This window comes from Cupressus sempervirens, chromosome 5 (genome assembly GCF_028749045.1).
Source record: "Cupressus sempervirens isolate cs-2001-9-10 chromosome 5, ASM2874904v1, whole genome shotgun sequence".
Classification (NCBI taxonomy): domain Eukaryota; kingdom Viridiplantae; phylum Streptophyta; class Pinopsida; order Cupressales; family Cupressaceae; genus Cupressus; species Cupressus sempervirens.
Genome location: NC_143122.1, coordinates 810,855,101 through 810,976,996, shown reverse-complemented (window position 1 = coordinate 810,976,996; position 121,896 = coordinate 810,855,101). Strand labels below are relative to the sequence as shown.

The 121,896-nt window shown below is 36.1% G+C and overlaps 1 protein-coding gene and 1 non-coding gene across 5 annotated transcripts; one reads left to right on the top strand and one right to left on the bottom strand.

Annotated features, from left to right (window-relative positions):
- Window positions 1-347: 347 nt before the first annotated feature.
- On the top strand, window positions 348-93,575 carry LOC149558360 (protein SUPPRESSOR OF GENE SILENCING 3 homolog). 4 transcript variants are annotated; one of them, XM_089832621.1, is made up of 4 exons: window positions 364-482; window positions 600-703; window positions 931-1,127; window positions 92,863-93,575. In XM_089832621.1, exons 3-4 carry the CDS (start codon window positions 935-937, stop codon window positions 93,264-93,266), a joined length of 597 nt encoding a protein of 198 aa, XP_089688747.1. In that variant the 5' UTR covers window positions 364-482; window positions 600-703; window positions 931-934; the 3' UTR covers window positions 93,267-93,575. The 4 variants fall into 4 exon arrangements, with proteins under 4 accessions (XP_089688749.1, XP_089688747.1, XP_089688750.1 ...); XM_089832623.1 differs by lacking the exon at window positions 600-703 and having other exon boundaries at window positions 348-482; XM_089832624.1 differs by lacking the exon at window positions 364-482 and having other exon boundaries at window positions 677-812.
- Window positions 93,576-100,127: 6,552 nt separating this feature from the next.
- TRNAQ-CUG (transfer RNA glutamine (anticodon CUG)) lies at window positions 100,128-100,199 on the bottom strand. The gene has a single exon. It is a non-coding gene; the product is annotated as a tRNA-Gln (tRNA).
- Between the last annotated feature and the right edge of the window lie 21,697 nt (window positions 100,200-121,896).

Sequence of the window (121,896 nt, the reverse complement as noted above, 5' to 3'; positions counted from 1 at the left end):
TTTATAAAACCGTTAACATTTATTAATAAACTGTCAAATTTTATTATAGACTATACAAATTTAAAATATTATTATGTAAAATATAAACTTAGAGACTTTCTTATATTGATATATATGCTAATTTGTAATTATTTTGTAAAATTTTATATTATTTTATAAAATGTATAAATTTTGAAATATGAAATTTTTGTAAATATTACTAATTTATACTTATACTATATTCATTAAATATTTAATATTAAAATTAATATTATATTCATTAAATATTAAATTATTGAAGAAAAACAATTAATATTTATCTTCAAAAGGAAAATGAAACACATTAACATGACGAAACCGTATAAAAATAAAATAAAAATACATATGACACCAAGGGTGATCGTCAAATTCCAGGCCTGCTCCTAAGTCTCTACATTCGTTGACGAGCCAAACTCAGAGCAGCAAAATCTGCATGGATTAAGACGGCAAAAACTGAACCGCCGGTACTTTCTCTTTCACACGGTCGATTGTTCGGCGACGTTTAATTAGTTTAAATTACCACATAAATTGTCATTAAATACTCCTATTACATAATGACATTTACACAGTTCATCTTGTAGACTAACAAACAGTTGCACACAAGCTGGTCCTCAAAGTTCTATTATATCTACTGAAGCTCTGATTTATTGCGGGACTGTCTGTTTCACTTCCTTAACACCAGTGTGTATGTATTCAATCTTTTTCCTGCTGATGGTTGTGGGTATTTGCGAGTATATGTCCCTGAGAGCATCTCCTATTATTACAATACGTTGGTTTATATCTTATTTTTATGGGTAACTTGAATTAACTGGTTAGTGTATTAAAACAATTAATTAATTCTGTGGATAGGTATATAACTAAGATTTTGCAAGTGGGTATGCATGCAAACTAAAATTTATTCCTGTTTTTCAGTAAAATGGGTGACGTCAACACCGTTCTGGTTACAACTGCGAATGGCATTGCGAAAAAAGGCAAGAGGAAGATAGAAACATCGGAAGATGATATAGTGTGGCCTCCCGCCGTGATCATTGAGAATACAAGGTTGGCAAAAACTGATGATGGGCGATGGACTGGTATTGGGAATATCGAGATGGCCCAAATCCTGCAAGGTTGGTATATGACAAAATGCGTAGCTACATATAATGTAATCTCTGTTAAAATAAAATAAATTTGTACCATTGGTCAATATTTCTCATTCTATGATTGTTTATAACTTGTATATCCTAAATTTAAATGGAGAGTTATTACATTGGGCATAAATCTTAGGCTAATTTGAAGGTTTGGTCTCAATCTTAGGCTAGTTTTAAGGGTTCGTACGTTGAGTGCATCTTCTAGGCTTGTTTGAAGGATTGCTGTGTTCGTTTTTGAGTGCTTATTGATACTCAATCACAGAAATGCTTAGTTTTAGGAATCACTTAGTGTTTTTGAGATTTCATAAATGGCATTCACCATTTGTATTTATAGAAACATGGTTTCCTGGATTGCCCTGTTAATTTTTATTTTTTTGTCTTATAAATGTCAATAACTTATATGCTAGGTACGATTTGGAGATTTTCTAGTGTCCCAGAATCAAACTTCCACAAGAATTAAAGCCAAATGCGCTCATTTCTTTACTCTTCATTAGTTTAAACAAGTATAATATAAATTAACTTTTGACTATTTTAATAAAAAGCTAAGTTACGGGTACAGGTACGGGCACGGGCACGGATACAAATACATGGGTACGGCAATTTTTTGGGAAGTAGGTTTGGGTACGTCTGGGTATGTCTGTACAAATAATATATAAAAATCATATATATATATATATATATGTGTGTGTGTGTGTGTGTGTGTGTGTGTGTGTGTAAAACTTGAAAAGTAGAAACAAAACTAAAAACACATAAAGAACATAAAAATATATATATTATATATCTGTGCATATATACAGCTTGAAAAGTAGAAACAAAACTACCATAAATATTGTAGTAGTACATTTATAATGTTTTACTATTAGTCTAGTTTCATATCAATTTGTCAAAACTTAAATGTTATGATAGATATATCATATATCAAATTCATTGTGCATTGGTTAAACTGTCAAAATATTACAATTAGACTGATTAGTAATCAGCATCATATGGGTCATCAAGAAAATCAAGATTAGTGGAACCACATGCAGCCCCAGTATCACTTCCACAGCTAGAAGCATGTTGGCTATTTGCCTCCATAGAGCGTAAAGATGGTGTGGTGATTGAAAAATCCAAATATGTTCTCTCAGGATCTACATCCCACAACATTGTGCCCCCTTCCTTGTACTGATTTTGTTTATAAGTAAGAAGGCACAAGTTGGAATGCACATAAACCAATTCTTCTGCCTTACTTGCTGCCAATCGATTGCGTTTCACTGAGTGGATAAAGGAGTATGTATTCCGATTTTTCTCAGCTGAATAAGAACTAGCAACCTCTTGAAAATTTGTCATAATGTTAGAGAGTTGCAACTATAAAAATAACTTTATATCTGACATTAACAGACTAACAGTGTTAGAGAGTTGGAATAAAAATTAAGAAACATACCTGTGATAGAAGTTTGAAGGTGTGGTGATGTATAGCCATTAAGGTACCACCAAGCATGAGCATCCTTTGTGTACTTGTCATGGATAGCAGCAACACTTTGACCACTAGAGGATACAAAATCAACAAACTCAGCTGTAACTAAATCCTCCATTGCATGATCACGAAAGAGTTCAGTGAGTGCTGTTCTACATCCATCACTTACTTCTTGTGGTATCCTTGTTAGCTGAGAAAGAATTTGATCACCATAAAATTTTGGAGTCAATGCAAATGCAAGAAGATGTAATGGGGTGGTAATTTTGTTCCACCGTTAAACACAAATTGACTTAACTTCTTTGAAGAAAGTTTTCTTTAGGATCTTCCTCTTTTTTGTTGATGATTGCTCTCATTAACTCAATCATTGAGTCAATGCCATCGTATGTCATTCCCAAACATGGGTGATCCATGTCAGCAAAATAGATCATGCTCATGATGGGCTTGGTGAAACTAAGAAGATATTCCACTCTTTTCCATTGCATGTCTTCTAGGATCATTTTCTTTACATTTATTGCCCTTTCCGTATTGGATTGCCTCCATAGAGTCCAACTTTGACCAATAACCATGCCAGCAAGTGCCTCTCGCATCAACACAAGTAGCCTCAAGACAATTGTGCTGGATGCAAATCGAGTCTCAACAACCTATTCAAGAATTAAAAATCAAAATTAAAATACGAAGAAATCATTATCAAATTTAAAAAGTAAATTCATATTAGTAGTGAAATGTAAAATTGAAAATTTGAAGTGTTTCAATTACCTTCAACAATTCCAACTGTGAAAATTATCTAAAAATGGCTTGTGACATGTTATGGTTTGAGATGAACATTTGAATCTCTTTAGCCTCAACGTATATTTGTTTGATCCAATCTATTCTCCTACCCAACTTTTGTAGCATTAGGTTGAGAGAGTGGACAGCACAAGGTGTCCAATAGACATGTTCAAAACATCTCTCAATCAACATACTTGCAGCTCGATAGTTCTTTGCATTGTCTGTTATTACTTGGACAACATTTTCATGACCCACATCTTGGAAGCATTGTATAAGGATATCAGCAATAAATTGTGCATCATTTAACTGTCCCTCACAATCCACAGTCTTTAGAAACATTGCCCCTTTGGGGCACACTACAATCACATTTATCAATGGCCGATTTTTGGTATCCTTCCACCCATCATACATAATTGACACCCTTGTTTGTTTCCATGAATTTCTAATGGGAGCCAATGCATTGTCTATGTTTTTGACTTCACTTGCTAGTAAGGTGGTGCTTACCTTCTCATAACTTGGCCCTGTCCACCCTTGCAAAGCCTCATTTGCTTTTCTCAACATATCCTGCCAATATGGTGAGCATACAACTTTGAATGACAAACTGTTGTGCATATACACATCTTCCAACAACTTGATTTGCAATCTCCCTAACATCATTCTGGAATACTCTCTCCAATGGCCCCTTCTCTTCTCAGTAACAGGTTCTTCTTCAATTTTGGCCAAGAACGGGTTGTTCTCTTGTATGATATTAGGAAAGTCACTATGAGATGGAGAAGGTGGGGGCCTCGAACTACTTCCTTTTCATTACAACAAAGGATGGTTTGTGGCACGTCCGACTCTTGCATCTGCTTCCTCTTGCTCTCGAATGAATATTGCTATTTGTTGAGGTGGTGATCCTTTTGCATCTGGTCCTACGCATGCTTTGATACCCATTTGGGGAATGACACATAAATGGGCTTTCACATGGCTATAGGAGCTAGTTTTCTCCACATGGCATAAATTGCTTTCCCAAACAAATGTTCCACCTCCTTTTACTTGGCTTTTTATCATGACATATTTCCATAATGGTGAATTAGGATCAGTCTTGAATTTGGGTCGAGCAGTAGAAGAAGTTGCCATTATGCTGTCTACAAGAGCCAACAAGTTAAAAAAAACATAATAATAAATAAATAATACAATATTGAATATAAAAATAAACAAATTTAATTTCTATTTGAACATTAAATAACAAAATAATAAATATATATTAACATTATAATAGGGAGTTTATCTGCATTCTGTTTTCTCTGATGCATGCCCTCGAAGACACTGTGATGGATGTTAGGGAGAAAAGAAAGAAAGGGGCTGATTTCACTATTTTATACCAAGGGCTCATGTTTCGTCTTTTTCAGTTCCACTTGGCCCTTTGCCCTCCTCGTGTGATTGCCATTGATAATCTCCTTTCCTCTGGGGCCTGCCGTCGTCTGGAGTTTGTGGGGGGAGCTATGCCCCTACTCCTCAACCATCACCAAACCAAACCCCAGTTAAGGGTAGGAAAAATAAAACCCTGGCCTTGGAGTTGGCTGCCAATAAGAAGATTAAAACAGATAAGAAGGTGGAGGTGGAAATTGGGGATTCGGATGATGAAATACGTGGGAGCAGAAGAAGGTCGAGAAGAATAGCTAAGACCCGAGGTAGATACAAACAAAAGGCTGGTCGCTCTTAGGAGGAGGAGGAAGACACCAATTTGAAGGAAAGTGATAAGATTTGGGGGATGGTCAATAGAAGGGGAAGGATGAGATTGATAAAGAGGTGGAGAAGTAGGATGACACTGTTGATGACACTTGGGATTTTGAGGCGGAGAACCCTATCAAGAACCCCTCCCAAGACCCCACACATATTTCTGCTACCATCACCATGCCTTCCGCTAATAACCAAGATAACCCCAAACTTGATAAAGCCTCCTCAAACACTATTTGCTCCCCTATAAGGAAAGATGGGTTGGAAAATTTTTAGGGCCCCCACTAACAATCTGGATGTGTAGGAGTGTTTTAGAGGATTGGGCGGTTACTCATAAAGACTTCCAGGCGCTGAAGAATAGGTGCAATGTGCTGGAGGAGGGCTTCACCCTCTTCTCAATGTTCACTCTAAAGGTGGCCCATGCGGCTGTGACCACTCTCCAGCTTCTGGCTCACAAGTCGGAGGAGGGCTTGGGGCAGGAGGACTCGAAGCTGCTCTACATCTTCCTTGCCGAAGACTCGGCCAAAGTCCTCCTAGGTGGGAAGGGAAAGAAAAAAGATGCCAGTTAGTGGCCTCTTGGTGCCTGGTGTTTTTTGGTTCTCTGCTGGTTTTCTTTTCCATCCTCTAGTGATGGTTTTTTTTTTTCTGTTGAACTTGGAAATTGGCTGTAGGTGCTACAGTGTGATGATCACCTACATGTCTTTTGTTAACTTGATAAGCTTTGCTATATTTAAGAGCAGGATCTCTAGTACTGTTAATTACTGTTACGTTGATACTTATGTTTTTGATGTAAATCATTAGGAGTTTGTATGGCTATCTGCTGGTTGTTTCACCATTGTTGTAATGGGCCAGCCCCCTAGTTTTGGCTGCTTTTATATCAAAAACATTAGAACGTTATAATTACAATTTATAATAAATAATATTATATATATATATATATATTAAATTAATAAACAATAAAAAATACATTATTAACATTTGAATACTCTATAGTCTAGACATTATATGATACAATATTTAAATATTATCTAACATTAAAAAAACTTGGAATTTAAAATTTAATTATTATGTACAATTTAATAAAAACTTAAAAAACCTTCTGTATCAATAATATTATAATTACATATGGTTTAATACTATATATAATATTAAAAAGTTTAGAACTTTAAATAAATTAAAAAAACATAAATCGTATTTAAACATAAAAGTTTAAAACATAAATATTTTACATACCTGAAGCAAAGCATAGATTTTTCGTTATAGGGATTCTCGCTATGATCATGAGCTTGGATAATTTTGGCACCAGTCGATTCCCTCCTCCCAGTTGTAGTTGATGTTAACAGTTGTGGTCGCTGTTGCCGTCTAGCAACAATTCCTGCTGTCCCAGCTGTTGTTGTTGGAAGTAAATAGTTTAGCACGACAGATGCAAAAAGTTTTCCCAGGCTTTCGTTTTGTTATGCAGCAGACTTAAAGACTTTCCCCGTCCACTTTAGAGTTTTCGTGAGGGTAAAAATGCATTAAAAACAAACACCGACACTAAAAATCTAAGTCAAACTGCCACAACCAATCAAAATCACAATCAAATTGCCACATCATTAGAAAAGCGTTCGGATACAAAATGGAAATCGCAAATATGTATAAACCGAACCCTGTCCGATTCCACAGGATTTTTTGGACGTATTTAATTCCGATACGTACCATACCAATATCTGAAGGAAAAAGGGGAAATACTTGTAACTTCAAGGGAAAGTTATAAAAAGATGCTGATTAATTAATTGTGTTTTTACTCTTGTTGCAGCACATAGTCCATTGGTTAATGCATTCCATATGTGTCTTTGTCGAGCTTAATTTTAGGAAAATTTTAAGTGATCTTTTAGTATCTTGCCATTTATATTTTGCACAAATATACGTTGTAATATTCTTGGTGAATGCTTCACAACCCGTATACTTAAATGCATTTGTTTAATGCACGTTTTCACAATTATCATCATAACCCAGTTTAGTTAGGAGGTCCCTCACTGATAATTGTTTAGCAATAATTCCCTTAACAAATGGCGAATTGTCTAGACTTAATATTTAGTGCCACTTTACTCATTAATAGTGCAGAGGCTATTTACTGCTCCTTTATGAGCAGTCTAGAGGTGATAGTGCAAGCATAAAGTCTTGGGGTGACCTAGTATTAGATCAACGCGTCTTCTAGCAAGATCCCAACTCCTTTTCAACACATGTCGTGATGGACCATGTGTTAGCATTGCGTTCAATCTTGGAAGCACTAGAAGGAAATCTTCAAGCAAGCTCACCAATGTACTACGTGTTAGCATTGTGTACCATTTGCCCATCTTCAAAGTGAGAAGCTCCAAAAACTCTTGCTTGTGCAACATGTGTTCAATCTGTGTTTGTGTTTTTTGAGAAGAAGATGATGTCCACACCTTTTAGCATAGGTTGTTACTTTTCTATTTGATGGTGCATTTTGAGGCATATTCGATTACTTAAAGAGGATGTCACCTTTTTAGTCCGCAATAGACTGGCTTGCAAGAAACTCTTCAGAATGCTTTTTTATACATGCGCCAAATTTGCAAAGGCCCCTTTTTAGTTACAATGTACGAGTTTGACCTCAAGGGAATCTTTTCCCTATATAAGCCCGAGCACACATTGTAATAAGTAGTTTTAATTCCTAGAAGGAGATTCTTTTTGGAAGAGTTTTTTAGGGTCTTTTGTCCACCACATTTAGAACACTGATTAAATAGCTATTATATCATTCTTCCACCTTGGCTTTGTATTTAGATAATCAATAGAGGAAATAAACTAGACTATGCCTAGCTTTACTTTTATTGTGTGTTCCCTAAGTGTTGTGAATAATTTTAAGCTCTATGTCATTTTAGACGGACATAGCTATCATTTGTTATTCCAAGCTTTTGTAATTTCATCATAGATGCACAAGTTGTTGAACCATGTACTACGTCCTTTTAATTTTTGTGATGTATGGCTATACTATGCCATTTTATTGAGCAAAATTCATTGAACAACTGTTAAAGTGAGACATAGGAACAAGTCTCATGGGTGTTAACATGTGCTTCTTACTAAGAGATCTGAATATTCTACACTATGACCATCTGACTTTTTGCATTCTAATCTCTCTTCAATAGTTAGAATTTGTGACATTTTGTGCCCAATGTTGCAGGGTTCCTTGTTTCCATTACTTCTGAAGGGGATCTCAAAGGGTTGTGAAAGTTTTGTGAATTACCTTAGATTAGTCGTTTCCTAGTTTTCCCTCTATCCCTTTTCTCAAAAACAATACCATGAAGTCGACTTCCAAAATCTCAAAGGTTACTTTACATAGCATATTAGGTGCCCCCTATGCAAACCTTCCCATTTGCCCTTATCTAGGTGTGAGCCCCGTAGAGATCAACAATATTTTCTAGCACACTGTGTGGGACAAAACTTTCACAGTTGGAGATTTCATGTGTTCTTCAACATTTTCAGCCTTGAACAGGTATATTTCAAACTTTCAAGCACCTAGTGACCATGTAGTTGAAGGTTTTTAATATCTTCATCGGTTTGTAGCTGGTCCTCTATAATGAGGAGATCATGGACTCCTATTTGCAGTGTCCTTTAATATATACTTCCATTTTCTCTCATGCTTCAACATGGAGAGACATTATGCTCATCACATCTTTCCCATCCCTTCCATGAACATAGAAGTTTTTCACCTCCCTCCCAACAAAGTCAAGCTATAAATGCTTCTTGTTCTGCTTTGTATCTGCTCATGTAGCTTGCATATGCTTACTAGTAGCTAGAAGAAGCCTATAATGTTCCTAGTTAGTATACTGCTCCCCTTGCCCAACATCAAAATGTGAGAACTTGGAAAACATTAGTGTCAAAGACATAATGTTGAGTTTCCATGAACAAATGAGGGCTATCAGGAATAGGAACATTGCCAGTGGAAAGAGTAGCTTGCTTACTAAACTTTTCTCTAATAGCGAGTGTTACTCAATTTTCACACTTGTCAAAATTTAGTTCTATACAATGTTTTTGAGAAGATAAGTTGCATATTTAATTACATTCAACACATGACTAAGTGATAGATCAATATTTCATTCTAAATAAGAAAGCAGAATATGATTGTCCTTTGTATTATACATCATGACATACGATCAATATTTACAAATTGAATGATAATAAAATGCTGAAAGTAAAATATCTTTCACACAAGTTGACTGTGAGAGTAGTCCCTAACTACTGACATATATTCCTACTCTACCAAGAGAAATAACATGAAAGAAGTAGAAAGAGAGGAAAGGTCATGAACACCAATCATTGCCTGTAATGATTGGTTCAGTTGCATCCATGCGCTTCCATCCATTTGCTGTCCCAAACTGTGTCCCTTCCATGCATCCAACCCTTGCTTTCACGAAAAAAAGTTGTTAGATTCAATGGATCTAAGCAATGCTAGCACCTCACTTTGCTTCATATTCACATTCCTAACATGCTACTCATCTATAGAAAAATAAAAACGTACATCAGCAGAAAAGGAAAAACAATCATGACAAATGCTTTATTACTAACATGTTTGTTTCTTGTGCAGCACAATCACTACAAAAAAAAGTATTAAAAGGATGTATTAATTTAATGAAACCTTTTGCTTCTATGACAGAGAAAGCATATATTACAGCTTGTGTTCAAAATCAGAATGAGAAAAGTAAAACATTAAAGGGACAATTCATTTTTTGAAACCTTTTGTTTTAGGAAAATGTATGTTTCAGCTGGAGGTATTCAGCAAATACAAGAGTGCAGCAATGAGTGAACATGGTAATGTAAGGTGAAAATAAGCTATAGTGTCATCAAGGCAAATATCATAGTGTAGTGAACAAATAAACAAAGGTGGAAGTTCTAATATTGCTGATTTTTACAAAGCTATAAAGCAGCTAAAATGTTATCCAAATTCTGGAAGAAATTTCATAGGAGCAAAGTTCCAAAGAGGCTTATTATTACCCTGCAAACAGATATAACAAAAATACATTGAAAAAGGGGTGGTTGTGGCTACAGAAGGACTTCGGCAAATGCATCAGCCATGATAGGCTTAGTGAACTTGTAAAGCTCCAAAGAAAAACTTCAGGTTCAGCCAGAATAACAAAGAGACAGTCTTCAAAAATTTCAAGTTCAATCTAAGTTGCAAGATAACAAAGCTGTTGATGAAAAGGTACAACTTCTTGTCCTGCATTCTGTCAGCACAAAATGTTGGTAACAACATGAAACTTTTTCAAGCTAGTTTGGCGTATCTCTAAGCTTGAATTTGGTATTCAATTTTTCAATGTTGATCGATCAATCGACTTCAATTCGTATATCAAATTGTTTAACTGAAGGCTTTCGTCAAGTCTTTTTCATTTTGCTTTCTGTTGAGCCTTTGCTTGATTTTTGAGGCCTTCATTGTCATTTTATTTGCTTTTGAGTGTGCGTTTGTTAGTTTTTAGTCCTTTGGTTTTGCTCAAGTCATGGCTTTTAGTTTTCCCTTCAATTTGATCTAATCTAGAGTTTAATCGGAGTTGTCAGTCAAGAGATATGATCGTTTTAGTGTCTCAAAAGTGGACTTTTTTGATGCAACAACACGAATTAAAAATATTATGTTAAATTTCTAATTTGACATTCAATTTTTTAAAAATATAACGTAAACTCACTTTATGTTATGTTTTTAAGTTACTTTATCTTTTAATTTTTCACTTAAAGTCACTATATAAATTATATAGTTTAAGTTTAATTTTTAATTTTTAAATCAAATGCTCATTTAAATGTTACTTTTTAAATGATATTTATGTGTTATATATTTTTTAATATGATATATAAATATTGTTTGTGTCCCATTAAGGTAATATTTCAATGAAATTAAATGGATATGTATTTGTTAAATGACTTTAGTCTTTAAGTTTTCAAAAGTGGACCTTTTATATACAATTACATGTAAAATCCATCTAAAGTGGACATTTTAAATGTCACTGCATATAAAGTTCAACTTGAAAACATAAGTGGACCTAATGTCATTACATCAAAAGGTGACTTTTTGTGTCATTGCATCGAAAAAGTGAGATACAACTTAAACTATGCATTGCACTCCAAAATGTCCGATTTTGACCATATGCATATTTTAAAATGTGTTATGCACTCCAAAACGTCCAATTTTCTTTGTTGAGAGTTTTTAAAATATGCATGTCACCCCAAAAGGTCCAATTTTGATCAAAAGCATATTTTAAAACATGTGCCTCTCAAAAGGTTCGATTTTGGAAGAACACATGCATTTGCTCTCTAAGAACCCAATTTTGCTCATTGTGAGAGATTTACTTGGTGGATTTGCATGAGATCTTTTTCATTAGGGTTGTTATTCCTTGGCAATGGATTTTCTAACATAAAAAATGGATTCATCTTGCTAGAAGATGTTTTTCTAAGCTCTATCCAAGGGCATGTTTTTGAGATTTTTTTTCAGTAAATATCAATTTTGGCTCAAGTTTTGGTCCAAAGAGGAATCGATTTGGCTTTTCAAGTGTTTTACATTACATTGTGACTCATGTTTTGGTGTTTAGAAGCTAAAACATTTTTGTTACACGCCTTTTATGAGTCGCATTTTTGCTTAAAATGCCCCAAAAATTGAGGTTTTTATCCACTTTTATGCATTTTGAAGTCATTTTTTGAATTTGGATTCATATATTGGTATTTGGGAAAGTCGTTTTTATTACGGAAGTATTTGGTAAAATACTTGCTTGTTATTAACAGAGACCAAAAGGTCATTATATACAAAAGAATAAAATGATGTTTCCTTAGGAAACGATCGTAAATAATAGAAACATTCTATTCTAACAGAGAAAGCTAAAAAAATGAAAGCAAACTAAAGCTAATTAGATGTTTACAATAGATTATTAGATAGTTACAATAGGTAACCGTGTAATAACCCTGTCTGGTTATAGCTAAATCAAGCATCAATTTCTTTCACATTTCGATGGTTTGACATTTTATCAAACATTTGGCAAGCAGCCCAATTAGCACTAAATCTATGATGTTTTAAATTTTGAAACACAATATCAGGATATACAACAAACTGATCACAAATTTACTTAATTTTCGCCTTATAAGTTTTGTATTGATGTAGAAGCATCTTGGGTTGCACTAGTATCCTGCATGTTTTCAGTTTTTCTTTCTGCCGAGTTGCAATGTCTTGCATTGCCGAGCTTTCAGTGGTTGCCGAGCTTTGGAGGATGCCGAGTGCGTAGTTGCTGCCGAATGATCCTTTGGTTGTTGAGTTCTCTGTGGTTTCTTTGGATGCTAAGCTCGCGTGGTTGCCGAGTGTTCATTCGGATGCCGAGTGCCAGTATCTTCGTAAAGTCTTTGTTTGCCGATAGTCTGTGTTTGGTTCCAGTTTGGGCCGACCCTGCTTGCATTTAATTTTGGGATAGGTAGTTAATATTTGTTGTGAGCCGACTTTTGGTTGTGCATGCATTTAATTTAATATTTAGTTTTGTGATAGGCCGACTTGTGGCCACACAAGTATTTAAGGAGGTCTAGAATTGAGTTTTAGGGAGAACTTAGAGGGTTTTTGGAAGGCGAAGGATATGTGCCTAAGAATGTGAATTTATGTATGATCGTGGATCTCAGAATTGTGTTTTGTATCTGACCGTAACCCAGAAGGCCTTACCACTGTGCATGTATGCTGATTACTTGATGAATCAATAGAATATTTCGTTTCTCCCTCCTTTGGTTGTTGTTCTCTGTGTTGGTATTCTGCCGTGTTAACTCTTGCAGGGTGGTTTGGATAGTTGGGTGTGCCTTTGGCCCTAGTTATTTTCATCTCCCTTCCTACGTCATGTATAAATTAATACCAAATGCCAATAAACAATTCTGAAATGATTCACACCAGCCTTTGAATTCATTCATCAACAAACCATATAGCAATATAATGAAAAAGGAATTTAATTGTTCGCTGATTATAAATCAGAATTTGAAGCCAGCTTGTTTACTTTCAAACTATGTAATATAAATTGAATTTTACAAATTAAGAACCTAGTCTTTGCCATAGAATGTAATTGCAAAGTCAAATTGAAAGCCGCTTGGTCCAATTTCAATCTGACGTTCACAGTCTACTCTTACAAATTCTACCCAAAACAATCTCCAATCTGCAAACTAAACCCTCGTCCAACAATAGAGAAATTATAATATTCAATTGTATAAATGCTCCTCAGCGACAGTTAATACAAAAAGAAGAGATGACAATAAAATTCAAAGTCCACAATACCTCAGCTGTAGATTCTCAGAATTAAATCTATAATACTTCAGCTGTAGATCCCAAACCCTTATACTTCAAACTAAAAAATGTCACAAAAATAACAAGAGCAAAATCAGATAATCAAATAATTGGATGCTTTACTCATTAAATGGGCTCATATTTATAATCTCCAAATGGCACAAAGTTTCCCAAATGAACTTAAGAAGCTTCCCACACACAATATTAATATATAATAAAGTACCATTATAATCTGATTTATTAATTGCTTTTGGCTCAAAAAATGACGTTTTCCACCATAACTTAAAATTTTGACATGTACGATCACTGTTTCTTGTTCCCATGATAAAAAACTTTTCGTTCCGGTTCCAACGAGCTGTGATACTAAGGTGACCAACCAACAACATTATCAAAAATAGCAACCTCAGTGTATTTATATGAATAATAATAATTCACCCGTTTTACAAAAATAACTGAAAAGGCATTAAATTCAAAATCTAACAACACCAAAGTGATCCTGATGATGAAATATGATGAATGAACTTGATGGGGTGATTTACTATAAATAGATGCTCCCTCAAAGATTCTTGGAGCTCAAACTGAAAGCTTGAAATAAAAATTGAGAGCATCCTCCAACTCCTCTAACTCAACTAAGCTCATCGGAACCAATAGATTGACTTACTACAAATAGTAAGTCCCTTAAATAGAGCCAAAACACACCATAGGCTGCTAGAAAGCCTATAACCACACAACTAAGACCCTAAAATCCCACTGTCAGCTCATGAGGGTCGTGATGGTGAATTGATCTGGTTAATTGCAGGAACCTGTGAAAAATGGGGACATTATAGTCCTCCCTCCCCAAGAGTGCTTGTCCCCAAGCAATCCCGGAGCAAAATGAACATCACAATCCCCTTGGATCCCAAGGTAGAACTATGTACTATCCCTACTGTGTACAAGAAACTCCTGTAGCATCAACACCCAAATAATTGATATGAATGACAAAATCATCTGGAAATTGACTGTAGATGCTGATGGTGATGACAACCCACCAGAACTCAATCCAACTGCAATACCAACTTTATCCACACCTGAGTCCCCATCAAACTGATACTCACACCCAATTGCATTGTGGAGATGGTAACAACCATAGGTAACTGAAACACTACCACCAACTCTAAGCTCTACCAAACTGTCCCGAGTGTGTATATACTACAAGGGGTCTAACTTGCAGTTGTCAATCCCATCTATAAAAGATGGTGCTAACCCATCCCATAATGGATGGTATGAAATTGGGGCCAACCCCCATCGACATGAAACTAAGTCCTTTACCTGTGGGTCAAAAGAAAAGTGATGAGCACTCCTCACAGTGTAATGCCAATAAAAACTCCCAATCTTTGTCAAGGGTTCATCATCATCAAACTAGGAATTAGAAGATGGCTCCAATCTCTGACTCCGAACTATTGGTCAAGAAGGATCCTGGGCAACCCTCTCAGCAAACCCAACCTCAAAATCCCTATGGGGAAGCATTGCAGACAGAGTCTACAATCTTTCCCACCAACCTTTGAATAACATGAGAGCCTCGGATGAGAGTACCCTCAAACACTCTATATGAATCCTCCCTCACATTTGAACTCTCCAATAGATACTCCATGAAGGACTTTGTCCAGTAGAAATTATATGTGGAAGCATCCACCTGCTCCCCTGCGACCCACAACTAATCCCTTTGAAAATGCGGCACTGCCAACTGTCCAATGCTATCAGTTGTATGAGATGAAGAAATAGATCCGCTTTCAACAAAAGGAAGCAAATCAACATGAGAGTTCAACTCCCCTGATACTCTCATCTCTACTGCACCTATATCCTGGATGGATGTGTCGGCCACATCATCACGTCCATCAAGCCCAATCGAAGAAGAAAACTCACCACCAACAACAATATGCAACTGAATTGGATTTGGGGTTGGTGTGGTTTGAACATGCTCCAACTCCACGGTCACCTTATCCAATCATGACTGTGACTCCTGAAGAGCCAACTGAGTACACTAAAGAGAGTCCACAATCACCTCAAGCTCTTGGGTGACCTCCACCACCTTCTCCTCTTTCTCTAATAATGTCTCATGATAGGTGCTACCCTACTCCAGAATCCCGATCAACAACTAGTTGTGAGTAATTATGCTTCAAGATCCTGACAGCCTCTCGAAGCACATGAACCTTTGCTAGAGAAATAGTACTATCACTACACTCATCAATCATAGGAGCACCCCAACCAGATGTAGCTAGCATCTGATGGACAACATCATGATGCCCAAGAGCTGATGAAATGTCACTATCACTCACCTTCAGCTGACTGGTCACATGATGTCTTTGTAACCCCTAACTCCTATGCAATCTCTCTGTCTCACTAATTGCACTATGATAGGAAACTGAATTACAATTGCCCACCACAAGATTACTCATATGTGTGCCATCATCCTCTCACAATTCTTCATCCGAAGAAATGGAAGCCTTCACAATATCAATCTCCTCGGATGTCTAAGCTTCCATCTCAAATGTAAGATCCTATACACATCGATCTTGGGACTCATCCAAAACCTCCTCAGAGTCATCACCCAATATTTGATAAGGGATATCATACTTGGTGTAGCTCATAGTATCATCAGATGTGTCCATACCATCCGCATCCACATCTCTCAACTTCATTGCAACCCCTATATTCACCAAAATCATAGTTTGGTGACTCCATACTTGCCTTGGTCCCACCTAGGGAAGCAACTGCCTCGTGTACTGGAGCAACACTACAATAGCTAACATATAAGTCTCCAATAACAACTCCCTCCTTTGGTGAGCCTGACAAGTTAGTGACAACTATATCATCAACTTCCTTTGAACTAACCATAGCGATTACTTTGGGAGCCTCATCCTGCTGAAGCTTAGTGTTGCTATCCATCACAGGCACATCCACAAGTCTTCGTGAAACTAGTCCATCATCAATACTGTGGATAGGACTAGCAGGTGTTGTACTAAATATAGTAACATCAACATCATGGACACTTGTCAAGGAAAACTCAAGCTTCCGTCCTTGCAATCTCAATGTCGGCCTTCTAAAGGTGGAAACCATATACCTTGCTACCCTCTCAACTGTCGTTGGATCTGACAAGCTCTTTGCCAGCCTCTGTTGATGAAGCTTAAGTTTCTCTATACTCTCTTGCAAAGCATTCATTTTTACGCTAACTTCCTCATTTCTGCATTGATCTCTAGAACTGCCAGTCCTATGTTTGTCCATAGCTAGAGAAATTAACGGGTTGGTCACTCTAGTAATCAAATTTGAAAATCTTCAAAGTCAGCACTGAACAAAATGAAAACTGAGCCCAATTCCTGCAGGCTTGTAGGAAACCACTCTGATACCACTGTAATAACCCTGACTGGTTATAGCTAAATCAAGCATTAATTTCTTTCATTTTTCAACAGTTTGACATTTTGTCAAACATTTAGCAAGCAACCCAATTACTACTAAATCTATGATGTCTTAAATTTTCAAACACAATATTAGGGTGTACAACAAACTGATCACAAAGACACTAAATTCTGGCCTTATAAGTTTTGCATAAATAAATACCAAATGCCAATAAACAATTCTGAAATGATTCACACCAGCCTTTGAATTCATTCATCAACAAACCATATAGCAATATAATAAAAAGGGAATTTAATTGTTGGCTGATTATAAATCAGAATTTGAAGCCAGCCTATTTACTTTCACACTATGTAATATAAACTGAATTTTACAAATTAAGAACGTAGTCTTTACCGTCGAATGTAATTGCAAAGTCAAATAGAAAGCCGCCTGGTCCAATTTCAATCTGATGTTCACAATCTACTTTTACAAATGCTACCCAAAACAAACTCCAATTTGCAGACTAAACCCTCGTCCAACAACAGAGAAATTATAATATTCAATTGTATAAATTCTCCTTAACCATAGTTAATACAAAAAGAGGAGACGACAATAAAACTCAAAAGTCCACAATAACTCAGCTGTGGATTCTCAGAATTAAATCTACAATACTTCAGCTGTAGATCCCAAACCCTTATACTTTAGCAAGGGCGTAAACTTCAGACCTAGAAATGTCACAAAGACAACAAGAGCAAAATAAGATAATCAAATAATTTACTCATCAAATGGGTTCATATTTATAATCTCCAAATGGCACAAAGTTTCCAAATGAACTTCACTTAAGAAGCTTCCCACAGACAACATTAAAATATAATAAAGTGCCATTATAATCTGATTATTAACAACATCTTGTTAACAATCTAATAGTGTGATTATTAACATCATCTTGTTATCATTACGAGACTACACGTCATAAGTTGTATCAATTATTTCAAGTAATCAGGATGTTTGCATAGTCATGTCACATAGTTTCAAAATCAATTATCGAATAAATCCATTAGATCATGTTAGTCAATATTATTACAATAATAGATAAGACGTCTATTATTAGTTAATGGTTATCTTGTAAATATCTTTAGCTTTAGTTTGCTTTCGTTTTTTGCTTTCTTTGGAATAGAATGTTTCTATTCTTTACGATCGTTTCCTAAGGAAACATCGTCTCTTCCTTTTGTATAAATTGACCTATCGGTCTCTGTTATTAATAAGCAAGTATTTACCAATTACCTTGTAATATGGTATCAGAGCTAAATACTTAAATTTTTTCGGAAAAATTTATAATTTCTTCTTGAAATTATTTGTTTAAATTTTTCCAAAATTATTTCAGCTAATTTCTCCAAAACCCACCTAGGGTTTTTCTGCTTGGAGAAATTCCCGAATTACGGGTCTGCAAATCGCGTGGAAATCGTGGCCATTTTTTGAAGACTCACGTTTTTGGGGTGAAAATCTGCATGTTTCTGTATCAAATCTTCATGCTCTTAGCCGTCTCAGTCTGTCATCGTGCTCTGGGAAGCAGATTCGACCATTTTTCATCAAGAAATTTGAAGTTTTTTCAAGTTTTTTTCAGGTAGGGCCGTTTTTTTTCGAAACCCTAATTTTTGGGGTTGAAAAAAAAATTTGTTTGCAGATGCTTGGTGGGTTTTTCGAGAGCTCAACTGGGTTGTCCGTTTTTTTTGGGTGCCTCGATTTTCGAGCCAGTGGATTCAAAAAATGACAGCAGATTCCTTCTGGGTTTTTCGAGCTCTCTTCTGGGTCAATCTCTGATTCTTCTGGGTCTTCCGTATTTTTGCCTCGAAGAACGTGCCTTCACAGATTTTCACAGTTTTTCATTGAAAAACGTGCCATGGCACCTTTGACAAATATTCTTCTCGAGCATAATTCCAAATTCAATGGTCACAATTATGGAACCTGGAAGCAACGCATCATTGCAATCTTCGAATATCGAAACACTGATCAACTTGTTCTGGGTGTTACGCAGCGTCCGACTTTTCCGGGTCCTGATCAAGATACATGGGATCTGAATAATCGAGAGGCAGTAATGCTTCTCAAACTATCCGTAGCTGATGACCAGCTTTCTCAGATTCCATCTGGCAAGACAGCGGCCGAAATCTGGACACATCTAAAAGGTCTTCATGAGACTTCCGACAAGAGCAGAGCCTTCTTTCTGAAAAACACTCTATTTTCTATTGTCATGGATGAGCGCACCTCGCTCCAAGCACACCTGAATCGGATTCAGGAAATCCGTGATCAGTTACTTGCCATCGGTCGCAAGATGGAGGAAGAGGATATTGTGGTAATCACTCTTCGGAGTTTACCAAATTCCTATGAGCATTTTATCGAGACTCTCAACATCACATCTACTGGTGTTGATCTAAAGTTCACTGATCTCTGCACCCTGCTACTTCAGCAAGATTGGTGGAAACAACAGTTTGGTAGCAGCTCCAGTTCCACCTCCACTGAGCAAGCCTTTGCTGCGAAATCCTTTCAGAAGGATAAGGGCAAATTTCAGCAACCATCTCAGCAGAAGTCTTCTGCTCCAGCATCCGATGGTACCAAAAAGAAGAACATTCAATGCAACTATTGCCACAAGTATGGTCACATGAAGGTTGCATGTCAGAAATGCTTAGCTGCCCAGTCTAAGCAATCAGGTTCGCAACCCAAAGCGAGCAGTGCAGAGCACACTGAGCAGGCGAAATCTGCCTTTTATGCCTTCATGGCTAAAAGACCCGCAGATCATGTACAGTCATCTGCTTGGTACATTGATTCAGGTGCCTCTCGACATTTCACTCACCGCAGAGACTGGTTTACTGACTACCAGCCTTATTCAGATTCTGTTATCTTTGGTGGTGGAGAAGAGTACACGGTTGTTGATAAAGGCAACATTCAAATTCAGTCTGTTGGGAGGAAGCTCATATTCCTTGATGTGTACTAGGTTCCAGGGATGGAACTAAATCTACTCTCGGTCAGTCAGTTGCTGCGGCATTCTCCACACTTGGTAGTCACCTTCAGTTCACATCAGTGCACCATCACTAATCGGGCGACTAAGTCTACTATTGCAGTTGGTTTTGAGGATCATGGTCTTTTCAGACTTACTGATTCTGGTGATTCTCAGGACTTAGCTATGGCTGCTCGGCGATCTTCCATCAGCACACTTTGGCATCAGCGATATGGGCACTTAAATGTGCATTATCTCTCACAACTTGCTCGGGATGAGCTTGTTCTTGGTTTGCCAGAGATTCAAACCCAACACCTTGGAGTTTGTGACGCATGTCAGGCTAGGAAGCAACATCGCACACCTTTCCCCAGTGGTGATTCTTGGCGAGCTTCTCAAGTACTTCAGTTTGTTCATGCTGATATCTGCGGCCCTATGGCCACTCCTTCTGTTCTTGGGTACAGGTATTTTCTGTTGTTTGTAGATGATTTCAGTAGAAAAATGTGGGTGTATTTCCTTAAAAAGAAATCCGATGCATTTATTGTATTTCAGAAGTTTAAACCCTGAGTTGAAAAAGAGTCTGGGAAATCTATTATTACTCTTAGATCAGACAATGGGGGGGAATTTTGTTCTAATGTTTTCTCCAGCTTCTTGGATACACATGGCATCCAACGCCAGTTCACCACACCCCACATGCCACAACAGAACAGTGTAGTTGAACGTTGGAATAGGACAATCACCGAGATGGCTCGTTCCATGCTCGAACAGAGACATGTTCCGAAGCGTTTTTGGGCAGAAGCAGTTAACACTGCAGTTTATCTGTTGAACCGGTCACCCAAAGTGGCGGTCAAAGGTAAAACTCCGGAAGAGGCCTGGTCAGGTCGCAAGCCCAGAATCAGTCACCTGAAGGTTTTTGGCTCTCTTGCTTTTGTTTGGATCCCTGATGCTTCACGCACCAAGTTGGATGCCAAGAGTCAGAAACTGATGCTTGCTAGATATAGCAGTCTTCACAAAGCCTACCGCCTTATTGATGTTGAGACATCTCGTCTCATAAACAGCCGCGATGTAGTCTTTGATGAGCAGCGAGGACCATTCATGCCTGTTTCTCCTGTTCCTGATCCAGTAGACCAGCCTATGCGGGTTCATGATTTGGGAGTTCGGCTTCCATTAGGTCCACCTGATGGGAGGGCTCCAGTAGCTCCTACAGCTCCAGTCCTACCAGTGATACCTGTACAGCCACCTCCGGCTTCTCCTACAGGATCACCTCGTTTTGAAGATGCTTCACCTGAGTTTGATCCAGATTCTTCTGATCAGGATCCTGCTGATCAAGCATCTCCTAGTACTACTGTTGGTCATTCTCCTCTCCGGCCTAAGTGGTGGGCTAAGACACTTGCTGATCTTCATGATGATGAGCTCATTGATGGGAGAACTACTCGGAAAAAGAGCAAAACTATAGATTCTATTAACTTTGCTCTTATGGCCAACATTCATAGTGTGTTTGAACCTCAAACATATTCCGAGGCTAAAGGAATTCCAGAGTGGGAACAGGCCATGCAATCTGAACACCAGAGCTTGCTGAAGAACAACACTTGGGTCCTTTCTAATCTTCCCCCAGGGAAGAAACCCATTAGCTGCAAATGGGTCTACAAAATCAAATACAAATCAGATGGTACTTTGGATAAGTACAAAGCTCGTTTAGTGGCAAAGGGCTTTTCTCAGCGTCAGGGCATTGATTATGAGGAGACCTTTGCTCCTACTGCAAAGATGAGCACCATCAGATTAGTCTTAGTCATGGTAGCACAGTTTGGCTGGAAGGTCCATCAGATGGACGTAAAGAGTGCTTTCCTGAATGGTGATCTCCATGAAGAGGTCTACATGACGCAGCCTCCTGGTTTCAAGGTTGCTGGTAAAGACCATCAGGTTTTCAGATTGGTAAAAGCTCTCTATGGTTTGAAGCAGGCCCCTCGGGCATGGTACATCGAGATTGATACGTACCTCAGTGATCAAGGCTTCAAGAGGAGTTCTTCAGACTCAAATCTGTACATCAAGACTACTGACAGTGACATCATCCTTCTAGTTATCTATGTGGATGATCTGATCATCACTGGCAGTTCGACATCTTTGATTCAGGGAATCAAACAACACTTATGCCAGTCTTTTGATATGACTGACCTTGGGCTCATGCATTATTGCTTAGGTGTTGAAGTTTGGCAACAGTCTTCTGGTATATTCATCTCTCAGTCCAAATATGCCAGAGCCTTGTTAGACAAATTTCGAATGCAGGATTGCAAACCTGCATCTACACCTATGGAGAAAGGTCTCAAGTTATCAGCCAAGTCTGATTCTCCTTCCGTTGATGATACTACGTATAGGCAACTAGTAGGCAGCCTCATCTACCTATCTGCTACTAGGCCTGATATCAGCTTCGCAGTCAGCTATATTTCACGCTTTATGACAACTCCTAAGGCTGATCATTGGATGGCAGCATAGTGTGTGCTTCGTTATGTGAAGGGCACTTCTGATTATGGACTTCTGTATTCTCGGAGTTCTAATCCTAAACTCAGTGGGTTCACAGATTCAGATTGGGTAGGCTTTGTTGATGATAAAAAGTCAACATCTGGATATGTGTTCAGTTTGGGATCCGGTGCAGTCACATGGACCAGCAAGAAGCAGCAGGCAGTTTCTCTCTCTTCTACAGAGGCTGAATATAGAGGGATTGTTAAGGCAGGATGTGAAGTTGTTTGGCTTCGTCGGATGCTTGGGGATATGCAGATGTCACCAGCAGGACCGACTACTCTGTTTGTTGATAACGAAGGCGTTATCAAGTTAGCACGGAATCCAGTCTTTCATGAACGAACCAAGCATGTGGATGTTCATTGTCATTACATACGACAGCTGGTTGAAGACGGGACTATAGATCTACAGCATGTTCCTACCTCAGATCAGACTGCAGACATTCTCACCAAGCCTCTTGGTCCTGATAAGTTTGTCAAATTCAGAGGACAGCTTGGTGTGTTAGATAGATTAACCATTAAGGGAGGGTATTACAATAATAGATAAGACGTCTATTATTAGTTAATGGTTATCTTATAAATATCTTTAGCTTTAGTTTGCTTTCGTTTTTTGCTTTCTCTGGAATAGAATGTTTCTATTCTTTACGATCGTTTCCTAAGGAAACATCGTCTCTTCCTTTTGTATAAATTGACCTTTCGGTCTCTGTTATTAATAAGCAAGTATTTACCAATTACCTCGTAATAAATATATCATATATTAAGATAATATCTTATACTTTCTATAATAGTCAACTACTTGTCTGTAGTCCGTCTTTCAGTCTAGATAGGAATGTTTCCTATCCCGTCTCTTTTTTCTTCAGTCCAGATAGGAATGTTTCCTATCCTGTCTCTAGTTTTGTTTCTAATTCCGTCTTCAATCTACGTTGTTTCTTTTAGAAACAACGTCCTTGTAATTCTTTATAAGGAACACATTTGTTCTTCTGTTAATCAATCATCCGGAAATCCGTTAATCTGCCAACTCTTCTTGAATCTTGTAACATGGTATCAGAGCAAGGTTGAATTTTTTTGAAAATAATAATTTCTTATTGAAATTATCTGAACCTTATTTTCGAAATTATTCATTCTCTAAATTATTTTGCTTTATTATACCTAGTTCAGGCTAGGGTCTGGGATGCAAAGAATCTGCAACTCAGGACTGGAAATCGTGACATCAGTTTGCAAAACGTGGCATTTTTTCATGCTTTTTCTTGTGCCTTTGAGTCTCTACCAACCGCAATTCAATGCCCTATTTTTCGCGTCTTTTTAGGGGATCGTTCCATCTGCAAATCGTGTTTTTTTCAAGCTCGAATCTGCAAAAACACGACTTCAGCTTGCTCGCGTCTGTTATGTTTTGCATCCCTTCAGTGACCTCTAATATTTTGCGTGTCTGTTATTGCTTGCGTAATTTTTCTCTTGCTCGTTTTTGATTGGAAATCGCAAGCCGTGTTTTGCAGTCTTTTTTCCCTGTATCTGCAACACCATTTTTTGGTTCGAAATCCTCATCTCTACTGTCCTATCAGTCCATCAGTCCCTATTCTGAAAAGAAAAGTCTGATTTTTCACAGAAAATTGACATTTTTCTGCAAATTCGACCTTCAAAGCCGTCGACTAGGGTTTTGCTCGAAACCCTAGTTTTTGACCTAAAAAAAAAATTGCTTTCAGATTCTTGGTGGGTTTTTCGAGAGCTCAACTGGGTTGTCGTCCGTTTTTTCTGGGTGCCTCGATTTTCGAGCTAGCAGATCCAAAAAACGACAGTAGATTCCTTCTGGGTTTTTCGAGCTCTCTTCTGGGTCATTCTCTGATTCTTCCATATTTTTGCCTCGAAGAACATGCCTTCACAGATTTTCACAGTTTTTTATTGAAAAACGTGCCATGGCATCTTTGACAAATATTCTGCTCGAACATAATTCCAAATTCAATGGTTGCAATTATGGAACTTGGAAGCAATGCATCATCGCAATCTTCGAATATTGAAACATCGATCAACTTGTTCTGGGTGTTAAGTAGCGCTCGACTTCTCCGAGTCCTGATCAAGATACATGGGATCTGAACAATCGAGAGGCAATAATGCTTCTCAAACTATCCGTAGCTGATGACCAGCTTTCTTAGATTCCATCTGGCAAGACAACTGCCGAAATCTGGACACATCTAAAAGGTCTTTATGAGACTTCCGACAAGAGCAGAGCCTTCTTTCTGAAAAACACCCTGTTTTCTGTTGTCATGGATGAGTGCACCTCGCTCCAGGCACACCTGAATCGGATTCAGGAAATTCGTGATTAGTTACTTGCCATCGGTCGCAAGATGGAGGAAGAGGATATTGTGGTAATCACTCTTCGGAGTTTACCAAAATCCTATGAGCATTTTATCGAGACTCTCAACATCACATCTACTGGTGTTGATCTAAAGTTCACTGATCTCTGCATCGTGCTGCTTCAGCAAGATCGGTGGAAACAACAGTTTGGTAGCAGCTCCAGTTCCACCTCCACTGAGCAAGCCTTTGCTGCAAAATCCTTTCAACAGAACATTGGCAACCATCAGTCTTCTCAGCCTTCCCAGCATCAACCTTTTGCTCAATCCTTGGATGGCTCTACGAAGCAAAATGTACAATGTAATTACTGTCACAAGTTCGGCCATATGAAATTCGAGTGCCGGAAACGTTTGGCTGCCCAAGCAAGGTAAAATGCTTCCCAGCCAACAACACAAGTTGTCGAGCTTCTTGATCAAGGTGAAGCTGCATTTTTTGCCTGCTGAATTTGTTTCCGTTTTTTTGGGTTTGTTGATTTTCTCCTCAAAAATCATTTCAAGTTGTTTGTAATACGCAAGGTTGTGTGAGATTCTGGGTTTTACCGTTTTTTCCACAAGAATGAAGTTTTGTAATTGCAACTTATTTTGAGTCATAGCACTCTTCTGGCAAAGCTTCTTGGTTTCAGCATTCTGTAGATCCAAGGAGGGTCTCAGTTATCACAGAATGTTCCGACATCCGTACGTTGACCATTAAGGGAGGGTATTAAGATAATATCTTATACTTTCTATAATAGTCAATTACTTGTCTGTAGTCCGTCTTTCAGTCTAGATAGGAATGTTTCCTATCCCATCTCTTTTTTCTTCAGTCCAGATAGGAATGTTTCCTATCCTGTCTCTAGTTTTGTTTCTAATTCCGTCTTCAGTCTATAGACACCGAAATTTGATTACACTGCTTTGGTAATCTAATTTAGCCATCTCTAAAGGCATCATTAATTAAATTCTTATTTAATTAATCCTTTGCCATCCCTAGTTGATTAATTTAATTAATCATCTATAGTCCTAATTGATAAATCAAATAATCTATTATTTATCAATTAAATCCTATTCTTCTATCTAATTCCAAAAATCCCCATTTATTAAATAAATCTATTTGATAAATGAAATCCTCAAATTCAAAAACCCCTAACCTATCTCTAAATCCTCCATTTAGCCTAATCCACCCCATCCACCCATACTAACCAAGCTTAGCCACTAACTCACCCACCCTCATTAATGTCATCCACTTGCACATCTCTAACATCCCTAATCTAATCCTAAACCCAAGCCTAATCCACCCCCTAATGTTGTCACATTCCTTAAACAAAGTTTAAGACTTTCCTAATCCAAACCAAAGTCTCCCCTCAAAAAAACCAACCACTAAGTCATGAGTGCTCTTAAAAAACATAAAAGACTCTTACAAGCCCACTCATGACTCTTACACCCATCTTCCACACTCTTCCCTCTTCCACACTCATTCCTCTTACATCCCTCTTACATACTCAACCCCACTCATCATGACTTTAACCAACCCTTTATCCTACCCTCTCACACTCATCCTCCTTGTGACAAGTGTCACCTTCTCATTGGTGCTAAACAAGCACAATCCATGTGCTCTCCTTTGAGTGCATCCGAGCCCTCCTTAAGCCTTCATCCATCCTTGCATCTAAGCCCTCCATCCCTCTACCCCTTAGCCTATAAATTGAATCCCATTCCAAGCCATTTCATCAACAATCTTTGAGCTAAAGTTACCATGCTATTTTGAGAACCAAAGCCATCAACCATACCCTTATAATGCCAAATTGAGAGCTCACAAAGCTACCAATTTGCCATTACCCATCTCCATTGAAGCAGCTTTTGAGCATCTTGAGCATACATCCACAGCAAAAGGACACATCTACAGAATCAAGAAAGCATGGAGTGCTTTTTCTTGTGAGGTTTGCACTTCTTGTTTTCTTCCTTTGTCTAAGCATATATGTGAATTTAGTTTTTGGTTTGTGAATGTTTACTTTATTTGTTAATGTTCTTTGCATACTAATTCTTGTTCTACATAGTCTACGTTGTTTCTTTTAGAAACAACGTCCTTGTAATTCTTTATAAGGAACACATTTGTTCCTCTGTTAATCAATCATCTGGAAATCCGTTAATCTGCCAACTCTTCTTGAATCTTGTAACATCATAGCCACATGAAACATCACATCTTACTTATCATTCACCACAATATATCCATTTAATACTACTTTCACAATAATTGGCTTATTACATTTACATCATACCGAGTTCTACCGTGTAGACCCTTATCCAATTTTGGTAACAATTTCCATCTACACTATCGGTAATTCTTACAAGGGTGGTGTTGATTCATCTTTCTTAAATAATTCATTATCCTAATAGATCATAAAATACCATGAATCCATTGACCTAGTTTCTAGGTTATGACATTTTGAACCTTTATTCCATATGTTCTTAACTCATCAACCTAATGCAACTAAATAGGTTATTTAACCTAGCAATAACTAAAATCTATATCCATCTCAAGCAACATCTTGTAGTTCATTATTAATAGGTAAATTTTCTTGCATGACATACATAAATTCTAAAACCTTCTTATCCTCATTTTATCATAAGATGTAAGGATACCTATATATATAATTCACGTCCTCTTCACAAGAAACTAAAACATATCATCTAATGTCCTTGCTCTTTCTAAATCCTAATTATATCCATAACATTTAGGGTTTGTAATAAGGTACTAGGGAAGGGGCCTTGCATCTTCCCCCCCTTGTGTTTGATTTCCTCCTAGAAGTCATCCAAATTAGGGATTCAACATTCATACATCGGACTTACCTAGTCTTAGCATAAATGGTCCAATTTTAAAGGCTTTGACAGAACATTTGTAACGAATTTATGTGTACATGATTTAATTTTAGGAACCTTAAACTTCGGACCCCAGCTCATGATATGAATAAATTTTCCTAAGATTATTTACTTCACTATTTTGTTGATTAGGTATCATCTAGCCATTGGTGTACCTACCATAATCCTAAACTGTTTGACATAAGTATCCCTTACATAATTCCTTACTCAGGGCAAGAATTTCTTAAAGTTTTTAAGGCTTGTTAATGTCTACCTGATCTCTTGGGGTTCAGGAATACAACAATGCTAACAATGTATTTGAAGATCAATCTAACATAACACACTTCCATATTGTTAGGCCAGGTCCTTCATGTTGGTGAATTCTTATTGTCTTCCCCATTCTTGTTTGATTGATGTCATTTTCATTTACCAACTGATAGTATTGTCAACCTACTTATTTCACATATGGTACTGTTTACTCAAAATCCTTCCGCTTTCTTGGTTATACTCATGTTGAAGTTCATTTTTCTTGGTAACTCTGATTTCTACATACACTGCCCTATGTTTGATAATTATTCATTTCCAAAGTTATCATATTCTCTATTAGTTCTCATAGACTAACTTTATTCTTTACCGGCCTAAGTTATTCACTCTACTTGGCATTGACTAAATTTTACGATTGTAGTCCAAAATTTAACTTATCGATGATGGATATCTTTCCTTGATGGGATTGTTTATCTTCTGTCAGTATTTCAAGAATTCAATTATTTTAGTTAAATATCAAGATTTACTTCTAGTTGTCACTGTGCTATCTTCTCGGTTGAGTCATAGTTGGAAAACTTGGTCACTGTGTACTGTTATGCTGAAATAAATATTAGACATTTGGCCAATACTGGTGTTGCATAGTTTCTACTTTGAGTTCCTTAGTCTTACTTTGATCATTCTGCTAGTTTCTATTACCACAGTCTTTTCCATTATTGAAATGATTACACTGCCTCACCTAAACATAACTATTCAAATGCCCATTAAATATTTTATGACCTTTAACACTCTTACTTGAGGTCCCTAACGTGGTGTCTATGCACACCGTAGCAAGTCAAAGGTCAATCAATTTCCATGCTCTTTGTGGTCTGAATGAGTTTATGTTTATGACATAAGAAGGAATGGTGTCCAGGGACCCTATCTAAAAGCTTTATATCCAATAACATGCCTTGTATATGATTGCATGACATGTAATAAAAGATGCTTCTTCAAAATATGAGAATATTGAATTGTCCCCTTTCTCAAATAAAATAGTTCATATTTATATCCTATTTGTTTGAGGACATGACTTTTCACATTAAAGACTTATATCCCTTCAAAAATAAATCACACTTCTTTAGAAGTTAATAATCTTCTTTAACTTTATGACTTATCAAATAAAAATCATACTTCCTCAATATAATAGTAACTCCTTTTACTATCTAATTTGTAAATGTCGTTTAACCTTAATTCAAGCTCTCTATTGTCTGCAATCGCATGGTCTTCTGCAACACACGATACCTCCATGCTCATCAATTCTCTGGTGATGGTGATGTCTTTCTCCCATGACTTCCAACTCATGATGGTCTTTTTTTCAATCTCTAGGTTATCGTAGCACTCTATAGACGACAGAGACATGATCGTGGGCATGATTCGACTCCTTGGAACTTTGTTTTGGAGTGCTTGGCATGATATTCTTCCAAACACATTACGTATCCCGGTGGAGCGATGGAGTTTCTCTGAGTAGTCTCCTGAGAAAATACATTCATCTCATACGTTATTTTTCTTTGACTCTTACCATATTAATTCCCATCATTTGGAATGATGATGTGAATGCACTTATAAATATCTTACATTGTCAATCGTGTCTTGCTGAATTCCAGTTTGATGATCATTGCTTTGTGTTTTGATATTCAAAGCTTGTATATCAGTTATATCGATGTAAGTTTATACAACAGATTGTGATAGCCTTCACCTATGGATGCACATGTCTATGCTTTCATCATTGTTATAGGTTGGAACTGAAGTCACACATGCTTGCTGGGCAATTGCAATGACTGTATTATAACACTTCCGCACTCAATTGGTATGAAGTGGCATTCTTCTGGTCAGGCAAGGTCTATGTATACAATATAAATCTGAATTCCATTGAGACTTCTTCAAGCATCTGCTTCTGTGTGGACAACGTTTCCTTCATCTGGGTCTATTTTGAACCCATAACAAAGTGGAGCGAGGACTTCATTCATTCCTTGGAAATTTTGAATGGTTCATCTTCAACAAAATATGAACAAAATACGCTTCATGGTTCCTTGATTGCAGATTTTCTAAAAGAGAAAAGCCATATCTAGATGTGTGCCTTAAATATTGCTATTATTTACCCCTGCAATCACCAAGCTTCAATTATCCTGTATCCTAGACGTTATTAATTAGAGAAATCCAAATCATGTTTGGACTTTAAAACTTTGCATCTGGGGATAGTCTAAAATGGAGAACAACCAGTTGAAAGTAGAGAAAACATTTATCTTTCAGATGATGATTCATTCAGAGTTTTTAGAAGTGAATAAAATGCTGGAGGCATCCATATGATGTTTTGCAATGTTTCATTCTGTTACAGCATTTACAATTATATCATCAACCAATTGAATTTGTTTTTGGTCACTTGGTCTAAGTCCTCTATGTGATGAAAATGTTTGTCAATTATTGTTCATGATCACTCTAAAATATTCTTTTGCATCCTAAACTATGATTTAGAACATTCTCATGGTATGTTTGATATGAGATACTTCTGTATGATACTGAATTGCATGCATTATATATGAACCGACTTCCTTTTCCACATTCTTTTGATCATGACTTATAGTGTATATCGTTTGAATACAAGTAGTGGGTAAGGTCTTAAAACTTGACCAAGTGCAAGCATCAAATTGGCTTCTAGGATTTAGAACAAAAGGAACACATCTGAAGACAAGGATTACACATAGTGAATATGAAGATTCTCTCTTTTGCCGTGATATTTGGCATTCTAAATTTTGTCAAAATTAGAGTTCCATCACACTTGTTCAAATTTAGGTTTAGTTTTTGGTTTCTTTTTTGCATTCTTCTCCCTTTTCCTATCAAGTTCAGTTCATTTTAGTTACAAGGGCTTAGGTGATTATCCCAAGGAGCCAGCCTATAACTCGAAGATCCACTCAGTTTCATAGGAAAATCTCATTGCTTATGAGTGGTTCAATGTTATCTAAAATTTTCAGTTCTTTCATTGAATTTGGTTGGGTGCAAATTTCAGGATTTAACAATTTTGACACGGCCGGTGGGAATCGAAGTCAGAATTTTCAAGAAGTTCTTGCTGCATGATATGCTACAATAAGTTTACAACTTTGAAGAAGTTTAGTTTCAGTATGTCTGGCCACTCCATTTGTGAAGGAAAGTAACCAATGCAAAAATTTACATGAAAAAGGTGGAAACAAGAAGTTCAAAGTCTTTTGAATACTTGCAGCTGTCATCACCCAAGAGGAAAGGAAGGACTCTTGATTGAACTCCTCAAGCAAAGAGAGTTCAGACAACTCCTCCAAGAGTGTATGTTAGAAGAAGAAGATCATTGCATAGTGAACATTGTATGAGACATTCAACATCACCAACTGTCAGAGAAATCCTACCAACTATTATTTTTAAGAATATCAACTTCCCAAACATCAGAAGTATTTTAGCACAAGTGTTAGTTTTTCTATTGCAAGTACAAGCACTTTTTCATCACTTTCAAGTAGTGTACCAACAAGCACAAACTTGGTTTCAGCGAATATATCAACACAATCTCACAAAATGGCCTCGAGAGCTTTTGCTTTCGTACCTTTCAATCAAGGGAGCCCTCTAAATTTACAACATGATTATATACCACTAGCAACCTTGAAAGGACTGTCAGAGTTCATGGGAGAAGGACAGATCATGCCTTTTGAATACATAAGAGATGTGGCAGCATTATGCAATATTCACCATGTGACTCAAGAGAATGTGGCCATAAGATTATTGGCTGCATCATTTAAGAAGAAAGCGTTAGAATGGTTTAGAATTCTTCCTATGGCTTCTATATCAACTTGGGACGAGTTGGGTGATGCATTTACAAGATTTTTTGAAGAAAAATCAAATCATCTATCACTAGTGGAACAACTGATTACCATCAAGCGAGCTCCTCAAGAACAAATGACAAATTTCAACATTGGACTCCAAAAAATTTGGAATAGGATACCTACTGCGGTAAGATCTTCTGTTGATCACACATTTCTATATTATTTGAAAAGCCTTAATAGTGATATATCTGTAATTATACAATCTATGGGGGGTCAATCATTACCTCAAGCTTATAGTATAGCTATTAGGGTGGCAAATAGCCTTATTATAGCCCCTAGACCTCCTATGCAATACTTTCTGGATATACATCTAAATATGATATTACATTGACCCCCCCTTGCTGCAATACTTGTTGTTCCAACTATAGAATCAGTAGGGAGTCAAAACAATGCTATTGTCGGACCCTCAAATGAGCTACAGGAGATTAAGACCTTTTTGCAGACCTTGGAGAATGAGTTAAACAGCATGAAGAAATAACAATACCAAGGTCTTAGGCCACCATTTCAAGGGTATAACCAACAGCAACAAGGAGTGACTCAACCCTATCAAAACTAGGGGTTTAATCAGCAATTTTAATAGAATAGATAGTCATACCAAGGGAACTATCAAGGACAACAACAAAATGTTAATCAAAGACCATTTCAGCCATATAATTTAGGGCCTTCAAATGTAGCAAATCAAGTGAGAGATATTGTTCTAGTACAAAATAATCTCGTAGGGGATTACGAATGGTGTTATCCATGCAACTAAGCACATAAGCAAGCCACTTGTTCAAACAGAGTGATCAATCAAGCACTCATGGTCCAAAATGCTACTAGTATACAACAAGACATGTCTTCTACTGTACTGAACAACAACAAGATGTGCATCCCAATAAGACAACATTCTTGAATTGGTAGAATGGAGAATTCTATGGCGTAAATGATGATCCAACAATCATAACATATGCTAGAGCAAAGAAAAGGGTTCTAGAAATAGATCAAACAACCAACAAAGGTAAAGAATCTACCATGAGTACTAGACCATCATTTACAAAGGGTCAAAATATTCCACAGAATCCAACAACCCAGCAAACCAACAATTAGCCTCACAAAGATGCACACCCGACTGCTGCTGAAGTATATCAAAAGGTACATTCAGTTGTACCCTACAATAGTAGACAACATGAAGAGAATGAACATGTCAATGACTATGAGATTCCTTATAAATTCCAGGACAAGTTGAGATGTTGAAAAAGGCGTTGAGTGGTGAAGATATGCAAGAGCAAGTTGTTGGGAGCTGTGAGAAGGTGGTGATGATGAATGCTGAGCAAAAAACTGATGTGAACAACAAACCAAATACACCAGTTCAAGGTAAGGATGTGAGACCTCCTTTCTATGTTTCCCTAATTATTGGAAAAAATTTGGTACATAACTGTATGGTTGATAATGGATCAACTTGTTTTGTTATGCCAAAAAGGGTAGCTGATCAATTAGAGTTAAAATATGAGCCAATAGAGAAAGGGGTAGTCCAGCTAGATGGTACGTCTATAAATACCATAGGTCTCATAAAGAAATGCTAGTTTGACCTTACATGCTTGCCCTACCTTTTCTATTCCACAAGACATATATGTGATAGATCTACCTCCCTATTTTGGTCTTTGCTTATCAAGAGAATTTACAACTAAGATAGGAGGTTATTTGTCATCTGATTGGTCTCACATGATTTTCCGCACAAGATATGGAATAAAAGTAAATCTAAAATCAGAATTAGTTGCAAAGGATACCATAGAACCCTATATTCCTAGTATGATGAATGCAAACTGTGTCAATTTTGAACAAGATGAACATGCTGACCCTGTTTCACATACGTCCACTGCTGGTATTCCTGATATACTTTTAGATGAATGGGCTGAAAGTTATCATAATATTGAAAACTACCCAGTAGTTCAAGATGTCGGGATGGGTAACTACATATTTCAAGAGGTTGGTTTAGTTATGCCAAATTTGGTGAAAGTGATGAATCCTGATTCAAAATAGGGTAAACAAGGTGCTGGTGGGGGTGCTATGTTAGTCTCACCTAGAAATGAAAGGTATTATGCTGCTTTCAAATTTAGTTTCTCATGCACAAATAATACAGTAGAGTACGAAGGCCATATTCAGGGATTAGAATGGGCATGAAAGCGTGATATCAAGTGTTCGAAGGTTCATGGTGACAATGACTTAATAGTAAATCAAGTTAGAGGCTTGAATGCTCTAAAAAATGATGTTCTCAAGTCCTATAGGCACAAAATTTGAGATCTTCTTGAGGATTTTGAGGCCTTTAACATACTCGCTATCCCAAGAAGTAAAAACCAACATGCTGATAGGCTGGCAGCCGTGGGAGCTTAGTATGATATCATAGATAGCATTAAAGCACAGTCTGACCGGCAACACAAAAAGATTGTTACCATGCCTTCAGTACTCGACAATAGTGTCAATTGGCAAGTTTTTGAAAGTGATGAACAGATTTTGCAATTTTTGTTTGAAGAGGAAGTTTTTGTAAGTTCAAACCAGTAGAGATATAAAGACCAATATGGGAATCAATTGCTGCAGTTGAAGAACAATAAGTTACCTAAAGGGTTAGTTACATTGGAAAGTGTTTTTAATTCAGATGACCAAGTGAAAATTGGTGAAGCCAACCTACTGGTACAACAAAATCAATATGAAGATTTGGAGATTGCACTTGGAAAATGTCTTAAAATTGGTAAAGTAAATTCTGCTGAAGAAAAACTGTCATTCTTTAATCTATATTTGAAGAGTTCAGTGACGTATTTACATGGGAATACAGTGATTTGAAGGGTTTTGATCCGCAGCTCGCACAACATACCATAGAGCTGGAACCAACAACCAAGCCTGTTAGGTAGAAACAAAGGCCAATCGACCCCAGATTGGAACCTTTAATGCAAAATGAGGTTTTCAGACTTATTGAAAGCAAAATAACTTTTCACATCAAGCATATCAGTTGGGTTGCAAATTTGGCTCCCGTAAGAAAGAAGAATGGAGAGTTGAGGTTATGTGTAGAATTTGGGTTTTGAATAGTCTCACTGAAAGATAGACATCCACTTCCATCAATGGAGCAAATATTACTGTATGTATCAGGAGCTGAACGTTTTTCTTTGCTAGATGGGTATTCAGGTTATAACCAGATTTTGGTGAAGGGAGAGGACCAATTCAAAACAACACTCACTAAGAAGTGGGGAACGATGGCGTACAAAATAATGCCGTTTGGATTATCCAATGCTGGAGCAACCTTTTAGAAGGCAATGGAGATGGCCTTCAACAATTTGATGTACAAGTTTGTTTTAGTACACCTTGACGATTTTACTGTTTACTCTCAGAAGATAGTAGATCACATTGATCATTTGAAGAAAATTTTTGAATGTTGCTGGGAATTTGGTATTTCACTAAATCCCAAAAATTGCATTTTTTTTGTCCACGAGGGTAAGCTACTTAGCTATGTTGTATCGAAAGAAGGCATGACAATGGACCCTGAATGGGTTGCAACAATTTTGGAGTTACTTTAGCATAAAAAGGGGCTTAAAAATTTTATTGGCCATATTAACTTTGTTAGAAGGTTTTTGCCTGATATTGCAACATTACTTAAGCCACTTATAGCTATGCTCAAGAAAAATATTGTTTTTACTTGGACTAGGGAAGCAAAGGATAATTTTAAGGCAATCAAAAAGGCCCTAGCAGCAGCCTCGGTATTAGTAAATCCTGATTTTAGTAAGGATTTTATTCTTTACGCGTATGGAGGATTTGATGTTATATGCTGGTACAGTGGAATTTTGAAGGATTGGAATAGCCAATCACTTTTTTCAGGAAAGGCCTTGAGGACTACGAACAGAGGTATAGTTTTGTTGAGAAACATGTGCTTGCTGTTATCAAAAACATTAAAAAAATTGGGCATTTGCTGTCACATAATAAGGTGTTTTTGCTAGTGGCTCATCCAATTGTTAAGGAGTTTCTTTTAAGTAAAGACTTGAATGAAAAGTGGGCTAGTCGAATAACAAAAGTAATAGAGCATGATGTTGAAATTCAAGTGTCTAAGCTAGTCCAGGGTAAGGGACTTTGTGAGCAGCTGATTGGTGAAGAAGCTTTGAAGGCTAAAGAGCAAGCAGAGGTAGTTTTGGTGCTACAATTGGCGGCAAATAGCACTGATACAACAAGCTGGTTAAAAGATATGTCTCATTTTCTTAGAATAAGTGAATGTCCGTCAGATCTTGATAAGGTTAAAAGGAGATATTATAGGCTGCAGTCTGTTTCTTAAGTATTGATAGATGATGTGTTTTTCAAAAAAGATCATAATGGAGTGCTTTTAAGGTGCATTGATAACAATCAGATAGAAAAGGTTCTTTCTGAATTTCATGATGGTTCAACTGGAGGTCATTTTTCAGCAAAAACTACATGGAAAATAATGAGGGGTAGTTATTATTGGCCTACGTTGTTCAAGGATTCTTATGCTTGGACTAGGACGTGCGTCAAGTGTGTCATGTTTGCATGAAAGGAGATATTACTAGCAATGCCTCTACATCTAGTTCAAGTGGAACAAACCTTTATGAGATGGGGAATCGACTTCATAGGTGCCATACATCCACCATCCAGTGCTGGACATAATTGGATCTTAACAACAATTGACTATTTCACAAGGTGGACGGAAGTAGTTTCCTTAAAAGAATCTAATGAAACTGCTGTATTGAATATTTACGAAGACATTGTGACCAGATTTGGTACACAAGATTCTTTCATCTCAGATAATGTATTGGCATTCGTTGGTTTGAGGGTTGCTGATTGGGCTTTGAAGAATGAAATATATCTCAATACCTCTTCCAACTACTATCCTCAAGGTAATGGGTTGGCTGAATCTACAAATAAAAATGTGATTAAGATAATCAAGTTGTCATTGTAGGACAAATAAAGGGATTGGCACTCTAAGCTGAAAACTGCATTGTGGGTTGATCTTATGGCGCCAAAGCAAGCTATTGAAAATTTGCCTTATGTCTTGGTGTATGGTAAGGAGGTACGATTAGCTATTTCTACAGAATTACCTACGCTAGATATGGCAAGTAAGTTGCTGCTCTTTGAGGAAGGAGGTCCTATGGGCGTCAGATATGCTTTGTTGATGGAGTTAGAAGAAATTAGAGATAAAGCAATGCAGCAAATGAAATATCATCAGCTACAAACAAACTGGTTCTTTGATAAAAACCAACTCCTAAGTTATTTAAGGTGATTTGGTTCTAAGGTGGGATGTACTCAAAAGCAGACCTGGTAATCATTTGAAGTTTGATCATATGTGGAGTGGACCATTCATAATTACAAAATGCAAGGAGCACAATGTGTATCAGTTATCAACTATGGAAGGAAATGTGCTGCCAATACCAGTCAATGGTATTCACCTCAAACGTTGTTTTGAGGTATGATTTTTCAGTTGCAATTTTTGTTTACTAGGTTAGGTTTCATGGTGTTAATAAATGCATCTGCATATTAGTTAGGTTTTCCTAAGTGTTGTCCAAGCACATGTCAGTTCTTATTTTCTTTCCTTAGATTTTTAGGTTTGTCAAGTTGCTGGTTTGGGTTGTTCAAGTTTCATTTTCCATACTTGCCCATCTCATTCATGCATATATCAATGCATGTGTTGAGTGCATACAATTAATCAACACACACATGCATATGCATACATTTAGTGTCAAAGCTATTTAGTGTCACATTATCAAGTTTATATTCATATATTTATTTAATTCTTTGTGCATATTTTTTGCGTTTTAATTAAAACAAAGTTTATTTAAATTATTCTCACTTGCATTTATTAAATAATAAGACATGATTAGAAAATATATTTATTAATTTAACTAATAATATTCAGAGTTCATTATTAAAATGAAACTTCTAAATTAATTATTATTAAATTAAATAAATATAATTATGCCAAATTTGGACTTTTAATTAAATCTTTAAATTACTTCCTCTATTTAATTAATTTCTCAATTATTTAAATATAATAAAATTTGATTTAATAATATCTTTATTTGATTTAATTATAACTTAAAATTACAACAAACCCACAAACTAAATAAGAAAACTCATCTAAAAGACAAAGTACAAATTCAAACATAGGGGTCAAAATCTATTACAATAATAGATAAGACGTCTATTATTAGTTAATGGTTATCTTGTAAATATCTTTAGCTTTAGTTTGCTTTTGTTTTTTGTCTTTCTCTGGAATAGAATGTTTCTATTCTTTACGATCGTTTCCTAAGGAAACATCATCTCTTCCTTTTGTATAAATTGACCTTTCGGTCTCTGTTATTAATAAGCAAGTATTTACCAATTACCTTGTAATATGGTATCAGAGCTAAATACTTAAATTTTTTCGGAAAAATTTATAATTTCTTCTTGAAATTATTTGTTTAAATTTTTCCAAAATTATTTCAGCTAATTTCTCCAAAAATCATCTAGGGTTTTTCTGCTTGGAGAAATTCCCGAATTACGGGTCTGCAAATCGCGTGGAAATTGTGGCCATTTTTTGGAGACTCGCGTTTTTGGGGTGAAAATCTGCATGTTTCTATATCAAATCTTCATGCTCTTAGCCGTCTCAGTCTGTCATCGTGCTCTGGGAAGCAGATTCGACCATTTTTCATCAAGAAATCTGAAGTTTTTTCAAGCTTTTTTCAGCTAGGGCCGTTTTTTTCGAAACCCTAATTTTTGGGGTCGAAATTTTTTTTTGTTTACAGATTCTTGGTGGGTTTTTCGAGAGCTCAACTGGGTTGTCCGTTTTTTCTGGGTGCCTCGATTTTTGTGCCTCGATTTTCGAGCCAGCGGATTCAGAAAACGACAGCAGATTCCTTCTGGGTTTTTCGAGCTCTCTTTTGGGTCATTCTCTGATTTTTCTGGGTCTTCCGTATTTTTGCCTCGAAGAACGTGCCTTCACAGATTTTCACAGTTTTTCATTGAAAAACGTGCCATGGCATCTCTGACAAATATTCTGCTCGAACATAATTCCAAATTCAATGGTTGCAATTATGGAACTTGGAAGCAATGCATCATCGCAATCTTCGAATATTGAAACATCGATCAACTTGTTCTGGGTGTTAAGTAGCGTTCGACTTCTCCGGGTCCTGATCAAGATACATGGGATCTGAACAATCGAGAGGCAGTAATGCTTCTCAAACTCTCCGTAGCTGATGACCAGCTTTCTCAGATTCCATCCGGCAAGACAGCGGCCGAAATCTGGACACATCTAAAAGGTCTTCATGAGACTTCCGACAAGAGCAGAGCCTTCTTTCTGAAAAACACTCTGTTTTCTATTGTCATGGATGAGCGCACCTCGCTCCAGGCACACCTGAATCGGATTCAGGAAATCCGTGATCAGTTACTTGCCATCGGTCGCAAGATGGAGGAAGAGGATATTGTGGTAATCACTCTTCGGAGTTTACCAAATTCCTATGAGCATTTTATCGAGACTCTCAACATCACATCTATTGGTGTTGATCTAAAGTTCACTGATCTCTGCACCCTGCTACTTCAGCAAGATCGGTGGAAACAACAGTTCGGTAGCAGCTCCAGTTCCACCTCCACTGAGCAAGCCTTTGCTGCGAAATCCTTTCAGAAGGATAAGGGCAAGTTTCAGCAACCATCTCAGCAGAAGTCTTCTGCTCCAGCATCCGATGGTACCAAAAAGAAGAACATTCAATGCAACTATTGCCACAAGTATGGTCACATGAAGGTTGCATGTCGGAAACGCTTAGCTGCCCAAACTAAGCAATCAGGTTCGCAACCCAAAGCGAACAATGCAGAGCACACTGAGCAGGTGGAATCTGCCTTTTATGCCTTCATGGCTAAAAGACCTGCAGATCATGTACAGTCATCTGCCTCGTACATTGATTCAGGTGCCTCTCGACATTTCACTCACCGCAGAGACTGGTTTACTGACTACCAGCCTTATTCAGATTCTGTTATCTTTGGTGGTGGAGAAGAGTACACGGTTGTTGGTAAAGGCAACATTCAAATTCAGTCTGTTGGGAGGAAGCTCATATTCCTTGATGTGTACTACGTTCCAGGGATGGAACTAAATCTACTCTCGGTCAGTCAGTTGCTGCGACATTCTCCACACTTGGTAGTCACCTTCAGTTCACATCAGTGCACCATCACTGATCGGGCGACTAAGTCTACTATTGCAGTTGGTCTTGAGGATCATGGTCTTTTCAGACTTACTGATTCTGGTGATTCTCAGGACTTAGCTATGGCTGCTCGGCGATCTTCCATCAGCTCACTTTGGCATCAGCGATATGGGCACTTAAATGTGCATTATCTCTCACAACTTGCTCGGTATGAGCTTGTTCTTGGTTTGCCAGAGATTCAAACCCAACACCTTGGAGTTTGTGACGCATGTCAGGCTGGGAAGCAACATTGCACACCTTTCCCCAGTGGCGATTCTTGGCGAGCTTCTCAAGTACTTCAGCTTGTTCATGCTGATATTTGCGGCCCTATGGCCACTCCTTCTGTTCTTGGGTACAAGTATTTTCTGTTGTTTGTAGATGATTTCAGTAGAAAAATGTGGGTGTATTTCCTTAAAAAGAAATCTGATGCATTTATTGTATTTCGGAAGTTTAAACCCTTAGTTGAAAAAGAGTCTGGGAAATCTATTATTACTCTTAGATCAGACAATGGGGGGGAATTTTGTTCTAATGTTTTCTCCAGCTTCTTGGATACACATGGCATCCAACGCCAGTTCACCACACCCCACACGCCACAACAGAACAGTGTAGTTGAACGTCGGAACAGGACAATCACCGAGATGGCTTGTTCCATGCTCGAACACAGAAATGTTCCGAAGTGTTTTTGGGCAGAAGTAGTTAACACTGTAGTTTATCTGTTGAACTGGTCACCCACAGTGGCGGTCAAAGGTAAAACTCCGGAAGAGGCCTGGTCAGGTCGCAAGCCCAGAATCAATCACCTGAAGGTTTTTGGCTCTCTTGCTTTTGTTTGGATCCCTGATGCTTCACGCACCAAGTTGGATGCCAAGAGTCAGAAACTGATGCTTGCTGGATATAGCAGTCTTCACAAAGCCTACCGCCTTATTGATGTTGAGACATCTCGTCTCATATACAGCCGCGATGTAGTCTTTGATGAGCAGCGAGGACCATTCATGCCTGTTTCTCCTGTTCCTGATCCAGCAGACCAGCCTATGCAGGTTCATGATTTGGGAGTTCGGCTTCCATTAGTTCCACCTGATGGGAGGGCTCCAGTAGCTCCTACAGCTCCAGTCCTGCCAGTGATACCTGTACAGCCACCTCCGGCTTCTCCTGCAGGATCACCTCGTTTTGAAGATGCTTCACCTGAATTTGATCCAAATTCTTCTGATCAGGATCCTGCTGATCAAGCATCTCCTAGTACTACTGTTGGTCATTCTCCTCTCCGGCCTAAGTGGTGGGCTAAGACACTTGCTGATCTTCATGATGATGAGCTCATTGATGGGAGAACTACTCGAAAAAAGAGCAAAACTATAGATTCTGTTAACTTTGCTCTTATGGCCAACATTCACAGTGTGTTTGAACCTCAAACATATTCTGAGGCTAAAGGAATTCCAGAGTGGGAACAGGCCATGCAATCTGAACACCAGAGCCTGCTGAAGAACAACACTTGGGTCCTTTCTGATCTTCCCCCAGGGAAGAAACCCATTAGCTGCAAATGGGTCTACAAAATCAAATACAAATCAGATGGTACTTTGGATAAGTACAAAGCTCGTTTAGTGGCAAAGGGCTTTTCTCAGCGTCAGGGCATTGATTATGAGGAGACCTTTGCTCCTACTGCAAAGATGAGCACCATCAGATTAGTCCTAGCCATGGCAGCACAGTTTGGCTGGAAGGTCCATTAGATGGACGTAAAGAGTGCTTTCCTGAATGGTGATCTCCATGAAGAGGTCTACATGACGCAGCCTCCTGGTTTCAAGGTTGCTGGTAAAGACCATCAGGTTTTCAGATTGGTAAAAGCTCTCTATGGTTTGAAGCAGGCCCCTCGGGCATGGTACATCAAGATTGATACGTACCTCAGTAATCAAGGCTTCAAGAGGAGTTCTTCAGACTCAAATCTGTACATCAAGACTACTGACAGTGACATCATCCTTCTGATTATCTATGTGGATGATCTGATCATCACTGACAGTTCGGCATCTTTGATTCAGGGAATCAAACAACACTTATGCCAGTCTTTTGATATGACTGACCTTGGGCTCATGCATTATTGCTTAGGTGTTGAAGTTTGGCAACAGTGTTATGGTATATTCATCTCTCAGTCCAAATATGCTAGAGCCTTGTTAGACAAATTCCGAATGCAGGATTGCAAACCTGCATCTACACCTATGGAGAAAGGTCTCAAGTTATCAGCCAAGTCTGATTCTCCTTCCGTTGATGATACTACGTATAGGCAACTAGTAGGCAGCCTCATCTACCTATCTGCTACTAGGCCTGATATCAGCTTCGCAGTCAGCTATATTTCACGCTTTATGATAGCTCCTAAGGCTGATCATTGGATGGCAGCAAAGCGTGTGCTTCGTTATGTGAAAGGCACTTCTGATTATGGACTTCTGTATTCTCGGAGTTCTAATCCTAAACTCAGTGGGTTCACAGATTCAGATTAGGCAGGCTCTATTGACGATAACAAGTCAACATCTGGATATGTGTTCAGTTTGGGATCCGGTGCAGTCACATGGACCAGCAAGAAGCAGCAGGCAGTTTCTCTCTCTTCTACAGAGGCTGAATATAGAGGGACTGTTAAGGCAGGATGTGAAGCTGTCTGGCTTCGTCGGATGCTTGGGGATATGCAGATGTCACCAGCAGGACCGACTACTCTGTTTGTTGATAACGAAGGCGTTATCAAATTAGCACGGAATCCAGTCTTCCATGAACGAACCAAGCATGTGGATGTTCATTGTCATTACATACGACAGCTGGTTGAAGATGGGACTATAGATCTGCAGTATGTTCCTACCTCAGATCAGACTGCAGACATTCTCACCAAGCCTCTTGGTCCTGATAAGTTTGTCAAATTCAGACGACAGCTTGGTGTGTTAGATAGATTAACCATTAAGGGAGGGTATTACAATAATAGATAAGACGTCTATTATTAGTTAATGGTTATCTTGTAAATATCTTTAGCTTTAGTTTGCTTTCGTTTTTTGCTTTCTCTGGAATAGAATGTTTCTATTCTTTACGATCGTTTCCTAAGGAAACATCATCTCTTCCTTTTGTATAAATTGACCTTTCGGTCTCTGTTATTAATAAGCAAGTATTTACCAATTACCTTGTAATAAAATCTCGAATTCACATCATTTGACAAATTCGGAAGGGTACATAACTGAGATACTTGTCCTATATTCTACTATAATTGACTCAGGGTTAGGATTTGGACTCGAGAACTATCTCCCCTCTTTAACATTGAGATACTGCGATAGGGCATGCTCATCTTGACAATTCAGGGAAGTCGATGCCCGATATCTGCAATCTGCATAAAAGTTGAACATGTACATATACTAAACAAGCAATAGCAGGGAGTGCTACATCGTGCAGATCTCAACCCTCCCTCAACCACATTAGACTCATCAAACATAAAGTAAAACATACATGTACACCGTACACATGCAAGTATGGGGTAAGTAACCATGAAATCATATATAAATCACTCATATAGTTGTAATTTCGAAAACAACTCAAATCACTATATGAAACATATAAAGCATCATCATTGAAAGAATAACAATGAACACATGAAATAACAGAGTATCAAGTAGCTGATCAAATATATAACTAAGTATGAAATTACATCAATGAAATCAGGTAATTGAGTACCAATAAATCATAACACATAACCATAAAGTTGGCCTAAAAGAATTCGGCAATATAACATAAAAAGGGTAAACTAGGGGTAGGCACTACACAAATGCATGCAACAACTCAATGTCTTTGACACATTCAAAGTTGCAAATCACGATCTCCAAGGTTAAATGCATGCACATTTTTGCATGTAGATGCCAAAATGTGGTCTTCAATCCCTTTTAAATGCAAAATGTTTTGGTAAAATGCATATCCTTGGACATTTTTGGAGAAAAACGTGCCCTATAAATGCATTAACATGAGCTGTTTTGGTTGAAAGAGTAAAAAATGTGAAGTAAAAAACATGAACTTCAAATGGTTTTACATCAATTCAAACACCAAAACGTGCCCTCCAAATGCAATTTCAAAAGCTTGCAATTTCCCAATTAATGTTTCTCTATTAAAATCTTTCATAAGAGGAGTAACTTCTTCAATGCATTAACCTTGTCACCATCAGTAGGAGTCAAGGATTTGAGAAATTTTTGAGAAACTTCATCTTTTGATATAGTTCCTCCAGAGCTTTTTATACCTGTAGTAATCTCAATAGTTCTTTGCACATATGTTTTAACAGTTTCATCTTCTTGCATTGTAGCATTTTGTAGCTTAGTTTTCCGTTATGCAATTTCGCTTTCTTTGTATGTTCATCACCTTCATATTATATTTCTAGTCCAAATATCATATGCAAGCTCAAGACCTTTTACCTCATCTGAAAGTGCACTAATGAATGCGTCCCTTGCAATCATGTTACACTGGAAAATCTTCTTTTCATCATCAGTGCTCAAAGATAGCTTGCTCTTCGTCTTAACCTATACTTGCGTTTTTGTAATCAACCAAAAGTCAAGCACCATGCAGATCAGGTGTGTTCGCATCTTATCCTTCCAACTGCCATAGTTCTCACCATCAAACTTCAAACTTTCCTTCCTGTAAGCCATAGATCTCCTCAAGTTGTGAAGCATCCTTCTCAAAAACGACATGTTGCTTTGATACTAATTGTTAAGTAAAGTCCACACGCAACTAAGACAGGCGGGAGTGTGTGATTCGGTTGTGACAAATTAAACTTAAATCCAAACTTATAAATCTCAACTCCAACAGTTAAAACAATGATGCACAACAATAGAAAACAATAAACCATAACACAATGATTTGTTGACTAGGGAAACCCTTGATCAGAGGGAAACCCCCGATGGCGATGGTACCCACAAGATAGTGTACTAATATATATGTTCTTTGTGAAAGGATGTGACCTTGTTAGGAGCCAATTATAGTGCATTCAATACAACTGTCCTTGTTAGAGGACAAATCCTTGTTAGGAGATCTTGAAGGTTCTAACCTTGTTAAAGGTTGATAAAGAAACAAATAGACCCGCTGCTTAAATGCCAACAACTATGAAGAATAAACTTTAGGATATATTTCCAAAATATTGAATTGTCTAATCTGCAACTTACTTGCCAAAACAATTCCTTTGAAGCTCACCACAATCAACCAACTCAATCTCTGCTCTGCTTTGATCATCAAATAGTCAAGGTCGCATTCACTGACCATATACATTACATACATGATGATGCCCAACCAAGGAAAATAACTTTCCTTTATACCCTCACAAATAGTTAATTAGGTTGGCCTATTAAAGCTTCCCCAATGTACAATTAAGTACATAGGAGGACCATGCTAAGGCATATACGCCTTCATAAACGTCATTGCAAATATTATATTAAGGTTCCCACACGTTACAATACATTGATTACATTTTCAATGATATACAAATACATTTCCTAAACATAGTCGACTGGTAATAAAACGTATTGCACGTTTCACAACAATGACCTTTTTAGAATAATCCCAAAGCCTAGCTATCACGAACATAACTGCACAAAGAAGTTTTCTACCATACCTCGCCAATAAGATACAACAAATATCCTAACATATGTCTCTGATATTAATTCTTGTACATTGGGCTACTACCAGTCTTCATCAATCATAGTATAACTTATCCACAACTCAATATAAGATTCAGTGAATATAGATATGATATCTATACTCATCCTTCTACACAAATCTAAGCTTGTGTAGCTTAACTTGTTATACACCAACTTTGTTGTGCCAACAATCACCCTACAATATACAAAATTCCTGTCTATCATTGATCACATAAACATATGTTGTCATCAGTGACAAAACCTGTTATCAATATAACACATAATCATTTCATTCAAGTGCCAACCAAATCTCTATTTCTAACACTTACCTTCTTAGAACTGTTAGAAGATGTAGTGCAATAATATATTTGAATTTTGCATTCAATTTAACATTTCCTGTTTTGGCGTTAACTATTAAAATTAGATCCAATGATGCATTTGAGTGTATTCAGCCTAGAGATTTATTTTATTATGTAAAGGAATACTTCCCCCTTATATTCGTCCCACTCCTTAAAAACACTGTGAGCTTGTTAAGGATTAACAAGATTTTCATCCATTCAATCTTGCATATAAGGTTGGAATCTAAATATGCTAGTAAGTTAGGCATATAAGCGATTAGGATATTCAAGATCTTATTTTGATTATTTTATATTTCCTTGATATTTAATATGGTATTAAATAAATCAATTTCCATCAATATCGAAAGATATGTAGTTCTAATATTTGTATTTCTTACCATCTTAGAAGTGTAATAAGATGTAGTGTAATAATATATTTGAATGGTATTATGTTGATTCATAATAGCACAAATTTGTCGCCTCATCTAAACTTCCTAGAGTGTTTCCAACCACAGAAACTAATAAAATCTTGTTTGTTGTTAAAATTTGATAAACTATACACATTAATACTAGATATTTGTTGTTGTATAATGATATGATATGAAGGATTTTAATAACATCCACGAGGCCAAAGCAGCCTATGGGACACACCTACTAACTACAACCTAATCCAGTTGTAACTCTTTGACTAACTTTTCTTGGGTGCATGTTGATGATCAAGTTTGTGGTCTTGTACAATTTTTTTCTCCTCGAAGAGGTGGCTTAGCTTACTGTTTTCTAATATCTCTAAATACCCAGACCTGATGTTGCTGTATGTCAGGCATTCCATGACAAAGTGATGTTCCGTTTCAATGGCTCCTGTGTCATAGAATAGGCAGATCCAATCTTCCCACTCCTCTTTTGGCACTCTCCATCTCCCCGTCTCACATCTTAGATGGTGAGAGCTAGTCCTAAGTTGGGCTATGAGCATTTTGGCCCTCCACTTGATATCCGCACCTAAATGCACTTTTTCCTCGTGACAAGTATTGGGATTAAATTCTTTAACATAGTGGAACTTTTTTCTCCCCACGTGCCTTGTCCACATGATGTTACGAAATCTCTCTTAGACAAACTTCTTGATTTCTTCAGTGTTATTCGGACAGCTATGGATGTTGATGTCCCACTTTTGCATCCATTTGTTGTTTTGTTTCATCCATGTGTTTTTTCTCCTTTCGAGTCTTTCCTCTATGATTAACTTTGGGCAATGGTGGTTTCCCATTCCCTGGGTTTTCTTTAAGTAACATATCAACCGGACCATTGCATCCACTTCTAGTCGGAAGGCACCCACTTCAGCTAATAGTATCTCATAAGGCACCGTGGTTTTAATTCTCAGTTTGCTAGTAATAAGGTGTTTTTGTATCCTTTCAACCTGTCTCCATTTCTGATCCGACAAGCTGCTGCCCCACATTTCACACCCATAAAGAAATACAGGGGTGACAAGCAGCCCAAAAAGCATTTTCTTTGTCTTCCAATCCCATAGTTCAGCATTCTTACACTTATTTTGTAACGAATATATGCCTTCCAGTCCCCTTGAATCCTTTTAGATCTACACGTTTCCCTGCTGAGTTTGTTCTGAAAGTCAATTCCAAGTAATTGTATTCGCTCACAATCTACCTCAAAGAGAAAAGTGTCCAGGGGTCTCTTGTTTCTCCTTAACGAGAAGATCATAACTTTGGTTTTGTTGGTGTTGACTTCCATCCCCACCTCTTGACAAAAGCTTTCTAACACCTTCAAGTGTTCTCACAGCCCATCAGCTGTCTTGGCAATAATAATGAGGTCATCCACATATAGCAATAATTTTATCACATATCTAGCCAACTGAACTCCTGTGCTATTGTCCCTATTCAACCATGCTTCTAATTTGTCAATGTAGAGCTTGAACAAGGTTGGAGATAGTGGGCAACCTTGTTTGACCCCTATATTGCTGCTTAAACATTGCGATAACCCATCCATAGTTCTGATTTTGGCTCTGACCTGTTCATAAAGTCTGTACGCCGGTGCCCTTAGTGCCATAGGGATTTCCAGTTCTTCCATTCTTTTCCAATGTTTGTTATGTGGTACAGTGTTGAAGGCTTTTTTGAAATCCACAAAGCAACAAAAAGTCTCTCCTCTTGGAGTGTCCCAAATTTTCTCAACTAAGTATCTGAGAGTCATCCCGTGATCAATAGTGAAGTGTTCCAGTCTAAAGCCTACTTGTCCCTTTGCTCTCTTCTCCTTTGTTTCAGCCCATTTACTGATTTTTTGTTCAAACATGCTTCCAAATAGTTTGCCAAGAAGGGGATTGATTATGATGGTCCAATAATTAGATGGGTTGTTTGTGTCTCCACTTTTGTGAATTAGAACTACCACACTAGTCGTCTACTTTTTGGGAAAGCAATTCACGTTATTGCTGTTAAAGATATGCTGAATGTGAGGAGCAAGAAGATCAACACCCCATTTTAGGTATTCAGCTTGTAGCCCATCAATATCTTGTGCCTTTCCTGATGCTAACCTCCTTATACCTTGGGTAATATCTTCAATATCAAATAGCTCCTCTGTGCGCTTAGTTATCTCAGTATCATGTGTAATGTCCCCACTAGCGAGGACAATAATACCTGCAAAATCAATGTTAGAATTTATATAATAATAAAATATATTTCACTATTCTACCCTCTATCCTAACCCAACCTTAAAGACATCTCCACATCGGGATCAATAACCATCTTGAGGATCCTTAGATCCTTGGTAACTTCTATGTCTTCTATGAAGTTCTCCCTTTAAGGTCCTTCCTAGAAGAGATATTCTCTATCCAGGGCCATTAACACATGCATATGTTAACATCTATAAAATATTCAGGCCTTATAACCATATTAAGATCACTCTCTTCCCAAAGGGACCCTCTTGATCTTAAGGTATTAACTATATTAAGATCACTTCTTTCCCTAAAAAGGGACTATCTTGATCTTAAAATATTAATTATTAATTCATGTGTGTTATACATTTTGAATTACATCTTTACATATATATATATATATATATATATATATATATATATATATATATATATATATATGCATAAATTATCCACAAGTATGATTCATTAATATAAATAAATTCATAAATATAATTAAATAAATATAATTCATAAACATACCTTTCTTACCTTTCTCTTTGCTTGATTCACGTGGCTTTATCATTAGTCAACCCTTCAATGAATTATTCCTTCTAGATTATCTCAACTTTATATTTACTTTCTAAAATTATTCCTTTTCTAATTATAAAAAAATGATAAAATATATTTTTTTGTTCATTCTTCTCCAAGAGTCACAACCTTTCATAATACAAATCCTTTGAAAAGTGACAACACTTCATGGTTATAATCCTTTTGAAAAATCACACCACTTCATAACTAAGATCCTTCGGAAAAGTCCTGATACTTTATAATTCCAACATTTTTGAAGAGTCGCAAAGATTCATAACTATGACCCTTTGGAAGGTTCACATCATTTCAATATCGTTGATTCCTTTTCAGAAAGTCACTTATTTTTTTCATATTACTTTCCTCTTCCATTTTTTCTTTTTGAACTCCTACCTTCTCCTCTTCTCTTTTCCCCTCTCTAAAATAAACTCTCCTCCTTTTTATATCTTAATTTTAAGGAGTCGTGTCTATTTGTTAAATTCTCTTGACTTTTCATTAGATTTAGTGAATTTATATTAGTCTATGCTATATTATTTATTTACTTATTTATGTTTATTATTATTTATTAGTAAATTCTATTTAGAAAGTGAACATACTTTCTACAATATTGTCTCTTGTATTTAATTCTATTTCTTTATTTATCCATTGTAATTTTATTATTTTTAAATTATTTAAAATGTCATGCTAAATAGTAAATATTATTTCTTTGATAATATAGATTAAATAATCATTATTTCCTATTATTGTATTTAGTATTAGTTTTAATATAACTTTTTTATTATTATTTATTTAATAAAATTGTATTATCTAATTATTATTAAAATTTTATCTTAAAACAGGGATATGACATCATGCTTGCCTAGCTTGCGCTCATAGAGCATTTTGGCATATTCCAACCATTGAGTTTCGGTTATGTTATTCTTGATTTGTTTCTTTTTATGCTTGAGTTCACTCCAGAACTTTTTGGGGTTGTTTTTTCCAAGATTTATCAGCTCAAGTCTTCTTAGGATCATATATTGTTCCTTCTTCCATTTTAGCAGCTTAAGATACTCATGTTTTTCACTGTTCTTTTGCCCTCTCATATTGCTTCTTGCCTTCTTGCATTCCTCATCAAACCATGGGTTAGCCGGGAATGTGTTCTTATTATCTCTTTTGGGTTTAGATCCTTTGCATTCCTCAAGTGCCTTGCTAATAATGGGAACACAATTCTCTTTGTTCATCCAATATTGGTTGGAAACACTAGGGTTCTTTTGCCGATTGTTTGATATCCTATAGAAAGGATTTCTAAAGATTTCTTGATTCTTCTCCGTAGTCATTAGAATCCTACCTGGCCGAGGGCCTTTTCTTTCTTTGTAGATATGTTGATCACTTTGCTGATTTTTATGTGAGTGGCCAGCTTGAGTAAGATTAGATTATGGTCTAAGTTTAGTCCAATTGGCAGTCCTCTATCTTGAACTCCAATATCTTTGAGATGTAGTTTGGGGAGCAAATTCTACTACGCTTTGTCCATTGTAGGTTTTACAAGTAATGTTTCCTGAATTAGGCCATTTCTCTATTCCATTACAAATGACCATGTTGTGAAGGCAACATATCCCCAATAATTCTGCCCCAAAATGGTTGACCTTGGCCTGTCAGCCGACTTGATTGTCGTCGATGATTTTGTACTTTGTAGCCGACGACGTCGGTAACTAGTTTGTAGCGGACAGATTTTGTAGCCGACGGGTAGATTGGTAATGTTTTGTAGCCGACGGACTCCTTCGGGAAGGTTCGGTGGAAAATATTTATACCCTGTCTGGGATCATTGTAAATCATCTTATCATGAGTTATGTAATGTTCTGGCATATGCAAATAAAGGAATACTGTTGCTGCTGTTCATGTTTATTATCTGTATGCATTACTTAATTAATCTATGCGGTAAACATTGCCTTTGTCGTCTTGCGATAACCTCTCCCAATGTTGGGCCCCTTCTTCCTCTAGCCATAATGGATCACTACTTTCTTTATACCCTCTTTCCAGATTGAGAGTCTGATTGTTTGCTGTCCTAGCATTGAAGTCACCTATGAGCATGATTTCCCCTAAGGTGCTAAATATAGAGATGTCCTTTTTGAGCAAGGCAAATGGATCTTCCTTGTCTAGATTTTTTTTCTTATAGAATTTTGATCGTTTAGGGGCAAAATAACATGTTGCCACCTGAGTAGAAACCTGATTTTTTGTTATTTTTATCCATATGTATTGGTTGTTTGTGTCTTTCTTTTCCATATTAATAAATCTGCCCCATTTTTCCTTAATCAAGATGGTGATACCTCCGTGCCCTTTGCCACTTTCCGATCTTTCGTTCCACATTGAAAATTTGTTGTATCCTTCAAACTTTGGTACCTTGCAGCCATCATGTTCGTGCATCTCTGTGAGCATAATCATATCCTTATCCCCAGCTATGGGCCCTAACCCAGGTCTTCTCCTCCATGAGTATCCTCTACAGTTCTAGCTAACTACGGTTAAGGATTCTTGGGTGAGCCCGAGTTCCTATTTGTTATGTGTAATTTTGTTATTGATTTGGACCTTCCCGTTTTGCAGCCATGCCCATTTTCCACTTTCCCTTGTTGTTTCCACTTTTTCCCATTCATTCCTCCTTTCCTCTTGTTGGGTTATGGTGAGATCATCATCAAGGTAGATATGTGTTCCTTTGATAAGTCTTTTGTTTCTCATGATATTGTTTTTGTCTTCAATGGTTTTCATTGTCACTCTTACATGTCTATCCTTGCAGCCCTTTATCCACTTTCCGATCCTTTGTATTTGCATGACCGCTTCATTCCACTTTAATTGATCTCTAAGGAAGTCCTTTATTAGTTCTTTTGTGGTTTTATGTTCCCCATAGTCTAGCCCTTTTATAATGAGGTTGGCTGCTCTCTCGCTTATCTCTTTTTCTTCCCTAATCTAACTCCTTATTTACTTTTCTATGATTTCATTGGGCGCGTTCGTTGTCCCCCTTACTATGCTGGTCCATGATCTGACTTCTTCCATTTGTTCCCTTTTTGTTCCATGTCAGCCATGGCTGATTGCATCTCTCTAATTTGTTGATTCTCATTTCTACCTCCATCTTTTCCTCCTCCCATGTTTTTAGCAATTATTTTTGTTTTTGTCTCTCCTAATTCTTTCCTCAGTAGATCCAATTCGTGCTCCCCTTTTTCCAAGTTTTTGCACTTGCTCTCTAAGTGTATTGACCTCCTTCGTTAGCCTATGATTACTTTTGCTGATCTCTCTCTCTACTATCTTTCATATGATTCTTCTCTTCTAATGCTAACAACCTTTCTTTCACGAGCACTAGGTCGTTAATGTAGATATCTGGGAGCCAAGATATGGGCCTTTTTTTGGGGCTGTAGAGGTTGGATACCTCATCCTTTATTGTTTTTGTTGAATGAGATATTTCTACGGTGCTTGTGTCATTTTTGATCTATTATTTTTGTCTCTGTTGTGGGCCCTCATTGCTTACCTTTTTGGTACCAGTTTTGGTAAAATGACTGCTAGCTTGTTTGTCTTTGTATATTTAACCTTTTTGCATTTCCTTCTTCTGATTATACCTTTGTACTGCTTCGCATTCACATAGATATAGTTTCCTTCTGGATGCAATGTATTGATTTGGGAAAGTTCAACAGGTTGTTGTTCTCGAGTTGAATGAGTTCCCCGACCCAGCCAGAGGGAACATTCCTAGAGTATAAGAAAGCCTCCCCACTGAGTCATCCCTAGGGCGTAGTTTTGCAGAAGATTGTTTCCTGGAATCAAAGCGGAGTTATTACCAGTTTCCCCACTGTGCAATGTGTCTGTGACTGAATGTGATACCTTTATCTCTCAATGGCCACTTGATGTGAGATGACTGATACTTTGTTCAACAAGTTGAGAAATGTCTGACGTGTCTATGATTGGTGTTAGTATCTTGTTCTCTGATTGGCCCTGTGTTGTGATATGCCTGAAGCCGTGTTCAATTGGAAGAAAGGTGTGTTGTGTCTCTATGACTGGCTAGGTTTATATCTCTGTACGAACCCTTGTATTGGTATGCTTTGAAACCTGTTAAGTTGTCTGAGAATTTGGTTGAGGGGTGCGTAGCGGGTCTATGACTGGTGTTAATATCTTTTCCTCTGATTGGATCTTTGACGTGATTAGCCTGAAACCCTGTTCAACTGGATGAAAGGTGTGCTGTGTATCTATGACTGGCTGTGATTCATTGATCTCTATAAGATCTTTCATGTTGTATGCCCTGAAATTTGCTGGTCGTCTGATGAACCCTAGGATCTAGTCCACCTTCCCCTTCTTTTCCCTCCATATCGGGCAGTATAAGATTTATATTTTACTATTTAAGCAGATTTGGTTTTTGGTATAGGGAAGCACACATAAAGTGTAGAAGGTTTATGTGGTTGTTTGCTTTGACAACAATATTGTCTACAGCAAGAATACAAAGAGATGAAAGCAAAGGACAGGCAAAATGTTTGAAACTTGTCACACCTGGTTGCTCTTAGTAAACCCTAGAGCCTTGAGGAGTTGTTCGCTGCGTTGTGTGTCTTCTCTCCTTGCCCGCTGTCTTCGTAGCCTTGAGGAGTCATCATGCATTAAATTTTCCAGGTAAAGTATTATAATGCAAGTTTATTATACTGAAATCAGACAACATTTTCTGTTAGACTTTTTTATTTATGCCACATAATTCAATTGTTTTCACATTTTGTATGCATGTCTGCTAACATGTGACTATGTAATTAGTAGAGGCTTTTCAAAAAATCCTCTGACTATTGAATTCTAGGTCTAGAAATTTGTGCCATTCAAAAGGAGAGGCATATATGTTTGTGTTGACAATGCGTCCACATTTTCGATGGTGGTGGCATTGGTATATATCACAGAGTGAGCATTGATAATGAACTTGCTAGTAATATATGAACCCCATAACAATGACAATGATTGACAGTTTATGATCCTGTATATCGTTCTATTTATATTTTGGAATACTCATGTCCGCCGTCTATAGAAAGGTTCTCTATGTTGTATTACCTCTTTGAGGTGAAACTATGGCTCCATTAGGATTTTAGGCTATAGATTTTATATTATAGATGTTTAGTGCAATGAGTAGGAGTGAACCAGTTATAGTGTTTAATTTCTCAAACCTTAAATTATGATGAGGCATTGTTGATGTAGATATAGACCAAACAAAGTATAGGAATAATTTGCTAATTATCTGATATTGTATTCCATGTTCTATGGATCTAAAATTGATTACGTCAAATTTGTAAATAAATGTGCAAGTTTGGCCCTCTATTTGTAGTTCGTACATTAAGTTGTCTCCTCACTACTATTTGAGCCTTTATGTTTAGCATCTTTGTGAATGTTATTGGGTGGATATTTTGCAACCGAAAGTTTTGGGTAAAAATCTAGTCGCAAAATAGGATGACCAGCCACAACGTGTGAGACAGAGTCTCTCCTACCTTAAAGGGAAGACTCCCCTTCTCACTGTTCCTTGGATCAACTCAAGGTAAGCAAGAAGTCAAGAGATTTTATAAAATGGGTGTTACCAATATCCTTTCTTCTTATCTTTCAAGAAAGAATCCACTAACTCGTGGAGTGAGTAATGGGCAGGGTGAATCTCTAACCACACTTCTATCAAGAGTTAGAAACAGTGATACCGATAAACTTTCACAAACTCAAAGGCTAGCTGAAAATATACAAGTTTGGCTCTAAGTTTGGTCGTACTTCTATATGGAAAAGTTTTACAATTAGGGCACAAAGACTCTTAAAAGAAGAATAACTTAACTATTTTGTGAATTAAGAAAGAAGTTTAAGCTATAAACAAAACTTCTACCTATATATCTCCACAACTGCTCCTAGTCAAAGCTTCGGCTCCAATTGCTTCTTAAATCACTATGCTCTTTTATTGAACACACAATAATAGCATGAATCAAAGACAATAGACACAAATTATAGTCAAAGCTTCTAATTTGCTCTATCACAATTGCTTTCAGACAAAATTTCAAATTCAACTACTTCTTTTATTCACTTTTCTCCCAAACTCATACTACACAATCAAAGTTATGCTTGCACAAATGTGGCAGAGCTTTTTTGCATACAACAAAAGATGATTTTTACAATGAGGGGGCACTCCTTTATATAGGTACAAGAGTTGAGAAAAAGGTGGAGGAAAAAGTGGAAGCAACTCAACCAACTTTGACCTAGTCTAACTAAAAGAGAAAATATAGGGTTACATGCAATTGCACATGCAACTCGCATTACATCTTTTCATGTACATGCAACTCGCATTACATGTAATTATACATCTTAATGTAATACATCATTTTCAACTACAAACATGAAAGAAGAAGAAGAAAGACGAAAGAGAATTGAAACAATCCTAGGGATTGTTCTAAAGGGGCTTGTACTTGACGATGCAATCCTGAATGATCATTTTGTACCGCTGCATTCATCTTGATAACCATGGTGTTACGTCTTTTGATAACCTCTTACTTTGATGAATTGTCCGTTGTCATTTGAAAACTTGATGTGATCAAGTTTTTCTCGCTTAAGTTGTTGTGAATTCTCCTTTGTAGGTTGACACATTTTGGATTCTTTGACACTTTGAAAACCTTCTTGACGATGTTCGGATGTAAATTTGGAATAACTTCCCATCAGCACCTTTAACTCTTTTTTTTCCAAAGTAAAGTGGGAATGTATGCAAATGGAGATTGATGATTTTTAAAAAGTGACTTGGGCAATGATGTCATTGCATGGAAAATGGATTACATGTAAATGCAACATGTTATGAGGAATGGAAAGTGATATGACATGCGAATGTGGATAGAGGATGCACTTTATATGCAAATACGAATGACGGATGAGATGGAAAGCATGGAAAGATGTAGAAACGTGTAATTGCTCATGAAGGTGCAAATGCATATGGAGAGGTGAAAATGGAATGAAGTTTGAGGGAAAATGAACTTTATAATCATCTTTGGTAAAAAGATGAAGTCAAAGTACATGGAAAATGAAAATGACATCTTTTTGACTTTTCAAAAAGTGACTTTTAATTAAAATTGGACCTTTGAGATGCAATTACACGTAAGGCATTTCGTGTAATCATGTCGTGCAAATGGATGCGGAAAGTGAGATGAGTGAAAATAGAAGCGGAAAATGGGATTACATGCATGTGTGGATGGTGAATGAGATGTAATAGCATTTGTTGGATGGGATGTGAAGTGTTGTGACATGGAAAATGGAAGTAGAATGTGATGATGCTTTCGCATGAAGTGAAGCAAGAACAAGTTCTTGGGAAAGAACTTGTAACTTCTTCAAAGTGGAGAAAACTGGAAAGCAAGCACAAAGCACAAAAATTCAAAAGAAAAACATGCCTTTGGAAAGTGAGTCAAACATGTCAAGATGCAATGCACTTCAACACACAAATTTGAATTTGGAAGTTGGGAAAAAATCAAAAACAAGAAAATAAACAATTTCTTTGTTTTTAAGGAAAAAATGCACTTTCCATGTCATTGATTTCAACAAGTGGCAATCATTAAGCAATAACGTGCATGAAAATAGCAAGATAAGCATGAATTGATGAGCAAGTTTGAAAATGTCCACTTACTTGGAAGTTAAAGAGCCAAAATAGCAAATTTATAGATTTGAAGACCAATTCTCCTTCAAATACGGATCTTCAAACAACTTATTGACTTTTTCCGTAGTTGCATGTAATGGACATTCAATGGTCGAATTTGACATGAGAAGGAAAAAAATGTGGTCTCCAAAGACAAGAGCACGCATTAAAACTCAAAAACAATCCCTCTTGATCCAAATGTATGGGCTGAAATGCCATTTTTTGAGTTTTTTGAACAAAAACATGAATTTTTTACGCAAAAATCTAGGCCGTTTTTGCAAAAACATGGCCAAAAAATGTATGTTTTTGAGTCATTTTTGACTCGTGAATACAAAAAAAACTTCCCCAAATGCATATACATGGATCGAAATGCAAAAATGTGACTCCAAAATGCAAAAAAGTGGATAAAAATCCCAATTTTATGGGTGTTATTAGCAAAAACGTGATTCATAAAATGCATGAAATTAATTCGTTTTTGGCTTCCAAGTGCAAAAATGTGAGCCAAGATGTATTGCAAATGATTGAAGATGCCAAAACACCTCTTTTCCTTGCAAAAACGTGATTTAAATCACTCTAAATGGATTTATTTGAGGATTTTTTCAAAAACATGCCCTTGGAAGGAGTTTGAAAAAATGTTTTTTAACAAGATAAATTCATTTTTGATGTTAGAATATCCATGGCTAAGCAAAAATGACCCTAGTAGAGATCTCATGCAAAACCATCAAGTAAATCTCTCACAATGAGCAAAATTAGGTTCTTGGAGAGCAAATACATGTGTTCATCCAAAATCGGACCTTTTGGAGGGCAATACACATTTTAAAACATGCTTTTAGTTAAAATCGGACCTTTTTAGGTGCAAAGCATATTTTAAAATATGCTTTTGGTCAAAATCGGACCTTTTGGAGTGACTTGCATGCATGTTTTAAGTTACATCTCACATTTTTGATGCCATGACACAAAACCTTACCTTTTGATGTAATGACATCAAAAAGGTCCACTTATGTTTTCAAGTTGAACTTTATATGCATGACATGTAAAATGTCCACTTTTGATGGATTTTACATGTAATTGCATATAAAACGTCCACTTTTTATAATTTAAAGTCATTTAACAAACATATATCAATTTAATATCATTAAAATGTTATTTTAATGAGACAAACAATATTTATATATCATATTGAAAATATAACACATAAATATCATTTAAATGAGGATTTGATTTAAAAATAAAAAATTAAACTGAAACTTTTTAGTTTATATAGTGACTTTAAGTGAAAAATCAAAAAGTGCACTATAGTTACTTTAAGTGAAAAATTAAAATATAAAGTAACTTTAAAACATAACATAAAGTGAATTTAAGTTATATTTTTTAAAAAGTGAATGTCAAATAATAAATATAACTTGATATTTTAGATTCGTGCTATTGCATCAAAAAGGTCCACTTTTGAGACACTAAAAAGACCATATCTCTTGACTAACAACTCCGATTGAGCTCTAAGTTAGACTGAATCAAAGTGAAAACTGAAAGGCATGACATGAGCAAAACCAAAGGACTAAAAACCAACAAAAACAAACTCAAAAGCAAAGAAAAGGACGATGAAGGCTTCAAAAATCAAGCAAAGGCTCGACATAAAGCAAAACGAAAAAGACTTGATGAAAGCCTTCAACAAAACAATTTGATATATGAATTGAAGTCAATTGATTGATCAACATTAAACAATTGAATATCACATTAAACTTATAGAAACACAAAACTTAGCTTGAAAAAGTTTCGTGTTGTTACCAACATTTTGTGATGACAAAATGTAGGACAACAAATGTAGATTGAGGGGATTGAATATAACTATTTCAAGATAAATTTTATTGGTCAATTTCCCAATTGTTATGGGTTGACATGATTAGATGTATGGGAAAAGGGGTGTTGGTATGTGATATTGTTTAAATGTTTAATAGATGTTAAAAGTTTTATTTTAAATTATTTTAGCCGCGTAAATAGTTGTATATTGGTTAATAAGTGATAGAATATTTTAAATGCACAATTTAATTGAAGTATATAAATTTGTAAGTTATAGTTATCGTGATGACTGTGTTAAAATATTTCTCTTGTTTTCCATAGGTATATAATCATAAGTCTAATTTATTTTGTATTGTGGCCTTGTGATGTCTGGTGATAATGTATTATGTGGCATACTCGTGTTGTAATGTTAGATGTGTTTCAAAGGCTTGGAGTTTGATTTCTCTTTAAAATCTTCTTGTTAGGCAATTTTCGTTTAAAGTTATATTAGCAATGTCGTTGGATATGGCTTATGTGCTATTTTATATACTTTTCATTTGCTGAACAAATTTTATCTGCAGTTTAATTGGTAATTGATGTGGATCACCACTCATTTTTGCCATTTGTACTTTGTGTTAGGGTTTAATGCATAGGCCTTTAGGTATGCTAGCGGCTTTTTTTGACATAGTTTTTAATCAATCTCTGTGTTCCCATTACACCTTGATCTCTCTTGTGGATTTATTGAGTTCATTACATTATATTTGTTTAGGGTCTAGATGTGTAATATGTCACATAAGGGACCAGTTACCATTGGAATCAATTTAAATGTTGATTTGGTGATGAGTGATTCATTTAATTATGTTATTCGGTGCAAATTTTAGTACATTATGGTGGTTGGAGCCTAATTGTGTATTTGAAGTTGGACATAGTTGGATCCTATTGTGATTTTGAGATTTCACTCATTATGCTTTAGATCCTATTTTGTGTTTCTTTATGGTAAACTTTTGACATTTTCTTATTGGATTCATTGTGCTCTTTTAGTCTAGTTTTGGAGCATAGAAGAGGGTTTTCTAGGAGCATTGAAAGGAGAGGCTTACAATGGGGTTCAGGGCCCAAAGTGATCAGTCCAAAGTAATTCATTGTGGAGTTATAAGCAAGTCATAACATAATTAAATGAGCTGGGTTGGCTTATACATTAATCAAGATAAATGAGATACCTCACCCATGGCCTTGAATGTTTGTATAGACCAAGGATGGGTTGGAGAAGGCATGATTGTTTGTGGGGTGTTGATTTGGCAAATCGACTATCTTGTCCTCTTGAAAGGTTCTTGGTTCCATGAGTTCTCAATTGGGGGATAAGGTTTTGAGAGACATGCCATGATAACCTAGGATAGTAGAGGACCATGTGATGGCACTCTCCTACATGTGTCTTAGAATTCCTTTCAAATTATCTTCTAGTTTGCCTTTGGTATAGTGTGGTATCTAGTGGCATTGGATATCTTTGGTTTCTTTATGTTTTGGTGATCTTAGTATATCCTTGTTATGTTTCTTTGTATGTGGGGGCTTGATGTCTATCTTGTAGCTTGGGGGAGTGGGCCTGAGGGTTCCACATGGTTGGGTAGCAAAAGTTTTTACTTTGAGTTGCATATCTTAGTTCATGAGCTTGAAAGGTCTCTGCTTAAACATTGTGTTATGCATGCAACTTCTTGTTCCTTGTTAGCATAAGGATGCTATTGTACATTGTATCATGATGTATACTATTGAGACTATGTATTGATGATGCTATTGAAAGTTGAAAATTTATATATATTCTACATATCATGTATAAATGTTATCATGTTCCTTATGAGATATAATGTTATTTTTGATAGCTCGACATTGTTACTAGCTATCCCTTGTACTTTCTTGTAATATGATTAATTGTTGCCTTGTATTCAGTTTGCCACACATAGACTTATGATGTATCTTGTATTATCTTCATGGTCGTTGTATTTTTTTTTAGATGCATTTCTAGTAGCAACATCATTGAATCTTGGAGGACCAAAGTTTTGAATTTTAACTCCTTATATTCATGTAATGTTTCATTGGTCTTCTCATATTAAAATGATCTTAGTGTTGCTTGTTACAAAAACAATTCTAGTAATTTTCATAATTTTAATCATTTTCTTCTGTTTCCTCGCTGTCCTTGTGTTTGTTGGCAGGCACGTTACATTATTAGAGTAAGACAAAAGTTCTAAATGCAATTTAGAAGATGATCTAAGGATTTTCTATTCTTTGATTTTTGCTTTTTTTTTTAGTAATGAATAATTTTTTTTTTCCAAACATCTTTGTGTATATGCACGTGCGAATATTCTTGGAATAGTAACTATGTTAAACTATTAATTTAGTGAGTACACCTACCTAGACCAATGCCAACTTGAGGTGAAGTGCCACTTTGTAGTTCATTTTTTTAGCATTTTTGAACTTTAGATTTTTAATTAGATCATATAGTTCCATACTTATCATTGCTGCAACAATTAATTAAAAATGCATTCTTGAATATTGTTGACACAAAAGTCTGCACCCCTATCCGACATGTTATCCCTGGGCGACATTGTGTAACATGGAAACAACCTCCAAGTGTGAGACTTGCACTTTGAGATTGAATCTCCTGTAATGTCTCCATTTTTCCCAGCATTGGAGTTTCAGGGATTAGTCTATTATTGTGATACTCATAGGCTAATTATTGTGGATAGAGGTCTTCTATGGTAGTGGCTTGGCTTGGGAGGGTCATATCTTCTCCACATTTCAGTAAGCTATAGGTTGGTCTTCATTTGGCTAAGATTGGACTTCATTTGGGCTTAGTTTTGTGTACTTGCTATTTGTAGTAAGTTGGTGTTGATCAAGATAGACCCCTTCTATTTTTGGAAAGTGCATTTGGTCACATGGAGAAATAATAGATATGACTCCTATTTCAGATGAAATATTTAAATAATGAGTATTTTAGGAGTTATTATATTTTTAGTGGCCAAATTATTATTAATTGTTAAATGGCTTATTAAAATTATAATTTCACTCAAGTTGAGAGTTGAGTTATCATTGGAAAGTGTCATTTATTAATTAGTTAAGCCAAGTCAAGTGAGAGAATCTAAATGAAGCTTCTAATTAATTAGTTGTGTGGTGAAGCTTCTTGAGTGAAGTTACATTTTGACAACAAAAGGGAATTTGAAGGTTATAAATACAAGCCCATTTTTTGAAAAAGTTGTGTGGTGAAGCTTCTTGAGTGAAGTTACATTTTGACAACAAAAGGGAATTTGAAGGTTATAAATACAAGCCCATTTTTTGAAAAAAACATGCTTGAATATTATATGCTTTTGTTGCTTTTGTGGTTTTTTTGAGTTCTGATATTTTGTGGCCCTTGCTGAAGTATAAGGGTTTCAAAGATGGGTTGTGCCTTTAATCCATAATTGAGGTTATTTTGGATTAAAGTTCTGAAATTATAATGAATATCTCTTGCTATATATACTGTGGTTGAGAGATACTAAGTTTCTTTTTGAGTTTGTCTTGCAATTTGTTGCTGAAGTGAAGTAAATTGTAATTGCTTCTTGGATTGTGACTTTGCCATTTCTCCTACTGTTTTCTATTGTGACTAAGGAGAAAATTAGAGTTGTGCTTATTGATTGGTTTAAGGAAAATTTGCATGCAAATTGAACAACAATGTTCAAGACTAGAGAGTTGTTGCTAAAGATCATTACCTGATATTCAAAGGACAAGTAATAATCAAATTCTGGAAGCTGTATTACAATTCAAAGAGGTGAATCTAGGAAATTTTTTGATTGTAATTTGTATATGAATATTGGGGCTGAATTTTATTATCACAAGTCTGCTATTGATTTGTGCGACTAGTATTTATGTGCTAGAGTTGCAACTAATGTGGGAGACAGGTGTGGCATTATTTAAGACTTGCAAATCATTGAAGAACCCTGCATTCACTTCCAGATTGCCCCTGGGTATTTTAAAGACTGTTCACGCACAGCCAGGCTCCACATTGTTTATTATTAATTAATGTATTTGCTGATTAATGTTGATTCTGATATAAATAAATCAGAGTTGGCTTTGAGCAAATAAAGATTATCATTTCTTGAACTTAATACCTTAGGTTGCACATTTTATTTATTTGCATTCAAAAGGTATTAATATATATAGTAGCAATCTATGTTTTGGTTCTTTTTCAGCAGCTATAAGTATGTTTGCCAAGTGTTTGGTTAAATGCAAAATCTCTAATTAATGAAGAAAATTGATGTGGTTTAAGTATAACCAAGTTGGGGTTTTTACATCTCCTGAGAAGGCCAATTTCCTTACAATTAGGATGCATCTAAACTAAGAGTTGGAAGGAAAAGGGAGAAGGATACATGAAAGTAAAATGTTGAAGGGAAAGGGGGTGATGCACCAGATTGAACTTTGGTTACAATCTTTGCCTACAATTGCACTACACATCAATAAAACCCTCAAAACATACACAACTCTCAACTCTATTTTATCTCCTAAAAACCCATATGCAGATCTGAACAAATGAGATGCTACAAAAAATATTAATTCACTTATATAGTATCCATAAGAAAGTAGATACAACATACAAACTTGAGAAAATGAGAAAAGACAACATTTAGCATAAGGCAAGCAATATGCACAGATACAAAATGGTGAGAATAGGTAAAACACAGAGCATTATACTACTGTAAGGCAATATACAATGCACAAATGCTGCTGCAAAGAACCAATAGAGAAGAACTCAAAAGTTAGATACAAGATTGCTTTTTAAAGAATTCAAGCAAAACTCAAATGTTTACATGAAATTCAAACTCCAACCACCATGTAGTTAAGAGTTGCAAAGAAGAGCAATAATGGATATCAAAAGGAAATCTGATCTTTGAAACAACTTGCTCCAGTGAAGTGACAAGAAGAGGCCAAAATGAAATGCACCCAATTGTAAAAGATCAAATATGAGGAATCAGATCCTTATAAGCAATAAAGAGGCATGGAGATGCATTAGCACTGTGGAACAAGGCCTTAGAAGTCATCCAACAATGAAGCACTGGCCTTGGAAGAGTGTTGTGGATGCAAGCAACCAAAATGTGCCATTGTCAAAAAATGCAGGATGAGATAACATGCAATGTTAACCCACCCACGTACACCTATAGAGTTGACCCCTACGGAAAAGATCAGATTTGCCCAAAAAAAGGTGATGACTATTGATGTAGATCCTTCTATTTGAAATGGATGGCTCAGATGCAACAAAGAAACCCCCAATGAGTGATTAAAACACCACCATGATGAAGATAAGCTTTAAATCCAACAGTTGGTGCTATTTCACAAGAAGGCAAAAGGAAGCATTGCGAAATAGCGCAAAGCAGTTAACGTATGAAGGTTTCGCTATTTCGCAAAGGATAGAAAAGTGACTACGAAATAGTGAAACATGGATAACATGAGATGTTAACCCTACAATTTTAGCATGTTAAAACTCTGTAAAGAATACAACCCATTGAAATTTTCTCAGATTGGTTATATGTGATGGGCTGAATGGGGGCAAAAATAGCCAACAAGTATTTTAGCAGCAATTTTTTATTCACTCTACTTTTCTAATGATCATTCTTCCTATGAATACTATTTACCTACAACTGAAATTATAACTCAGTGGGAGTCTTTTTTCTTTTCCTTGAGTTAACTCTTAGACTAAACACAACCTAGGGATCTCATAGTGTAAACATAGTACTAGCTCCATCTCAAGCTTATGAATCTAGTTGATGATTTAATATACCCTATGCGAGTTGATCGTTGCTTAGTATGTGATGATCTCATCGATAAGTTGTAGAGCTAAACCATTTAGCTTGAATCATTAGTTAGAATAGGGAACCATACAACTATTTTGAGAATGAATATTTTTTTGTAGTTACATTTGTGTGGAGTAAGGCTATGTAGGGTACATATATGTAGTATCAAATGTAGTTGTACACTCATAAATACTTGGTAAATGGGTATTGTAGTTTATTTTCGTGTTATATATGAAAATGTAAATAAATACATAAAAATATAAAATACAAAGAAAATTGCAACATAGGTTTATTATTTTTTTAATTTAAATAATGTTGCCAAAGCTGCACAAACAACCAAAAATCCTTGTTGCATTGGCCAACAAAGACTGTTAATTCTTCAATATTAGACTCATCAATCTTATTATATAAAATGACAAAAGTAAGAGTGCTATATCCAAGCTCTGTGACAAAACTAAGAGTGCTATATCCAAAATCTATGATTACATCCACCTTGTGAGTCAGCAGAGCTAGATCAACAATATAAAAGTAGAAGATTAGAGAATGGAGAACATTATATATGTGTTAGTAGAATCATGGGGTGAAAGTGTAGAAGCACCTTAAATGTTTCCACTAGTCCCCTTTATGGAAAAATTGAAGGCAACAACAAAAATGAAAGTGCTTGAAATGGAGATAAATGTGGTTTTTAGGAATCATTTTTGGGGCAAAAGATTGATATTTATTATTGTTACTTTTGTGCTATTTTGGATAATCATAAATGCTGTTGCCCTCTTATTACTATGGTTATTATAGTGGGTACTTGAGGGAAATCATTTTTGAGGGGAAATGCACTCTGCCCTCTCACAAATGGGATGTCAACTGGTACTCAGGGCCAAGTTCTCATGGATCCAATGCTTTTGTGTTCTGGTTATCTTTGGATTCTATGAGGTACATGCCTTGTCAGCCTAGTATATTCACAATGGCCATGAAGACTTTTTTTATGCATATGTATTTGTTGATGTTGTAGTTCAGTCAGATAAAATATCATTGAGAATATATACAGATATATATGTATATGTATATGTCTTACTTTTCATCTATATATACATATATATAAATGTTATTATGCAATTAAATTAAGATACATGTAATATCCCTTTCCGAGTATTTTACTAAAAACCCGTGATATATATTTGTAGATTTAAATCCGAACAGTAAATCAATATTTGATACAAATTTCAGAACCTTAGCCAATTTGTAACCCATAGATTTGCATACAAGGAAACTCAGAAAACTTTGTTTTATTTCTCCAATATTCAGAAAGTACATATATAAACCAGGGATTCACACAAATAACCTCCCAGTGCGTTACTGTATTATACAACAGCAATACAATAACATGCAACTATCCAAATGATCCAATCTTATAAATAGTAAAAACATTCAGATTGGCAAATGTAGATAAAATTTGTGAGAAAGCTAAGTTTGCGTCCAACCTTCAAATGCTTCTTCAAGGGTTTGCATCCTCGAAGAAACAACTAGCAACTGTTTCCAACTCCCAGATTAATATTTGTTTTGAATATTGTAATCTTCATATCTTCCCATGTGGATATTGTTGTACCTTTATCACCTTTCCCAGTGTGATGCACGTTCTTTCAAGCAATGTAGGATAAATCACCTTTTTGTCCTTTAGTCGCTTAAGTGAACATAGTACCTTATTAAAATAAAGTGACAAGTTAATTGACTTTAAAAGTCACTTAGCCAGTAAACCATATAATCGTCAGGCATTAAAATAATTGACCAAACGAACTCGAATAAGCACGTGCAATAGATTGTTGGAAAGCTCTCAGCAAGACGCTTCCAAACCAACACTGAGATATCAAGAATACTGTAAAAATACTGAGCATCCAGACAACCTGCCAAAACTGCTCTAATGGGTCTGAAACTGGAAATGTCTAGGTCAAATCTCGAATGGAACCCCGTAAAGAACTTCTCGCCCTCAAAACCTAGGTGAAGTGAGCCGGCAACACTGAATTATAATGTCCCAGAAAAAGGGGACATTACAAAGCCTCCCTTCTCAAAGATTGCTTGCCCTCAAGCAATCTGCTCATACCTATAGAAATCAAATGCTAGGATCCCATACTCGCCTCGAGAATGAGGTTTGACTCCTTAGTCGATGTACCCCGGCATTCATCTTCCCAAACTCAGAATGGTGAAATAGTTAAATAGGAATCAATGTGCCAAATAACTGAATGCCAGGATCCCAAGTCTCACCATAAAAGGGATACCAACTGCCATGTGTTGCTGCTCTGTGTGCCAATGCACTCAGTCAAGATGAAAACCTCACATCATGAGTGACCCTATGAGTCTCTAGTGTCAAGTGAAGATGGGAACCCAACAATATACCCATATCCACCCCAAGAAGATAGCAACCAGATTCTCCATTTAGCTCCCTGACCAAAGGCAATACCTAGGGATGCTCCACCTGAATCCCAAGTGAGGACTCGTGCGCTGTCTGAGATACCACTGACCAGTTCCTATAATATCTGCACCACTATATCACTGTACTACTCTTGTAATATTTGTTCCGATGTCAATGATAGATCTGGCCAATCCGACTCCACCATATCACTTTGGTGGAAAAGGAGTAATCCTAATCTCTGGAACTCTGATATGTTAGAAAGCTGAAACACACAGATCATAATCATGTGACTGTGTAGCAACATTGCATAATCTGCCAGATGTAAGATAATATTAACACCTGGATCCCAGACTACCCAATCAACATGATCCTGGGTAGATGAAAGAGTGGTTGGTGAATCACCAACATCATGAGTGCTAACACTATCTTCAATACCCTGCCAAATAAAAAATGTAGACACCTCATGAAGAACGTATGATAATGTGTGTTCTCCCCACTCTCTTGCAAATAAATCATTGACCCTTGAAAGCCAAATAGAATCAGCGAATATATTACCAACATACACATGCAAATCACTGATAACTAGAGTATACCAGCAAGAAAAAGCCCCAATCAACAAGCAGGCCGTGGCCATCTTATAAGAGGTGGGTGATAAAACTCTAAGTAAGCTGAAAAATCCCTTAGAGCATGCTAAGGATAAATTTGAACTTCCTACTCCACCATAAGTACTCTCGCTCACATCAAAGTCTTCATAAAAGAAAGGTTCACTATTACTTGAAACTTATGAATTAACCTCACTTGTGGTATCACTAACCATGTGCTCATGTGAAAATGTACAACTGCTGTCATAAAATTCAGAATTTTCAAACTCATCATCTTGCTGGTCCATACAATTTTTCTCATCATGGAAAGTCTCAAACGAAAAACACGTAATTGAATTACATTGTTTGCCTTCACATTTACCCACGTTATGAATTTCTTCAATGATTTGTGTGATTTCTTGTGCCCTTGAACCACAGTTATCTTCTTCATAAGTGGCTGCCCCACTCGTTTGATTTTCAGCTTTGTGGATGGAGTAATGTGTTAAGCTCAATTGAAGGTATAACTCATCAACCTTACTCTCCTTGTCCCTCCCAAATTTAATTGCTAGATCTCTATCCATTAATAATTGCAACTACTAATATTTCATCATTTTCAAAGTTTCAAAAATAGTATGTAAAAGAGTACTTGTGACACCAAACACATTCCCTTGCCTCTCTTCTATCACAATCTTCAGCATGAGATCCTCAATCAAATTGGAAGAATCATCAATCCTCGTCAACACTTGGACAATCTTGTCCTCTTTGACCAAAAGCATATCCAATAAGTCAAGGAGTGATAATGGTTTTTGACCATCTCCTTCAAACACAAGTGGGTTCTTCTCCATAGAGTTTTTTGATTTTTCATCATCTAGGGAAACAACATTTTCAGATATATCCTCTAACTCAATGTGTGCTAGATCAGCTATCCTGCCAACATTGCGGTCCATTTGCTCCTCAAAACTTGACATAATTTTCAGCCTAGTATCATCATAAAATTCATCTAGGCTAATTTCCATGTCCCCAAGTAAGATGCTGGTATTTTCCATGTCTACACAAGATGGGGAGTTGCCAATGTTGGCATGTTGGTCAACTCTTCTATATGGGCCATCAACATGCTCATCGAAAGGACTAGTGTAAACTGCTCCATAAGATACTAAAGTCTCCCAATTTCCTGCTAGTATACCTGTGCTGTTATTAGTATTTTGCATATTATCATCCAAAGGTTGCTCTTCTTTTTCAGTACTACTATCAAGTTGATTAATGTCTTCCTTATGCAATTTTTTGTAACTGTCCTTTGCAAGGAGATCTCGAGCCAAATCATAGTATTTGTTTTTTATCATATCCGTCTTGTTTTGTAACTCTAGCTGAAAGTTCACAAATTCCATAAGGGTAATTCTTTCTAAATCTGAGGAGGGAAAATTTGTTTGACTCATTATATATGCTAATTATTTCAGTCCTCGTATCAGATTGAAAATTTTGGGCAAACTACTCTTGAGGCTTCATAATATCTATCAAGATTTTTCCCTATCTAGACTACTTGCCTCTGTCATAGGAATTTGATCGACATTTTGTTTGCAATTGACTGATGCAATTCACCCTAACATTGCAATGTTCTTAGCTAATAATCTGATATTTTAGTCTCTAAAAGTGCCAAAATACTACCATGATCTCATGAATTGGTAATGTTTCATAGTTGTACTATTCTGAGCGCAATGTTGATTGAATATTTATTAGCCTCATTCAAATCTCAATTTAAATTGTCTTTGTTAATCTAAACAAAATATATGTATGTCTTTAAATGTTGGAAAGACATAGACTATCCCTTCATACCTCACACCCTTACAATGCTGAATGCGTATCTAGATTTAGATTAACACATGCGGAAATTTGCTCTCTCTTGCTTGGTTGAAACCACTGTACTGATCCTTGCTTGGCTATTATTAAAACTTTAGTTCTTTGGTCTGCGCTGTAATCATCATTCCATTGAAGACCCTTGTATTGCTTTTATACGTAGGCTTATGATCTCACTTGGCAATAACCAGATATATATATATATATATATATATATATATATATATGACTTGCAGGAATTTTTACCAGTAGTTGTCACACATTCGCTCTTAACTTATACTTAATTCTATAGCCGTATAAAATTGCCTCATACCACTGTAGTATTCTGAGTTAATTTCAAACTCAAAAGGTTTGAAATTGTAACTGGAAATTTGTTAAACAGTTTTACCACACGCTCTAGTATATTTAGAACAACACTTTGGATAGCTGAGCTACTGTGTATGAAATTTCTATATTGGAAAACTGACACATCAAACACAATACTTTCCCACAACGACAACATTCTACACTCAGTCCTTACCTTGACGGCATAGTAATAATCTGGGACTTAATTTTTTTCAAAATGTGACTGTATAGCTGAGATGTAATTTTATCAAACAGTTCTCAGACCCCCCTGAAACATTTCTAATATCACTGTGTGTAGGTTCTACCAATTTTGAGTGTTAAACTCCCAAACTACCTTGATGTATTTTGATAACAATTGTTATGGAAGAACTCTTAGCAAATGATTAGTTACACCAGTATAAATCACTGTTTACTAAAACAAGATTGTGAAATGTAATAACAGAGAACCCAACTCAAACATAGTCATTCTGAGTTTACAAATTTTGTAATATTAAACATTTCATATGTAACCACATGTAAAGTAATCCATGCGTATGCTGTGAGGAAATAGTTAGCAATTTAAACAACCATGTTTTCAATATAAAATGCAGAATGGTGGGCTGGGAACGAACCCGTAATAGTTGCAGATGTAGTCACCTGGTGTCCGTGTTGGTTCACAAACCCTCGCCGGTCATGGTGCCCAACTTCCATCCAACGTGCCTACTGTACCCATGTCCCTCCGAACCATGTGTGGTGGAAAACCGTTGCTCAGCCCGAGTATGATGGATACACTTGCTGATACCAACTCGACTACTTGTGGTCACTAACAAACCTCCTCCCAAACACCCGACTGGTGATTGATTTCCTTTTCTTCTGCCAAACCCGACTCGTGTACAGAACGTGCGTCCTTTGTTTATATGAACAGGCCTGACTAAATATCCTTGTGAGTAGCAATGACTCAGGTCACCTAGTGCTTGGACGTTACTCTTCCCTTTATTTGAACTGGGATCCTTGTTCCGGAGAAGAGGACCGAACTCCCAATCACTTCGTGCACACCAGACACCACAGTTACTCCTGAGATACACTCTCTCCTAGTCTGGTAGACAACGGATTACCCTAGGACCCGTTAAGTTATTTCTTCCTACGGCTTCCAATGTGAATGAAAGTTTGACTTGCGTGGAGGATACCAGAAGAACGTCTGTGGTCTGAATGGAATTTGGCGCCATGTAACAACAGTCCAGATTGCCCTTTTTGTGGTATTTGTTTACCGCATAAGTTAATTAACAAATGCACACAAACAATGAATACGAACATGAACAGCAGATAGCAGAACTCTTCTTATTATTATTCGCATATGCCAGAACATTACATTATGCTTCGATGGTATCATATGATGATGATTACAATGCTTCCCGAAGGGGTTATAAATACTTTCCGAAGAACTTTCCCGAAGGAGTCCGTCGGCCACATACATTATGTCCGCTACAAACTATCTACCCGTCGGCTACATAACAAGAACTTTTTTGAAGGGACCCGTCGGCTGATATACAATTTCCTTTCCGAAGGGACTCGTCGACTGATACACAATTTCCTTTTCCGAAGGGACCCATCGGCTGATACACAATTTCCTTTCCGAAGGGACCCATCGGTCGATACACAATTTCTACCGACAACATCATCCCCCCCAAAAAGAAAAGTTGTCTCCTGACGACTATTACAAAATCTCTGAGACAAATCAACAACCAAAATACATTGATTGACTAACTGGTCTTCAACACTGTCACCTTAGCCAATCTGACATCTGACCCTGATAGCCACTTGTGCCGCTTTCTGCCTTCCAATTCCGAGTACTTTGAACCAAGTGTCGCTGCATTGCCTCCAACTGGATGATCAGCTCCTCCTGAGCTCTCTACGCATCCACCAAGATAGCCTCACGGCCAACACCTACTCTCAGTGCCTCTAATACACAGACAATGCTTGCCGCAACTCCAAGTCTTCTCAACTGGTCAAACTCCCACGACTGATATCCGCAACGACTGGGGGTCCAGGGGGCAACGCCTCCGGCGGGGTCGAGGGGCAGCGCCCAAGGTGGGGTCGAGGGGCAGCGCAACTTGCCGCCAAGACCAAATTAGCACTCTGAAACCCACACAAAACTGCACGGAACACACGATTTCTGTCATTTTCTGCCGATTCTACACTTTCTGGCAATCGCTGATGCTTCCCTTTCCCTATGGTATCATCTGATACTCATTTTGAGCAACTTGATTCTGTCGTCGGTTTTTTTTTATAGAAAACCTCCTGTCACCCTTCTGTGATGAAATCCGTACGGCTTCAATTTTGACAGTCTACTGATTGCATATGGATGCCTCCTTCCTGGAGCTGCCACGCACACGGGTTTTGATGAAACAATTCTGAAGGCGTCTTCACTATTTCAATCTTTTGGAAAAGCCGTACTGCAATATCCCACCAAGTCTTCAAAATCCGTACGATGGAAAATAACAAAATTTGGCTCCAAATTCCGTACGTTATCCTTCTCAGGCTTTTAAAAGAAAAAAAAAAACCATACGCTACCACAAAACCGTACTACCATCTTGAAAACTGTACCACATTTTGGATTCTCTGAAACCCGTACACCATAATCCGTACACTCCTTCAGATCTCAAAAACCCTACGGTACTCTTCTTCCTTCAGATATAAAAGACCGTACGGTATTCTCCTTCCTTCAGGTGTTAAGGACCGTACGGTACTTGCCCCTTAAAAACAATACGGACTCTTTCCTCTAAAAACCGTACGGCACATTCCATCTTGTGAGAAATCCGTATGGCGCTCCTTCACTGTGAAATCCGTACGGTGCTCATATTTTACTTGTGAAATCCGTACGGTGCTAAACCGTATGGTACTTTTCCTTTTCCCCTTTTTAATTTTTTTTTATTTTTATAATAATAAATTTTTTGAACAACTATGTACAATATTTACATATGTACAGTACTTACAGTCTTTTTCTCTCAGTTGTTCGTCTATGGAGGTGCGTTACTTCTTTCATGGCAGACATTCAACTTCGACCTATTCACTGTGTCGGCAACTTCCTTTCCGTCTAGCATCCATTGTTTTACTGCTCCATTATCACCCACTTTCCGAATTTGATATGGTTCGACCCACTTAAGTCTAAACTTGCCTGGGTTGATCTCATTCCGTCCATCATACCTCAACGCCAACTATCCTGGTTGAAACCTACTACGCTTGTTCTGTGTCATCTCCATATCACCTAGTTTGTTTCCGAAGCTCCGTACCATGGACTCCGTCAGCTGCCCCTTCTGTTCGTCAATAACACTTTCACTCTATACTACTACAACTTTTATTGAACCCTTCCTTTTTGTTGCCTGTGCAGACCGTATCGTGTGTCTTCCTTGCCGCTGGTACCTTTTTGCTATATCTGTGGTTTGACATAATACTTTCTTCTTGCCCAGTCGTACAGTAGAATCTTTCCTTCTTTTGGGTTTGTACTGTATGTTCTGTCCTTCAGCTTCAGTCATATCCGCGTTTCCTTCTTCGGCTTCTCTGTGTTGCTTCGAACATTCATTTCCTCTTTCGGCTTCTCCATGTTCCTTTGGACATTCATTTCCTCCGTCGGCTTCTCTGTGTTCCTTCGAACATTCATTTCCTCCTTCGACTTCTCTGTGTTCCTTCGGACATTCATTTCCTTCTTCTTTCTTATCTTCGTCGATCCTTAGCATATTACAACTTGGAAAGAGCTCGTAATCCTCTATCTGCCAGTGGTAAAGACCATTTACTGAATCCAGATTGTCATCTCCTTCCAATCGTAGGACTCCCTCCTGATCGGGTTCCATACTTTGCCTCCTCTCATCATCTTCTCCTTTAGAATCCGACGATAGAGCTTCTTCTCCAACCATCTGAGTGTGTAGATCGATGACATACTTGTGGCCTTTGCTTTCAAGTGATAAAGTATTTTTCTTCCAATCGTGTTTTGCCTTGGCTTGAATCAACCACCCCCGACCCAGAATGGCATCATATCCTCTCCGCTTCAGTGGGATCACGACAAAGTCCAACAGGAATGGCTGTGTTCCAATCATCACTGGTTGTGCTGTCAGGACTCCCAATGGCTTGATTCCATGTTGATCGGCCGTTAGCAGCTGGAATGTAGGCGGCCATAATGTCGGTTGTCCCAACTTTTTCCAAGTGTCTTCAGGCAACACATTGACACCGAATCCTCTGTCGACGATCGTGTCCATTAGCACAGTCCCGAGAATGCCCATTTCAACAACCGCCGGATAGCGTTCGGATGAAAGAGCTAACAACATTGGATCTTCTGCACTTGCACCACTTTCCTTCTCCTTTTTGTCCGCTGCACTTGCTCCACTTTCCTGCTTCCTTCCATGTTCTCCTGGTAGTTGGGCAACGGGAACGATGTTTGTGAGTGCCGATCGGAGCTGAGGCATAGTGAGCAACAGATCACTTATCCTGACGGGTATCTCGGCTTGCAAAATTTTTCGTACAATGTTCTGTTCTACGCAGTTCCGTACGGAAGTACTCAGCGTTTCTTTCAGGTGTGTCATTTCTGCCTGTGTTGCTTTCTGGATCTCTACTTGTGCTTCCTCCAGTCTCTTCTTTTCTTCCGCTGGGTTGGTGTACACTTTCGCTTGCTGCCGTGTGATGGCCAAAACCTCTTCTTCGTCCGTCCCGACAGTGATCAAGTTTACTCCCGACTTGGAACACCTAGCATCTTCATGATCACCAGGTCCACACCATCGGCATAGCAACTTTGGTGTGTTCGCCATTGTACACTCTCGGGCAAAGTGACCCCATAGATTGCATGCACGACATTGAATAATCGGTCGACCATTCACATCATACTGAATTCAACTCCTTCCGCTTGTATTGTTGTTGCTGCTATTGTTGTTATTTTGACCGAGCCGGTTGTTTCTGTATCCGCCCGATGTGGCACCTTCCGTACTGGTGTTCCCGTTCCCTCCTGACGGGGATGCCTCCTGTGACAGGAACACTTGCTGCGGTGTCCTTGTTTTTAATTTGAAAGGGCATTCCTTTACCGAGTGTCCCAGGATCTGATAGATTTCACAAAATTGATCTTTCGGGCAAGATCCCTTCGTATGGCCTTCTTTCTTACACTTCATGCACCATAGGTCATTGCCCTTAGTCTCCTTGTTCATGTTTTTGAATTCCTTCATCATCCGCATCATATCCTTCTGGAGGGCATGGACCTTCTTGTTGCTTCCCTTGTCATCGTCGCTGCTATCTTCTCCTGAAGGGTCATCGTCATCTGAATCCGATGAGCTGGTCTTCTTCTTCTTCTTTGTCTTCTGGTCACTTTTGAGGTTCATTGCCCGATTGTATGCTTCAATATATGTCGATGGTGGCACGATCTTCATCTTTTTCCGCAGCTTCGGGTGAAGGCCTTCAATGAACCATCTTTTCTGGGGCCCATCTGCCGTTTTATTCTCCATTTTACTGATTAAGTCCTTCAACCTCCTGGCGAAGACCTGTACTGTTTCATTCTTCTTTTGTTTGGTATTGAATATCTCGGCTACAATTTCATTATCATCACGCAAAAGTTGAAATTCTGCAATGAACTCCTTAATGTTATCCCAACTATTTAATTTCTGTGGATCAGCATCAGTAAACCAATCGATCGCAACACCCCGTAGGGTAGCGGAAAATTGTCGGATCCATTCGTTTGTATCTGTTATGCCATTTGCTCTCCAGATCGTTTCACATGTTTTACAATGTCGAATGGGATCAGCTGCTTCATCACCATCAAATTTAGGCAATTTTTCCTTCGGACCTGCCATTATTACTGTATGTCGAGGGTTTTGTTGTGTAACTGCGCTGTTTTGCACTCCCACGCTGTTTTGAGCACCCGTGTTGTTCTGAGCTCCCACGTTGTTTTGAACACCCGCGCTGTTCTGCACACCCGCGCTATTTTGGACACCTGCGCTGTTCTGAACGCCCGCGTTGTTTTCTGCTTCCGCACTGTTTTCAATACCCGCGTTGTTTTCTGCTTTCGCGTTGTTTTCAACACCCGTGCTGTTTGGTGAAGAAGAGGGTTCGTCAACCGAAGCTGTTCATTCCAGAAGTATATCTCGGACAAAGAGGTCACTCCACGCTCGTGCTCCATCGGCACTCCGAGCCGTGCGAGTCGATCTCCTTTCGTCAGGATTCTCTTCTCGTGGCGTATGCAGGTTCAGAAACTCCTCCCTCGCTTCTTCCACCAAATCAAGCCGTTGTCGAGTCTCCTTCAACAATCCTTCTGCGCTCTTATTTCTGTCGGCAATTTTTTGAAATCTACTTCGACGCTCTGTCTGCTGAGCCAGAATTAAATTTTCCTACGCAACACGTATGTCATCTTTTTCTTTCAGCTTATTCTTATCTTTGTTCAACTGATTCGGCATTTAATTCATATCCGCCTGCCTGCGTACTAGGTCCATCGGGCAATGGCGCCAAATGTTTACCGCATAAGTTAATTAACAAACGCACACAAACAATGAATACAAACATGAACAGCAGACAACAGAACTCTTCTTATTATTATTCGCATATGCCAGAACATTACATTATGCTTCGATGGTATCATGTGATGATGATTACAATGCTTCCCGAAGGGGTTATAAATACTTTTCGAAGAACTTTCCCGAAGGAGTCCGTTGGCCACATACATTATGTCTGCTACAAACTATTTACCCGTCGGCTACATAACAAGAACTTTTCCGAAGGGACCCGTCGGCTGATACACAATTTCCTTTCCGAAGGGACCCGTCGGCTAATACACAATTTCCTTTTCCGAAGGGACCCATCGGCTGATACACAATTTCCTTTCCGAAGGAACCCATCGGCCGATACACAATTTCTACCGACGACAGTATTCTCCTGTACTATGCGTAAAATACACCAACTCCTGTATGCAAACACCTCTACGACTGTTCTTCAAAACATGAAATTCGACTGTAACTAGTTAAATGGTTCAAATACAACTTACCTCCAGACACTTAGATTTTGTAAGACCCTTCCTATTTGTCAATTTTCCTGCTCAATCCTCTGCAATATTGAATGAAGGAAGATGGAGTAGTATCCAACTCCTTAGAATTTTCCAGACTTGAGGTGTTTTATCCTCCAGTCTTAAACCAATCACATCAAAACAATCAGAACTTGAAAATCTTTTCTTTTCATAAATTCTCATGTTGCGTGATTCCATAGGATGGCCGGATTCTTGGCTTTGATACCACTATAATATCCTTTTCCGGATATTGTACTAAAAACCCGTGATATATATTTGCAGATTTAAATCCGAACAATAAACCAATATTTGATACAAATTTCAGAACCTTAGCCAATTTGTAACCCGCAAATTTGCATACAAAGAAACTCAGAAAACTATTTTATTTCTCCAATATTCAAAAAGTACATATATAAACCAAGAATTAACAAAAATAACTTCCCAATGCATTACTATATTACACAACAACAATACAATAACATGCAACTATCCAAATGATCCAATCTTATAAACAGCAAAAACAGTTAGATTAGCAAATGTAGATAAAACTCGTGAGAAAGCTAGGTTTGCGTCCAACCTTCAAATGCTTCTTCAAGGGTTTGCATCCTCGAAGAAATAACCAACAACTATTTTCAGCTCCCAGATTAATATTTGTTTTGAATATTATAATCTTCATATCTTCCCATGTGGAGCTTGTTGTACCTTTATCACCTTTTCTAATTGTAAAGTTTTAATATGCTTAGATCTTGATTGGTGTAAATCTCAATTTCAATGTAATGATAATGTAGAAGTTGAATTACAGTAGTACTGTAATTCTTATTTCTTGGTGTTTGTTAATGAATGAAATAATGTATTGAAAACTGAGCATGGCTTAGACTGATATGTATTATGATCTGTGATGTGAAAGTATGATTTCCGCTGTATTGATTGACTCCACACCACAGATCATTATATATATATATATGAGCGAGTAAAGGAAAAGACATGATGAAGGGTTACACTCCAATATAACTCTACAGTCACAATGCATAACAAAACTGAGTCACGATGGTTGGTAAATAATGCAAGTGTCGAGCGTAACCATTAGTTAATCTGACTTTGATAAAGTTTCCACTCACAGTGGTAAGCATAATATTACCGGCCGATCATTAAGATCAGTCAACCCGCAATATGAAGATAAAGTCTTATGTGTAAGCATACACTACGTATTATTATCTGCTGATCATAAAGATCAGGCAATCTGCTATTAAAGATAAAGGCTTACATGAACATCATGTGCTATCGGCAGTACAAACTGATTACATTATATAGATGCATAATTTATCTTATATATATATATATATATATATATATATATATATATATATATATATATATATATATATATATATATATATATATATATATATATATATATATGATAATAGTATTAATAAGACACACACACACACACACACATATACAATTATTGTAATCAGTTATGTAAGATTAACTTGAGGATAGACATAAAAATATATAGATTCAATTTCACACAAGCTAACATTCTTAACATTCCCTCTTTAGCAAGGGAAATTGAAATAAGTTTAACTTACACAATAAAATGTAATCATCATTATGTTTTGAACTAAGAGAGAGATAGAAGAAAGAAAACATAATGGATTTTCATGGTGTTCGGCTATTGCCCAAAAGACCCATGAAGGTTATCACTGTGTCCGGCAAAATCCGGCTCGAAGAACAAGGATAACCCAAACTTTCAAAACAATGGGTTCTCATGGTGTCCGACTATCGCCCAAAAGACCCATGAAGGTTATCAATGTGTCCGGCAAAATCCGGCTTGAAAGATAACACCAAATTCAACCATTGTTTGAAAACAGATCAACTAAAATAAAGTCATCACTTTATAATAGGATTAGAACACATGAAAGGTCGTCACCTTTCACAAGAAAAGTCGTCATTTTTCACAATACAAGCTTGCAAGCAAAAAAATAATTTGTATTCATGAATATTAGATAATAAATGCATTTACAATAATGTCATACCAAGTTTTCCTCGGAAGTACACAATTTTCAACTTCGCAAGAGGTTTGGTGAAAATATCAGCATTCTGTTCATTTGTACTGATATAACTTAATTTAATGATATCTCTGCCGACCATGTCTCTTATGTAGTGATAGGGAGTTTCAATATGCTTTGATCGATTGTGGAAAACTGGATTTTCTGATAGCTTGATACAACTTTGATTATCACAATGAATCATTGTTGGTTTTAGAGGTTTTCCAAATAGCCCAAATAGTAGTTTCCTTAACCAAACTACTTCACGTGCTCCCATGGAAGTGGCTACATACTCAGCTTCGGTAGAACTCAAGGCAACAACTGGTTGTTTTCTGCCGAACCAAGATATCATTGCTGACCCAAGACTGAAGCAACAACCTGTAGTGCTTTTGCGCTTAGAGGAACAACCTGCCCAATCTAAGTCAGTATATCCTTTCAAATTTATCTCAACATTTTCATACTTTAATCCAAAGCCAATAGATCCTCGTAATTATCTTAATATATGTTTTGCAGCCATAAGATGAATCTTCTTAGGTTTACACATAAAATGACTAAGGACGTTTGTAGCATAGCATATGTCGGGTTTGGAATTCACAAGATACATAAGAAATCCAATTATTTGTCTGAAGAGAGTAGGATCAATGTCCTTAGATTTTGATGCTTCTTCGTTTAGCTTGTGTAAGTTTATTTCCATCAGAGTAGATAAGGGCTTATTATCCATCATTCCAAATCTAGTCAGAGTATCTTGAGTGTACTTTCCTTGATGTAAGAAAATGTAGTCTTTCTTCTGATTAACTTCTAATCCGAAGAAGTAGTGTAGTAACCCTAAATCTCTCATTTCAAACTCAGCTATCAGATCTTGTTTACATTTTCCAATTAATTTATCATCACATGTTATTAGCAAGTCGTCAACATATAGAACAAGTATTACCATTCCATCATTTGTGGTTTTGAAGTATATGTTAGAGTCGGCTTCATTTTTTGAGTATCCAAGTTTGGATAGGTAGTTATCTGTCCTTTCATACCAAGCTCGAGGAGCCTGTTTGAGACCATAGAGTGCTTTCTTGAGTTTACATACATATAATTTTTTATCTTTTATGGTGAACCCTTTAAGTTGTTCTATGTAGACTTCTTCATTAATGACCCCATTTAGGAATGCAGTTTTTACATCCATTTGATGAATCTTCCATCCTTTTGATGCTGCAATTGCAATAATTGTTCTTACAAAAGTGTAATGAGCTAGTGGAGCAAAAGTTTCTTCATAGTCAATGCCAACTTTCTGGGAAAATCCTCGAGCAACAAATCTAGCTTTGTGTTTTTCAATACTTCCATCAGTGGCGTATTTGATTTTGTATAACCATTTTGAAGATACAATTCTTTTCTCTTTAGGCTTAGTTACAATATCCCAAACATCGTTCTGAATTATGGAATTGTATTCTTCTACCATGGCATCTTTCCACTCTTGTGACTTCAGGGCTTCTTCAACTGTTGATGGTTCAGTTTTGTTTAGCTCAGTTATAAGAGCAGTGTAACATGATTGATTTCGAGTTCTCTTGTTTTCTTTTGAGATCTCCTCTGGTTCCACATTGTTTTCTTCAAGCATCTTCCTTGCCCATAATGGTCTTTTCTTCCCATTAGTTATATCTGGTTCTCTCTCTTTAGGTGTGTGCTCCCTCTGATTTTCAGTTTGTCTAATTTCCTCATTATCTGAGATTGGTTCATCTTCTATGCCGGTTGAAAGTTTTAAGGCAGAATCCTCTTCAAAAATTACATCTCTACTTCAATTGATCTTTGTCCAGGAATATAAATTCTATAACCCTTGGAATTTTCACTATATCCTATAAATATACCTCTATTCTTAGAAGGTTCAAGTTTAGTCCTCTTTTCTTTGGGTATGTGAATATATACTGGACATCGGAATATTCTAAGATGACTTAGATCTGGTCTGGTCCCTGAGAAGACTTCTTCAGGTGTGGTATTCTTTAGAAATGAATGTGGACATTTGTTTTGAATGTATACTGCAGTCTTAGAAGCTTCTGCCTAAAATGAGGCATGCATTTTTTGATCATGTAACATAGCTTTTGTAGCTTCAATGACGGTTCTACTTTTCCTTTTTGCGACTCCATTTTGTTGAGGATTATAAGGTACTGTATACTCCCTCTTAATCCTAACAGAATTACAAAAACTTTTGAAGATATCAGATTTATATTTTCCTCCATTGTCTAATCTTAATGTTTTAATCCTTTTACTTGTCTGATTTTCTACTAATGCTCTGAAGGTTTTGAATTTTGATAAAACTTCATTTGATTCTTTGACTTTCAAGAAATAGATCCAAGTCTTCCTAGAAAAATCATCAATGAAGGATATGTAATAAAGGAAACCTCCTAGAGAAGGTGTGGGCATGGGTCCACAAAGGTTCGAGTGGACTAGTTCCAAGATTGAATTTGACTTATGTACACTACAGGGAAAAGGTTTTTTTTATGATTTTCCCTAGAGCACACCCTTTGCAAGTTCCTATATGAGATGAGTCTAGTTTAGGAGTACCAGAAGTTATCTTATCTAAATTAGGAAGTGAACTAAACCCAATGTGCCCAAGTCGTCTATCCCATAATTCATTAACATTAGATGTTTCAAGACTAAGAGCTTGAGTTTGAATATTGCTTAATCTATATAATGTTCCAAATCTGGACCCTATGATAATAGCACTTTTCATATTTGAGTTATTAGGCCAATATAGTACTTTGTCTTTGTTGAAGGTGACATGATATCCATCATCGGTTATACTTGAGATAGAAATTAGGTTCCTTTTTATGCCTAGTACAAATAAAACATCTTTAAGATTAAGTGTAGTTCCATCTTTTAATTTTATGGAACATGTCCCAATACCTTTTACAGGATAGGTAGAATTGTCTCCAATTGTAACTCCTTCAGTGATATAAGTTCCAAATGTATCAAACATATCTCTGAATCCAAAGATGTGACGGGATGCACCACTGTCTACAATCCAAGCTTTTTTATTTGAATTTACTTCACTTGAAAATGCAGAATAGTATAGTTGATTTTCATCTTCTTTTGTTTCAGCAAGGGAGGCTAGAATTTTCTCTCTTTCTGGACAATTTTTGAAAGTGTCCTATCTTCTCACACTTATAACACTTAACATGAGAATGATCTTTATTAAAATTCTTTTTATTATTATTGAATTTTCTCTTTCGTTGATTCGAGACAATGTGAAGAGCTTGATTCTCTCCCTCTTGATTTGAAGTGATCCCTTTGGAGATTAACCTTGATTCTTCTGCTATGCATTCATTTTTCAACTAATCAAACGTAGGAATTGAAGGTCTACTTACTACTTGTATGAAGGTATCCAAAGACATTGGAAGCCCTCTCAGAGCTATTAATGAAAGTTCTTGATCTTCTATTTGTTTCCAATGAAAGATAATTGTTTCTTCGTTTCAAAATTTTTCTCAAAGTATGAGTGAATAGAATCTCCTTTTTCCATTTTAATAGTCAGTAATTGAGATTTTAAGGTGATTAGTCTACTTGAGTTGTTTATCTCAAATGTATTTTTAATGGTCTTGAATACTTCATATGCACTTTTGATCTCTGATATGGAAGGAAGGATGTGATCTTTAACTGAATCAACAATGATTTTCCTTGCTTTATTATTACGTCTTTTCCAGGTGAGTTTTTCAGTTTCATCTTGAGATATTGGGAGATCTTTTTCAATGTAGTCTTCAAGTTCCAGTTCTTCCAAAATCGTAATAATATGGGTTTTCCAAGAGAAGAAATTTGATGCACCTTCAAGTCTATCTTCTACTCTGACATTATTTGCCATTATTTCTTCCTTCAATCGAAATTTGAGATTTCTCTACCAATTTAGCTCTGATACAATGTAAAGTTTTAATATGCTTAGATCTTGATTGGTGTAAATCTCAATTTCAATGTCTTGATAATGTAGAAGTTGAATTACAGTAGCATTTTAAATCTTATTTCTTGGTGTTTGTTAATGAATGAAATAATGTATTGAAAACTGAAAATGGCTTAGACTGATATGTATTATGATCTGTGATGTGAAAGTATGATTTTCACTGTTATTGATCAACTCCACACCACAGATCATTATATATATATATATATATATATATATATATATATATATATATATATATATATGAGTGAATAAAGGAAAAGACATGATGAAGGGTTACGCTCCAATATAACTCGACAGTCACAATGCATAACAAAACTGAGTCACAATGGTTGGTAAATAATGCAAGTGTCGAGCGTAACCATTAGTTAATCTGACTTTGATAAAGCTTCCACTCACGGTAGTAAGCATAATATTACCTGCCGATTATTAAGATCAGTCAACCCGCAATATGAAAATAAAGTCTTACGTGTAAGCATACACTACGTATTATTATCTGCTGATCATCAAGATCAGGCAATCTGCTATTAAAGATAAAGGCTTACATGAACATCATGTGCTATCGGCAGTACAAACTGATTACATTATATAGATGTATAATCTAATCTTAAGTATATATATATATATATATATATATATATATATATATATATATATATATATATATATATATATATATATATATATATATATATATACAATTATTGTAATCAGTTATGTAAGATTAACTTGAGGATAGACATAAAATATATAGATTCAATTTCACACAAGCTAACATTCTTGACACTAATGTGATGCATGTTCTTTCAAACAATGTGGGATAAATCACCTATTTGTCCTTTAGTCACTTAAGTGAACATAGTACCTTATTAAAATAAAGTGACAAGTTAAATGAAAAGTCACTTAGCCAGTAAATCATATAATTGTCAGGCATTAAAATAACTGACCAAACAAACTTGGACAAGCACGTGCAATAGCTCATTGGAAAGCTCTCGGCGAGACGCTTCCAAACCAACACTGAGATATCAAGAATACTGAGCTCTGTTTACTAACTAAAAATAGTAAGCATCCGGACAACTCGCCAAAAACTGCTCTGATGGGTCTGAAATTGGAAATGTCTAGGTCAAATTTCAAACGGGACCTCGTAAAGAACCTTCTCACCCCCGAAACCTAGGTGAAGTGAGCTGGCAGCACTGAATTATAATTTCCCAGAAAAAGGGGACATTACAATACATATATACATACATACATATATCATTGTAAGTTTATTCAAAATCATATTTAATTGATTGCATAGTAACAATGAAATAATTGACTAATTGCGTCATTTCATTAACTGAATATTGAAGTTTCTGTTTAAACGATGGTTAAATTTATGATTTGTTATGTGGTGTCATGGAAGTCATGACCCAATGGGATGTGCCTCCAAGCTGGAGTCACTCCCATCAGGGTCATGACTCCCCAACACCCTACATATGTGGGGTGTAAAATATGCAGTACGACCACTGATGAACCCATAAATAAACTCCAGTCTTCTACGTGGTTCAACTTACCATTCCCTGACGTAACACAAACTGCCGCTCTGTAACAAAGTTGGCATATTTAATATATTAAATACAAATTGTTATTTTCATGTTCAAGTGCCATAAATATAGAGATAGAGCCCTTGCATCAATCTATCTAATAATTGACTGACCTCTGATCTATCGTAAACATTGTCTTGTTTTGTTTGTTCTCTATAAGCAAAATTGGAGCTGCATTAATTTCATATTTCTTGTTTGGTTGAAGTAATCTAAAGAGAACCCATCTTTAGCCTAGATTTAGTAAGTGGAGGTTGTTTCTTCAATTAAGCTATATCACTAAATGTTTTAATCATTGATGTTCTATGTGGTGCCTCAAGCATATGTGCCTTGTTTGATTGCTTGTTTATGTATTGTCACTGATATTGTATTTGCAATGATGTTTTGTTTTGCCATTGATGTACTTATTTTAATGAGGTTTTGTAATGACATTTGGTGTCCAACTATTTATTATGGGATGCATACATTGTGACTTTAAATGTTTGGACTATTACAGTGTTTTAGCTTCCTTGTTTTCACTATATCAATTACATGCGATTTGAACAAGTTATTTCAGTTCAGCATTTTGTTTGTGGTGATTATTATTTATGCATTCTATTATCATGTGGCTTTAGTATGATAGATGTTGCACTTTGGCTATCTTGTATGGAGCATGCATGCTTGATATTAACCTGTCAGGCATAGGTTGTACCTCGATGGTGGTTAATTGGAGATAGTTAATTTGGGTAAATGTTTTGTATGAACCTCCTTGTCTCACTTGACTCAAGTTGGGATATGTATTTTATGTACCCTTGTGAAACCATGATTGGAAATGATTTCAATTTTGAATCTATGTGTTGTGAATAAGCTTGTGAAGGAACTTGAAACAAATCTTTGTTGCTAGCTTTCGCCAACCAGCACTGTCATTTCAACTGCTCTTCTAATGTTATATTCACACAAAATGTAACAAAATAAAACCAACTAAATTTGTCAATATATAGGCTCTCGTCCATTGACTAAAACCAGAACACTAGAAATAATCATTGTCCAATATAATTTTATTAGGAATAGCAATTTGCACATGAGCATCCTTGAGGATTTTGAAAATCACTTTTCATCTGAAAACTATCAAACCTTTCAAACAGTTCCAAAACCCAACTGTCAAACCATTGACAGTTTGATCAATCCAACATTTGCTACTTGAAACTGATGTATTTGTGAGTTTTGAGAAGACAGAAAAATCACAAACATGAGGCCAAAAATTTATGACATTGGCAATATTCACACAGAAACTATTATAAAGAGTCTACAATGAGAAATGATTTCTAGCACCCATGAAACTCCGAATGAAATATGCTGATATGCATTTGAAAATAGGGGCATAGTGAAAAATTTCGAAGGATTCATCATTCATTCATTCATGATGGCTGTCTTCGACACTGGAACATTTTATTTCCTTTTATGCTTTAGGAGGGTTGAAAACCCTGACATATCAGAAAACCCTACCTGTCACAAACTGTCCAGACATGTTTGCCCTCTAATTTGACATCTACACACTGCCATGATACATGTAGGCACCCATCCTTCGATGTTTTCTACCACTTAAATAACCATACAGACTGCTCAAGTGCCCATTTCAAGTACTCATGTCCATAGTTGGAAAACTCTCACTCGGCAACAACTCGCCAAGCACCAAAAAGTTTATTCGGGAAAAAATCGGCCAGTTTTCCGAAAAAACTTGGGAACCTAAAGAACTGCTCAAATTTAATTCAATATACAATTTTTTTTTGCAAAATTTAATGAGAAGATGTATGTAATGAGTTAATTAAAGAGAACACAAAAGAAGCAAGAAGAGTTTAGATATACAAAAATGCATAGTGGGTACAAAATTGCATTCTCACATGGGATGCTAATGGCGGGAAGCAAACTAGTAAATACTTTTTGTCAAACTAGAGGTAAATACTAAATACATCAATACAATCAAATCTTCATCTTCCTAGCTCTACTATCATAATAGAGAGGGCTCTAAGCCTCAAAGAGGTGCCTTGCACTGGGGGTGGGCATGACCGTGAAGTCTGTGGCAAGCCTCCAAATGCTGAAAATGAATTGGTGAACAAAGAAAACATTTTTTTGCTCTTTAACTTGATGTTTGTCATGCAGCCAAGTGGGGCATTAAAATGCTACTCGGTGATTAAACAACGATTAGTTGCAAAAAAATGGCGACTATTTCACCCGACCGAGTGGCGATTAGAACCAGCAAAAACTCTCCTAAGTCAGAAACTTGGTGATTGGAAGAAGCTCGCCGAGTGTTCAGCAATTATGCCAACTATGCTCTTGTCATTTAACATCTCATATTACATTCTACTATTCTAGGTCTACTTGACACTCCTATCTAGCATTTATCCTATTCTACATCACTATCTAGGTAGAAGTTTTTGTCGCTTTAATTCCTTTGGTAGAAAGAAATATTTGATGGTCGAATCCTCACTTATAATGTGCCTAGGCTTTTCAACCTAAATTTCTGTTATGTTAGCCACCTTTTCTTCAAGAAGGAACTTTGAGGTCGAGATTACAACTTAATGTTGTTATTTTCTATCACTTAGGTAGTATTCCATTGTACATTTGCCAACTTACCCTCTTAACACTGAGATGGAATATCATACAAGTTAAGCCAAAAGCAAGGTTTTGAAGGCTCATACCAAGGTTGGATGTGAGATGGAAATTTGGAGTGTTACAGCAACTATTGGTGCACATCGGTGAACTTCACATCAATTAAGCCATTCTTTCTTGTCGAAGGTAAGAAGTGGAATGGCTTAAACATCACACACTAAGCTTAATTCCTAAACCAAAAGTGTTAAATAGTCAAAGTTGACTTTTTTTTTCCCAAGCTTAATTCTTCTCTTAGTGTGTGATGTTTAAGGGTGGCCGTAAGAAGTCTCACTAACTCATGCCACTTTCTTGCCATTGACAGACTTTTTTGATGGTTCAGCACTTGTTAATATGCTCTTATGGTTTTGTGATGGAAATTCAGCTCATTTTGCCACTTTGCCAAGTGGAATTTCCATGCTGCCAATTGCGAAGACTGAAGTGGAACATTGAATAACTTAAGCCAAGGAGGAGAAAATGACTCGCTTTTCCATCTTTGTATTCTTTCCTCTTTTTTGATGCCTTTGACATTATCTCAAATGTTGTCATTGTTCTTTGTTGGAGTTGCTGCGATCATCATCATCCTCCAAAAACATTAGCTGAAGAATGAAGATCATGACATGACAAACTTGTGAACTGACCAGGAAGATTGGATTAAGTTTTAACACAAACAACATTCAGTTTGTTGGTAGTGGGTGTTTACCGCATAGATTAATTATGGCACACAGATAATGAACACGAACAGCAACAACAATACTCCTTTATTCGCATATGCCAATAGATTACATGCAGAACATGAGATAAGATAAGATAAGATAGGATCATTTACAATGTACCCAGACGGGGTATAAATACTTTTCGCCGAACCTTCCTGAAAGGGTCCATCGGCTACAAAACAATCCTAATCTACCTGTCAGCTACAAAAATTCTACCGACGACAACACCCCGTCGGCTACAGTTTTTACCGACGACATCATCCCCCCCAAAAGAAAAAGTCGTCTCCAGACGACAATTACAAAATACAATTACAAAATATCCAGGACAAATTAACAAAACAGAATACACTAATTGGTCTCCAAAATGTGTTGCATCTGCAGCCTCTGTGAACACAATACTGTCTCTTTAATCAAGCTGACCTTGATAGCCACCCGTGTCGCTTTCTCTGCTTCCAACTGCTGGGTACCCTGAATCAAGTGACGCTAAACTGCCTTCAACTGGATGATCAACTCCTCCCGAGCTCTCTGTACATCCACCAAGATAGCCTCACATCCAACACCCACTCCAAGTGCCTCTAGTACACAAACACTCCATGCCTGCAGCAGCTCCAAGTCCCATCAACTGGTCATACTTCCCACGACTGATCAACTGCAATGACTGGGGGTCTAGGGGCAACGCCCCTTGCCGCCAAGACCAAATTAGCACTCCAAAACCCACACAAAATTACATGAAACACATTGTTTTTGTGATTTTTTTCTGATCCCACACTCTTTCTGGCAACCGTTGATGCTTCCCCTTCCCTTCGACATCATCTGTTACTTATTCTGAGAATTCTTGATTTGTCGACTTTTTTTTTTTATAAATTTTTTGTGATAAAAAATACAACTCAATTTTGCCTCCAAACTTTGCCATTCTGCAACGACGAGAGAGTCGTTCGGACTTTCTGCGATGACGAAACAAGCTTCCTCGCATGGTACATCTTCAACATCGACCCGTTGACTGCCTGAGGCACTTCTTGCTCGTCCAAGGTCCACAATTTTATCGCTCCATTATCGCCGACCTCCCGGATTTGGTATGGCTCAACCCATCTGACTTTAAACTTCCCTGGTTTAATTTCATTCCGACCGTCATACTTGAGTACCAATTGCCGCAGTTGAAACCTGTTGAGTTTGAGATGCTTGTCATGCCATGCCTTATGTCTATTCTGTGTCACCTTTGTTGCCCATTGTGCCTGTAGTCGTCGCTCATCTCGATTATTTCCTTGTTGTCAGCACCCTTCAACTAATTTTATGGTGCGATGCATTTTTTTCTTTCTGTGCAGTCCATTCACCGTGTACCGGATGATGGGATCTTTTTTTTTTTTGGGTTTGGACTGTATGTTCTTCCCCTCAGCTTCAGCCGTAATCGCCTTTCCTTCTTCCGCTTTTCTGTATTCCTTCGGACATTCATTTTCCTCTGTTTTCTCACCTTCATCGACCCTTAACATATTACGACTTGAAAACAGTTCATAGTCTTCTATCTGCCAGTGGCAAAGGCCATTCACTGAGTCTAGGTTGTTGTCATTCGATCCTCCTAGTCTCAATACTCCTTCGTCCGGTTCCATTCTCCTCTTTCCTTCATCATCACTTTTGCCTTCACCTTCTGAATCTGATGATGTTGCCTCCTCACCTACCATTTGTGTGTGCAGGTCAATTATGAATCTTTTGCCTCTGCGCTCCATTGATAGGGTATTTCGTTTCCAATCATGTTTTACTTTTTCTTGCACCAACCAATTCCATCCCAGAATAGCATCATATCCTTTTCTTTTCAATGGAATGACCACGAAGTTCAATAAAAATGGTTGCGTTCCAATAGTTACCGATTGCGCCCTCAAGGTTCCCAACGGTTTGATCCCGTGCTAGTCTGTTGTGAGCAACTGGAATGTAGGTGGCCACAACGTCGGCTTTCCCAACTTCTTCCAGGTATCCTCCAGTAACACATTCACGCCAGACCCTCCGTCGATAGTTGTGTCTGTCAGAACATTTCCCAAAATCCCCATCTCGACAACCGTCGGATGCCTTCCCGTTGTGAGTGCTAGAAGCATTGGATCTGTTGTCGTCATTCCACTACTATCCCTTCTTGTGTCTTTCGTTGCTTTCAAAAACGGTGTATAATTCAGAATGGCCGTCCGTAACTGGGGCATTGTGAGGTCACTTATCTTGACCGGTACCTCCGTTTGTAAGATCTGCCATACAATGTTTTGTTCCGCGACGTTCCTTGCCTAGGTGCCGGTGGTGTCTTTCAGCTGTGAGATCTTCGCCTGCAATGCCTTTTCAATCTCTGCCCGTGCTTCCGCAAATTTCCTCTTCTTCCATCGGGTTCGGGTACTCTTTGCTTGCCTACGCATAATTGCCAGAACCTCTTCTTCATCCGACAGTGATCAAATTTACTCTAGATTTTGGACGTTTGGCATCGTCATTGTCGCCGAGTCTGCACCATCTGCATAATAATTTCGGTGTATTTTCCGTTGTACAATCCCGCGCAAAAGGACCCCACAAATTACATGCTCGGCATTGAACGATCAGCCGTCCATTCGCATCATACTGGATTCGACTTCGGCTGCCATTGTTATTGTTATTGTTCGCATTGTTATTGTTGTTTTGCCCTCTGCTATTATTCTTGTATCCTCCCGACGTGGCACCTGCATTATTGGTGTTTCCGCTACTGCCTGACGGGGAAGCCTCCTGTGTAAGAAGCATCTGCGGAGATCCTCTAGTTTTCATGTTAAAGGGGCTTCCTTTTTTGAATGACCTATGATCTGACAAATATCGCAGAATTGGTTCTTTGGACAAGATCTTTTAGTATGACCGTTAGTCTTACACTTCGTGCACCATAGCTCACTGCCCTTTGTTTCCTTCTGCATATTTTTAAACTCCATCATGCGGATCATGTCCTTCTGTAGGGTGCGGACCTTCTTGCTACTGTTTTCATCATCATTGGTATCTTCTCTCGAGGACTCGTCATCATCTGAGTCGGAGGAACTATTCTTCTTCTTCTTTTTCGTCTTCTGCTCGCTTTCCAAGTTCAGTGCTTTGTTGTATGCTTCTGTGTCTGACGACGACAGCACAATTTTCATTTTCTTCAGCAACTTAGGACGTAGACCTTCCACAAACCATCTTTTTTAAGTCCGTCCGCTGGTTTATTTTCCATTTTATTTATCAGATCTTTTAATTTCTTGGCATAGACGCAAATAGTTTCATTTTTTCCTTGTCTTGTATTGTGTATTTCTGTTACAATTTCGTTGTCGTCATGGAGTAGTTGAAATTCTGCTGTAAACTCCTTCTTAAGGTCATCCCAATTGGTTAAATTTTGGGGATCTGCATCGGCAAACCAGTCAATTGCAACACCTCGTAGGGTGGCCGAAAACTGCCAAACCCATTCGTTTGTATCGGTGATGCCATTTGCCCTCCAAATTGTCTCGCATGTCTTGCAATGTCGGATGGGGTCGGCTGTACCATCACCATCAAACTTCGGCAGCTTTTCTTTTGGTCCTGCCATCACTTCTGTATTTTGTGAACAGGTGTTGTTTGGTCCTGCAACACTAGCGTTGTTCACTCCCACACCGTGGCTTTGCACTCCCACACCGACGATTTGCAATCCCACATCGGCGGACTGTACTCCCACACCGACGGACTGTTCTCCCACACCGGCGGTTTGCTCTCTCACATCGGCGGACTGTTCCCCCACATCGGCGGTCTGCACTCCCACACCGGCGGATTGTTCTACCCAAAGTAACAAGAATCGGAATCGGATCGAAATCGGCAAGGTCGAATCAAATCGTGAATCGGCCATGAATCGGAATCGAATCGGCCATGAATCGAAAAATTTAAAAAACCCTTGAAATTTAGCGAGTAACTTATTTCATAAACCCTTTATCGCTGATTCGATTCACCGATTCACAAAAAATCGTTTGGCTTGAATCGAATCGCCGAATCGCGTGAATCGCATGAATCGCCGTGATTCTTGGAACTATGGTTCTACCACACCGGCAGTCTCAACAGCTGCAAACCTTGGTGAAGAAGGATCTTCTGAAGTTGTCCCTTGCGGAAGTGTATCCCGGAGGAAGAGTTCACTCCACGCTCGTGCTCCCTCAGCACTCTGAGCTGTGAGAGTTGATTTTCTTCCGTTTGGATTCTCTTCCCTCGGCGAATACAAATTCAAAAACTCCTCCTTTGCTTCCTCCACCAATTCCACCCGTTGTCGAGTCTCCTCCAACAATTCTTCCAAGCTTCTGTGTCTGTCGGCAATCTTCTGAAACCTCCTACATTCGGCTTGTTGTGCCAAAATTAAATTTTTCTGCATAGTACGGATTCCATCTTTTCCTTTTATCTTATTTCGATCCTTGTTAGGCTGATTTGGCATTAAACTACCTTCCCGAAGGGGTCCGTTGGCTACAAAACAATCCTAATCTACTCATCAGCTACAAAATTTTACTGACGACAACACCTTGTCGGCTATAGTTTTTACCGACAACAGTCGGCTAGCATCCCTTGTAGGATATGCGACATGGCTTAACCACCTCTTGTGTCTTCTATAAGTCTAGTGGTTGTATCGGGCATTGACAAGTCAATCTTTTGGTGCAATGACAACCCTAGCTTGTAACAAGTGGTAGTAGAGCTTGGCCATGGGTTCAAATTTGCGCAAGCTGCAGTGAGTGACGCTAGGAGGGGGATTCTTGGTAGTGGGCCAGCGTCCCTTGTGGGGTTCACAACATGGCTTAACCACCTTTTCTATCTTCTTAAGTCTAGTGGTTGTATCGAGTATTGACAGGTCAATCTTTTGGTGCAACAGCAACCCTGTTTTGTAACACAATTTGGCAACAAATTGGAATAAGGTAAGAACAAACAACGAGATTTTAACTTTTTAAGGTGCAACCAGTTGGAAATTTATACAGATATTGGACATTCAGCATAATACAATGGCAGAAACTAAGGCAGTCCATAAATTCATCAAAACTCCAAATGCTATAATATTCTAATAGGAGAACACAGTTTGAGATTCTAGACAGGATTTTTTATATTTGTATTGCTAAATTCAAGATTGTTTAAGACTAGCTTATCTTTATTGTAAAAATAAAAGCACTAAATGGAAATAAAATTGTGTTGATGATAATATAACTCCATTACTGTTCCCATTTTTCATTTGGAAGCTCTCCAGGCTACACTTTCTTTGCTGGACTGAGGCACACGAATCTCAATAAAAGTGTGCTTTTGTGAGGTGATTAGCTAAAGAGAATTTGGGCTTTCAAAGTTGGGAGAATAAATATTTATAGTCTTGTCTCCTGTACAACTTTTCCTATTACACCTGTTCATAATAGGTAGCGGTAAAGTAGCTTTACTGAACTTTAGTCAGTGTCCATGCTATCTGTGAGGGTTATACGTCTTTTGATTATGGAATTTATCATTCGACTAAGTCAGCATCAAATTGTGACTAATGTGTTTTTAATTTTGAAATATTTTGTTCTTAAAAGGTGAACCTTTTGACACTAGGATTCAAATTTCAATGTATGATTTTTTCTACATCCTATGCTCTGATTATAATTCTCTTTGGTATTTGCATTTGGTTATATACATGTAATTTCTTTTATCATCCATTGTCCTGGTGCAGAAATAGGTCACACGAATGGAAAACCAAAATCTGCATGGGGAAAAGAGGGCCATAGAGGTCAAGTGGTAGTGCAGTACCAACCTACACTTGAGGGCTTGAAAGAAGCAGAACGATTGCATGAACACTTCAAGAAGAGTGCTCGCAGTCGGGAAGAATGGAGTAAGGTTCGCCCTTTCTGGCATGGTTTACCTGGGCACGATGGGATTGAAGAAGGTCCGGACTTTGTCAGACTTGATGAGGAAACAAAAGAAAAAAAGAGAGTTTTGTATGGTTACCTAGCTTGTGTGAGTGACATGGATAAGGTGCCAAAGAAGAAGCAGAAATGCTATATGACAGTCAACAAGAGAAATGTCAAAGCCATGGCTGCTGCTCAAATCAAGCCAGAAGCCTCGGTGTCATTTTGATCACTTTTGCAGTTTACCATTGAATGTTTCAATGCTGCAGACAATAGATCAAGATGGAGAGAGCTCTTCTATCATCTTTTTTGTACCTATAATTTATAGTTTTCTATTTGAAGAGATCACGCAATGAATGTCATTGAGAATAATGTCAGTGGTTTTTTGGATTGTGCTATCTTTAGAATTTGGTCTTATGGGTCTTGAGTTGATCACTGAGACAAACGAATGTCTGTGGATGGGAAAGGTTTTAAGAATATATATCATTGCAATTTTTCCTATTGGTGAGTAAAGTGAGATAAATTATTAATTGATTTACCCTGTGAAGCATAAGTTCAATTACATTGTTGATTCTCCTTGAGAATCCTAGGCTCATTTTTTTCATATCCAGTTGCCCAGTTCTTCCTATTAATCAGAAGATTACAGTAAATGATATTGAATTTTGGTTGGAAATCATGATTCTATCAATGTTCTGAAATATTCCCTTATGCAATTGCAGCTTTGTAGAATGGATGTTTAAAAATGGATGACACATATTTGTGTCAGAAGAAACAGGGCACAATTACATGTTTGATGGCAAAGAAAAAGGTGTATGGGCTGTTCTACATCTATAGAATAGTAAAATATTTAAATATACATGGGCGATGGAACCTATAAGATCCAGATAGGTGCCCTTTGTCATGCTTGGTAATGGCTGTGTTTATTAATGTAGTCTTCTTCTGACCAGCAATTTCTTTTCTTGCCAAGAGGAAAAAGGTAGATTAATGCATTTGAATGAGTTTCAACATGAGTGCACAAAATGTTGGAAGCACTAATCTGCTAACCAATTGCCTAAAAATGAATGATTGGATTCAGTTATAAATGTTTGAGTCTGGTTATCTTTATTTAATAAAGAACAGTTGTTTGGTCAATTATTTCAGTGCTATGTTGGATAGGTGATCTTGCATCCTGGCTGTATCAGAAATTTAATGAATATTTAGTTGGATGTATTTACCATAGTTCAAAGGTATTGAGTTTATTAGCTAGATCGATTATTCATTGTTTGCATAACATATGGATCTGCATAGAATCATTTTTTCAATTTTAGCTGCTTACTTTTGGATATATAAAAATTATCAGTAAGATGGTGTGACAACAAATGATTCCTGATATTATTATGAAATAGTAGTTTTGTAAGAAGATAGTTCACAATTGCCACTATTTGTATAATTTCTGTCAATGGAAAAAACTATAAGCTGACTCATCTATTAGGTTGAAGAGAGAATTTCAGTGCATGCAAAATGTAAGAATCTGAATCTATCATGATGCTGAACCAAGCATGGGCCACGGATAATGAACTAAAGTAAGGCTTTTTTTAAGGACAAAACTGTTTACTGCGTTTTTAATTCAAGTCTAATATGAAAAAAGATATTGTTGAACATTAAAGAAAGAATAAAATTTCCTTAGCACACCCTAGCTGAAAGCAAACATTTAATTTCCTTAAATAATTTTTTTGGGAAAATTTCATTATCTTTCAATATGTTTTTTTGGCTACGGATTTTACTCTCCATTCTGCCATTTGGTGTAGTTCTAAGTGAAAATTTCACAACTGGAAGGAAAAAAAATCTGTTTAATATTAAATGTTTAGAACAACAAAATTTCTTAAAATCAATATTGCAACTCACAGGAAAATGTTCTGTTAGAAAACAATGAGCAAGAAGAAGGTAGCATTCGAGCCCTTTTAATCTCAGAGAATGATGATCTCTTTTTGGATTTAATAATTACTGACTTAGCAATATTATTTACATATGCATAAGTAGGATGAGTCATGATTACTTCATAGTGCAATTGGTGGCTTTTTGTTGCACTTCCCTTGTTAAACCAAGCTCATGAGTGGAAGTCAAGGCTAGGCTAGCTATCAGTACATCTTGAGATAAATATCTGCCCACCAAAATATCAGTACTCCGATATAAATATCTGCCAACTATCCAGCACTTAGTAAAGAATAATGTTAAAGATTAATTACAAACTATTCGAAAACCTGACCTGTCTGGTCTTTTCCTAAAGAAACAATTCCAGTATTGAGAAGGGCCCTTAAAGTTATATTAGATTTACTTTAGTTCACATAAGTTATATTTTTGCTTTCAATGCAGCATGACAGCAGAATTGTTTCTTTATAGTTTATATCTACTAAAAGTAGTTATATGAAAAGCAACAGAAACTGGTTAAAAATACTTAGATCTAAACACCATTCTTAGTGAATGTTGCCTTTGTCTATTTTGAGAATAATATAAATTTCATTTCCTTTATATCAATGATAGGAAAGGCACAAGAGCAACATGGCAGCCACCGTCAGAACTAAGATCCAAGATATTGATGGCCCACTGTAAAACTGTCATGATACAGAGTTCAAGATCCCTGTGAACACCTTGAAATTGTAGACACACTTGAACTCGCAAATTAATCATATACATCATAACCCATTCGAGACTATAAGGACTAAAAATTGGCACTAATGGTTTTAGTTAAAAAGAGGGAAGGAAGATATATAAAAGGGTTGGAGGCATCAAAAGACCTAAATTTGCATCCATGATGAATATAGAGATCTTCTATTTGGGTCTTAGAAATGGAGCTCTGGCAACAAAATTATCAATGATCATCGCAAGGCAAACAAATGATTCTTCTTCCCATGAATTCTTGAATCAACCCTACTAACCCATTTTCCCAAAATAAGTACTTCTAAATTTTTAATCCCGTAAGGTCTGCAAACTGAAGCTGTTCATTGCAGATGCGAGTCCAGAGCTTAGATTCAATAATTTTGCCCATCTCAAATACCACAGTTATAATCCTTGATGATAGACACCTACAATAAGGAATTTCTTTTCAGTTGAGTGAAAAAATGCAAGGGATTGTGACATAATCAAGATCAAGAGAATGATGTTTCTGGATTCGATCGTGTTCAAAATTTTCATGCAAATAGTTTTGAACCCAATCAAATCCGGAAACAGCATTCTCTTGATATTATGGACTGTAAAAATCTCGCATCTCTGATAATCAAAGATATTCTTTATTGCATATTACAACCGAGAATGTTACTTGATAAAATGCCTCCTCTCCTAGTAAGAAACCTGTTGGTGATGCTGCCATTTACCAAGTTGCAAATATGCCCTCTTTATTACAAAGCAAAAAAGTAGCATTGGGATGATGAAGCTGACAGAATATATAAATCTCATTGGAATTTTCTTTTAATACTGTTCTCCTGAAATGCTTTCCTTAGGATTCTGCTGACTTCTGCATATATTCAAGAAAGGTAACAAGTCTGCAACCTTTTTCCACTTTTTAAATGGCCATGACTTGACATAATTTGTGAGATTTACATCAAGAGCTGTGATTACATGTCATCCACTCTTGTTTGCGATCTTTTTATTTAATCACTCATGATACTTATTAAATCATGTTTATAAATATTTCTGCGGATAGGAGACACTGAAACACAGTCACATGGTTCATTTCCTCTCATTATGACAAACTTAGTGTAAATCAGAGGCTGGAAAGTTTAAGAACATAGACCATGGCGAGAATCTGTATGAAATCATATCTATTATTTATGTAATCAGCCAGTAGTACAGGACAAAAAGAGGCAAAACTAGTCTCTTTCTTTACCTTGTCTAATTAACTAAAGATAGAAATCATATTAATGTCCACAAATGATTAAAAAAATGGATCAATGTCCATAAATATTGAAAGTAGCTCAATGGGACTTAAACAATGCAGAAATTATGTTCTCAGCAAATCGAATCCCCAAGAACAGAAAACTAGATGTGCAGAGGTAAACCCATGAGAAATCAGCAGATCCAGAGTTATTTGATATATGGTAAATCCTATAGAATAAAAGTTTCATGTTAAGAATAAGATCAACCCATGGATTGAGGGAAAAGAGAGCCAAAACAGAACAATGCTGTACTCTCAATGCAAGTAAGAAGTAAAAAGGAGATTAACATCCTCACCAAACACCATGAAAGGGTAGATACAATGTTCTAGACTAATCACTTTTCTTAACAGAAGTCCTGCAAACAAATTTTGTTAGGAATACCCTCAAATGGCTTCTCTTTGGTAAGGATATTAAATCAAGTGATGGAAATGCTATACAAATCTACCTTATAATTATCCTCATTCAAAATTAATCTTATGACTCTCTAAAATCTCCTTGCCCATAAACTACACATCTGGACTCTAAAAAAGAAAATATTTGGTGGCACTCAATGCAACCATCAATGCCAATAACCATGATGTGGTTCCTCTGAAATTCACAACAAAATATCAATGGGGGATGGCTACAGTGCATGTAGGGCAAGTTGCGGCAATGTAGGCAGTAGACAAAGCACAGTTGGAAGTTGGCATTGGTTTGGAGGAAGGGGAAGGGGAAGAAGATGATCAAGAGCCTGTTAGGGAATGTTGCCGTGCGTTTGAGGAGGATGACTTGGCTCAGAGGTTCTCTTCTAATTCAGATGAGAAATAGGTTTCTCTCCTTGAGCTGTGGAGGGGAGCGTAGAGACATGTTTTGGCATGCTCTTCTTCTGTTGCATCTCGTTCTGGGTCAGATGATCTTTGTCACACCCTCAAGAAGGGGTAAATACTTTCTTCCCTCTGTCCAGTTATCCCAGTTGTGGGAACCTCACCTCATGCTACAGCTGCTCATGCTTCTCAGGTTCTTGGTGCAATGGGGTTTGTGATTCAAAGATTGTCGCAAGTCCTTTGTTGCAGACTGATTTAGCTAGTGTTGAGGCTGCTGACACTAGCGTACATGACTGTTCTAAAGCTCGTAAATAGGAGACTTACCAGCTTTAGTTGTTTTGCAAAGCTCTAAATCTGTTGTTGTGGGAAGCTTGCCTATGCTTTTGTTGATTCTATATCAGTTTTGTTTCCTACCCCAAAATTCCCTGTTGAGCCTAGTGTGGTGACTTATGATGCTCCTGCTCAGGCTTCAAGGATTTTGGAGAATATAGGTTGCCTAGTGCGGAGATTACTGCTGCTCCTGTTCAGGCTCTTAAGTGTGTCTGTGGGTGCTGTTAATCCTATGACTGTAGTCTGTAATAGAGTGGGTGAAGGTTGTAGGTTTAGTGTGGAACAGATAATGCCAAGGAATGGGTCTGCTGTTCCCATGCCCCTGCCTTGGTGGAGGGAAACATACTTTCTATCCTTGATTCCTAAATGGTTAAGTCAATTTCTTGGTTTCAAAACTTGTTGGTTAGGAAATTCTACGGTTTTCGTCCCAACATTGATGCAGTTGGAAGATGTGTGTCTCAAATCTGGAAGCTAAAAGGTCAGATTGGATGCAGCAGATTGAATTTGAAGACTTAAGTTATTTATCAGCGTTGTTGTATAGTGGGCCATGATACTGCTTTAGGAGGGGAAAAAGGGAATTGAAGCTTGCTACTGCTGAGAAGTGTACTGCCTTTAAGGTTATGCAACAGTGTAAAACAGGAGGAAAACTCCTATAGACTGTTCTGATATAGGTTTGGACAAAGATTCTACCACAAATCCCTCTTGTTCCAGAAACGAGTTGTTCAGGGCAGCTGGATCCTTTGACCAGGGTCAAGCAATTTTTTTTTTGAACCAATGGGCTTCAAACCACCCTAACTTTGGCTTGGCAGGCTGTAAGGTTGCATTGAGTCCTATATTCTTTTGTGGTGGTGTTTCTCTTGGGTTCCTTGCTGTTCTGTAGATCTTAATGCCTATCTTTTCATGCTTAAATACAAGGATTTGGGACCTTTCAAATTCACTGCTTACCTTAATAAAAAACATAATATCCATGATAGCCCCAGGATTCTCAAGGTACGCAGGTAAATGAAGTACAGAATAATAAGAAGTACAACCATTGCTTTCAACCTGCATGCTATTTGATATAATGGTTACTTGAACTGATCTTTGCTGTCATAAGCTCATCATGGTATCTTATCCTGATAATTGAATCGTTTATAGCATTTATTTAAAACTAGAAACAGCCAGAGAAGCAAACCTGTAAAATTGTAGAGACATTTCGATAGGTTTGACAAGCCATTTTGACCTAAGCTATGTCAAGAATCCATATTATCTTATCTCAATAGCACCATCGAATGGAAATGCTTGTCTGTAATAATTAGTGTTTTCTTCAAATTCATTTTGTTCAGTTAGCAAGATAAGACCATTCAACCTATTACATTAAAAGAACTCTGCAGCTTTACAATAACAGGTACTTCTCTGGGGTTTAAGAAATTGTCTTGCGAGGAAACAGCATTCCATTTATATCCGGTGTACCAATCAGCTCCCTTTGACTTAAGATTAAGGTCCGAGGACAATCTATTATGTCAAATTCAATGGCAACATGTGCCTGTCCTTGTTCCCTCGAATTTCACAAGGCGTCTCTGTAATCCAACCTTGGTGAGATCCTTCTTAGTCACCATCCTCACCAGTAACACTTTCCTGTTGCCTTCCTTTCGTGTTTCAGTTAAAGCTCCTAAATGTTTCTCTTTGACTGTAATCTCATCTCCAAATCATACTATCTGATAGGCAGCCATCGTGAATTTAAATTTAAACTATGGAGGAGCTTGGAAATATCCCCTTCAAAATTCATTTGAATTAAATTCTCGTAAGTTATTAATAGGTTGGACGTATCCCATCAAATTTCGAGGAGGCTCCTGCACTTCAAATTACATGGAATAGGTTTCTGCCGTAAAGAATGCTATCGGAAACAACGAGAAAAAGATATTTTTAACTTCAGACTGCTTGGTATTGGTTTCTGCCATAGATCTGAAGGAAAATAACTATGAAATGTTGACAATAGTCCTCAAGAACGTGCGACTCTCGCATTAGGGGCAACCTGTAACGAGAGATTAGCAAAATTTAACATTTAGGTCCCACCGAGATTTGAACTCGGGTTACTGGATTCAGAGTCCAATGTCCTCACCACTAGACCATGGGACCATTGGTGGATTTTTAATATGAACATCAGCTATTCATCTGTCCAATTTAATGAAGCTTATTTTGCTTCTATTGACTTTATACTATATGATTGACAATTCCATGATTTAGGTGAACTTTGATCGTATAAATTTAAGATAATTGGTATCAAAAATAAATAAATAAATGAATATATTCTTTTATCTATGTATTCTTAATATTAATTTTTTTTTTAATATGTTTGTACATAAAAATATGATTAATTATTTTATATTTTTATTATATATATTTTTGTTGTTTATACATTGTCTCTATTAAATCATTTACTTCTTTGATTATTGGCTTATTCTCAAATATGTCAATGACTATAAATTTGTTTTCTTTAATTTTGAAATTTAGAACTCAATTTTGACTACTTGACCCGATTTAGTTTCTTGCCTTGATTTGACTAAACATTAATTTGACACAATTTGTATGAGTGTATCTCTAATGTGACACATTTTTATCATATGCAATAAAAAGAGTACTGAATTTTCCTACAAATAAGAGCTTGCCTACTATTTTGAGGGGTTAATTCAAGTGAAGTTCCCTTGCTATGATTAATCAATAACCATTAAGAAATTTAGAAGTACTTCCACGATCCAAACTATTTAAAAAGAGTAGATAAAAGTACAACTGATTGCCTAATGAAGTGGATCCAAAGAATAATCTACAATTCACATAGTCTGTGGTCTATACGTGATTCCATTTTTAGTCATTTAGACTTACTTTCATCTTTGAACTAAGTACCCCATCTCGTTATTTTCTTCCCAACATTGATTTACCATATTCACCAATTATTGGTCAGTCTATGTTGATTGTGCTTAATTTATTGTATTATGTAAATTAGAAGATTAATAATTATAATTTTCCTTTTATGTTTTTTATCGAGTTGGTCTCGCCCCACACACCCAAACCTTATTTTTTGGGTTTTACATTACATTATGAATATACATTTTTGAGACAATATCAACCCATACAAAGTGCCATATCAAAAATAGTAAAGAGCAGTAGGATAAGATTAACTTTCAATCTTAAACCATTCAGTCCATGCAAGGGGACCATCTACCAATTTGAGTCTGAGTCCATCTTCTTGTATGATATTGTAGGAATTTGAAAATCATGCTTCCCAAGGAAGAGCGAGAGGGGGAGGTGGGTGCCAATTACCAAACATAGATGGGCTTTGTTGTTGTTGGTCATCACTACATTTTTTTGATGGGAATTTGGATTAGTTTCTCTGATGGTGGGATAGGTCTTCTTCTGCTTCATCTTACTTTGTTCCAAGAATTGTTTCAATGTACAATCAAAATCAAACTCAATTATTTTAAGCTCAAAAGGGATATCTTCTTTTCTGAGAATGTTGGTGTAGTCTTTGATGACCTTGAGAAGCTAATATTCTTTTACTTGAAAAGTCAAGGTAACCTATGAAGAAATATTGTGATAAATGAGTCTCCACAAAGACTAAATAAGAATTCTATGACTACCCTTGAAAATGTCCTCATTCCTAAGTATCTAGATGACCACCTGGTTTTTCCAAACTTTGGGTTTCATTTTGTGAAGTTAGGTCAATTTTATGAGGGTTTGGAGTGATGGACAAAATTGAAGCATGGTGGGTGTTCTTTTTTTTCCCCCATCGGTAAGAAATTGAAGCCAAGATGAATTAATATTGTGTTGTGGTTAATTATTATTATTATTTATTAATCTAGAGTAGGTTTGAACCAAAGACCTCTTGGATAAGAGGCTCGCAATTTACCATTGCATTGTAGGCTCTTGCCGAAACATGGTGGGTGTTCTTAATAGGTAGGTGATAAGATCTGTTTCTAGATTATACCCATTTTAAGGCTTGTGTAGGGAGATTTTAATTTTTAGTCATGATACATTATTTGGGCTCTCATTTCCAACATTCACAAAATCAAGGGTATGATATATGTAGAGAATAGAATATTGTGCATTGTGCATATGAATGTATGCATTTGAAATGGATTGAACATGGTGCACTTCCAATGGTGTAACATGATCTCTTGAAAGTTGTATCTTTCAAACTTAGTTATATAATTTAAATTTGGGTTATGTAGAGTGGTCTAATTGTTCCAATCTTGATAAAACCATAATGGGGGTGATCATTAAAAAGGATAAAAAAATCATTTTGGTATTTTTTTATATAAACAATAGGCCTTGGAGGTCAATGATTGAAAATGGTAAAAGACATCTCAATTGGGCATCAAAAATATATAAGAGATGGGTAGGTATCATTGGTTTAGCCCCTACAAGTCTGGTTTTGACAAAAAAAATAAAGAACTTGCTTAGATTTTTTAATGTATAACATTATTCCTTTTGCATCCTTGTAAATAATTCCTGAAAATCAAAACTTCGCTAAGATCGAGTTGTTAGAAAAAATAACAGAATCTATTATTTCAAATATAAAGTTTTTTGTCATAAACTCTATCCTTTGCTTACTAATACGTGATTAAAATGGAGTAATATCTAAGAGATAAAAGGACCAAGATGTAGATCAATGTGGATAACAAAAGTAAGTAGGTATTAGTAGTCACTTTCTAGGTATATATATTTGGGTTACGTGATGCCCTAAAGTAAACTTAGGTGGATAAACTTAAAGATTACCTTTATTCTTGATTGGGTATTAACCAAAAGTAATTTAGTATAGTAATGAGAGATATTTTCTAATTATTTTTTGATTTACCAACGACACATATGTTAGCTAAATCGACCTAGGTGGAAAAACTTATAGATTTCTTACCTTCTTGATGGGGTATTAACTAAAAATAATTTAGTATAGTAATGAGAGATATTCTCTTAGTTGTCTATTGATTCACCATCGATGCCTATGTTAGCTAAACTATCCACCTTTATGTTCCCTTCTCGGAATATGTGTTTTAATTCTATGTTCTCAAAGGAGTTTAATAATTCAAGAACTATTTCCAAAAATGCTCAGACTTTCCAATTTGGAGTTTTTTGTCTCTTTAGAGCACTAATGATAATTTGAGAGTTGCCTTCAATTTCCAGATTATGAATTCGTAGTGATTAACTAAGTCTTAGTCCTTCAACTAACACATATACTTCTGTAATATTCTTTAGTGTTTCCCTTAGAGGTTTAGCAAGTTTAGCAATGTCCTTGCCTTCATGGTCTCTAATAATGCAATCGATACCTTCCTTTCAAGGGTTTCCCTGTAAGGCACCATCAAAATTAAGTTTGAGCCATCTAAATTTTGGGGCATCCATATGCACTTGGCTTTTTCCATCTTATTCATTAGGCCGCCTTTTCCATATTGAGCAAGCATTATAAGTCCAAACCAATTTTTATGAATGAGTCCATCCATGATGGAAAAAAATACCCTCATGATGATTGAGTTTACTTAATATATTATTTAATATTTTAAAAATACTAGCTTCTATTCTATTAACTAAAGACAAAACTGACATTTCTTTATCTTGGAAAATGCAATGATTTCTTTCTTTCCGTAATTCCCTAGTAATGATGGAGGGGGCAATCTTCCATAAGTTTTGATATAATCCTTTTCATATAGATTGAGGCCAACTTCCAAGATGCTCAGTAAGATTGTTTTGAAATGCAGATTTCCAATTTTATTGAGCACCAATGTGAAGCCAACACTTATAAGTGTAAGGACAATTAAGGAGAATGTGGTCCAATGTCTCTTTTTTTTTGCATAGAATACATCTCTACAGACCTTCAAAACCTCTTTTATAAACCATTCAACCATAAGAATATTCTAATTTGGTATAAAATCTACTCAAATTCTCAAATAAGAAATGGGCCTCCATTCTTTTAAATAAATAAGTAGTTAATGTTGAACCTATTAACATTTTTTGGGCGTGTAACCACCTGAAAAGTTCTAGAATATGGACTTTTATTTCAAAATGTATTCTAATTATTAATGATAAACTTTCCAGGGATGTAGGGGATGGGCAAACTATCTCATTATGGGAACATTCTTGGGTGTGATATGCTCCTTTGATCTCTTTAGGTATAGACCTACATATAATAAATACTCTTAAAGATTTTAGAAGTACCAAACATAATGAATATATTACTTTAGGTAGTGAGTCATCTCTAGGTCAGAAGTGGAAAGACTTCAACGATATTCCACTATTGAATTCTCAGAAAGAACATATTAGGAAGTTATTGATGGAAAGAAAGTTATCCATCAAAACTAGATCTAACAATCTTATTTAGGTAGGATCTAAGGATGGGAATTACAAGGTTGAAGACAAATACAAACTATTATCATCCTCTCAAGAAGTATCTATGTTTGATCTCTCTATTGACCTATGTTGGGACAAAAATTGTGCTCCAAAAGTAGGCATTTTTTTATGGGTTGCAATGCAGAAGAAGATTCTTATGGCTAAATGGTTTATAAAAGAGGTTTTGAAGGTCCATCAAGATGTATTCTATGCAAAAAAAAACGAAGAGACATTGGACCACATTCTCCTCAATTGTCCTTACACTTATTAGTGTTGGCTTCACATTGGTGCTCAATAAAATTGGAAATCTGCATTTCAAAACAATATTACCGAGCATCTTAGAAGTTGGCCTCGATCTATAAAAAAAGGATTAGATCAAAACTTATGGAAGATTGCCCCCTCTATTATTACTTGGGAATTACAAAAGGAAATAAATTGTTGCATTTTCCAAGATAAAGAAATGTCAGTTTTGTCTTTAGTTAACATAATAGAAGCTAGTATTTTTGAAATATTAAATAGTATATTAAGTAAACTTAATCATCATGAGGGTATTTTTTCCATCATGGATGGACTCATTCATAAAAATTGGTTTGGACTTATAATCCTTGCCCAATATGGAAAAGGCGGCCTAATGAGTAAGATGGAAAAAGCCAAGTGCATATGGATGGGCCAAGTGCATATGGATGCCCCCATCCATATGCACTTGGCTTTTTCCATCTTACTCATTAGGCCGCCTTTTCCATATTGAGCAAGGATTATAAGTCCAAACCAATTTTTATGAATGAGTCCATCCATGATGGAAAAAATACCTAGATAAAGAAATGTCAGTTTTGTCTTTAGTTAATAGAATAGAAGCTAGTATTTTTGAAATAATAAATTATATATTAAGTAAACTCAATCATCATGAAGGTATTTTAGTATTTTTGAAATATTAAATAATATATTAAGTAAACTCAATGATCATGAGGGTATTTTTTTCATCGTGGATGGACTCATTCATAAAAATTGGTTTGGATTTATAATCCCTGCTCAATATGGAAAAGGCGGCCTAATGAGTAAGATGGAAAAAGCCAAGTGCATATGGATGTGGGCCATCCATATACACTTGGATTTTTCCATCTTACTCATTAGGTTTCCTTTTCCATATTGATCAGGGATTATAAGTCCAAACCAATTTTTATGAATGAGTCCATCCAGGATGGAAAAAATACCCTCATGATCATTGAGTTTACTTAATATATTATTTAATATTTCAAAAATACTAGCTTCTATTATGTTAACTAAAGACAAAAGTGACATCTTTCCAGATTATGAATTCGTAGTGATTAACTAAGTCTTAGTCCTTTGACTAACACATGTACTTCTACTATATTCTTTAGTGTTTCCCTTAGAGGTTTAGCAAGTTTGGAAATGTCCTTGCCTTCATGGTCTCTAATAATGCAATCGATGCCTTCCTTTCAAGGGTTTCCCTGTAAGGCACCATCAAAATTAAGTTTGAGCCATCTAAATTTTGGGGCATCCATATGCACTTGGCTTTTTCCATCTTACTTATTAGGTCGCCTCTTGGGAATTATAGAAAGAAAGAAACTGTTGCATTTTCCAAGATAAAGAAATGCCAGTTTTTTCTTTAGTTAACAGAATAGAAGCTAGTATTTTTGAAATATTAAATAACATATTAAGTAAACTCAATCATCATGAGGTTATTTTTTCCATCATGGATGGACTCATTCATAAAAATTGGTTTGGACTTATAATCCCTACTCAATATGGAAAAGTTGGCCTAATGAGTAAGATGGAAAAAGCCAAGTGCATATGGATGCCCCCAAATTTAGATGGCTCAAACTTAATTTTGATGGTGCCTCATAGGGAAACCTTTGAAAGGAAGGTATCCATTACACTATTAGAGACCATGAAGGCAAGGACATTGCCAAACTTGCTAAACCTCTAAGGGAAACACTAAAGAATATAACAGAAGTATATGTGTTAGTTGAAGGACTAAATCTTAGTTAATCACTACGAATTCATAATTTGGAAATTGAAGGAAACTCTCAAATTATCATTAGTGCTCTAAGGAGACAGAAAACTCCAAATTGGAAAAAAAGAAGTTGTTGCATTTTCCAATATAAAGAAATGTTAGTTTTGTCTTTAGTTAATAGAATAGAAGCTAGTATTTTTGAAATATTAAATAATATATTAAGTAAAATCAATCATCATGGGGGTATTTTTCCATCATGGATGGACTCATTCATAAAAATTGGTTTGGACTTATAATCCCTGCTCAGTATGGAAAAGGGCCTAATGAGTAAGATTGAAAAAGCCAAGTGCATATGGATGCCCCAAAATTTAGATGACTCAAACTTAATTTTGATAGTGCCTCATAGGGAAACCCTTGAAAGGAAGGTATCAATTGCATTATTAGAGACCATGAAGACAAGGACATTGAAAAAATAAGAGAATCTATTATTTCAAATATAAAGTTTTTTGTCATAAAATTTATCCTTTGCTTACCAATACGTGATTAAAATGGAGTAATATCTAAGAGATAAAAGGACCAAGATGTAGATCAATGTGGATAATGAAAGTAAGTAGGTATTAGTAGACATTTTCTAGGTATATATATTTGGGTTGCGTGATGCCCTAAAGTAAATTTAGGTGGATAAACTTAAAGATTACTTTTATTCTTGATTGGGTTTTAACTAAAAGTAATTTAGTATAGAAATGAGAGATATTTTCTAATTATTTTTTGATTTACCAATGACACATATGTTAGCTAAATCCACCTAGGTAGAAAAACTTATAGATTTCTTACCTTCTTGATTGGGTATTGACTTAAAATAATTTAGTATAGTAATGAGAGATATTCTCTTAGTTGTTTATTAATTCACCATCGATGCCTATGTTTGCTAAAATATCCACCTTTATGTTGCCTTCTCGGAATATGTGTTTTAATTCTATGTTCTCAAAGGAGTTTAATAATTCAAGAACTATTTCCAAAAATGCTTAGATTTTCCAATTTGGAGTTTTCTGTCTCCTTAGAGCACTAATGATAATTTGAGAGTTGCCTTCAATTTCCAAATTATGAATTCGTATTGATTAACTAAGTCTTAGTCCTTCAACTAACACATATACTTCTGTAATATTCTTTAGTGTTTCCCATATAGGTTAGCCAGTTTCCCATATAGGTTAGCCAGTTTGGCAATGTCCTTGCCTTCATGGTCTCTAATAATGCAATTGATACCTTCATTTCAAGGGTTTCCCTATGAGGTACCATCAAAATTAAGTTTGAGCCATCTAAATTTTGGGGCATCCATATGCACTTGGCTTTTTCCATCTTACTCATTAAGCTGCCTTTTCCATATTGAGTAGGGATTATAAGTCCAAACCAATTTTTATGAATGAGTCCATCCATGATGGGAAAAATACCCTCATGATGATTGAGTTTACTTAATATATTATTTAATATTTCAAAAATACTAGCTTATATTCTGTTACCTAAAGACAAAACTGACATTTCTTTATCTTGGAAAATGCAATGATTTCTTTTTTTCGTAATTCCCAAGTAATAATAGAGAGGGCAATCTTCCATAAGTTTTGATATAATCATTTTGATATAGACTGAGGCCAAATTCTAAGATGCTCAATAAGATTGTTTTCAAATGTAGATTTCCAATTTTATTGAGCACCAATGGGAAGCCAACACTTATAAGTGTAAGGGAAATTAAGGAGAATGTGGTCCAATATCTCTTCAATTTTTTTTTGTATATAATACATCTTGATGGACCTTCAAAACCTCTTTTATAAACCATTCAGCCATAAGAATCTTCTAAGTTGGTATGGAATTTGCTCAAATTCTTAAATAGGAAATGGGCCTTCATTCTTTTAAATAAATAAGTAGTTAATGTTGAACCTATTAACGTTTTTTGGGCCTGTAACTTTCTAAAAAGTTCTAGAATATGGAATTTTATTTCAAAATGTATTCCAATTATTAATGATAAACTTTCCAGGGATGTAGGGGATGGGCAAACTATTTTATTATGGGAACATTCTTGGGTGTGATATGCTCCTTTGATCTCTTTAGGTATAGACCTACATATAATATATACTCTTAAAGATTTTAGAAGTACCAATCATAATGACTATATTACTTTAGGCAGTGAGTCATCTCTAGGTTGGAAGTGGAAAGACTTCAACAATATTCCACTATTGGATTCTCAGAAAGAACATATTAGGAAGTTATTGATGGAAAGAAAGTTACCCATCAAAACTAGATCCGACAATCAATGATATTCCACTATTGGATTCTCAGAAAGAACATATTAGGAAGTCATTGATGGAAAGAAAGATATCCATCAAAACTAGATTTGACAATCTTATTTGGGTAGGACCTAAGGATGGGAATTACAAGGTTGAAGACAAATACAAACTACTATCATCCTCTCAAAAAGTATCTATTTTTGATCTCTCTATTGACCTATGTTGGGACAAAAATTGTGCTCCAAAAGTAGGCACTTTTTTTATGGGTTGCAATGTAGAAGAAGATTCTTATGGCTGAATGGTTTATAAAAGAGGTTTTGAAGGTCCATCAAGATGTATTCTATGCAAAAAAAATGGATAGACATTGGACCACATTCTCCTCAATTGTGCTTACACTTATAAGTGTTGGCTTCACATTGGTGCTCAATAAAATTGGAAATCTGCATTTCAAAATAATCTTATCAAGCATCTTAGAAGTTGGCCTTGGTCTATATGAAAAGGATTATATCAAAACTTATGGAAGATTTCCCCCTCTACTATTACTTGGGAATTGTAGAAAGAAAGAAACTGTTGCATTTTCCAAGATAAAGAAATGTCAGTTTTGTCTTTATTAACAGAATAGAAGCTAGTATTTTTGAAATATTAAATAATATATTAAGTAAAATAAATCATCATGAGGATATTTTTTCCATCATGGATGGACTCATTCATAAAAATTGGTTTGGACTTATAAACCTTGCTCAATATGGAAAAGGTTGCCTAATGAGTAAGATGGAAAAAGCCAAGTGCATATGGATGCCCCAAAATCCAGATGGCTCAAACTTAATTTTGATGGTACCTCACAGGGAAACCCTTGAAAGGAAGGTATTGATTGCATTATTAGAGAACATGAAGGCAAGGACATTGAAAACATAAGAGAATCTATTATTTCAAATATAAATTTTTTTGTCATAAAATTTATCCTTTGCTAACCAATATGTGATTAAAATGGAGTAATATCTAAGAGATAAAAGGACCAAGATGTAGATCAATGTGGATAACAAAAGTAAGTAGGTATTAGTAGTCATTTTCTAGGTATATATATTTGGGTTACGTGATGCCCTAAAGTAAATTTAGGTGGATAAACTTAAAGATTACTTTTATTCTTGATTGGGTATTAACCAAAAGTAATTTAGTATAGTAATGAGAAATATTTTCTAATTATTTTTTGATTTACCAACGAGACATGTTAGCTAAATCCACCTAGGTGGAAAAACTTATAGATTTCTTACCTTCTTGATGGGGTATTAACTAAAAATAATTTAGTATAGTAATGAGAGATATTCTCTTAGTTATTTACTGATTCATCATCGATGCCTATGTTAGCTAAAATATCCATCTTTGTGTTTCCTTCTTAGAATATGTGTTTTAATTCTATTTTCTCAAAGGAGTTTAATAATTCAAGAACTATTTCCAAAAATGCTTAGATTTTCCAATTTGGAGTTTTTTGTCTCCTTAGAGCACTAATGATAATTTGAGAGTTGCCTTCAATTTCCAGATTATGAATTTGTAGTGATTAACTAAGTCTTAGTCCTTCAACTAACACATATACTTCTACTCTATTGTTTAGTGTTTCCCTTAGAGGTTTAGCAAGTTTGGCAATGTCCTTGCCTTCATGGTCTCTAATAATACAATCAATACCTTCCTTCCAATGGTTTCTCTGTGAGGCACCATCAAAATTAAGTTTGAGTCATCTAAATTTTGGGGCATCCATATGCACTTGGCTTTTTCCATATTACTCATTAGGCCGCCTTTTCCATATTGAGCAGGGATTATAAGTCCAAACCAATTTTTATGAATGAGTCCATCCACGATGGAAAAAAATATCCTCATGATGATTGATTTTATTTAATATATTATTTAATATTTCAAAAATACTAGCTTCTATTCTGTTTACTAAAGACAAAATCGACATTTCTTTATCTTGGAAAATGCAACGGTTTCTTTTTTTTCCATAATTCCCAAATAACATTAGAGGGGGCAATCTTCCATAAGTTTTGATATAATCCTTTTCATATAGACTGAGGCCAACTTCTAAGATGCTCGGTAAGATTGTTTTGAAACACAGATTTCCAATTTTATTGAGCACCAATGCAAAGCCAACACTTATAAGTGTAAGGATAATAGAGGAGAATGTGGTCCAATATCTCTTCATTTTTTTTGCATAGAATACATCTTGATAGACCTTCAAAACCTCTTCTATAAACCATTTAGCCATAAGAATCTTCTTCTACATTGCAACCCATACAAAAGTGCCTACTTTTGGAGCACAATTTTTGTCCCAACATAGGTCAATAGAGAGATCAAATGTAGATACTTCTTGAGAGGATGATAATTATTTGTATTTGTCTTCAACCTTGTGTTTCCCATCCTTAGATCTTGCCCAAATAAGATTGTTAGATCTAGTTTTGGTGGATAACTTTCTTTCCATTAATAACTTCCTAATATGTTCTTTCTGAGAATCCAATAGTGAAATATCATTGAAGTCTTTCCACTTCCAACCTAGAGATGACTCACTGCCTAAAGTAATATAGTCATTATGATTGGTACTTCTAAAATCTTTAAGAGTATTTATTATATATAGGTCTATACCTAAAGAGATCAAAGGAGCATATCACACCCAAGAATGTTTGCATAATGAAATAGTTTTCACATCCGCTACATCCCTGGAAAGTTTATCATTGGTAATTGGAATACATTTTGAAATAAAATTCCATATTCTAGAACTTTTTAGGTGGTTACAAGCCTAAAAAATGTTAGTCAGTTCAACATTAACTACTTATTTATTTAAAAGAATGGAGGCCCATTTCCTATTTGAGAATTTGAGTAGATTCCATAACAATTTTTCTAGAAGAGCCAAATTTTTCCAGGATAAATTCTTCATTCCAAGACCACCATCTTTTAAAGGTTTACAAATATCTTCCTATTTAGTTAATGCAACTTCTTATTTTCTAAAAATCCTTGCCAAAAATTTTCCTAAGTTCAGATTCTAATTTGTTCTTGCAAGATTCGTTGACTGGGAGAATTGACATTTGGTAGGTAGGGATAACTATTAGTACAAATTTGATCATTGTGATTCTACCAACATTGTAAAGCCACCTCCCTTTCCAACCATCTTCTTTTAGGTGCAATTTTGTAAGAATATTATCTCATAATTTATTGCATCTCAAATTTTTGTCTAAAGGAATTCTAAATAGACACTTACACAGAAACAGGCTTGCTTTGAAGCCCAATATGTTGCAAATATTAGTTTCTACTTTAGGATCGATATTCATAAAGAAAATTTATGATTTATCTGCATTGAACTTTTTCCTATATGCTTCCATATAATTACTTTGTAAATATTTAAGTTGTGTCGGTTCTTCACAGGTGCTTGCACCTAGGAGAACGGTATCATCTACAAATTGTTGATGGGTGACATTTTGAGTGTTTTCTACAATTTGGACTTCCTTTAATCAATCCTTATTCATGGGCTTTATGAATTGAACAACCTAAAGCGTCAGCTATAACAACAAAGAGGAAAGGAGATAAGGGATCACCTTGTCTAATACCACTGGTAATACCAAAAAAGCCAACTAGACTCCTGTTTACTAAAATTATAGAGTTTGAGGGATGAGATATAGTTGAAAATGAGATTAATCCAAGTTATGGAGAAACCAAATGTCTCTAGGCATTTGTAGAGGAATATCCAATCAACCTTATCATATGCTTTTTAAATATCAAGCTTAATCATCGTGCATGTGTGCAAATTTGTTTGAGTCAAGTGAATGGTTTCTTGTGCTATAATTATACCTTCTAAGATAGATCTATTGGGGACACAACCTATTTGTTCCTCTAAGATTATCTTGGGAAGTAACAGTTTCAATCTATTAGCGAGAGTTTTAAAAACTCTTATAAATTGTGTTACATAATGATAAAGGTCTAAAATCTCCTATTTTGTCGCACTCAGATTTCTTAGGTATAAGAGTAAAAAAAGTATTATTAATCTCAACTAGGAGAGGCCCAACATTACTAGAAGTTTTGATGGCTTTATGAAGACATTTTCTAATAATATACTAGCATTTTTAAAAATAATTTTGGGTTAAAGCCATATCGGCTAGGAGTTTTGTTTGGATTAATTTAAAAGATTGTCGCACTAAATTCTTTGAGTGTGATGGCCTTATCTAATGTCTTGTTATCTTCTTTTTTAATAAGGTTGGAGATGGAAGATAACATCTTGCTTTGAGCTACATGATTTTATTGGTCTATTTTATCATAAGTTCTAATGAAAAATTTAACTATCTCTTTAGTAATTTCCTCTAGATCTTCTAGAATCTTACCTTTTTTGTCTTTTATCTTGGAAATCCTATTAGCTATTCTTCTAGCTCTAGTGTTGTTATGAAAAACTTTGTGTTTCTATCACCCTAAAAAAACCAAGGGTCTCTAGAATTTTGCTTCCAAAAAAATTCTTCCTTTGTAAAAACCTCTTCCAAATTTTCAAGTTATTATTTTTCTTTTAAGAAACTTTCATTATCTATACAATTTTTAATAATAATTTCATTAAGGTCAGCTAGCTCTGTCTCGATAGTGGATTTTTCTTTGAAGATATTTTTGAAGTGTTCTTTATTCCAAGAGATTAAACTTAGATTAACATGTTTTAACTTAGACATTGTTTGAACCTTCCATTGAGCATTCATCCCACCAATCTCTAATTAACTTGTAGAAGTCCTTATGTTCCAACCACATATTTTCAAATATAAATGGGTGTTTTGATGAGATCTAGTGTTTTGATATGCTTAACCTAACTAGGAAATGATCAGAGTTAGAATGTTTTAGAATTTTTGCTTCAAAATCATAAATAAAGGAGGATAAGTCTCTTGTAAGAAAGAACCTATCTAGTTTCTCAGAAATGCTATCAAAATTCTTCCTTCTATTAGTCCAAGTAAATATCCCATTTTTAATGGCAATCTCTAATAAGCAGTTAGATGAGACCCACAAGCTCAAGACATTTTGAGTTTGAGAAATAAAAGTGCTACATCCTCTTTTTTATGAGCATTAAAATATAGCATATAAGTCACCACGTAAAATAAAAGGTTCATTAGAATCCCTCTTCAATAAATCATTAAGCTAGTTCCAAATGACAACCTTATCTTTAGTGCTAATTGGCACATATACATTAATTATAACTATGAAGATTAGATTACTAAATACACTATTAACTTTAGCACATATCCAGATCCTTTCGAAACTAATATTTTTTACCTTAACTTTTCGAGGATCACAAAGTAAAGTTAGGCCTCTCAAAGCACCATTGGCTTATACCCAAGTAGAGTTCTAGATGCTAATCTTTTCACTTAGTTTACTATATTCTTCTTTAGTTAATTTAGTTTCTTGGAGTAGAAATAAGTTTTAGTCGAGAGTCTTCAGGCTCCTTTTTAGGATTCTTTGTTTGTTAGGGGTGTCTAATCCCCTAACATTCCATGTCGTGTTCCTAATTTGGGGGTGGAAGGGACCTTCCCCCTTCCAACATGAAACAAATTTGTTATTTTGTATTGATTTCTTGTCATCCCATCTTTCTTCCTAAGTTTGGAGATGGATTTCCTTCATATTTTCTTCTTAATTCTCTTTGCCACTTTAGAATGATCAAGACCCTCCAAAATAATAGTGACCTAATTTCTCTTCATGGTTTAAATTTGGGTTCAAACTAGGTAAAAGAAAATCATCTTCAATTTATTTGACTATCATTTTTGATAAATTAGCTTCAAATTCTATTATTATAACCTTTTCCATAATTCTATCTATATTTCCATCATCATCTTGTATACTTGGATTAGTCATTGATGTGGGATTAATGACTAGAGGATGTTTTGGGATTACTTCCTAGAGGATATTCAACCCCATTTGGGGATCTAAACCAATTTCTTCTGCCCATACATTGATTTCATTTTGAGGAATAATGTTAAAATCCTAAGAACACTTACCAAATTATTTCTCTACCTCAAGTTGGGAACGAAAGAAATGCCTTGAGGCTAAATCTTCACATACTTCTGCATGTGTATCCATAATATCTTCATTAAATTGTTTAAGATTAACATATTATTTTCTTCATTTTTAATGTAATTATCTACTTCTTCCAAGTTTTTAAATTTAGGTATGAATTATTTAGATAATAGTTATCCTATTTTGGGCTAGTAGCATTATCCAACCTAGGTGAGGAATGTACTCGAGTATTCAATATTTTTGGGGAACCTACTTTAGGATCTAGCTAAGAGATGAGATTGACATTTCTTCATGAATTGGATGAAACTCTTTATTAGGAACAAGTTGGGATTTTTTTCTAGTTGAGGTTGATGTGAACTTTGTGGAATATTTGGAATTTTTAGATAATTGGGGACTTAATCCAAACTCTATGGAGAAAGCCAGATAATTTTCTGCTTCATTGTACTGATTTTTTTTATTAAAATCAAACCCATCCTATTCTAAGAAATGAAACCCAGCTGCCATGTCCAACTGACAATGATCATGATACCTCATAGAATTTATGCATTAGCTTTATATAAGTGAGAACTATCTTAGAGTTAATCCTTACACTAAAAAATGATGGGAATAGATTATAGATAGAATTATTTGTGATGATTTTGATCAATTTGTGGGTTTTGTTCATGGGAAGATCCACCAAGATCTTAATTGTGTTAGAAGACATTTTTTTTAAGGAATTCATGTAAAATCCCCTAATTTATTGCCATTTTTTTTTTCTAGAATTGTGATGTTCATCAATTCAACTAGGAAGTTATAGATTTCAACCCATTTGAACACAAAAGATATGAGAAGTTTTGATAAATCCATATTGGTGCTCAATTCAAAAAAGGAAATTGAGAAACTTTTAAGATCTAAAGTTGGCTAGAGATAAGTTTATCCATACTATTCTGATTCAAAAATTCCACAAAAAGAAAACCCTTTTCTAGTTTGGTTCTACATACCTCACTTTTGAATTTTAATGAAATCCATGATACAAAGTTGAAGTTAGATATGATACTTCCTATCCATAACACAATAAGACCTAGTTTGTGACATTCACCCCATAATCTCTCAATTGTTTGGTTGCTTATGCTCTAATATTCTGACTTTTCCTTCTTAACCTTGTTCTTGATTGTTGTATGATCTTTCTCCTGTTCATCATTCAAATTATTTTTATCCTAGCTATTACTATAAATCTATCATTTATTAATTAGGTCTTGTCTAGAACTATTATTAGGGGATGTTCGTTTGTAATATTTTTTTTTGTAAAAATACTTCCCTAATGAAGCTTTGGTTTTTACTAGGTTTAGTGTTTTCTTTTAATGAGCTCTTCTTAGTGGAATGTCATTAGCACTTGTGGTGCATACAAAGTTTGTTCTAGTGCAAGGAACCAACCTTGGCTCAATGTTTTGAATTTTCCAGTAGTGATTACAAACCAAGGTCCATTCCTCCTCTTCTTTTCCTTGATTGTTTCCATAGCTAGGGACCAATAGGTGTGGCTTTACATAGAGTCAGAACCCTAGCTAGGGTGTCAAAAGGATTTGATGTTATTACACCAAACTTATTTTCACTAATTTTTTTAATTTATAAAAATAGCTTTTCATGATTATTGCATTATCTGTGTGTGAGTTGGGCTTCACACTGATCTACTTTAATGCAACTTTTTTGTGAGCAATCTCAATTCACTACTTGTACTTGTTGCTTACTCTTACAACACATAATTAAAACTTCATGTGTTCGATGTTTATTTTCCTGTTCTCATTGCATGTGTTTTCTTATTTTGTCAGTCCGAATCATTTATGGAGCTTTTAATGCTATAGAATGATAAAATTTTGGATGAAACTTGAAGGGGAAATGAATGGGTTTGTGTATTGAAAAATGTTTTAGTTGGTTATGATCAAGGTAGATTTTGTAAATAATTTGTACAAAAAAGATTTCAAACTTTGTAAGTGAATTGTATATGGATTTTTCTAAATTGTTTGAATTTTTTATTTTATTTTTCAAAAAAATACGTGGCATAGTCAATTCCATTTTTTCTATTAAGTAAATGTGCCTTTGAGTGAATATTTCACCCAAATTTTCTTAGCACCTATGCGGATAAAGAATTTCAATTAATAACGCTTAACCTATTATTATTAAATTGAAATGAGTTTGTTTATCTGTAGATTCTTGTTGATTTTAGGAATGCATTGAACTGCTAATATTTTTTGGTACACAATATGTATACCTTTTGGGGATGCATTATCTTTTCTGTCCAAAATTTCATTCCAAAAATTCATTTTTCTAGAGTTCTTTGCTTCCACATCAAGATTTGTAGATCAATTTATAAATATCTTTCTTGTTGAGAGTAAAATATTTATTTTTATTATGGACCATAAATTTAATGCTACCAAATTCTTCCCTAGCAACTCCAAAGTTTACTCAGATTCTTGCTAAAGTTTGCTTCTTATCGTATCTTTGCAAAAGTCTTCTTAAATTCTATTTGACAAACCTTACACATATTTTTCCATTCTTATGGTGAATTTGTGAATGTACAACAGAACCTAAGCCACATTTTGCCAATAGACTTTTTGAAATATTTTTTGGTTTGTTTTAGTCAAGCCAAACCCTCCAACAGTAAAATAGACCATTACAAATGCCAAAAAGATAAAACTTGTGTCATTTTTCTATGTTTCTTTACTATTAGCATGGTTCTGTCAGAACCTGTGTGTGTGTGTGTGTGTGTGTGTGTGTGTGTGTGTGTGTGTGTGTGTGTGTGTGTGTGTGTGTGTGTGTGTGTGTGTGTGTGTGTGTGTGTGTGTGTGTGTGTGTGTGTGTGTGTGTGTGTGTGTGTGTGTGTGCGTGTGTGTGTGTGTGTGTGAGCGCGCGCGCGTGTACACACATACATGCATACACAAATACATAGATTTTTGTACAGAAAAATCCAAAAATGAATTTGAACCCACCCCCCAAAAAAATTGAATGAATTTTGATCCTAAATCTTGAACCCACATCCCAACTTGTATTTGAACCAGCCATTTAGTGCAAAGAGCTAATAAGAATGTATAGATAACACACCTCATAAGCAATGTGAATGTTTAAATAGAAAATTTTGCAACAAAATTATTTTTTTAACTGATAAAGTAGCGAGAAGAGCCTTTTAATTTCCTATTATCTTAGCCTCATTATTTTTTGTGAGATATTGACCAACCTTGCATGAAGAAATGAAGCCATCATACTTCATTGTGTTCAATAACTTGAAAATTTTCCTTTTGTTCAACCTTTTACGAATTGTATTTTATACTCTTTTTTGTATTTCTATTACATTTCTTATAGTTGCTGGTTTATCTACTATATCTTTTGTTTTTATTGGTATATAGTTTCTCTTCTTTTCCTATCATAAATTGTTGGCCATAAATCACTTGTATGATGAACTATGAGTCGAGGGAAAGAAACATTTGCTAATGGAAGTAATGTTTAATAGTGGGAAGTAGCTACTAATTCTCTTACTAGATTTTTTCTCTATTTTTAATTTGTCATTTAATTGTTTACCTAGCTCAACTATATTGTTAACAATACCTCCACATTGGTTCCATGCATCCTAATCCCGTGTTACTCTCTTATAAATTTTAGTTTTTAAAATTTGAATAAAAACTTCTTGAAACAAAATTGTTAGGTTATATCTCTTTGGTTCATGGTTGGTGAGCCCAATGTCAAACACAACTGTTGTCTTTCTTAAACTTCATTTCTAGTAAAGAAACAAAAAATGTTTCTATTCTCGAAGGAAATTGATTTTATTATTCTTCTTTATATTGATTAGAGCTACAATTGTATATACCGTTATAAGAGTTTTTGTTGATAGCATTTCCAAACAAACATTGAAACTTTTCCAGTGATCTTGGCTTAACATTTCTTTTATCAATGATGTCTCTTGTTTTTTTTCTTTACATTTTGATCTATAACTTAGTTTTTCTTGATAATTATAGATAGATGGTCCTTCTTCAACCTTGACCTTGGACAATATATTCTTAACATTAATGATCAACACCCTTCCCTTAACATATTTTCATAGAAAATTAATGCTTAACATATATAATCCTTGACAAAGGTCCAACATTTGAAAAATGAATTTCTTTGATATAGGTAGGTTTTTAACATATTTGAAGTTGTAGATCTAAATAGGTGGGCTAATTTCTTTGTATATTTTGTTTCTTGAATTGAAAATAGAAATTTTCACCTTGTCCACAAAAAGGGTCAATTGGAAAATATCATGAGCACACAATGTTACTAAAGGATGACCTGTTATGTTTAAATTTATTTATTTATGATTTAACATTAAGATGTACCATCTAGAGGTTGTGCAATGTCAAATTCTTGATATATATATATATATTCTTTGGTGAGGTTGGAAGAATGATTAAAAAATGGTTTTTTTAAAAAGTCTCTAGAATTTCTCAATTTAAGAGTTACAAGGCAATTTAGAAGTGGATGCACAATTTATTGTTAAACTATTTAATGACTAACTTTATTGTATCTAGATTAGAGTGGTATGCATGTTTTGAATTACCATCACGTTATGAATTACTATTAAGTTTTGAATTACCATTTCCCTATTTCCTTCTTGTGCACTAGAAAATAAAATGTTTGCTAACTACCAATTTTATGTCATGGCTTTCATCATTTTCTTGTCACTCCTTGTTAGATATTTTAAGCATTTAGTTTATAGTTATCACTAGAGGTTGCACAATGGTGCTTTAGTGGCTTCCTTCTCTATTGTTATCATTTTATTTTATGAGGGAATGTTCTAGATAGGAGGGACCTCTATTTTTTTGTATTTTTAATATGTTGGATAAGATATTAGAGTGGTATCACTACCTGTATATAGAAAGCTCATAAAGTAATTAATTAAAAAGGGCTCTCTAATCTATCTTAAATATGGCATGAGTTATTCATTTCCATTGGAATGTTATAGATTAAAAAGTTGAGAGTCATTGGAATGCTTCTATTATTCCATTAGCAAATAGATTGGAGTATGTGATTCCAACAATTTAGAGGTGTTTGAATTAGTTTCAATCATTAGTTGCAAACTAATCCTTTGCCAATTTATAAGTTAGACAATCAAAGAATATAGATAAGTATACGAAAGGAACTTGCTTGCAATTGAATTTACATTAAGTTCAGGTGTGTGAAGTTACTTGCATCCCCTCTTTTTTAGTTTTAAAGAAATTAGTTAAAAATACAACTTTTCTTAATGTGTTCTTATGCATTTCAGTGCTATATATTTTGGGGATAACCTACACATATTAAATTACAACAATAACTTTCTACTATCTCCAACACCTTCCTTCTACAATGAAACATGTTTATAGAATGATACTTTAATACACTTCCTTATTTTGTCAAGTTTACAATATGCTTCCACGCCATCCCATCCCTTTGCACCTTCTTTTGGTACAAGTGCTAGTGTAAACAAATTTGACAACCAATGTGGGGAAAAATATTTTAAAAGCTTGAGCCAATATGGTTATTGTAGCACTACTTTCCATCTAAGCCACAATGATTAAGCTAGTTAGATGACCATGACACACAGCTTCTTGACATCCAAAGAGTCGGTGACATTGCATTAAATTGGTTTGGTTGACATCAAAATCAATAATTTCTTGTCTCAAGAATTTCAACATACATTCAAATAAACATTGGATTGCATTCAAACAAGAACTCCCTACTCATTGTGTTACAACCAGGGTGATCTAACAATTGATCTGAGTGTAGATCTACCCTTACTAGCCCAATCAAACATTAACAAGCTTAAATATTGATTTGCATCACAGATGGTTTAATTCATTTTAAGAAAGGAAACTATAAGCAATGGAATGAATTAGTTCTTACTCATCATAGTGAACTTAGTCTATTTAAAAATTTGTATGATCACAAACCTTCTAATCCTCCTTATGATTATAACTCTTGGACAAAAGTTCTTAGTATTGTTTATTTCCATATGGATGGAGATGGTCACCTTTCAATTCATGAAGACAAGACATAGACTATTCTTGATCAATGAAACTTTCTTTGGGAAATGCACGGAGATTCACATGTTCCTCCACTCCAAAGAGGTCTAGAGCATCCAATTGCAACTCATATTTCTCCTATTAAGGTCACACCTATTATTTCTCTTAATTATTCTCAACTAGCTACAATCATGATTGATTTCCATTTAGTGCAACATGATATTCCTGTTTAGTGGTTAAATGGTTGCACTTTAATTAGATCCAGGGTTCTACTTTATTGGGTCACTAAGCCATTCAAATATGTGTGTGAGGGAAAAAGGGGAATTTCCAAGTATGGTCCCACTTGTGATCCAAATTAGATTAGCTAGGACCCAAAGGAAGAAGGGAACAAATACTAAATTTAAACTACAAAGACGAATGCAATACAAGGAAATATACTCTCTTAGTCCCTTGATAGGGTAATGTGAATGTGGAATTGAACTAATTATTTAAATAATATAAATCTAGATGCTATGTAAATACAATTTAGATATAAATTTAGGGTAAAGATATGAAAGGAAATAAAATATGAATGACTCACCTTCAAATGTGTAGAGGAAGATGCATTTTTTCTCTAAAAGTTATAGAAATTAATTGTATCTGAATATCTATTCATGGATCTCTGAAAGAAGTGATGAAAGGAACAAAACCCATAAATTTCTTCAGTATCTGAGGTTGAAGGATTAGGTCAACTTGGGAATATGCCATATAACCATAGTCTGACAACCTACAACTAACGACTCCAAAAATCTTGTGAACTATAGGTTCCAGATGCGTAATCCTTTTCACTCCCAACTTGAAAAACAACACATAAAAGAAAGGTTTGGGGGTTTGGGTTTGAAGGGGGCTTGCCTTGGTCAAGCCCTAGGTTAAGGAATTAACCATAATTGAGAAATGTAAAACTAAATGATTGAAGGACAAGATAAATATTAGGATTCACCTTGCTTGCATGTATGTAAATGTAATGTAGATCTTGAATTAGGAATGTAGGGTATCTCCACTCTTTGCAATAGATCTACCATAATCCCACAATGGTGCCATGGTTATAAAAGTACATCTTCAATGAAGAAAAGACTGAATTCTTCAACGTAGGTCTCTTCCCTTTATGGCCAACAATAAGTTAGATCTTGAAGAGGAAATGCTCA

Bases quoted from the DNA above. Each gene is read 5' to 3' on its own strand.
- LOC149558360 (XM_089832624.1), top strand. From the start codon at position 706: ATGTATTCAATCTTTTTCCTGCTGATGGTTGTGGGTATTTGCGAGTAT. The intron at 813-930 runs GTAACTTGAATT...CCTGTTTTTCAG, and splicing joins TTTATATCTTATTTTTATGG to TAAAATGGGTGACGTCAACA. The intron at 1,128-92,862 runs GTTGGTATATGA...GTCCTGGTGCAG, and splicing joins GATGGCCCAAATCCTGCAAG to AAATAGGTCACACGAATGGA.